The sequence below is a fragment of the Schistocerca cancellata genome, chromosome 7 (assembly GCF_023864275.1).
Source record: "Schistocerca cancellata isolate TAMUIC-IGC-003103 chromosome 7, iqSchCanc2.1, whole genome shotgun sequence".
In the NCBI taxonomy this organism is placed as follows: Eukaryota; Metazoa; Arthropoda; class Insecta; order Orthoptera; family Acrididae; genus Schistocerca; species Schistocerca cancellata.
The window spans coordinates 277993162-278137340 of record NC_064632.1 but is presented as its reverse complement, the minus strand read 5'-3'; the positions used below and the strand labels follow the sequence as shown (position 1 = coordinate 278137340).

Genomic DNA, 144179 nt, shown 5'->3' with positions numbered 1-144179 from the left:
CGACAGGTAGGCCGGCGGTTTGTGAGTGGAACGGAGCGATGATGATGATGTGTCTGGTGGGCGTGGCGAACACACAAAGCAAGTCCAGGTTGACGTCGGGCGAAAGGAGAACACATTTCACCAGGTGGCAGGGAATGGCAGAGATTGAATCATGAGCACTGGATGAAGGGAAACACACGACGAACAGTGTATCATCGCATAGTATTATAGAGATGTTGTGGATTATGTCCAGGGGAACAGGCACAAACACCTCGAGCGAGGGCACGTTCAAGATGGGGGGTGTGTGAGAAACCTCGACAGGGTGAGGCAGGCGACGGAGGAGAGGTCGAAGGGACCGGCAAAGGGACCGGCGAAGGGCCTGGCGGCGAGGGAATGATCATAGGTAAGCTCGATGTGGGAAGAATGGGGTCACTTGACGGAGTGCGTGAGACCGGAGTACGGGGCGAGGTCGGAGGAGAGCTCGATGATTGGAGCTGGAAGTCACTCTATTGAGTGTGTAAGTCCGACCTGGAGGGCGTGGTCGGAGCATCATGAGCCACAACAGTGAGTGGCGTAGTCGTGGCCTGAAGGGGAGTAGAAGAAGACTCGACATGATCAGGCTTAAGTCTGTTGATAGAGACTGTGACAGCTGAATCTTTCATCTGGATGTCATAGGTGTTGGCTGAGTGCCGGAGAACTCGGTACAGGCCGGTATATGGAGGTTGGAGGGGAGCACGGACAGTGTCATCTTGGAGCATGACGTACCCACAATTGTCCAGAGATTTCGGGACGTGAACCTTAAGGCGGGAATGGCTGGCAGGCGGAGTGATGTGGAGGTTGATGAAGTGTTGTCTGACGCAGTCCATGAAGGAAAGTAAGTCAGACTGAGGGAGAGAAGCAGAAGGGCTCACGAGTTCGCCAGGGAGAACAATGTTCTGGCTGTATACGAACTCTGCTATTGTGCCTTTGAGGTCTTCTTTATAGATCCCACAAATGCCGAGTAGCAGAAGGGGAAGGGCCTCCGTCCAAAGAGAGTCATGGCATCGAAGAGCCGCCTTGAAAGTGTGGTTCCAGCGCTCAACTAGCCCGTTACTTTGCGGGTGATATGCTATGGATGCGCCGGATGCCACAAATGTTACAAATCTCGTTGAACAGGGCCGACTCAAATTGTCTGCCCTGGTCAGTTGTGATGATAGCTGGACATCCGAAACGCAATACCCATGACCCGACGAAAGCTAGAGCAACAGTTTGTGCTGTAATATTGGGGAGGGGGAAAGCCTCGACCCAGCGAGTTGTTCGGTTGGTAGACGAGAGAACATAATGAGAGTTGTTAGAGGGGGGGGTAGAGGGCCAACAATGTCAATATGAATATGCTGCAAATGACCAGGAGGGATCAAAAAGGCGCTGAGTGGGGGTGAAATGTGGTTGTGTACTTTGCATCATTGGCACGCGATGCAGGAGCGTGCCCATTGCTGGCAATCCTTGTTGACATTTCTCCACACAAAGAACTCCATTACAAGGCGGGCGGACGCACGAACACCAGGGTGGGCTAAATTATGCAATGTGTTGAAGACAGCTCGATGGAGCCTGGGTGGGGCAAGGGGGCGTAACATGCCCGTACTGTCGTCGCACTAGATCTCACCAGAAATGCCAGGGAAAGTGGTGCGGACTAAGTGTAGTGAAGAGGTAGAGTCTGAGATCAGATCTTGTGTGTCCTCGTCGGCGGGTTGGAGGTTAGGCAGTTCAGAGAGGTCTAACAGCGAATGGACGGCGTCGACTCGTGAAAGTAAATCAGCAACTGTATTGTCAGCAACCTTTATGTGTCTGACATCGGTGGTGAACTGAGTCATGAAGTCCATGTATCTGAAGTGGCGAGGAGGCGTGTCAGCTTACGGGTTTGTAATGGCCGCAGCCAGGGGTTTGTGGTCCATTAAAACATAGAAAGGGCGTCCCTCAATGTCAGTCTTAAAATGCTTGATCGCTTTGTAGACTGCGAGCAACTCCCTGTCAAACGCGGAATATTTCCGTTGTGCATAGGTGAGCTTGCGCAAGAAGAACTGCAGAGGCGAAGTCTGGCCGTCGATTGTCTGGCTAAGGACAGCGCCGATGGCAGTATCGATCGCATCTGTGGTGATGAAAAGCTGCGCATTGGGATGAGAATGCGCGATGGTGCAGGTCTTGGCAAGAAGATTTTTGAGGGCAGTGAAAGTCAGTCATAGCAGGGGTCCATGGAACGGGCCGAGATCCAGAAGTGTGGATGCCTGCCAAGGCGTCCGTCAGTGGAGCCTGAATCTCCGCAGCCTGAGGTAGATGTCGGCAATAATAATTAACCGTCCCCAGAAAGCGCCGGAGCTCTTTAAATGACACAGGTCTGAGTAGGTTTAGTATTGTTTGTACTTTCTCAGGGGGGGCGGTGAAATGCCGTCGGCAGAGACCGAAAAACTGAGTAAAATGACAGCGGGTTGATGTAGCTGCAATTTTTCCTGGTTGGTCTCGATGCCTGCTGCCGCGAGAGTGTTCATAACAGTTTGCACATGTCGAATGTTGTCCTCGATAGAGTAGCTGAACACAAGAATGTCATTAAGATATGCAAAGCAGAATTTTAGTTCGAATAGCACTTCGTTGATGAAGCGTTGCCAGGTCTGGGTTGCGTTTTTCAGACCGAAGGCCATGAATCGAAATTGAAATAACCCGATCGGGGTGGTGATTGCTGTCTTCTCAATGTCTTCAGGTGCCATGGGGATCTGTTGGCAGGCCCATTTGCAATCAATGACAGAGAACGTGGTCGCACCTGCGAGGGAACTGGTAAAGTCAGTACATCTACATCTACAGTAATGTATGCAGTAATGTTGGGTGTGGGGTAGGTGTCCATAATTGTTCATGCGTTTAGTCGATGGTAGTCTCCGCACATGCTCCATGACCCGTCTTTCTTGGGTGTCATATGTATGGGCGTAGACAAGCTACTGGCAGAGGGTTCAATGACGCCAGAGCTTAGTAGTTCAGAAATATCTTTTTTAAGGTCGGAGAGGCGCTCGGGACAAAGTCACCGTGGTTTACTGGAGATCGAAGGGCCTGGCGTGAGGTGAAGCTTGTGAACTGTGCCGTTGGTGATGATGGAAATGTTGCCGGTAGCACGGGAGGCGGTTTGTTTACAATGTGTGGCGGGTGCGGCAGGCGAGGTGTGGTCATGGTGTTCGGAGCCACTTGGCGGATCTGACAGGAGCCGAGGCGGCAAAGTGTCCCAGGAGTCAAAGTGACAAGATGGCCGCCAGCCCGAAGCAGTGGCACCATGGTCGGGAGAGCTCGGTAGAGCTTGTGAAGCGTTAGTGAGTCCATTGTCCGAGGGCGCAGCTTGTGGCAGCACGACTGTTTTTGAGTGGAGCAATCCAATCATGTTTAAAACAGAATTTTTGACATAAATTTAATTGAAACTAGTTCCAAAACAATTGTAATGTCAGCAATGAGGATAAAGATGAAAAATATGACACAAAGTTTGTAGTTTACAGTGACTTTGAAATAGTGCCTCACAATCATGTTTAGATTAAATATCTGATGCAAAATTAATAAATCTAATTCTAAAATATTTGTACATTTGACAGTGATGTTCATTTTGTCTCAGAAATGCATCAACTGTATAAAAAGATTTCTGTCTTAGGTACTCTTTGAGAGTTTCTTTGTATGTGGGCAATTGTTTATGGAGACATTTAATATGTGATGAGATATTAAGCATTTTAATGCAAGAGTAATAAATTCCTTTTTGAACCAAATTAAGACAGTTCAGTGGGCAGACAGTTTTTGAGTCTTGTGTCGTGGTCGTGATATTTGCTGTTGTCTTTATAGAGAGGAAAGTTATTACAGACAAATGTCAACAAGGGAGGACAAAAAATACTGTGAGGCAGTGATAAGGATCCCCATCCTTCAAAAAAGGATGCCTAAGATAGACACCACTCATTATTCTAATTTTTTTTGCACTAAGAACTTTTTGCGAGACATTGGTTCCCCAAGAATATAACTGCATGTGACTTTTATGAATGAAAGTAACCTAAGTAGGAAGCAGATGAAGAATGTGGGTTGACTAATTACATTTGCTGTCTATATAAGCACCGAGGAACTCTGTAGCCTCAACTCCTTGATTGATTTCTACACTTTTTATGTCAATTTCTTCAAGGTTTCTTTGTGGTGTATGGAACTTCATATAATGTGTATTGTCTGTATTGAGTGAGAGACAGGACAGTGAGCAGTAATTTACAGTTGTTTGCCGATGATGCTGTGATGTAGAGGAAGGTGTCATTGTTGAGTGATTGTAGTAATGAATATACAAGATGACAGACAAAACTTTTACTTGGTGTGATGAATGGCAGCTTGCTCTTAACATACAAAAATGTAAGTTAATACTGATGAGTAGGTAAAAACAGTCCTGTAATGTTTGGATACAGCACCCATAGTGTGCAACTTGACACAGTCACTTCAATTAAATATATAGTCATAAGGTTGCAAAGTGGTATGATATGGAAAGAACAAATCAAGTTGATTGTAGGGAAAGTGAATGCTCAATTTCAGTCTACTGGGAGAATTTTGGGAAAGTGTAGCTCATCCATAAAGGAGACAGTGTACAGAACACTAGTGTGACCCATTCTTGAGTACAGTTTGAGTGTTTGGGATCCCCACCAAGTCAGATTGAAGGAAGACATCTAAGTAATTTAGAGGCAGGATGCTAGATTTGTTACTGGTAGATTCGATCAGCATCCAAGTATTACAGAGATGCTTCATGAACTCAAGTGACAACCCCTGGAGGGAAGATGATGCCCTTTCTGCAAGGCAATGTTGTGCAAATTTACAGAACTGTCGTTTGAGGCTGACTGCACAACGATTCAACTGCTGCCAGTGTATATTCCACATAAGGACTATGAAGATAAGATGTGATACATTAGGTTTCATATGGAGACTTTTAAACTGTTTTTCCCATCACACTGTCTGTGAGTGGAATGTGAGAGGAAATGACTATTGGCAGTATATGGTAACATCTGCCATGCACCATATGGTGGTTTGTGGAGAATATACGTAAATGTATGGGGTGGAGCAGAGGAAATGCATGTTTTTCACTATTGAATGACTGGGCCACAGTTTGATAAATATAATAAAAACAAGTATTAAGTGATAGATTTTTTAATGCAGTTTTGAAATATTCATACTTTAATTAGGTTCAAAAAATAATGAGACAACGTCCTTCTTTCTGGATACAAATTTGGGCCTTCTCCTGAAAGTTATGCATGGCCCTCTCCAACATTTCATTCAGCAAGGCTTCAATTTCCTGACAAATGGAATTCTTCAGGTCATTGATTGTGGGAGGCTTGTTCACGTAGACTTTTGATTTTAAATATCCCCACAAAAAGAAGTTGAATATCGACAAATCGGGTGAGCGTGGGGGCCCGTAAACATCACCATATCTCAAAGTAAAATGTCCTGGGAACATTTGTCGAACCACTTCCATGGATGCTCTCGCTGTGTGAGCTGTGGCACCGTCCTGCTGAAACCATATTTCTCTCATGTTCTCTTGACACCTTTCAAGTTCTGGACAAAGAAAGTTATTTAGCATTTTAACGTGGCGTGCTGATGTCACAGTAACTGCAGTTCCTTCCTCTTAAAAAAAAAAAAAATAGGGTCCAGCAATCCCCATCTTTGAAATGCAGCACCACACTGTAACTTTTAAACTGTGGAGAGGTCTTTGGTGTAATTCATGTGGGTTCTCCGGCACCCAATACCGACAATTTTGAACATGACGTAACTGTCTACATGAAAATGTGCTTTATCGCTCATGAAGACTGTAGCATCTGCATCTTCCGTAAACATTCCGTCCAGTACATGACAAAACTCTCTGCGCTGCACAAAATCCCCTTCACTAAGCTGCTGGACGATCATTATCTTGTATGGGTGAAACTTAATATCATCGTGTAAGATGCAGTGAAGCAAACAATGTGACATACCCAGCACTACAGCCTGTTGTCTAGCTGATTGTTTTGGACTAGCAAGAACCGCCTTTCTCACTCGGTCTACATTTTCCAGAGTACGAACTGAACGGGGAAGACCAGGTTGTTTCTTTTTCATCGCAGATCCAGTACTTCTAAACGCTGCAACCCATCAGAGTACAGTATTTCGATCAGGCACTGCACCTCAATGTCCAACTCTAAAATTTTGATGGAAAAGATGTTGCACTGTGACTATGGAATCACTGTTTCTAAAGTACTGCTTGATAACGAACACATGATGCTCTACACTCCAACGCTCCATAGCAACTGAAACTGCATTGTATGGACAGTCTGCCATTCATTCAAGGTCAATACCCCCTCTCGTCGCCACGTACTAGGGGTTCAAAAAACATGCATTTCCTCTGTTCCACCCTGTATATGTAGACAATCTGAAGAAAACCAGTTTAACATTTCAGTGAAAACTTTGTTCACAGTTTTTTCGACAATTTGTTAATGTGAATTGTGGTATCATCTTCGAAAAAGGTAAATTTTCTCTTTGTATAGGAACAAGTGGGAGGTCATTAAGAGCATCAGATCTAAAATAGGGCCTTGTGGCACACCACAACTTATGGTACCCCACTCCGATGAAGCATGTTCTCCGAGATAAGCCATTCAACACTGAAATCTGCTTTTAATCCTTCAGGTATAACTAGAGCCACCTGCTAAACCTTAATGCTCTGTCTTTTTCTAAAGAATTTGACAGTTTACACAATCTAAGGCTTCCAAGAGATCACAAAAAATACCTACTAGTGACAATTATTTTGTTAATGGCTTACAAAACTTGATTGTTAAAACAGAATATTGCTTGTTTGGTAGAAAGAGCAGCAAGAAACCCAAACCGACTTTCGTTAGTGAGTAGCACATCCCTGCAACCTGGAGTGTGTCCCCACTATAGCAGGCCATTAGTAATGTGGCTATTAATAGTGTATAGTACACTGTTATAAGGTACTGGCCAGTTAATACACCCTTTAGTCTCCTCAGAAGGTGCAGTATGTGGGAGAGCTTGGAGCACACATACATTATTTGCTCACTCACTGATAGTTTGCTATAAATCATGAAATACAATAGTTTGACAGCCTTCATGATCTTGACATCCGACTTTTCTGAGGCTATATATCAGATTATGTGTTTTTTCTTTGTTCATTGTAATTTAATTTTGGACCAACCACACTCCAATGTTTTCAAACAACACATCTGTTGCTTGTAGAGCTATACAACTCTGGCTAATTACAAAAGATGTATGAAAAAGGTATCTTGTATGGAATATATAATTGACATTTACAAGTAAATAAAATTGTAGTGACCTCAGCAGTCAACACATGGTCATAAACAGTGAAAGTGTAATCCGTGTATCTTTCTTATGGAGTGAGTTTCTTGTACACAAGCTGTAAACATTGTTTATCTTTTGTGCTGCATAAAGGACTTACCGACCAACATTAACCACGGGCGTCTATGAATATCTGTGATGCTGTGGTTTTCTGCTAAAAGAAACTCAGTGATATCACTCTGTTTGCAGATGCTTTTTTGAAAGCTACATATAGCACTGCTATCTACCGGTATTGCACGAAACTGTAGGGGCTGAAGCGTGAATATTCCATGATGTCCCACGACAAATTCCACATATTTTCAACCAAAATTGGCGGAGGAAAAAAACTGTGTTGCGTTACTTGTTGAATGCTCCTCTTATTCCCAGTGAGTGTTGCAGGTGAAGCAGACACATGTCGTGTGGCACACACACAATACACAGAATGGCGGCACAGTGATTTGGTATAGCTGGTACATCGGGTGCCAATTGAACACGATGGTGTCCCGGCTCTGAACTGTTATGACTGTAGCAAACTGCGGTGCCCTCTCGTGTCGCAGCACGGGGTTCTGGTAATGTGGCAGGCAGGGCCACCCAGGAAGATGAACCGTGGTTGGGCGGTAGCAAGGCTGCGTCAAGCGGCAGCGAACTCCAGTGACACAACATGGAGCTAATGGACTGTCTGTCCACACCCCGGCTGTAAGATGGCATCAGGCTCGTCTGAGAACAGTCTATCAGGGGCGATGGCAGAATGCTGTCTGCAGAGGCCCTGGGCAGTCAACCACTGATCATAGCCTGGTGAAGGCAATGGTGGTGGCAACGTAGTTATGGTCCAAAGTAGGAGGCTGTATCACAAGAAATTGTGGCAACAACTGACACAGAACATGTGCTTTGTAAATGACGCCAAGTCTTAGGAACAGTGACCCTTTTGTTATAATAAACGGATACAGTCTGCATCAGAACTTTTTCTTTACCGGCAGCTGGTTTCAACCTGCATTGCCGATCATCTTTAGGTCTGGCGCTGCAAAGTGTATTTTGCCAGCACGAGAAAAACTACCATCACAGCTGTATCTTGAGAATGTCTTTATTCTATCATACAACTAGTTTCGGTGACACATAACTGCCGTCCTCACGCCCTGTTTAGCAAAGAGCAATAACACAAAGCCGATACTTGAAAACTAAACAACTATAAAAGAATGAACACACAAAACTACAGTTCTCTAATATATTAGTTGAAGTAACCTCAAGGTTATATTTTACACAAACGCCCAACTGCAAGGAAAAAACTAAAATACCCGCTTCAAACAGCATATTCCTCCATAATAGGACTCTCCTAGAAATAAAACACAGAAACCTGAAAACACATTTAAATATCTACAACCCAACTGCTACAACTTCATTGTCTCAGGGTTGGGCACGGGTGACAACTTTTGTCAGTGTTGTGTAACACAGCTGCTGCGTGGACTGCAGGCAGTTGCAGGTAAACAAACAGCTGTAATCCACACGCCGCGTGCCTCGTCACCTACACGTCTGGGCTGGAGGTTTAAATGCAGATGTTCGGTGCTGGCTTTTCAGAAGTCGCTGGTTTTCTGTGACACCACAGAGATGTCTAGAACAGGATCAGTGACCACGGTCCATTTGTTGTCACATAGCAGTGGCATAAACTGCAGGAATTGACCGGGGCACACAGAAGTGGCAGTAAGGAAGCAGCACCTTCTGCAGGGTTGTTTGGCAGTGGTCTATGCTCCATTCCCAGCACTCCACCCACGGCACTGAGCATGGCTGTGTTTTGTTCCCTGTCAATACACTAATTCTTATCAGAGTCACATAGCACAGTACTCTTCCATTTTTGCTGATGAGTGCTCAGTGTTTATAGACATTACAGTGATCTTTGGCGCTGAGAAAGGAGATTGTAAGGTTGCAGATACAATAATGCCACTAGGCTGTAAGAATGACCCAGGGATGATACCATTACCCAGGGCACATGAGGATGAATTATGAGCTCATGCTCATTGATATTTCGAAGAATATGAGGCTGTATTATAATAACAATCATCTTGGTTCACACCCAGTTAAAACCTAACTGTGTGTTTCCATCTTAAACACAGGCGGGCTCTTTGTATGCTCAGTTTCTCATGGTAAGGAGTAGAACCAGATGGAGCACAATATCCAAAAGTAATCAGGTGTTACAGCTGATCAATTCTTTAAGAACAGGAAGCATTGCCATAACAGAGAGTTGATAGTGGAAATCAGAAATAACATCCTAAGGAAGATAAGGAGCTCTCAGCTACTAACTTCGAGAGCAGTGGCATTATTGGTTTGCTTCTCAGTGGTACAATATACAGGGTGTTTCTGTAAGAGCATGCAAAAATTTAACAGGATATAGAGGATGCTCCACTGAACAGTATGAAGTAGGGGACCTGGACTCAGAGAAGTCAGCTTAAGGAGATAATAGGAATAAAATCTTATTACTGTCTACTTTTTTATATACATTAGTTAACTGCAAATACCATGAATGACACAATGAACGTACCATTTGTACCATATTTTACAAAATGTGCTGAAACTGACATCTATCAACCTCAATGCACAGATAACATCGGTGAACAAGATTCTGACGCATTTAGAATCACATCTAGCCACAATTCTGACAACTAATTCCATCTCCGTATCCACTGGATCTCACATACGAGTGACTTTAGATATCTGTATAGGAAATAATCAAGGGGATTCAGGTCAGGTGACTTCACAGCCCATGGAATAGGACCTCCAATGACCAGGAAATACTGTACCAGTACTGCTCCATCATATTGTGCTGTACGTCTCTGAAGAGCACTCAGTGATGAATGGGTCTGTTGTTGATTCATAGCATGTTGTGTCATGGGACAATGTAAATATGATACAACAGAGCCACCTGATATCAAGTAAACTAAACAAAACCTGCATGATGACTTCCTAGTAATCAGGCTCGTCGTCCTTATTTCCTTGCAGGAAATGAAGAATGTACATGTAAATAAACGGCACAGTGGGTGTAAACTTGTTTGCATGTAAGTTGTAAATAAGCTGGAAAACAGAAATTCTAGACAAAGCGGTACACAAGTTTGCTTCCGTATCTCCTTATGCTGGCTTCTCCAACCCCAGGTTCCCTGTCTCAAACTGTTCAGCGGAGCATTCTACATGCCCTGTTACATTTTTGCATGCTCTTACGGAAACACCCTGTATATGCACTCTCTGGCACATATCTCGCCATGCCAAAGTGACTGAATGAGATGTGTGGCCTGCACCACTTGCCACGGTATGTCAAATAAAAGGTATTACTAACTCAGATATCCATCTTGAGGTTACTGCTAGTGAGGAAAGACTATACCTATTCACCTAGCCTAGCCATCCACTACATTACTGAGATCCAGGCAAAGCTTCAGCAACTTCTTACAAACGACAACAAAACAAGAATAGAAATGTTAAAAGCATAGTTACCAAATGATCCTCATTGGCCTCAACCATTTAATAATCTCCCTCCTAGTCACAACAAGAAGTGGACATGGTGTTCTCTCTGTCCCCTATGCTCTCGTGTCGGAAGTTAAAGACACAGATCCCCGAACCCTGGGACTTGCAGTTGGCACTACCAACCACGTCTGTAGAGAAGGGCAAACCATGGACCGCTTTCTCTACTGACAGCTCTGTTCCGCATCCTGCACCGAGGAACATCTACTTCAGGTAGCTCCGCAAGGTCTAGAAGTTATTCGCTTTTAGTTAATCCATTGTGTAATTCTCTGTGTACGTACATCTGGACAGTTACTCGTTTTACATATTCTGTAATTTCTCTGTGTGTTTCATCTGCAGCTATTCTCCGCAAGACACTTCACACTGCATGGCACAGGGTACTTTGGTACCATTATCTTTTCCCCTCCTTCCCACTTCCATTCTCACGTGGCAAAAATGACTGTCAGCAAACCTCGATATTAGCTCTAATTTCTTGGATTTTCTCGCTGTGGTCATTACACTAGCCGGTTATTGAAGGAAGTAATTTGTTATCCAACTCTTCCCTGGCCATATACTCTCAAAATTTCAATAAGAAACTCTCTTTGATGCGCAACGTTTCTTTGTCTGCCAGTGGAGTTTGTTGAGCATATCTGTACATTTCCCCCCCACAACCATGCCGAGTTATACGGTCTTCATTGAATCTTATCTATCTCGTCTGTTAAACAAAACTGATAAGGGTCACAGATTGAAGAGCAAAATCCAACAATTGGTAAAACTGGTGTTTTGCATGGCACTTAGTTAGTGGGTTAAATACATCTCCTTAACACTCTTCCAATGCAACTCGGCCTGCCACCTTCATATCATACAATCTGTTGTGTGCAGTCTTTCCACAGTAGGTCTCTTTTGATTGTCTGGGTTTCTTTGTCTATTCGTGCACAATATATTAAATCATGGTTGCCACACATTTCCCCAAGTGAAATTTCCTGATTTCCAAACAGTTTTAGCATTCTTTCCTGACAAATTCTGAGACTGATTGATTAATTAAGAGGGTTCATGGAGCCAAAGGGTGAGATCATAAGTCCCGTGATTCCAAAGTTACTCAAAGAAGAAGTGGACAGATCCAGTCAGAAGACTCAAACTATAAAACAAGGTAGTTAAAACACACACAGTAAAAGGTGGTAAAGGTTAGACCAAATCTAAAAACTGGAAAAAAAGAATGAACTCTCCATGAGGGAGTAGTCATGGGTCCAAGACTGACAATTCGTGAAGAGAGGCCCCAACCACAACCACACTGCCTCTGCTCCAAGAGTAAAGCAAAACCTTATATCTGGAAATAACCACTTTCACAGAGGACCAGTTCAACCATCCATGAATTGTCTCCTAAAATTAAAATTAAGGAAAACGATTCATAGCATGAAGGGGACAATCTACCAGTATGTGGGGTATCGCCAGTCTGGCTCTCCACAACCATACTGTGGTGGTGGTTTTTTACACAGGAGGACACAATGGGTGAGCCTGGTATGACTAATGTGTAGAGGGCATAAAGCAGTGGACTCCTTCTGAGAGGAGCCGAATGAAGAGCACCAAAGCGCAGCAGTCTCCTTGATTGTGTGGAGCGTATTATTGAGAGCATTAGCGCACCAGATGTCATTCCACTTTCGAGCAAAGGGAGATTTGACATAGACCTACATATCCGCAGCTGGAGTCACAGTAGGGAATGGAGTGTGAGTATCAGCTTACCTAGCCAAACGTCAGCCCATTCATTCCCTGGGATACCCGTATGACATGGGACTCCGAGAAAGACAAGTGAGCAAGTGGCATGGCCAAGGAAGGAGAGGACAGCACGGACCAAAAGATGACAAGAGTAGTAGGCTGCTTAATGAGTCGGTACATATTAAAACACTGTGGAGGGAGGCCTGAATAACAAAATGGAGGGCCCTGGTAACGGCTAGCAGCTCTCCTGTGAACACTCTACATGATTCCAGCAATAAATGGTGTTCTAATCCAGTAGGAGAAGTGAAAGTGTATCTCGCTTTAACTACTGTCTTATAACCTTCAGTGTAGAAGGTGGTACTACCTTAGAACTGTGCAAGGATGGAATGTACAAGACACCGGTGCAACAGAGACCTTAGGACTCTGGAATAGGTCGGTCCTAATCTGTGATCTAGGCACCATCCAAGAGGGGGTGTGAGAGGAAATACAAGGGGTGCATTTATGTGAATGGAGATTGAGATCCTGGCAGAGGCAATCCCACCCATGGGTAGTGATCAGGAGGAAGATATCCTTCAATTGCAAAGAGGGCAGGTTATACGGGATGGTCAGGGAATTTGCAAATGGCAAATGCGTAAGAAACCAGGAGTTGGCTTCATCGTAATTGTAGAGGGGGAATCCCCACTTCTGGAGACTGTTAATGGGACTAGTGCAAAAGGCACCAATAGCCAGGCACACCCCATGATGGTAAACAGGATCAAGTATGTTCAGAGTGGAAGAAGTCGCTGAGCCATAAATCTGACTTCCATAATCTAGTCTGGGCAAGACCAAAGCACTGTAAAGATGGAGAAGAGTAGTATGCCAGGCCAGGAGGAGGAGAGTATAAGGCTTCCACATGCATGTAGTCTTCCGGTGGAGAATATGGAGCAGCCACATCAGCTTAACATCTAGGAGCTGGTTGCCTAAATAAAGTTCTGGATCTGGGTGTACTATGAACTGATGACCAAAATGCATAACTGACATTTTGGAGGGAGAAAACTGGAAGCCATGGGAGACAGCCCACGCAGAGGTCCATCTCGTGGCCCCTTGGAGCCGGCACTCAGCAGACGCCATCGAGTGGGAGCTGCACCAGATGCAATAATCGTCAACATACATCGCTGGGGTAACCTGAGGGCCAACAGAGGTTACAAACCCATTGATGGCTATGGGGTAGAGTGCGACACTTAATACAGAACCCTGTACGATACTGTTCTCCTGAATCCGAGGGGTTCTGAGTGAAGTTGAACCCAGAAAAGCTGGTGGGATAAAAAATCGCAAATAAAAATCAGGAGGGAGCCACGAAAGCACCAGTCATGGAGGGTAACTAAAATGCGATGGCACCAAGCCATGTCATATGCCCTATGTAGGTCAAAGAAGGTGTTCACAAGCCAGTCGGATTGCAGTTTCGAATCTGAGTAAATGGTCAGTTGGAGATAGTCCTTCCCAGAAAGCACACTGATAGAGGGACAAAAGACCCCGAGATTTGAGTACCCAAAAAATCGGTAGCTGACTATCCTCTCAAGCAGTTTACAAAGTATGTTCGTCAGGATAATTGGGCAGTAGCTGTTGAAAGACGATGAGTTCTTCCCAGGCTTAAGAATGAGGATAACTATACTGTCTCGCCACTGTGAGAGGAAGGCACCCCATGAGCCAAATGTGATTGAAGAACCTGAGTAGATATTGCGTCTGTGCAATGTCCAAGTGTTGAATCATCTGGTTCTGGATAGAATCTCGGCCTGGGGCCACCTCATGTGGAGAGGTAAGTGCCTGCATGAATTCCTATTTTTGAAGGGTTCATTATAGGGTTCAGCTGGGTGAGTGTTAAAACAGATGGTGTGTGTGTTCAGCTCTGTGTTTTTCTGCAAGGACAAATGGATCAGTAGAGCGAGCACCTTGGAGGATAAGACCCTGGACAGTTGTATGTCACTGGTGCCATAGAAGGCTACAGAGCTTGGACCAAACCTGCGATGAAGAGCCATACACCCCTGGGGAGGAAACATAGTGCTCCCAGCATTCCTTTTCCTCTGCTTAATACGGTAACGAGCCTTAGCACAGAGACGCTTATAAGTGAGGAGGTTGGTCTGTGAAGGGTGCTGTTTAAATCATTGCAGCACTCGTCAGTAGTCCTGGACAGTGACTGCTATGTCCTTGGTCCACCATGCTACTGATCGATGATGAGGTGGGCCTGTGGATAGGGGGCAGCAGTGCCAGCAGCATGAAAAATAGTGTCAGAAATACTCTGCACACCGCATCAATGAGTCTGAGAGAGAGGTGTCAAAGTGCACAGCAGATGCTTGTATAGGTCAATTGGCCCTGCGGAATGCCAAATGTGGAAGCTTGTCTGCATGGCAGTGACTGTTTTGGAGATCATCACGGGGTGACCAATACTGGAAAGCCACGAGAGCAGAGAGGAGATTGAGATCGAGAGCAGTAAAGGTTCCATGAGTGGACTGAAGTGGGTAGGAGAACCACCATTGGGCAGACACAAATCAAAGTCTGTAGTAAGTTGATCAAATAGAAGACCCCTACCGAATGAAGTGGCACTCCCCTACAGGGGGTGGTGTGCATTGAAGTCCCAAAGGAGGAGATACGGGGGTGGGAGTTGCTGTATTAAGGTAGACAGATCAACATAAGGATGTGGCCTACTTGGAAGGAGATAGACATTGCAAAAGGTGATTGCCACAGTCATCTGCACTCTTAACTGCTACCGCTTCCCGGTTGATATGAAGGGGCATCCAGTCACTAATGACATCGGTGTGAACCAAAGTGCAGCCCCTCCAGACACTATCCTGGGGCCGGCACGGTTCTGACAGAACGCTCAATGACATGAAACTATGAAACTTTAGATAGTGGTCATCATGAAAGTGAGTTTCTTGAAGAGCAAGACAGGATGAAGAGTGGGAGGAAATAAGGTGGTGTATTTCCGGGAGGTGGCGATAATATCCATTGCAATTCTACAGGATTATTATGTGCACAATCCAGATGAGAGTCCAGGTGAGACAAAGAATCTGAGGGAAGGTCAAGTCACTTGGTTGGTGGTCTTCACAAATGAGGATGGGGTGATGTCTATAAAAACTGGGTCAGATTCGGGATGAGATGGAGGGGTGAAGCCCTCCGGGAAGCCTCGTCTTTTGATTTGCGCTGCTGCTTCTTCTCCCTCAGAGGGAGGGAGCGACATTATCAGAAATGGAACAGGTGCAGTGATGTCAGGATCGGACAGAGAGTGAGTGGCTTTGGGGGCCTCGGAGCATGGGTCTCTCTCCTCCAGCCCGAGGGTGCAAGTTTCCTGTCCTGAGAATGCCAGGGAAGGGTGTTCCGAGATGGGGCCCCATCCATAGCAAGAGCCAGAGAGGAGGACTTTTCCCCTGGTCGAGGAGGAGGAGGAGGAACGGTTCCTGTAGGGGAAGGGACAGGAGCCACCAAGGGCGAGGAAACAAAGGGGGCAAGATGGGGGTAAGGTGGAGGGGTGAGGAGGGCAAGGTGTAGCTGAGGCACAGGTAGAGGATAGATTTGCAGGGTGAAGTCTGTCAAATTTCTTCTGGGCTTCAAATTAGCTGAGATGGTCAAGGGCCTTTATTTCCTGAATTATTTTTTCCTACATGTGCACCGGACAAACTGATGAGTGGGGAGAATGGAGACTAGAGCAGTTTACACAGTTAGGCGGTGAGGTGCAAGGGCTCCCAACATGAAGAGGGAGGCCACAGTCACCACAGATGGGAGTGGCATCACATCGCAAGGACATGTGGCTAAACTTGCGGCAATTGAAGCAACACATGGGAGGTGGAATGTACGGTTTCAAATCAAGTCTGTACACCATTACCTTGACCTTCTCAGGCCAGTATCCCCCTCAAATACCATGATGAAAGAGCCAGTGTCTACAAGATGGTCCTTAGGGCCTTTCTGGACATGCTGGATGAAATGAACACCATGTCGTTCCAGATTAGCCACAAGTTCATCATCGAACTCGAGGAGAGGGTCTGTGGCGAAGCAAGCTGGGTTCTTTTCACTTCCTAACTTGTTTTGCCATCTGACTCCTTAAATTCATTTTAACTAATTACCATTAACATACATGAGTATAATCTGCAGTTTCATAAAAGAGAAAGGTTGGCCCTCAGTTTTAAAGAATATACCACCAGATCTAATTTTGTGCTTAGTTTTGCATATGTAATTTATTTCCTGATTTATTTTGACTATGCCTAGTTAATATCTTTCATTATAGGATGAAATCAGTAACTGTTCTGTGATGAATTCTATTGTTGACTTATAAACAAATATAAATTCTGTACTAATTTTAAACATTTTGTAGACAAAACACTGGCATTCTTTAAGTATTTATTTGGCTCAACTCGAAAACATGTTAGCAGAGCCAACCCTTAATTAATTCCAAAGTAATTACCAGTTTTGTCAAAAGTATTGTTTGCATAACTATATCTGTTAATTTCATGAATTAAACAAATAATACGACCTAGCCCTTGTTGTAGAAGAAACTGTTAAAAAAAACGGAATTTTTCTATGTATTCAGTTAATTGAATGAGTTATGTTTCAATTGTAATTTCTGTAACTTAAACATCAAACAATGTATAGTTTCAGTACCTATTATTGTAATGATATATAAAGGCCCAATTTTTGGTCACAGCCAAGTTTCAGACACTACAACAACAATGCATCAACTTAACCGTGAAATAAGTGTAACAAAAACAGGCGGTATTTTAAAACAATGACAGTGTCTATTCAATATGTACCGTATTATTCTGGAAGAATTGTGTGGTTAGGTTTTTACTGCTCATAGATATTCACCAGTAAATATTGCAGCAGTATGCTGATGTTTGCCTGCAACCTATTAATGAGGCTTATCAAAATTTGCCTATAGTTAATTGCCCATATTAACTGTATAAATTGGGGGGTTGTGAACAGTGAAAGTAAAGAAATGTGAAACGCAACTGTGCACCTGTTGGCTACATCATTTACTGTAGTCAGTGTTGAACTTCCACTCCCATTTTTCAGCCAGCATTACATCACAGTACGTCGACCCTGAGGACCATCAATGAAGGAAAAAAGCAAGTAAACGTCACAGGTCCCTATGGAAAATTACATCCTTTGTCATATTGAGTGACTTGTGAGGAGCAATAGCCACAGTGTTCTCTCTTAAATGGTCGCAGGTACAGAGAGAGGCTGGCCGACTGGCAGAAGTTGTCTTTATAAGGAGAGAACCAGAGCTCATCTTGCTTACTGACTCAACTTCAGCAAGCTTGTCCTCAATATGTTCCGCAAAGAAAAGGGGGTTTGGTGGCGGTTAACGTCTCCCTGTCGGTCCTGGTACTGACCAGGAACTGTGGAAATGGTCTCGTCGCAAGCCGACATGTCTGGCCCCCCTCCCAGGGTGCATCCAAGGAGATTAAGGCTGGAAAGGCAGAAACAGGAACTGAGACAGAAACACGTTAAGGAAGAGACATGGCCACAGTAGAGCAGCTAGAGAGTTTAACACATTTCACGTGCCAAATGTCCGCCACGGCCCACTCACTTCAAACAGGGGCTCACCTAGCGGGTGCCACCCAGCCACAGCAATGGCCACCTGGCAGGACGGTCATTGCCAGAAGCTCCGATGCCACGGAAAGATGGGCAACCACTCTTAGGCTTGCACAAGGCATTCACAGCACAGGTACTAGCAGTGTTATCCCCGTGGTATCAGGGGGCTCAGCCAGATAGATATGTAACAGACCCACCATGTAGACTGGCTACTGAGCTTGTGACCTAGCAAGGTGGTGAAAGGGATTTGTCAGGGAGGGAGGGGAAGGGGGAAAAGGGAGAGGGAGTGGGGAGGGGGAGGAATCCACGCCAAAGATGCTAGGGAGGGTGTTCTTCCCCATATGATTCGCTGTAGAGATTTCAAATTTAGAGATGGAGGTCAAACGTCTGAGGGGGTCCAAAAAAGAAAAGCCAAAAAGGAGGAAGAAAAGCAACCAACCAAAACCGCAAGATGAAACAAAGTCATGAGAATAGCCAGACTGAGATAAAGAACACCAAGAGAAGGGATGGCAGGGGCAAAGGAAAAGGGAGAAGGGCGGGGAAGGGAATGGAAGAAGGACAGGAAAGGAGAACAAAGGGGAAGGGAAAGCAGCCCTGAAATGAATAAAGGCTGCAATGGCTCAGGGACCCATGCACGCCACACACCCACCCACCAAAGAGCTTTTGGCCCCTTGAGGGAGACAAATTTTGAGATCTCAAGAGTAAGAAAAAAAAAGGGAAAAAAAAAGAAAAAAAAAAGGACTTGCGTATTTCTGAACATATGAGCAAAAGTCTTAAGTACTAACAATAACATCTTTTGCAATGAACTGTTTTTAGATGGAGATGTTATATATGTTTCATTAAGATCACAGATGTTACCTTATTTCAATAAAACAAAACAAATTCGGTGACAAAAATATGTATTTCATTGGAATCACAAGACAGATTTAAAATATCTTCACCGATTTCAGAAATAGCCTCACAAAAAAGTAGGCCTTGTGAAAGAAGTGTATAAAGGCAGGGAAGAGTGGTGTAAACCAACATTATAGGTGGCTGCCAATAAAATGTTGGTTCTACTACGTTTGTTATTACCCAGTGTGTCGTGTCTTTATTTTACAGGTATTGTGTAGTTTTTCTTTCACGAAATATGTAACCTCCCCCTCACTTATCGACCTTAATGACAGTGAAAAATGAAACCGCGTGTACCTAATGGGAGTTTTGGAAAAGCAATCGTCACCGAAGTTAACCTGTCGGTAAAGAGGGAGGAAAGGGTTACATCTAAATGAAAGGAAATGCGCTAATGAAACTGGTGGAAATTAACTTTGAAAAGGGGTAAAGTTAATAAAGAAAGTAAATGTGCAGCCGTTACGTTAACAATTAACTAGTGGTAATTAGGTATTTGAGATTTGGGGGAAATCACGGTCGCCAGTCCTAAGGACAATTACTATAGTAACTGAAAAAGAAAGGTTATTACACATATAATTAGCACTAGAAGCGTGGCAACTGAAGGTTGACACGTGTAGTGTGAAAACTGAAAGTTTGTCAGAAGTAATAAATTTCGCTACACCCTGACTTAATTTAGCAAAAGAATTAATAAAACCGGAAAATCGAAAATTAATTTAGTGACTGAAGTTAATAGTGAGCTTTCTTTCTGAAGCACATCGAAATTCAGTAAAATACGGTTAGTCTTGGACTACCTCAACAATCATTTCAAAAGCTACTTGAATCTACGCAATTTAGAAAGAAGAGATTTAACTTTGAACTTGAATTAAATGATTCTGAACAATTAACAATAGTAAAATTTAGTACGTACCAAGCTGAGCTGCAGTCACAGGTAAGCTAAAATACGGTAACAAAACTCGCACTCTTAATTTGTGCTTGTGTAATCTGAATATTGTAGCCAGCTCTGAGACTTTAACTGAACTTTGAAATTAAAGCAGTGAAATAGAATATTACTTTAATGCTGGCGTTTGAATTTCAATGACACTCGGGTTCATTCCGGAAAAGGAAGGGACCCTGCTTGGTAATGCAATTGGGACAATGAGCAACAAAGGTTCATGCTAAGTTGCTGTAATTATAGTTACGAAAATGGTACAGTTTGAAAAGCTGAGGTCTGCCATACAGTTCTAAAACTTTACTTGCTTCCAGTCTTCCTTGTTGGTTGATTGACGGTTTGAAGCCGTCGATCGAGGAGGTGGCGACAGTCACTCATTGTCGGCCGTCGCTGTTGCAGAAGCTGGATGTTGGCGCGCCTTCTTCTCGACACGGTCACCAGACGAAACGGGCTCTTGATGTGCGCCAGCTAATGCTTCCCGTCCGCGACACCATGTCAGAAACTATCATCGCAAGTCGAGCGCAATTACATGCTGCCAAACCCCGAAAGCGCGGCAACTAGCGGGAACGTCACACAACACACCTCCTCCACTCGCTACTCCAGCCAGACTCTCTCTGCCCAGCCCGCGCTCCACGCGGCAGAGTTAACACTACCAAAGATCCTACACACTTTGATTCTTCACACGACCTATCGACGTAATCGTTCGATAGCAGTTTTCCCTAGGCAAGACCCAGCGTAAAAATACAAATAATATTTACGAAACAAACCAATTATACATCGACATAAATGCATAAATATACAAATAGTAAAACAATTACAATATACAAAGAGACAGAAATGTCATATCTTGAGGTAACAAAGCAAGGAAAGAAAATAATAGCGCAATAGATGGAAATAGGAGGATATGCATTTCCGGCGTTACAAATATATGAGTACATAGTGTACAAATTGCCAGTGACTGCCACTATTTTCTTCCTCTTATCAACCATACTTCCTAACATATAAACTACTTTCAAAATGCCAAAATGTACTAGAATAAATAAAGTGTCTATAAAATGTCGCACTATACAACGTACTTGCGGTTAGACAGTCACAATTCTTGAAATCCATGGCCTGTGGCCTCTGGCCTGCCGAGGAACACCACAATCCTGAGTCACGGAAAAACCACAAAAATCCGCCGCATTACACCACCCTGTAGGCAGATCAGTGAGATTCGATCCGATGGGCAGGGCCTGAACATTAGTGGGAAATGATGGGCTTCCGACTGGCAGCCCCAATCAATTAGAGATACCCATAGAAATGGCCTGCAGTTTTGGCCTGTCATGGAAGTCCACTTGCGTGGTCAGTTATTTACATGTCACAAACACCAGTTGATGAAATGAGACTGCAGTGATCAATCCATGTAACAGATAACTTGCACGAATACTCTGAGAACCAATACAGATGAGGAGAGGTAGCATCGTAAAGATGACCACTGAGCAGCAGACAGGCAAATGGAAAAGACGATGATACTCACAACTAAATTTCTGGCCATGGTCTTTGTCAGAAAATGAGAGCACAAACACATGCACACAATCATTCAGGTACAACTCATGCACACATGACTGTTGTCTCTATGCGGTGCATCTACTACATTCTCTCAGAATCAGATCCAAACACACCAGTCCTCATGCCTCCCTGTCTCTTGTTGGCAGCTGCTAGGCTAGCTGCAAGAAGTGGTGGCAGCACTGACTGCAAGCTGAGGAGAGTGGTAGGAAGGGGAGAAGCAGTGGGAATGAGGGAGTAGGGAAGCGGCGCACATGCTCAGCTGCATCCAGCTAGTGACGATGCAGTACACCTCAGTAAACAAAGCATTTCATCTATTGTGACAAAAATGAGATTTTTCCAGTGTTTTTCAAATTTCCCTGGTATTTCCTGATGTGTTTGAAATTCCCTGATTTCTGTAACCCGTGGCAACCCTGTTTTTAGTCATTCCAGGATATTTCTCAAATAGCTTATATATATTCCTTAATGCCCATGGCAAAGTAAATTATATCCTCCAGATACACCAGTCTTCAAACCCTTTGAGTTTCTGGGGTGATAGGCAAAGGAGATGGGACCTGGATAAACTGAAAGAACCAGATGTTGTACAGTGTTTCAGGGAGAGCATAAGGGAACAATTGACAGGAATGGGGGAAAGAAATACAGTAGAAGAAGAATGGTTAGCTTTGAGGGATGAAGTAGTGAAGGCAGCACAGGATCAAGTAGGTAAAAAGACTAGGGCTAGTAGAAATCCTTGAGTAACAGAAGATATATTGAATTTAATTGATGAAAGGAGAAAATATAAAAATGCAGTAAATGAAGCAGGCAAAAAGGACTTCAAACGTCTCAAAAATGAGATCGACAGGAAGTGCAAAATGGCTAACCAGGGATAACTAGAGGACAAATGTAAGGATGTAGAGGCTTATCTCACTAGGGGTAAAATAGATACTGCCTACAGGAAGATTAAAGAGACCTTTGGAGATAACAGAACCACTTGCATGAACATCGCTCAGATGGAAACCCAGTTCTAAGCAAAGAAGGGAAAGCAGAAAGGTGGAAGGAGTATATAGAAGGTCTATACAAGGGCGATGTACTTGAGGACAATATTATGGAAATGGAAGAGGATGTAGATGAAGATGAAATGGGAGATATGATACTGCGTGAAGAGTTTGACAGAGCACTGAAAGACCTGAGTCGAAACAAGGCCCCCGGAGTAGACAACATTCCATTGGAACTATTGACGGCCTTGGGAGAGCCAGTCCTGACAAAACTCTACCATCTGGTGAGCAAGATGTATGAAACAGGCGAAATACCCTCAGACTTCAAGAAGAATGTAATAATTCCAATCCCAAAGAAAGCAGGTGTTGACAGATGTGAAAATTACCGAACTATCAGTTTAATAAGTCACAGCTGCAAAATACTAACGCGAATTCTTTACAGAAGATTGGAAAACTAGTAGAAGCCGACCTCGGGGAAGATCAGTTTGGATTCCGTAGAAATGTTGGAACACGTGAGGCAATACTGACCCTACGACTCATCTTAGAAGCTAGATTAAGGAAGGTGTAATATTATTGGGATTTCCGTAGTATGAAAGCTGTGAGTACCCTTGGAAAGGCATTCACCTATCTGTATATTAAATGATCAACTTACGAGATGAGATCTATTCTTTGAAAGACATTTGTTTTATATAATTTACGTAACTGTAAAGATGCGCATCTAGCGCGGACACTAATACATCGATTGCGCAGTCAAAGAAACATTTTAACAGAAGCTGAACTGTTGTTCCGCTTCGATCTAAATAAAAGGTGACAGTAAAAAACTTTTGTAGATCATCAGATTTTATTGTACTTCCGCTTGTGATGTGAAAACGTAAAAGAAGGCCCACTTTAAGCTATAAAAGTGAGCGGTTTTGCCAGCGTGCAGACAACATTATTAATTAACAAAATTCAAGTAATTTATGTTCGAAACTGTAAATCGGCAAGTTATTGTTATGACGGTGTTGAACAGTGCAAGAATTGTCTTTAACGAAGGAGAAAAGTAATGACTGTAATTTGTGACAAAAAACGTAAACCAAGGAGACAGCACCGGGCAGGCTGAAATCTGATCGCACCATACAGTTAGAAAAGTACTTATGTAACTTATATTGTTTATAAATAAGCCCTAATTTGCTAGTGAGAATTGTTTGAATATATTTAGTGTTCACCAGATTTCTTATTCTGTTCTTTTCCTTTATATTTTTTGTTAACTTCCGTGCCATATTATTTTTATAAATGTCAAAAAGCCTTTACTACAGCAGAGATTACTGCGGCATCCTGGTCGTGTACAGAAGGCCGCCCCTTGTCTTCTATACAACTCATAGCTGCCCCATTTATTAATGATTTCATTTGCAAATGCAATTTTTTTACTGTTCATTGTTAAAGGTCCCTTAGGTAATTATAAAATTCATACTGATTACGTAAAGAAATCCGGGTTGTTCTTGTCCAAATAATAGAAGTCTTTGCGTAATCAAAAACTAGCCTCCTTCTGACAACGATCAGGAGCCGACCAGAAGACGGACGCCTTCGACTGCTTTCGTGTCTCCTGTGGCAAAGCTGTGCCAAACTGGGAACACGACATTCTAGTATGAAACACAGATTTAAATTGAAAGAATTGAAATATATTTAACCTAATAATAATTTTTTTATCATAGTAGATGTGGCGCCCGAACAGGGACCTGATAAAAAAAAATTAATCTGTTCTGTTATTGTTTCATGACATCATCCGGTGGACATCGGGAAGCCGTAAAGGAAGTACTGAACGAAACCGAGGAACTAAAAAAAAAAATTCGAAAAATAACAGCAGTGCGCAAAACGACTGATGTAAGTACGGTTTTCATTACGCATAAAATCTCGCGTCTTGCATAAAAAAACTGATTTCCGGAATTTCTTTCCTTACTGCTTCATTTTATCCTATCGCTGTTATTTCTTTGCAGATTTGCTTATTTACGTAGTTAGAATTCATTTCTGATCATCTCTTCATGCAAAGTTTATTTGTTAGCATTATTAACATCTTCATTGTTGCTACGGTTAAGAACACAAGATGGATGTCATAATAGCAGGATTAAGTGTCTAGTAGGTGTTCGTCACTTATTTTCAAAGTTAGGTGCCATCTTGTCTTCTACCCGGTATAGCTCTGCAATTGTCAGCTACCGCGGTGTGACGTTTGACTATCAGGAAGCGTCGCAGCGTGCGCATCTGAGAGTTGACGATAGGCGTGCTGCGAAAGATTTCTTTGGGAAGTTACGTCACAAACTTGAAAATAAACATGTCAGATGACAGAGGCAAGCCGACAAACAGTGTGGATGACGTTGATGACACTGTTGTCAAGTCATACCCACTACGTTCGCGAACGGGAACAGGCAGACCCGATTCGCGAATGGAGAGAACGGCAGACGATGATGGTGTGCGTGACGTATCGTCACAGCAATCATCGTCACAGCAAGCGGGAGAAAATTCGATGGTTGCAATGATGAGAATTTTTTTTTCAAGAAAGAGAACAGGAGAAACTGGAAAGGGAAGCTTACAAATTACAAGAACAACGTGATAGAGAACAGGAGAAACGGAAAAGGGAAGCTTATAAATTACAAAAACAACGAGATAGACAAGAAAGGGAACAAAAAGAAAGGGAAAAGGAACGGGAGACAGAGCGAAAATGGTTTGACCTAAATACCATGATTGGTACAATGAAAAATAGGTTAGATAATATTGATGCCAACTTAGAGGCAAGAATAAGGACAGTCACGGTGGAATATATCTCGGAATTAAGTACTAAAGGTAATGAAGGATAGAAGGTATTCTGCAGAAGATAGATGCATGTGAGAGCACAGTAGGTAACGTGCACAGAGACATCAAAGTACAGATCGAAAGTTGCCAGCTAGTTACAACGGAAGTTTCAAAAAAGTCCGCTGAGATCGGAGCTAAAGTAAACAAGCTTGCAGACAATGTCATCACTCTGCAAGGCCAGGTCAATGACCTGACACACGCGCTATCCGAAATTAACATTGAAAAGAAGGTGAATGATGCTGCAGCAAACGTACGTTCCACGATAGGAAAAGAATTTGTAGAATGGGTCGAGACTAAGGAACAGTACATAGAAAACAAGGTTCAACACGACTTAAAAGAAGCCGTTAAGTCAGCCACAGTTGAAGTTTTAGCTGCTCCAGGTACATCAGGAGATACGATTCTCACTGAATTAGGAGAGATTCGTAGAGTTTTTCACCGAGATCTTCCTGAGTGGAAACGACACCTCACTGAGGAAATCGAGCAATTGAAACAACAAGTCAATGATTTCCCTAATGACAATAGAAGTGAGTATTCACACTTGCTTTCTTCAGAACATGAATACAATAATAATCCCGTGTCTCGTGTAAAATTCTCTCCATGGTCACAGCAGTAAGAATCCGTGAGAACGCAACCAGAATGATCAAATAACTCTTGTCGAGCTCATGAAAGAAGAAAGCGTTCTCAAGCACCGCGTATTCCAGCCTTTTCTGCCAGAGAAACGCAACATCCACCCAATGTTTTTTCTGAAGTCATTTAATGGTGTTTTGCCAGAGAGCTGGGATGACAAGCAACGTATGCGCTTTATAGTAGGTTAAATTCAAGGAGAGGGTTCTGTCTGGGGAACAGATGTAATAATTACGCTGACTTCGAAAAGCAATTTCTGAACAAATTCTGGAGTTCAGGTATACAACAACGCCTTAGAAAGGAAGTATATAATGCTGAACCGTTTAACACGAGAAGTGCTGGTCTCTGTAGGTACTTCGAGAAATACCTGCGAAAAATACAATATTGGGACACGCCCATTTCCACGAAGGACGTAATTATGACCCTTAAGTCAAAGCTACCGGTATCAATCAGGGAGAAGTTAGTAAATGTCAGTGACGACGACACGGAGGCTTTTCTGTCAGTACATGACAACCTTGACATGATTCAAGAAGACGTGCGTGCTAGTGCGCGGAGTAATTGTAATCTTGGCCCGCACACTACACAGCCGCACGCTGTAGGCACAGACTCAGGTATGTCATACCAACCCAACAACAGTAAAGGACACGACGTTCCGTGCGATAATAACAACTACTATCGCCGTAACGGGAAGCAGAAACATAAATTCCAGGATCAAAACAGGTACCACCCCATATACCAGACAACACAACAGCAATACGGTAATTCACCAGTTAATTACAATGATCGCTATCACTACAATAACGATCGCCAAAATAATAATAATTTCAATGGGAACGGACGTTGGATTAACACCAACAGTAAACAGCAGTATGGTAACCAGCCTAGATTCCAGCACTGTTCTCAAGGGAGAAATGCTCCAGATCCTTCCAAGCAATGCAAACAACGGTATGCTCCAAACTTCAGGAATAGTCCTCCACCTTTTACTAACTATCAAAGTCAAAATCATGAACCTCAAAATTCTCGCATCTATTATGCCCGAGCAAACCCGCCAACACACACCATCTCGACTGAAATTCCGGCAAATAGCTCGCAACTTAGGTGGAATACGGAAGCAAACTTCGTACCGAGCGTACCGCCCGGTACTTCAAAAGTAATTGTGAGCGAAATTCAATCTAATGAACATGCGGAAAACTAAAAGCAGCTTCTTTTTCTTGCCTCCTTGGGGAAGCTGCGGAACATGTTGGTGGCGATTTCATTAGAGGGCAAATCAACCTTATACGATATGACAATGACTTGCTGAAGGTGAATGACGTTTTGAATGGTTTGGATTTATGGGAAAACCAGGTTCACGCATCCACTATGATTCATATTCATGATGTACCACTTGTCGCTATAATAGATACTGGTGCCAATATCAATGTTTTGTCTTTATGTATATATAAGAAAGTGTGTTCTGTAGCAAAAGTACTGTCATTGCCAGTACACGGGTGTACCATATCCGGAGCTGTAGGCTCTCTAGTTCAAAAGGTGACGTCACAAATTCATGTACCAGTGAGATTTGCATCAGACACCGTACCGTGTACTTTTCTGGTTGTTAAAAATCTGTCAGTACCTTGCCTCCTAGCAATGGAGTTTCTACGTAAGAATCGTGTCATCATAGATTTGTATGAAGGTACATGTACTCTCAGATGCAGTGATAAGAGTATAGTGATTCGACTTATGAGGACCAAAGTTAAGTAAACATAAAGTAAAGCTCCGTAAGCTCACATCTCGGCAACAATATTTCAATTATTTAGACGAGTCAGGGGGTGCGGACGAAGACTGACTTATTACCGACACATGAAGAATTACTGACGAAGGTTAATGAATCTGAAGGATTAGGTGACCGACAAAGAAAGGAACTATACAACCTGTTGACACAATTTATCAATGTGTTTTCTAAAAAACCGAGAATCATAGCCAACTATGTATTCGACATGAAGGTTAAGCCCCACAGCACCTACTGTAAAACCACCTATGCAGTTCCGCAATCCCGCAAGGAAGCAGTGCGACAGGAAATCCGCAAAATGTTAAACTGGAAAATAATTGAGCCCTCTGACTCTCCATATTCGAGCCCATTATTGTCTATATTTAAACAGGACGGAAGTGTTAGGCTTGTTCTAGACGCTAGGAACATCAACAAAATTATTGTTCCTGTGTGTACCCGACCGGAAGCATTGGAGTAGTAACTGCAAAGGTTTTATGGTATCAAATTTCTAACCTCCATCGACCTTCGAAGTAGCTATTGGCAGGTGAAGTTGTCGCCCTCTTCAAGGAAGTACACGGCCTTTATCTTTGCGGATCGGTCATATCAATTTCGTGTCGTACCCTTTGGCTTGAATATTAGTTCAGGTGTCTTTATTGCCGCACTTGACCATGTCTTAGGTCATGATTTACTGGACAAAATAACTGTCTGTGTCGATGATATCTTAGTAGCCTCGACTTCATGGGAGGAACATCTTGACTTGATTCGGAAAATCTTCGTGAGGTTTGCTAACTTTGGCGTTACTGCCAATTTACAGAAATCAAAGTTTGTAAAAAAGGAAGTAAAATTCCTTGGTCATATTATCTCTTCTGAGGAAATCTCTCCCGATCCTAACAAACTGTCTGCAATAAGGATCTTCCCTGTGCCCTGCACCAAAAGACAATTAAAAGGGTTTCTAGGGTTAACGTCTTTCTTTCGTCGCTTTATACCAAATCAATCCATGAACAGTCCAGTGTTGCACAATCTATTAAAGAAAAACGTTCATTGGGTATGGACCTCTGAATGTCAGCAAGCCTTTGACAAAATCAAACAAGCTCTTCTGAATAGCAATATCCTCAGTCATCCGGATATGAACTCCGAATTCTGCATTTCTTGTGACGCCTCATTTCAAGGCTTTGGCGCTTGTTTGTTCCAGCTGAAGAAAACTGGAGATAAAGAAGAGATTAGGATAGTTAGTTTCGCCAGTCGTGTGCTGACGGAGTGCGAGAGATCGTACTCTGTTACAGAGTTAGAAGGATTGGCAGTTGTATGGGCGTTCCGCTGTTTTAATTATTACATTTATGGCCATCCGACAAAGTGTATTCCGACCATCAAGCTCTTAGCTTTCTCCTTTCGTGTAAGCTCTATCATCTGAGGCTTACACGCTGGTGCCTATTTCTACAGGAGTACAATTTCGAAATTGTTTACGTGAAAGGCAAGAACGACATCGTTGCAGATGCACTGTCATGCATGCCGGAAGGTATGCCGGAGCCTACGGAACTTGTAGAACAGATTTCCAATCACAAGATACTCCTTATGAAAGATCCCTTGAATCATAGTTATTTTCTACGTCTTTGCCGACAGATGGGTGCTCTGCAAGAAAGTGACCGTAAATGGAAGAGAGTCAAACAGCTTCTACAAGACAACCCCAATCATCGTTTGTCGAAATTTTATAAATCACACAATGGTGTTTTATTTCATCGTACATCTATGTTGACGGAGCAATGGTGTGTTTGTATTCCTGAGTAGTACGCTGGTACACTCACCTATCCTGGGGACATTATGGCCCCGAGAAGTGTAAAAGAAAGATTTCTGCCTATTGCTACGTACCCAATCTGCGTAAGAGAATTCATAAACTGCTAAGCACTTGTTTAATCTGTCAGAAGGCAAAGCCTTTCAATCTTTCGAATGTCATACCTTTGAATCCTATCTACACTGAGCGTCCTAACCAAATAGTCAGTCTCGACTATGCGGGTCCACTTCCTAGAGGAAGAGGAGGTGCTAAGTACCTTGCTGTTTTGCTAGACCTCTTCACTAAGCACGTGCGTTTATACGCGATGAAGTCTTCCAGTGCAAAATCTTTAATAAGACGAATAGAAAAGGATTATTTTCCTCGTTTTGGTAAGCCGGAAACCATGTTGTCTGATAATGCTTCAAACTTCGTTGGAAAAGAGTAGAGACAGTTTCTTGCCAATAATGGTATTAGACAGATTCTAATCTCAAGATTTAGACCGCAAAGTAACCCAACAGAACGAGTCTTCAAAGAATTTAATCGTTTTATTCGCACCTATGTACCGAACCAGCAAACACGGTGGGTCGATTTCGTTACTCCATTTGAAGAGATTGTAAATAATCTTCCGCACACTTCGACCGGTTTCACACCTTCAGAATTAATCTCCAGGCAAAAGGAAAGCAATGAATGGACTGATCCTATCCCCAAGATACAAGGTCCAGAAGTCAACATAGATAATAAGTTAAGACAAGACCTTATCTCTCTCACAACTCATGCCAATTTAAGAAAAAAGGCATTTGACAAGCATGTCAATAAAGTTCTGTCGTATCGCCTGAACGAGCGTGTTCTTCTGAGGACACACTTCAAACCATCTCTCATCTTACGTAAAAATCGTAAGTGGCAACACCTATACGAAGGACCGTTTGTTGTAGTCAGGAAGCCACATATTGGTTGTTACGTGTTGGCAGATCCAGTTAGTGGACGAATAAAAGGACTTTACCACCATGTAGACCTAAAGAAGTACCATGATAAACATTAAAAAAATATCATTTATTATGTTAAGCTGCAACTTGAAACAAGAGTGTGATCTGTTTAGAAAGTATGAGTCAACAGCATGTACATGTATTCTGCAGGTGACGTAATCATTTGAGTGAGGTGGACACAAAGTAATGATGGAGCTTGAAAGATATGAAGTGATTGAAGAAGGTACTCTACGTATTTGGAAAATAAGATTTGCTTTAGTTTTAAGGTAGTTTTAAGTTTCTTGAGCAATAGAAGACTGCAATCGTTGAATTGAGTAAGGGATGTGCCAAAGTGCCACCTGCTCCTTTAGTTTTAAGTTACGGGAAATCTTTTTTTTTTTACCAAGGTTTTCTTTAAATCCCTCATTCAGACCAGAATGTCCGTATATGTGAAGTATTAACCTAAGTTAAGCTTTCAAAGGATTGACATTTTAAGTTGCTAGAACCATGTACGATGCAAAACTGATACATTGTAATCTGTAGATTACACAGAGTATAAGCAGCAACATATAGTTAATGTACAAAGAAATGAATAATGGTACCCGCAACTGGAGAGCAACTTTAATTCATGTATTACTATGAGTCAACCAGTTAAGAAATATGCATTTATAATGATAATTAGGTCCTGTATTGGAGAAACTTAGAGAGACTATTCCTGTCACGAGTATTATACAGAAACCTTCGATATTAAGATACCTAGTTGAGGACTGAGATAATCTGCTTATATTCTTCTGCTATGTCCGCATGCCGTGATTTTGAGATATATTTGAAGATGCTTTGGAAGCGGATTTGTGCGACATTTTAATACTGAAGTCAAGTTATGCCGCGTGGATGACACTAGAAACGGTGGAACCGAAGAATGAATTTGCTCAACAGATTATTTCACCTATTATCTATCTTCGTATCTTTCATTTCCTTGCACTATCCTATTGTAGTTTTCTTCTTTAGCATTCTTACCTTTCTACCCTACCTGGTAGGGGAAGAAATTTGGAAATTGGTTCAAAAGACTTGACGTGCGTATATTGTGTGTATTGACGATGGTGGCTCGTTGGTTAATGCGTATCTGCAGTTACTTATCGAAACGTGATGTAAATCTGATTTGCTGTGAGCAAAAGCATTCTAGGAAATATGAATAACTTTCCCGATTTCTGTTTGATGAAGTTTTGAACGTGAACTGTTCGGCACGCCAAAGAGGGTATATTTTACTGATTATTGATGTAACCGAGTAAATGAACAAAGAAACTAAAAAGAAAGGCTGTTATAGAACAATAAGAAAAGGAAAAGAATAAGATTTAAAATACATATAAAATCTAATGTGCTTCAGAAGCACCATTAAGAATAGTAAACACACTTTCGTTAGGTCTTGGACAGTAGTTAAAAAAACTATGTATATTTTGTAAATGATCCTTTTATGATAAGTAATTTTTAGCATTACGCTTGCTACTCTGTGGTATAGAGACACCTAAATGGACACGTATGGATTGATACGTGTGACTCAGTGACAAAATGATGGATACGTGTGTAAAATTGTAATTTGACACATCTATGGACACGAAAAACTAGTTATCTCTTGTGTGAATCAAAACTGCAATAAACTTATGGACACGTGTGATGTTCCGCGTGTGAAGTAGCATTACAAGTATTCTCACGTTGTTATTTTATTTACTCGTTCGGCATCACAGAGGCATAATTTACAATATTCTTATCACTATATACTAAAAAGAAAACAATATAATTCTACACTATATTAGATATGTTTTTGAGCCACTCTATGGCTGAGTCACTGAGTCTATGTATGTCCATGAGTTCACCACCATAGCCATACACTTTGCACACGAGTAGATGGTCCATTGTCTGTATTTCACCGCACTCACATACAGCGCTGTCTGCCAGGCCCCACTTGTTCATCAGGTGTTTACATCTCCCAACATTCGTTCTGAACCGGTTTAGAGCTGTCCACACTCTTCTTGGTAGTTTGAAGCCATCAATCTTCTTGTTCGGATTGTGTACTAAGTTTTTGTTCTTAAATTCACTTGCCGACCATACTTCGTTCCAGGCCGTTCTCGGCTCAAAGGCTTGTAGTTCTTCACCGATTTTCCAAAAAGGTGATCTGGATTTAAGCCTGTGTGTCGGTGTCAGATCTTGGTGGATAGGGAGGTTCGGGTTGTCTATAATTTTCCTGTAGGTTTTTAGGGCTAGCTGTGATCGCCTGATTTCTGGAGGCTCTGTGTTCGCTAGTACAGGAAGCCATGCACAGGGGGTGGCCCTGAGTGTTCCCGAGATTATTCGCATTGTCTCCCTCAGCTGGACATCCACTTTAGATACGTGTGCACTTCTCCTCCAGACTGGTGAACAGTATTCAGCTACACTGTAGACAAGGGCTAGTGCTGAAGTTCTCAAAGTGCTCGTTCCACATCCCCATGTTGTTCCAGCCAGTTTCGAAAGGATAGCATTGCGGGATTTTAGTTTTTGCTTTGTGTCTTCGAGGTGTGAGCCGTACGTTAGGGTCCGGTCTAGTTTCACTCCCAAATATTTAGGCTTATCCTCATGTATTATGCTTTGGCCATTCGAAAAGATCTGTAATTTTCTGTGTGTCTCTCTGTTGTTGAGGTGCATTATAGTGCTGGTTGTTTTGTTGGGGTTGGGAAGTAGGTGCCACTTAGAGTAATAGGCGTTCAGGACTTCAAGGTCTGTATTCGTTGTAATGACGATACAGTGACTATCAGTCAAAGGACAGACAAGCTATTGTACTTACTGCATTAGGTGACAGTAGTCATTTTCATCGATGACTGTTCTTCGTCGCTGGTGCAGTCAATTTACCGTCCAGGTTGACCATGTCGCCTTGACGAGCTGCTCCAGTACCCATGATTCAACAAAATGCACAAGTTTTTTTTTTTTTTTTTTTTAAAAAGTTGGTAGCCACTGAACTATCTGCCTCGTGCAGGGCGCAGACTGCCAACGCCGTTAAACCGCCAGTTCGTTACAACGTGACTGTGAAGCACTGTGGCAACATTCAATGACTGCTCGCCGGCCCGTACTCAACAATAAGCATTCCTCTCCATAACGGGCGCAAGAGTGCTCCAGATTTGAGATGAAAATGGTCATAAAAATAATAAAACGTTGATAAACTACGCACGATTTTACTATATTTACATGAAAAGGACACTAATGATGACTTTTCCTTAACTATGAAAATTGCTACGGCAATATTGGTAAATACATTGCTTAAGAAAGACCTGTACAAGACATAACGTGTTTTGCTAATATTTGCTAACGAAAGAATATAAAACCTAGACACAAAACATAAATAATATATAATGTATATGCACATGGTCTATGTAGTAATTTTTATTGTCTTAAAGTCTTACTCTATATTCCCTTAGATTAAGATGCTAGTTAATGAGCAAGTCCTAATACAGATTTTTTTCTGTATTTCATGTGCTGAAACATGAATTGGAATGAGATTAAGACAGCCACCAAACTGATTCATTCGTCATTGAACCAGTCATCAACTTTCCTGTTTCTCGACATGACCCGATGGATCGCCGAGTCAAGAAATATCACTTCCCACAGTGACATTCCCAGTGTTTTCCACCAGAATGTGAAAAGTTGATCCCCAGTTTTAGTGCAGTAAAAAGTGATAGGTGATGAAAGGATTCCCCTGTGAAAATCACCCGAGTTTATGAGAAATACTCCCAACTACAAAGTGAAGAGTGACGTCGCTATGAGAAAGACTGATAAAAGTTTTATGTTCTGTTCAAAATTGCTGGAAATGCACCAATACTGTAATCGAATTTTTTTTCTTCTTGTCAATATTTATGTATATATGTATCTGTATGTGTATTTGATTTGTACTTGTATCTATGTTAGTATTTCAATGTTTCTATTGATTGAATGAGAGTAATTCTTGAGAACACGCAAAAAAAGGAACCAATGTTAAATCCTTGAACACTTATGATGGCATCATGCCACAACCAAGTTTGTTATTCATCAAGCAACTGTGAGTAGCTTTGATGACTTAGTGTGAAACATATATAATTCTATATGCATTATGTTATGTTTGTTTTGCTTCCTACAAGGAGAGATCCTTAAATACTTCATTCACTAAGTACATGAATCCAATAATATTACGACTGCGCTTGAGTCGCAACGATCTTTCAGAATCATTACTCCTCACGCAGGAAGCGATGTAATATGATTGGGATTTCCGTAGTATGAAAGCTGTGAGTACCCTTGGAAAGGCATTCACCTATCTGTATATTAAATGATCAACTTATGAGATGAGATCTATTCTTTGAAAGACATTTGTTTTATATAATTTACGTAACTGTAAAGATGCGCATCTAGCGCGGACATTAATACATCGATTGCGCAGTCAAAGAAACATTTTAACAGAAGCTGAACTGTCGTTCCGCTTCAATCTAAATAAAAGGTGACAGTAAAAAACTTTTGTAGATCATCAGATTTTATTGTACTTCCGCTTGTGATGTGAAAAAGTAAAAGAAGGTCCACTTTAAGCTATAAAAGTGAGCGGTTTTGCCGGTGTGCAGACAACATTATTAATTAACAAAATTCAAGTAATTTATGTTCGAAACTGTAAATCGGCAAGTTATTGTTATGAAGGTGTTGACAGTGCAAGAATTTCAACGAAGGAGAAAAGTAATGACCGTAATTTGTGACAAAAAACGTAAACCAAGGAGACAGCACCGGGCAGGCTGAAATCTGATCGCACCATAGAGTTAGAAAAGTACTTATGTAACTTATATTGTTTATAAATAAACCCTAATTTGCTAGTGAGAATTGTTTGAATATATTTAGTGTTCACCAGATTTCTTATTTTGTTCTTTTCCTTTATATTTTTTGTTAACCTCCATGCCACATTATTTTTATAAATGTCAAACAGCCTTTACTACAGCAGAGAATACTGCGGCATCCTGGTCATGTACAGAAGGCCGCCCCTTGTCTTCTATACAACTCATAGCTGCCCCATTTATTAATGATTTCATTTGCAAATGCAATTTTTTTACTGTTCATTGTTAAAGGTCCCTTAGGTAATTATAAAATTCATACTGATTACGTAAAGAAATCCGGGTTGTTCTTTTCCAAATAATAGAAGTCTTTGCGTAATCAAAAACTAGCCTCCTCCTGACAACGATCAGGAGCCGACCAGAAGACGGACGCCTTCGACCGCTTTCGTGTCTCCTGTCGCAAAGCTGTGCCAAACTGGGAACACGACATTCTAGTATGAAACACAGATTTAAATTGAAAGAATTGAAATATATTTAACCTAATAATAATTTTTTTTATCATACTAGAAAGGGCAAACCTACGTTTCTAGCATTTGTAGACTTAGAGAAAGCTTTTGACAATGTTGACTGGAATACTCTCTTTCAAATTCTGAAGGTGGCAGGGGTAAAACACAGGGAGCGAAAGGCTAGTTACAATTTGTACAGAAACCAGATGGCAGTTATAAGAATCGAGGGGCATGAAAGGGAAGCAGTGGTTGGGAAGGGAGTGAGACAGGGCTGTAGCCTATCCCTGGTGTTATTCAATCTGTATATTGAGCAAGCAGTGAAGGAAACAAAAGAAAAATTCGGAGTAGGTATTAAAATCCATGGAGAAGAAATAAAAACTTTGAGGTTCGTCGATGACATTGTAATTCTGTCAGAGACGGCAAAGGACTTGGAAGAGCAGTTGAACGGAATGGACAGTGTCTTGAAAGGAGGATATAAGATGAACATCAACAAAAGCAAAACGAGGGTAATGGAATGTAGTCGAATTAAGTCGGGTGATGCTGAGGGAATCAGATTAGGAAATGAGACACTTAAAGTAGTAAAGGAGTTTTGCTATTTGGGGAGCAAAATAACTGATGATGGTCGAAGTAGAGAGGATATAAAATGTAGACTGGCAATGGCAAGGAAAGCGTTTCTTAAGAAGAGAAATTTGTGAACATCGAGTATAGATTTAAGTGTCAGGAAGTCGTTTCTGAAGGTATTTGTATGGAGTGTAGCCATGTATGGAAGTGAAACACGGACAATAAATAGTTTTAATAGAAGGAAACATTCCACGAAGGAAAAATATATACCTAAAAACAAAGATGATGTGACTTACCAAATGAAAGTGCTGGCAGGTCGACAGACACACAAACTAACAAAAACATACACACAAAATTCAAGCTTTCGCAACAAACTGTTGCCTCATCAGGGAAGGAGAGGGAAAGACGAAAGGATGTGGGTTTTAAGGGAGAGGGTAAGGAGTCATTCCAGTCCCGGGAGCGGAAAGACTTACCTGATGAGGCAACAGTTTGTTGCGAAAGCTTGAATTTTGTGTGTATGTTTTTGTTAGTTTGTGTGTCTGTCGACCTGCCAGCACTTTCATTTGGTAAGTCACACAATAAATAGTTTGGACTAGAAGAGAATAGAAGCTTTCGAAATGTGGTGCTACAGAAGAATGTTGAAGATTAGGTGGGTTGATCACGTAACTAATGAGGAGGTATTGAATAGAATTGGGGAGAAGAGGAGTTTGTGCCACAACTTGACTAAAAGAAGGGACCGGTTGGTAGGACATGTTCTGAGACATCGAGGGATCACCAATTTAGTATTGGATGGCAGCGTGGAGGGTAAAAATCATAGAGGGAGACCAAGAGATGAATACACTAAGCAGATTCAGAAGGATGTAGGTTGCAGTAGGTACTGGGAGATGAAGAGGCTTGCACAGGATAGAGTAGCATGGAGAGCTGCATCAAACCAGTCTCAGGACTGAAGACCACAAGAACAACAACAACAGGCAAAGCGAACAGTCAGCTACTGTGTGCTGATTTAAGTGGTGGTGATCACAACAGAACTCATAAGCTCTGGCCCTGTCTGCACACTTTTTAGACAGCAGCACTCTTTGTAAGACCCTTGGGCTCATGCTTTCCTCTGCAATAATTTCACAGAACTGTGGACCGATTCTCTCCTCCTCTTACATGGTATAGAACCTGATACAGCTTCCAACAGACAGTGTGCATTCCTAGTCAGTCCCTGGCATTACATACTGGCTGTAGCACATAATGGACCTTCCATATTTAACAGCTTAACATAAATATTTAATTTTCCTGTAGGAGCACAATTTTTTCCCCTTAATGTAATGTAATGGGCGGGTTTCCCTGGAGGCAGGTTTAGCGCATCTACCTCACCCTCTAGTCGGTTGGTTGTTTGGGGAAGGAGACCAGACAGCGTGGTCATCGGTCTCATCGAATTAGGGAAGGATGGGGGAAGGAAGTCGGCTGTGCCCTTTCAGCGGAGAGTCCAGTGTCTAACCACTGCGCCACCTCGCTCGGTCACCCTCTAGTCCATTTCCTTCTGCTATGAGGGGGGATTGACAAATCTGATTCAGTTACATTAACCTAAAACCAAGCTTTATTTCTCAACGTAAGTCTGTCTCCAGATCAATACGCCTTGCCCCACATTTCTCCAATTTTTAATCCCTATAAAAATTACGATTTTTCAAGATCTGCAAAATATGAGTTTGTTTCTGACAGAATGTCTTCACTGAACATGAATTTATTCTTGTTAAGCCAGTATTCCAAATTTACAAAAAGAAAGACATTGCTCAAAGCCAAATCTGTTTACACTTCGCCAAGTAGCCTGTAAATATCACATTTTAGGAATCCTGAAAGACAATTGCTGTGACTTTTCTCACTAACGAATTGGTTTCCCCTTTCTTTGCAGGCTTTTTGCTGGAGGAACACCACTACCTGGATTGTTGCTTTGTCTCAGTTTGAAGTCAATCAGGTCACATTTTATAAGGCATCACATAATGCAGCAAAAACTCATTTGTATTTTGCTTGAACAAGTTCAAGCACTACTGTGAATTCTCATGATGCCACTTATTTTCAGCAGAGAGTATTTTGTGACATCCATCACACTGACACTTTCCTCATACCCAAATGTTTATGCAAAATATCACTTAAAATATCATTTAGCTGCACACTTGAGATGTTTATGGTCTTGGCTGTCTCCAAGATTTTCACTCTGAAGTCCTCATTACAATACTGCATACTGTATTCATCATTTCTTTTGTTGTAACTTTTCTCCAAGCAACATGCAACTACAGCTTTTAGAGACTCAACAATGCTCTAAGAAACAAATTTCTGTGCTTACACACAAGACAGATATAAGACTTCAGTGACAATAAGAAACATAATTCAAGTGCAATTTCTCCTTTGAGTTATGAACTTTTCAATTTTAGCCCTCGTACTACCAAACTGGCTAATAGAATTCCACATGATAGCCTTACTTCCTCCTCACCAAAACTGTCAATGACAACAAAGCCTGAATTTCCTTCTAGGCCACAGAATTTCGTCCTGCCCAGTTCCTCATTCTCTGGCAGGGGCTCTACTGCATGTGAATTTCCTGGCAGTTCAGTGCCAACACCATTCCCTGTGGAATCTTATCAGGAGAATTGAACTTGACAGATCATACATAGGGTTTACCTAGCTTCCCAAGGCCTTTGGAAACTGCTCGTCTTGTAGCAGTGTGTTCATCTTGGTTGTGGCACCTGAATGAAACTGTTGTCTGTCCAATGAAATGAAACACAGCTTTTAGTCAACTATGGCTTAATGTGATACTACGAAATCTATTCCAAGAATGACTTCATAGACACTACACAGACGAAGACGTTCTTCCACCCACATCTGGAAGCTGTCTTACAATTAGAGCCCAGCACACTCGTTTTACTACCACCCACTCCACATTTATCACACTATGGCAGCCTCATAGTCCCAGACCACAGAAACCCACTTTTGGCTATGGATACCTATGATCCTGTATTCAATAAAAATTTGCACTCACTGCCCGTTAGTTCACCTATCACATAGAGTTCCTCTTTGCACTGTTCCATGATGGTTGTACTCACGAGGATTGCTGGTCAGTATTCTGAGTGCCTGTTCCCATCTAATGACCAAAAACCACTTTCACTCTGTCCACGTAAATGCTATCCTGCACATTCTTGTTTGGCATGACCTTATTTCCCACACCTATTGCAACGGGAATGTTACGTTACCTCTTCATCAATCCTGTTTGCCCACATCAGTAGCATGTCATTACGGTGTGGAAAACAACCCACCTCTTCCTTGGCCACATAACATTATTAATTTCTGTCAAAGTATGGTGGTCAATACAACTTTTTGTATTGTGCTCTGTCATTCAGACCTTAGTTCAGGTGAGCCACATGTTGGTAGCCCACTCAGAAATGCAGAGCATGTTGCTCTGCTTCGTACATAATGGCGTCTTTTGCACTTCCATCATTCGTGAGCTTGTAGGTCTTAGCATTTATGCTTCTTATGTGACCCACAAACTTCTCTAGGCTACCATTGCTCTTCTGTGTGATACTATTCAACTGTTACCTGTAATACCAACTTGTATTCTTGTATTTCAACTAGTCATCCTGTTATATTTCAACGGTGTCTATGTCAATTTCTCATGGTATCTGACATATGTGCCTCGCCTACCAATTTATGGAAAGTTATTCTTAAAGCCATTCCTCAATCTGTTTTCCCAAAGCTGAGGCAGCTGCTGCTTTTTCCGGATTACTGAAAAATACTGTAGCGTCTTTCCAATCTTTCTAGAAATGGGCTATCCAGGACGATGCTACCACATTCCCGAGTTAAGACTTACGAAGCACATCTCGCCAGAACATCCCATTCTCTCTCTCGGCTCCAGTAGCTCATTTGGGAAAGCTAAACTATGCATACACAGCAGTACTACTTCACTGCGCAAATGCTGGACTATGCCCCGGGTACTACCCCGCCCTGCTGCAGCACCTGCCTGCATTCTTAATACAATTATTTACACTGTAGCTAAGGGCCAAGACAATACAATGCATGAACACATGCTCTATGTTACTTGCTGTAAAGCTACAAATGCTACTACTGACGATATCAGCATATGTTCTGGACTTGACAACTGATGGCATTTCTAACACTGTAGTGGCCCAGCTGGCTGCAGATTTAGTCAGAATGCCGCATAACGTTGGCCAGACGTGCAGTGATGCGTTCGCACATTGCTGTGCTGGAAGAGCACAGCAGCTGCATATCACAACAGCAAGGCAGTGGCACAGAGAGAATTACCGAAAGATGTGCATGTACCAGAAGGCACAGTTACACATAGCCGGCTCTCATATGCAGATATAGACAATTGGCAAGACGGTAGCATGGCAGCACCCCATCCTGAGGCTCAGCTCTTCGTGCTGGAAATGCCCCAATAGACGAGCTCCTACGACTGCTTCTTAGGCAAGATAGGCTTATATATGGGTTGCCTGCTGGTCTCATCACTGATACAGTTTGATATGGTTGACATTGCTACAGCTTGGCTCCATTCGGTGGAGTGTGTGTGTGTAAGAAGTGAGGTGTCAGATAAGAGTAAGAGGTCTTACACTTAATCTTTGCCTCTCTCCCACCCTCCTCCTCTCCTCGTCACGTGGGCCCTCTCATCCTAAGGTCTGGATGACCTGCCCCTTCCTTTTAAAACTTGTCCAACCTATTCCTATCTCCTCCCTGATAAACAAAAGACTAATTCCAAAAGCTAGGAATATCTGACTGTTGGCAGTACTAAATATTTCACATTCTGAAGCTAAGTCATGGCAAATAATGTTGTCTCATAATTTATAATTTTTCCAAACTGGATATTCCCTTTGCAAGAACAAAATTATTACAAATTCTAGGCACAAAAGTTTATTAATTTTAAATTACAAAATCTTTTTATTTATCATTGTACAAAAAGTGTATAAAAGTAGCAGTTTATATTCAATACTATGTACATGTTTGTTTACAGACAATGGAAGCAAGAGGAAACAATTTTAATGCAGTTTCTCATAAACTTTCTTGGTTTAGCTAATCACTGCATGCTGTATGCAATTTACCAAGAATCAGCACTATCACTGCATGTTAACCGCAGTGCTTCGTGGTCACCGTACAACACCGCCTCATATCTGAATTTCCCCTATCTTGAAAGAATATGCTAGCACACAGCTATTATATATTTCTGTTTAACAAAACAGTATAAGACTCTTTGCAGACACACCACACATTTACATCTTGTATTTTGTTAGACGTCACCAGTGCAAAACATAGGACTGATGTGGTGTTGCTATAGTAAAAAATTATTACCACTTGGAACCCCACATTCACATATGACTATAGCTTGCCATATGGTAAATTCCAAGTGATCATAGCTCACAGAACATAAGCAGCAACACTTCTGAAGACAATGTGTGCGAAGAGTGGCACACCTTCCTCATATGGAGAGAAATACTGCATTCCACATGTGTGCTGTAAATAGAAAAGAAAAAAAGATAAGTACTGCAGATGTGTGAAGACCAGAAACTAACAAACAATCCATATTATGCTGCCAAATAGATCAAATACATCTAACTGCTTTTGTAGACTGGATTTCCCATTTAACTCTTACAGGTGAAACATCTTTTGGCATGTTAAAAATACCTGAAATTTGCTTCCACTTAAGTGAACAAGTACAAGAGGCTCATTACAAAGTGAACAATGCATTTTCATAACCTTATTCGGTATCAGGTTACAGGCATTTTTCCTTCATAAGCTGAACAATTGTGGTAAATATTTTTCTTCTCTTTCCCCTACAGACTAGCAGTTCTTGAGGAGAGAAATTCAGTTATATAGCTGTGTAGAAGAAACTCTATCACTTGCTTATTGCTCCCTGAAGTGTTTGAAAGAAAATCAGTGGAATTAGTCTCTACATAGATTGCGTAAGTGGCAAGTGGGGGGGGGGGGGGGGGGGGTGTACACTGAAAGTCATCCAATAAAATATAATTAGAACATTATTACTGTCATTATTAGTCAGTATCATTACAGGGTGTACAAAGACTTACTAGTGAATTTACGAACTATTAATTTAATTTTGTGTGATGTCACTGTCATATCCCACACAACAGGAAACGATCTTCTCTTGTATGAAACACCCTCCATTACGCAAAAAACAAGGGATTGTAGGACAGGAATGCAAAATTAAGAAAACAACACACACAAAATCATTTATGCTGTCAACTTTTATGAAGATTGTACTTTTTAGATAAAGGAAATAACGAAATAACATAGAGTCATAGTTCCCAAAATAAGTTACTGGTAAAACACTGATTGTTTTTACAACTTTTTACTTTTACTTCCTTTAAAGAACTTTGCTTCTGTGTCCACAAATTTATGTCAACATCCAAATTATTTTGTCACAGGAAGAGATGTACAAGGTTGGGTAAGTTCCTGTCCAGTTACAATTTATCTTTCTTAGTGAGATAATTTTTAAGTGATAATGACTGGAGTGCAGGGGCATTGTTAGGTGGTAAAACCCATGTGTTTCCTTCTCGTTCTTCTGAAAGTTCTGTTGCCAACGACTCTCGGGCGGTGGACGGCATTCATAAATTCTCTCAGTTACAGTACAGCTCAATAGAATGAAAAATTGGCTAATAATAAATGCATAATGAAAATAGAGTTCTAAAATCATGCCTTTCCCCTCTCCCAGTTTTTGCTTGTGCAGAATGGTAGCACCCCTGAAGATTTTCTTGATACCTATTCCAGTGCCTATCATATTGTCATAGCCAAAAATCTACGTTTCAATGGATTTTGACAGTCATTTGCATGCACTTGCTTCTGCAATCAGACCATTTACTGTACACCAAACATTCCTTATACATAGGCAACTGGGTTGTAAAAACAGCATACAAAAAAGCCAGATACATGTCAAAATCTAAATCACAATGTAATGAACAATCCCTTGTCATAAACCAACATGGAAGGAAATGCTAATCATTTCCTGCATATCTGACAATGTGATCTGATGAATGTTTTAAGTGCTTTCTTCACTTGAAAGTGAAATGATTGCTGCAGTGATGTCAGCTACATGTTGGTGCATCCCCCAAAAATAACACTTTTCGCTACTCTAGTGTTTCTATCTCATTTAGTAGATGACAAATGTGCAGTACTTCTCATCACTACACCACTTCTGGTGGAGATGCCAGTACGAGAAATACACAATTTGAATTGCTGATCATCCTAGTGACATTGTGGATTCCGGTAACTTGTTGACACGTATATAACGAATGAATTACATAAAACATAAAACCCATTTTATTTTTGTGAATTGTCAACATTCTGAACTGGATATTTGGCAACTGTTGTTACATGGCTGATATTCTGAACTATGGGATCAACAGCAATATTGAAGGAAATTTTTATTTATTTTTTTAATGTGGAATGGTATACCTTAGTGTCATCTGAAAACTCAAAAAGATGAATGAATTCAGCGACATAGCATGTGTTAAGATGGGTGTTCAAACTTTCCACAAAATTGTGTGAGAACTGTGGTAATCTGAGACACAAGGTGGTCAAAATCTGAATTCGTGTTGCAAATACAGCCAAATGGAGCTCTTTGCCTACAACTACTCTCTGCAAACCACTGTAAGGTGCATGGCAGACAGTACTCCCCATTGTACCACTTATTGGGGCTTCTTCTCATTCCATTCATATATGGAGTGTGGGAAGAATGACTGACTGAATGCCTCTGTGCATGCAGTAATTATTCTAATCTTATCCTAACAATCCCTGTGCCAGCAATATGTAGTGGATTGTAGTATAGTCCTACAGCTGTCATTTGAAATCAGTTCTTGAAACTTCGTTAATAGACTTTCTCAAGATAGTTTACATCTGTCTTGAAGAGTCTTCCATTTCAGTTCCTTCAAACTGCGAGCATTCATGCAGCCCTTCTTTGTATATGTTCAATATCCCATTAGTCCTATTTCATACACAAGTGATTTGTAAACAATCTCTTTTGTAAACTGATCACAATTCTCCAGCATTCTACAAATAAACCGAAGTCTACCAACTGCTTTACCCGCAACTGATCCTATGTGATCATTCCATTTCATATCCCTCTAAAGTATATGGTATGAGTTGGCGGATTCCAATGGTGACTTATTGATATTGTAATCAAATGATACTACTTTTTTCATTTTGTGAAGTCCAAAATTTTACATTTCTGAACATTTAAAGCAAGTTTGCCAATCTTTGCACCACTCTGAAATCTTATCTAGCATTTTCTAAGAGCATGTGGTACATTTTACAGGATTTATTAAGTAAATTGTGTGAAGCACAACTGATAGTTTGGGAAAGCATCATTTCATATTGAAGGAAGTTCATTATTTTGGGCCATGTTATCAGCCAGGATGATGTACACAAGCAAACCCTCGGTTCAGGCGAACTGTTTGGTAATTTCCTATTCTTACTACAGAAAAAGAGCTACAGTCCTTTTCAGGTTTGACTAATTATTACAGGAATTTGTGCCAAAGTTTGTGGAAGTAGCAAGATCTCTTACATATCTGTTAAAGAAGGGAATCCAAATTCAATAGACTCTGTATTCCAAAGACGCCTTTCTGTGATTAAAAGATCTGTGAGCCTGTGGACCCATCGTATCTTTCCCAGATTATGAAAAACAATATTATCTTATAAGTCCAGCAACCACAACTTAAGGCGTATGTTAAAGGCAGGAAATAGACGGAGCAGGGCACATGATAACCTGCATTTCCAGGCAACTAAGTAAAGCACAAAAGTATTCCAACACACAAAACGTAATGCTTAGCCCGATTTATGATATCCCATACTTTCGTTGTTACTTATATGGTACATGCTTCTAAGTTACAATGGACCACACAGCATTAAAATGGCTGATGGGTCTTCTAGATCTGTCGAACCATTTGACCCAACTGACATTACGGCTAGTGAGTTTGGTTTTGAAGTAATACACCACTCCAGGAAAATGCACGGTAATGCACATAACTGAATTGTAAGGTATGCCCAGTGGGACGTGTCAGCGTTTCTGCAGACGAGTGGCGAGTGTGTTCACAACTCGAGCTCTGTTTTATGATAATGATGGGAGTATCACATAAGCAAAAAAAGTGCAGATGATCAAAGTCATGGTGGCGAGTTTCCGTGATGAAGTGTCAAGGCAGGCCCATGACTCCATCTCAGCAGGGCACAGAGGTTGCAGAACTACTGAACGACACACTGCAAAACATTATTGTTTGGAAACATGCAAGCAGGACATGGAGCAACACATGAAGAAAATGGGTACCCTGTGTGCAAAGGGCAGAGCTTAATCATCAGTGAATTTCATTGAAAAGATTACCAGAGGCCAACAAATTATTGGTACGGATATTCTTGCTGCATTGATATTCATGGACCATTTGCAGACACATCTGTGTGGAATCTGTAGTTCTGACTGTAACTTCTTATTTTTCACGCTGTTTATCTATGACTGCCATGTCAAATCTGCAAGTGGACACTGTACCTCAGGCAATGGTTGACTACTAGGTTCTGAAGTTTGGGACACTGGATACCGAGATAATTGTTCATGGTACTAATTTCATGCCCAAGCTGACAAAACAGTTGTGTCAAATTTTACAGATTTGGAAGCTGCAGAAGAGTGCACCACGTCAGCAAGCGAATGGGACAGAACAGGCTGAACTACGGCAAAAATATTAAGTCACTAACAAACCCAGGAATGCTTTGCAATCACTAAGTGTATGATTATTGTATATATGTTCTAATCTTCTTTTCCCCCTTCTTTCTGTCCACATCCCCCCCCCCCTCTCTCTCTCTCTCCACCTCCTCCTTCACCTGCTCCACGCCCATTTATTCCCCTCAACCTCTGTCCATCTCCTTATCTCCTTTTCTCCCCTCTCTTTGACTTTGATGGAGCCTTGTTACTGCCAATGAAACCTGGATTGGGAATTGAAGTAGATTAAAATGAAAGGGTAAATCGGTTGGGATTTTTGGTACGTGAGGAACGAGACCTTTCCTGCTCCTGGATCTGTGAGGATAGTAGCTTTAATAACATTATTTCGCATAGATTTAATCTGCAAATGGGTGGAATTACAGTTGATTTAGATTCCATAGTGGTATTCTAATCACAAGAAGGTTAGCTATAAATTAAAATTTCCTGTTTTCTGTGGAAACTGCCTGTGTGGAAGAAAACAAAACAGCACGTAGTTGTGTATACAATTTTTGTTTACAATTATATATAAGGAGAAAGTAAGTGTGTGTGTGTGTGTGTGTGTGTGTGTGTGTGTGTGTGTTTTGACAAAAGCATTGTTGGGTGAAGGCTTATTTGTGGCAGTCTTTTTGTTGTGCCTACCTGCGACTCAATATCTCTGCTACGTGGGGAGTAGCAACTATCCTTTTCATAAAATTATTATATATTTTCACAGCAAGCATTCTCTTTCTCACAGTTGGTTTTGACGCAAAATCTGAACATTACTGTATAAAAAAAAGTATGGGACAGGACTTGCACCTATGTTTCTATAGGAATACGAGCCACGAGACAAGAGGTTAGAAGCAGGGGGGGAGAAGGGATAGATGAGGATATTGTGTAGGTTTGGTGGGTGGCGGAATACCACTGTGGGAGGGATGGAAAGGCTCAATGAGAGGTAGCTGAAACCCTGGTGGAGAATGAGGTTCAGTTGTTCTAGTGCCGGGTGGTACCGAGTCACGAGGGGAACGCTGCTCTGTGGCCAGACAGTGGGACTTTGGGAGTGGTAGGTGACTGGAGACGTAAGGCACAGGAGATCTGTTTCGTGTAGTCATCTTTGAGGTGGGATTCAACATCGAGGAAGGTGGCTTGCTGGGTTGAGGAGGACCAGGTGAATCAAATGGAGAGAAGATGTTCAGCTTCTGGAGGAATGTGTTGTGTACGACTTCATACATAAAAGCGAGGACAGGTGGGCTACAGAGTGGTGTGGCAACTGTCATTGTAAGAAGCTGGACAGAAGCAGAAATGATCGGCGAACAAGTTAATACAACAAACAGAAGATTTACTTAACTTGAATTTCTCCAAACATACAAAGACTCATTGTAAATGATGAAACAAGAATACACTCCTGCTAATAACATAGCAACTCGGATTACACATGCTGTCATAAGCACGAACAAAGGGGTTGTAGCGTAGAGGCAGCAAGTGCAAGAGGGCTACCGCCGGCCATCCTGTACTGTGATGGCAGAGGACGCTCGTAGTCCAGAGTTGCTGGAGGTGGGGCACACAACACTGGGTCCACCAGATTCCAGGCAACTGCTATAGACATCAGATGGAAACTTGTCATTCTGTTACCAACCATTGAACACCAGTGGGGTGGTATCAATAGGTGATGGCTAGGGTGTCCTCGCCTTTGACACAGATCACGAATATGTCATCAGTGAATCTGAGCCAGGTGAGGGCTTTGGGATGTGTTAAGAAGGATTCCTCTAGACGGCCCACGAATAGGTTGGCGTAGTATACGAGTTGCGACAATAAAGTAATGAGACTGATGTGAAAAAAAAAATGTTGCTTACTGTTTTAGTCAAGTTTAGTGTTGTCTCCTTCAAAGTAATTACCTTCCGATTGCACACACTTTTTCCAGCACTTCTGCCATTGATGGTAACATTTCTTCTGCCATTGATGGTAACATTTCTGGAACTCATCTTCTGTAATATCCTCCAAGACCCCTGTCACAGCTTTTTGGACATCTTGTGATGTTTGAAAATGGAGTCCCTTGACCGCCGTTTTGACTCTTGGAAATAGAAAAAAGCCGCACGGAGTGATATCTGGTGAATAAGGAGGCTGTGGTAGTGCCAAAATTTGTTTTGAGGTTAAAAAATTGCTGTACTGACATAGCAGTATGGGATGGCACATTATCGTGATGCAGAATCCAATTATCAGCAATGTTGGCACGAACACTAAGAACTCTTTTACGAAGTCTCTGTAAAATTTCTTTGTAGTAATATTGGTTAACTGTTTGTCCAGGAGGCACCCACTCTTTATGAACAATTCCCTTGGAATCAAAGAAGCACACAAGCATGCATTTCATTTTTGACTTTGACATGCGAGCTTTTTTTGGTCTGGGTGATCCCTTTGAGCACCATTGCAAACTTTGGCATTTTGTCTCTGGTTTGTACTAAAAAAACCAACTTTCATCACCAGTGATAACACGGCTCAACAATGCTGGATTGATTTCCGTTTGCTCTAACAGATCGGCTGCCACATTTTCCCGTGTTTCTTGTTGTTGTGGTGTGAGATTTTTGGGGACCATTTTTGCACAAATCTTTCTCATACCAAGATCTTCAGTTATTATTAGATGAACCGTTTCTTGATTGATGTTCAGTTCTTCTGCAATCATTTTCATGGATAATCTTCGATTAGATCGTACGAGTTCACGCACCCTGGCCAAGCTGACCCGTCTGTGAGGTTGCAGTCTTCAACATTTGTTCTGCCTTCACTAAACATTTTATGCCAACAAAAAACTTGAACTCTTGACATAACCTCCTCTCCAAAAAGCCTTCTGAATCTTGCAGTAAGCTGTTGTCGTGTTTTCACCCAATTTAACGCTAAAAGAAATGGCATACCATTGCGCAATATTATATGGTTCCATTTCCGTGACGAGAGACACAAACACGTTTTAAATTATTGCAGTACAACTCACGACTGTGCAGTTGTATAAATGTGCCGCTTGGACTAGAAGCAGCTTATAGACCAAGGTCAAAGATGTTGTGCCTACACAAGCCTGCAGGGTTGCCACATCTTGCAAACAAAATCAGTCTCATTACTTTATTGTCGCACCTCGTAATGCTATTCGGGTGCCCATTGTTGTACCATGGATTTGTTTGTAGGTGATGTGTTCAGAGGTAAAGTAATTGTGGATGAGGATATAGTTGGTCATGGTGACCCGGAAAGAGGTTGTAGATTTGGAATCTGTCAAGCTTTGGAAAAGGGTGTGGCATCAGTAGTGACGAGCATGGCACATTGTAGTAAAGGAAACAGGAATTGTGGAGAGTTGGTGGAGGAAATCGCTGGTGTCTTTGGTATAGGACGGTAGGCTGCAGGTAATAGGCTAACCATTTTGATCTATGAGAGCAGAGATTCTCTCACTGGGAGCACAGTAACCAGACATACTAGTGTGCCCTAGGTGGCTGAGTTTATGGATTTTAGGAAGTATGTAGAAGGTAGGTGTGTGAGGAGTGGTAAGGGTGGGTGGTGGGGTGGGTGGTGGGGGAAGGGGAAGGGAGGGGGAGGGAGGGGGGGAGAGAGAGAGAGAGAGAGAGAGAGAGAGAGAGAGAGAGAGAGAGAGAGAGAGAGAGAGAGAGAAGAGAGCAGCCTGTGACACAAAGGCTCATCAAATACAGGATTATCACTATATAATGTTGGTTATAAGCAAAAGATGCTTCTCCTTTCGAAATGTGTCCACTATTCCACGAGGAGAAGATGCCAGCTGTAAGCAATTTTGCTAAAAGATTAAGTGTCATACAAAGTAAATACAGAAGCCCTAGAATGCAAAGAAGGCATGGTACAAGAGAAGGCCATGCAGCCCGAATAGCATGTCGGGCAATACATAATGCAGTCTAATCCGTACGTTCCTTTTGGAAAAAAAATATTCATTATGAGATACCAGAGGAATTATGATCTGGTCAAAGCTATATCTCCAACCAATGTAATGTTACAACTCCCAACATTTATCACTTGTTTGTATGGGATGAGTCCACCCATTTAAGACCCACCGACGTGAACAAATTATGCTACCGTTACTCCAGCTAATCCATATGCCTTAGGTCATGATGTCGCCCTTTACTGTAAGCAATGTGATGATAGTAAAAACTCTGTGCTTTTTATTTGGTCTAGTAGGAAACATTGATATTGTCTAGTGTGATATGCTGATAATTTTGTGAAATGTGTACCTGCCATAGCAATTGTGATTTGTATACAGATAGTACTGTATCTGGTATATACTTTAACACTGAGTGGGTTACGATTAGGGCAGTGAGAGAGTAGATTTATTTGTATGAACAAAGAAGTATGAGAGAGCATCTGGACTGATTTTGAGAAAGGAGCACCGAAGAGCGCGTAGTACTGTTTGTTGGAATAATGCAGGTGGTGGTATTTCAGTGGTACTTGTTCTACAGAAGGGTAAGGATCTGTGAATAGGGCTGAAGGAAGGTTGTGGTGCCACAGGCAGCCATAGTGGTGTAAGGAGAGTGCAGTATTGTATTTGTCAATGAACATAATCCAGATTTTGCGAAAAGCTATAATAAAAACAACTAAACGATTGTTACTATGCCGAGAGTACATGTACGTAATGCATTTCCCATCACATTTAGTTCGACAGCTCTGTCATTCACACCTACCCAGTAAGATACATGGCTCTGAAGTAGTTTGTATGATAGGAGCACCCAACAGAAAGTGCCATGCATTACTTTCTGCCTTGGAGTTGCTACAGTGTTGGACCAAGATCTACAAAGCTGACTCATGGGGTCCTGTGAGTTTAACCTGTTGCACACAGATAAGCCATTGTACAGGTCTCTTTGGTCCTTAAATATCAGCTATTTATTACTTTATCTATCTTAACACCCTTTCGAAATTCTTCTTAGAGAAAACCTGGTCCACAAAACTGCTACCCTGGATTCAACAATCCTCATCTCCCTGGGTCAAATGTTAGCCGCCCAGAATGGCTGGGTTTTGATGGAGCAACTATTTGGGCATACAAGGCAGTAACATAAAAAGCATCAGCACCAACTCAATATAAAGGGAACTTCCATGTCAGCCATCTCTCAATTTTGTTACTAATACACACTGTCTACCATCTCAGTCATCAAATTGTACAGATCTTACTCCTAATGATCTTCCACCTGCCAGCCTATACCAATAGTGTTAATGTCTGTGATGAGGTAGCTTATCTGTTGACGAGTTGTGAATGACTCCTATAAATAGTGTGAGCCAAAGACTCAATAAAATGTGTCCAAAATTAACTATGAAAAGTCAATTAGTTTCAGGTTCAACTAAAGAAAATAATTCTGAGAGCTGAATTCTTCTAAGAAGTGGAGAGTGTACTGGAGTGAGCGAGAGGCACGGCCTCATCGCCAAAAGCATACTACTTGACACAACATGCTGGTGCAGCATTAGGCCATGACGTCCACCTGCGACGCTGCAGCATGCCTGTCCAGTCAATGACTGATGAGGTTACTGCAACAAGGGATGCTTCGGTACACGGTATAAACTGCATATGCGGTGGCCACCCAACAACAAACCTACTCTGGCACATAGGAATACTGGCCTTCTGGTCACCGAGTCGGTGGCCACCACAGTGTAGCTTCTGCCATGAAGCCCCCATTGCGTAGCTGTCATCCCCACAGGATGATCTGTTTGTGGTCCAACTGCAGGACAGACGGGCTGAGTGTCGAACTGAGGCCCTCAACGGCATCTGAGCAACTGGGCCACCAGCTAGATGCTGGACTGGGGTTCATTCATACACGGATCATGTGCTCCGTGTCAGGGTCGAGTCTGCCAATCGCACAAGAATGCACATACTGCAAGGCAACGTCACCGTCGTGTCAGTGATCTGTGGGTCCAATATCCACTATCTCATGCCCACCAGACATGGGAACAAGTCTACTATTATGAACTGTGGAGAAATATAGGATTCAACTGACTTCGAGTGCCTTGTGACTCATCCTGCCCATTTATCTCCACCAGAGAGATCCTGCACCCCAACAGTTTTCTTTTCTGTTGGTAATGGAATTTCTTTGTAGATTCTTCTTCTAACAAATACAGTGTCATCCTTTCAGACTCCTTGTCATATGAACTGACATCTATATTATGCACGACAAATGCTGCAACTATAATAACTGTTGCACCATCTGGTTTTACTCTGACTACGAAACTTAAACATCTCAGCATTTTGCACATTAATAAACACTGCCAAAAACGTGAAAGTACTGCCAAGTGGAGAAAAAAGTAATTTCGAGAACTGACTTGGGGTCGAATCTGAGAGCACCTGGACGCAACCACTGAGCCACCAAAGAAAGTATTCATTCTGTCACTGGCTGATAAATATTACTTTGCTAAATGACTTACTATGCTTAATACTATTACTGTTCATCAATGCGCATGCATCAGTCTTTGCTGTTTAAGCTCATGATCAGTACTTAAAAATTAAATACAAATTGTGTGGTTACTACTATTTGAACCTTAAGAGCATTTTTGTGTGAGGTGTTAAACCATTCTTGGCTCCTGCCAAACTAAACATACTTAATTGTTCACAGCAAATATTTTGAATTTCTGTTTCTTACTGTTCCGCCAGGTGTATATAAAATGCCTCTGAACCAATAACATTACATACTAGTCACCTCCAACAATTTTGATGAGATCAATTACTATCCGAGTTTATTACTTACATAGCTGATAATTTCCTCATATTTTCAAGCTTCAGAAATGTGGGAGTAGCCTATTCACATATTTACTTATTATTTACTGTGTTAGTAACAATTCCTTTCTTACTTCTTTTCAACTTTTATTTGTGCAAAAAAGGAAGATCATTTTGTAATGTCACTTGGTTGTGGACTGATGATTGCAGCTGAACTTGACTTGATCCGTGAAATTTTGACAGTAAAAGATAATTTCAGTTCATGATGACATAATCTGAGCTTAACTTTTATACAACATAAATTTGAAAGGTCAGGTTGAGCCAAGTTTATTTTCTGGGCTAATTGAAGTTCAGCTTCTTTATACAACTGGGCCAGAATGTATAAAGTTCTGCATTCCAGAGAATTGATAACTAATCAACGTCTGTTGGCTGGTAGATCATGTACCACCATGTTCCTAGGCTTGTACTCCTGGTTTGTGTGTTATGCATTTTAGTGACTGCGTTTCACAGACAATTGGCAGAAGAGTAAGAAAGGGAAATTCAAAACATTTGCAATGAAAGGTTGAGGATATGGGGCTTGACATGTCCAACAATGACTGAACACTTCTTACAAAAATTCTCTCTAGGTTCTAGTAGCAGTAACTACACAATTTCTAATACACTGAGGTGACAAAGGTCATGGGATACCGATATGTACAAACACAAATGACAGTAGTATCATGTACACAAGGAATGGGCAGTGCACCAACGAAGCTGTCATTAGTACACAGGTGATTCATGTGAAAAGATGAGCACTGCGATTATGGCTGCACGATGGGAATTAACATACTTTGCACACGGAATGGTAGTTGGTGCCAGACGCATGGGGCATTCCATTTTGGAAATCGTTTGGGAATTTATTATTCTGAGATTCACAGTGCCAAAAGTGTGCCAAGAACATCAAAGTTCAGGCACTACCTCTTACCATGGACAACACTGTGGCAGACAGTCTTAATAAGTGAAAGCAGCAGCATTTGCATAGAGTTGTCCGTTCTAACAGATTGCATGAAATAACCACAGAAATCAATGTGTGATGTATGGCAAACTTATCCATTTGGACATTGTAGCAAAAGTCTGGCATTAATGGGCTATGCAATGAAAGACCAATGTGAGCGCCTCTGCTAACAGCATGACACTGCCTACAGTGCCTCTCCTGGGCTCATATCAGTTGGATAGTAGACAAATGGAAAACTATGCCTTGGTCAGATGAGTCCCGATTTTAGTTGGTAAGGTTCCTATGTGTCCACAAGGCACTGTGTAAGCTTGTGGTAGCTCTATAATGGTGCGGGCTGTATTTACATGGAATGGACCAGGTCTTCTGGCCCAGCTGAACTGATCATGGACCGGAAATGGTTATGTTCAGCAACATGGAGACAGTTCGCAAATACGCACGGACTTAGTGTTTCCAAACAATGATGGAATTTTTATAGATGACAATGTGCCATGTCAGTGGGCCACAATTTTTCTGATTTGAAGAACATTCTGGACAATTCGAGAGAATGATTTGGCCACGCAGATCGCCCATCATGAATTTCATTGAACATTTGTAGATCATAATCCAGAGGTCAGTTCGACACAAAATTATGCACTGACAACACTTTTGCGATCATGGATGGCTGTAGAGGCAGCATGGTTCAATATTTCTGTAGGGACTTCCAACGACTTGTTGAGTACATGCCACATAAAGTTGCTGCACTTTGCTGGGCAAAAGGAGGTCCCACATGATATTAGGACTTATCCCATGACTTATATTACCTCAGTGTAAATTTTTAACTATTGAATACAGACTTACACTGCAATAGCAACTGCATGCACATTGATGGACATAAATAGTAGTAAGCTTCTGTCCACTTCCTGTAACAGTACGCCTGGCGAAATTACCACCTCCAATTTTTCAAATTTGAATAGTTCTGGTACTATTTTTACTCAAGTTTACACAGCACACATAATTACAAAAGATGAGCTGTAATAACTGTAGAGTGTGTATTAAAATTATACCTTGTCATGTGGGGATGCTTTCATGGTCGTTTCCTTTATACTGACAACATATTTTCAAACTTTTTCACTGAGATTTGTCCCTATGTTCTGTGAACTGAAGTCAATGGCTACTTCTTTATACACCTTTGTTAACCAGAGTAACTTTCAATTTTTTTTCCCCTTCTGTTGTGTCTTTATACTGACCCCAATACGACTTCCAGTAATAAATCATTTTCTACTTTTGAGCATTTTTTCTGTTTATTTTTCTCCATCTTTACAAAAAGACATATTTGATAATAAATACTGTGTATTTATAATGAATGATTAATAACTGTGGTCAAAGTGCAATGATTGTGTCAATAGCTGATTTTAGCTGCATAGAAAAAGAGTATTTCATTGTAATATACAGGACATGGCGGAAAGCATTTCCAATTTGATAGGCAGTGTGCAGCAATAGAGTACAGTGGTGGTGATGGGGGCGTCCTTGAATAACTGCATACGTGCTGGTTTCAGCGTACAGCATGGCTTGCTCAGGTGAACATCACACTTTTGTTGTTGAGCAGTTTACTCAAAACAGTGTATCGCCAATAACTACTCAATGTGCATTCGTTTCACGCTCAGTTGATGGGACCCAGCTCCCGATAACAAAAACATTTATTTGTAGGTTTCAAATTTTTGAGAGAGAGGTTCTGCTTTGAAACATAAGCCCCAAGGTCAACGATGGACAGCTATGGGCCCAGAAAATGTTGCTGCAGTGAGAGGTTCAGTTTAACAATCTCCTCTATGTTCCACAAGAAAGCATGCGTTAGCCTTATTATTATCAGATTGAAGTGTGAGAAGAATCTTGCATTGAGATTTGAAAATGCATCCCTACAAGATTGTGTAGGACCAAGAAAGAAGTGGAAGAGATTACAAAGATAGTAGGCACAATCCGTATCACTTCAGGCAGGGGGATTACCTTCACAGTCTCGGATGTTATTGAATTTAGCATATGTTAAAATTCAGGAGTAAGTAAGAAACATGCACTTTTTTTTTTATTTTCTCCAAAAGAATTCCAGCCCCGAGATACAGGCCTCCAGAGATGACATTGCGAACACCATTTTGAAGAAGCGAATTTCGGAAAATTTTTTCAATTGCTGCATCTCTGTAACAGTTCTAGATATTTTGTTAGAGTTTTTTTTATTTGAAAGATAACTGCTTTATGATTACAATGGTATCCTTCGTTTGGACATATCTGTCAAAGTTCTTTTACTGTTGCCTTTTGAATTAAGAGATTTTTTTTCAAAAATGCCAATCCAGAAAAGTTAAGATTTTTTTCTGTTGCTTAGTACCATGTAGTACTATATTATCTGTAAAGGAGAGCTTCCACTTTTTGGACAGGTTTTATTTTAAAAACTCAACTTTCAAGGGCAATGTACACCTTCACTGAAGTAGTTTCTTAGTAATTTCTTTGTTACAATGTTTATTTCTATCGTCTTTGTTGCAGTTATTTCTTATCACTTTCTTTGTTACAATTATTTCTCTTGATTTTCATTGTTGCAGGTATTTCTTACACTTTGTTGTAGTTTCTTGTCAGATTCTTTGTCACAGTTGCTCATTGCAGGTTTCTGTATTGTTAGTTGTTCATGCTAATTTTTTTACTGAAGAGGCTTCTAAGAAACCTGAGACCATCCAGTGAATTCTGTGTTTTCATGAGGAATTTGCCAGTTGACACAGCTGCAGTATGTTTTGTGAAAAGGACTGTTTGAAATGTCTTCTGACTGGGCCACAGGAGAGAAGCGTACTTACTATCTGCGTATCAATAAAAGAGTGATGTATAAGATAAACAAATAAACAGACTCTGTTCAAGTTGGGAATAAGGGTTCTCATTTGAAGACTTTGTTTCAAAGTGAAGATGTTTCCAGTGACTACTTTTTGTGTTATAAATGTTTTGACAGAATAACAACAATTATAGTGTCTAAACAAGGTTGAAGCCCCCCCTGGTGCAGATGATTCAGATTTTGCATCAATAGAGGAAGAATTAAATACCCTGAATCAGTCAACTACCGAGGCAGGTGTTAGTCCTGTTAAGAAACTGTGGTCAGTGAAGCCGAGCCATAAGCTCTATGCATCATGGAAGCGGAGAGAAATTACTAAAGCTATGGATGAATACAATGCATCATGGAAGCGGAGAGAAATTACTAAAGCTATGGATGAATACACTACAGCAAAACTGGCAACACTCTTCAAGGCAGAAATTCCATCTTCAGAAGAAAATGAACCAAAGTACCTTTGCACCTCTTGCCAGGAATTTTTCACAAATATCAATTCAGCTGTTGAATATTGTGCATCCTACAGTGAAAAGGTGCAAGTTTTAACTGTTATTCCACAGACATTTAAAAAAAAAAAAAAAACAATTTTGAACCATATTCCATCAGTATCAAAGTACATTGTAGACAAATCAAAAAATGTGAGGTCTGTAAAAGGAGTCTTTGGAAGAACAGATCCTATTATGCTAATCCTGTAGAAGCAGCTCAAGTTTAAATAGTGCACTTATTTTATCTGGAAGATAAATGGGACTGTTCTTGCTAGAGAGAGAGAGAGAGAGAGAGAGAGAGAGAGACAGAAAAGAACACTATAACAGTTGAAGGTCAAAAAGTTGTGAAAGTGAAGAGGTACATGACTTGCAGTATTAAAGAAACTTTTGCAATTTATAAGAGCAACTATACAACTTCACATATTGGAAGACCAAAATTTTATGTACTAAGACCTAAGTGGGTAGTTCCACACTCATCTAGAGATGTCGGTTTGTGTGTGTACTGCACAAATTTTGAACTTTGTATGGTAACTTTGAAGAACTTACTGGAGCACGTGACATATGACACCTTGGCTGGGAGTATGAAGTCTGTGATGTAAAGGGAGAAACTTGTTTGTTTCAAGAATGAGGTGACTGCCCTGGAAAGGGATGAATGTCTTTACAGACACTTGGCCTAGAAGACTTGGATAACTCTGCAGAAATTACATATGCGACATGAGAGGAAAATAAACTAATTAAGAAAACTGTTGCCTTTGACAGTTTCATTGATGAACTTGGTAAATGGTCAGTGAAAGCAGTAACACACCAGCATCTGAAGAAATTGCAACAGCACATTGCAGAAGTGGAAGCGTGTGTACAGGCTGAAGAACTGTGTTTACTACTTCACTGTGATTTTGCTGAGAACTGATCTGTTATTCTCCCACAAGAAGTACTAGGATATTATTGGAGTAATGACCAGGTTTCAATTTTTACAGGAGTGACATATTTTCAAAACAAGACCACAAGTGTTACAGTTAGAAGTGATGAAACAGGACATGACTCAACACATGCTTTGCTAGCAATGCACAAAATTCAGCTGCAAACAGGGACAGATAAGATAATCATCAGTTCTGATGATGCTCCCAGTCATTTTAATAATCGTTGCCAGTTGTTTGAATTGAGTAAGTCGCTTGTGCCAACTGACTGGGTATACAGTGCTACTGGTCATGGAAGGGGCCTTGTGATGGTGTAGGAGGCCTGCTGAAGCACCATACTACAAAACAATCTTTCCAGACCAAATACAGCTGCGATTCAGAATGCCGAGGATTTTATAAGAATCGTGAAATCTTACACATCCACAGGCCTCATTCTTTTGTCCAAAGAGGAAATTGAAGAATTCCATGAGCAGAAAAAAAGAAGAATGGTCCAAACAAACTACTCCTGTGAAAGGAATTCAGAAGATACATTTTTGGACTCTAAGTGGTGGGCGAACTCATATTGCATGCACTTTAAAGAGCAAGAAAGAAGAAATTTCGTTTGTTCGGCCAACACCTCAGAAACAGCAGGATAATATTCAGATTCACAACCTGAGAAGGGGGATATTTGTGGTATGTGTGTATAACTGACTGGTGGATTGTAGAGACTATAGACACCAGTTAAGAGTTAAACGAAATAAATTGTAGTGAACTTTATGATACCACATGGACCAGCTGCTGGATATAAGTTTCCAGCTGAAGGATAGCAACAATGCCATCAGTGCTCACTTCCTGTTCACAATGTTTTGAAGATTGTAAGTGTTCCAGTTCCTATTGGTTCAACACGAAGGCATCACTCTGTATCAAAGAAAGATACTGAAGCAGTGGGACGCATTTTTAGTTCAATGACTGGCTAATTTCAGTAACAAACAGAGAGAACAGAAGTTGCATAAATTGAAACCTTTAAGTCTTTGCACCTTTCACATACATTTTGGAACCATTTAAAATGCTTGAAAAGTGAGTCTCTTACTCATCTTTATGTTTATAAAACTTGTTCAATCTAAAAGTGGAAGCTCTCCTTTTCATGGAATGTAGAACTATATGGTACTAATCAACTGGGAAAAAAAAAAAAAAAAAAAAAAAAAAAAAAAAAAAAAAAAAAAAAATTATGGATTGGCATTTAAAAAAATTCTGTAAATTATGAAAAAAGTTCAGAATGCTATAGTAAAAGAACTTTGACAAATAAGTCCAAATGGAGGATTTCTTTGTAATCATAAAGCAATTATCTTTAAAATAAAAAAACAACAAAAATCTAGAACTGTTCCAGAGATACATCAGTTTAAAATTTTTTGCAAAATTCACATTTTCAAAATGGTACACGCAGTGTCATCTTTGGAGGGCTGTATCTTGGAGCAGAAATTTTTTTGGAGAAAACAAAAAAAATACATGTTCCTTACTTGGTCCTTCATTTTAACATATGCTAAATTCAATAACATCCGAGACTATGAAGGTAAGATTTTTTCCTAGCCTGCCTGAATTGATATCGACTATGCCAGTAGAACACTGTGTGAAGGCTTGCTTCATAACTGTCACCGAGAAGAAATTGTAATTTTTTCAGGAGAGGCACATTTTCATTTGTCAAGTGCAGTAAATAAACAAAATTTCAGGTACTAGTCTGAAAACAACCTAAAAGAACTCCATAGTCCCAAAGTAGCAGTTTGGTGTGCTGTTTTTAATTTTGGAGTTATTGGTACATTTTTTTTTCTTCAAAGAAAATTGTGAGTGTTACTGTAAACAGCAATCGGTACTGTGCCATGCTCCGTAACTTCCTACAGTGAAAACTAGGCGAACTGTTTAATGACCCTGAGAGTGTGTGGTTCCAATAAGATGGCGCAACAGCTCACACAGCACTTCAATCACTGGCCTTGGTGAGGGAAATGTTTTCTGGACATGTCACTACTTTGCATGGTGATACTGGGTGGCCATAACTTTCACCAGACTTTTTTCTGTGGAGCTATCTCAAGCCCAAAGTGTAACAACATCACCCTCAAACTTTAGAAGCCATCAAGGAAATGATAACCAAGACGAAGGAATCACACCGCCTTGACTCGCAGAGTAATGAGCAACTTCAGAGGAAGGCTCAACCAATGGATCAACAATAGAGGCAGCCATTCGAGTGACTTATTGTTTAAATCAAGTTAATACACCATATTCTTAAATGGCATTATGTGTGTTCTTAGATAATAAAAATGTCCTATCTTATTCAGTTTCATTTATCTCAGCTTCCCAAACAGGAGTGTTGTTCTTGCTGCACCCTGTAGACCAACACTGAACGTTCAACTGATTAAAATTTATTATTATACTACACAGTGAATTCGTGAACTGGTTTCATTTTCTTAACACAGCTCAAAATCGGTCTCCAGTCACTGGGGTTTACACAATTGGCCCATAGTATTCTAGTCTGCCACCAGCAATACGTACCATACGAACAACACATTATCATGTAGACATATATACTTACACTGGAAAAATTACAGACAATCAGCAAGCATTCTCACCTAGGTGCCGGCCCAGCCAGCAACAGGCCTGGGTCATTCATCCCAGAGGCAGAGCTGTTTGTGCCGCACATAATAAGAGAGAAGACTGCACTTTCGACAAGTCTTAATGCCACAGCGATATCCACCTCCAGGCAGGGCTGCTGCCCTATCCTTGCCCTTGCAATACTTCAGACCACAAGGGTACCACCCAACACAAAGCTCCAGATTACAAGTGCAAGCATGCCAAGGGTCCGCAGTTTCGAGGCAGCGGGGAACAGGTCCTGCCTGTGATCCTCCGTCAGGTGGTGACCTAGAGACAGAGGCAAGCAGTGCCGACAGTGATGCACCTGCAACAGAGGAGATACTGTAACTGGTCTGTAAATTGTAACACGCACGCATGCATCACAGAATTAGAATGTAAGCACTGACACAGAGAGCCATTTAAATCTGTAATTTAATTTATCATTCAAAGTACTAGCAAAATCTGAAACTTATCAATGTACTGTAATTCTTTTGATTAGTTACCTAGTGATGCTTTAATGCAATATTCTTTCAGAACAATTACTAAATCACGGTTTTTATCTAAGTCACTGCACTGAAAAACAACTATGTCTATACCCTGAAAGCTGCCTCATGTGATCCACCCATTCCCAGACACTGCTGCAATGTTCAAACACAGCCAGCAGGCTGAAGAGTGTCCAGTTAGCCTTGCTGCCCATCCATTTTGGTGGCTTCTGTGGAAGTAATGCTCCATCCAGTATATGAAAGCAGATTGGGGAGTGGTCACTGGAATGACTGGGGAGTGATCAATGGAATGAAGGTCATCAATGACTTCCAACTGAACAAAGTCTGTGTGGTCTGTAGAGAAGCAAGAGAGGACAATGGCTGAGTATGACCCACATCAGCACAGAAATTGGGAGTACCTATGTTGAGGATGCACAGCTCATGAGAATCCTGAGGCTCTGAAACCCAACACCGAGGGCAAGCAGAGGTTGAGCTCCACAAAACAAGATGAGCATTGAAGTTTCCTAGCAAGAGAAATGGTCGGAGAGTTGTTTCACAAGACCTATGAGAGCCTCGGAGGCTACTGCACCTTGCATGAGGAGCAAACAGTGATCCTCCGACACAAATTAATTTCAGCGGCAACTGTTTGCAGGTCAGTAGCTAGAGGAAGAGCTGAGGAGTGGTGTGCATTATCAACAAACACAGCAACCTGTCCCTTGGCCCTTTCTCCAGTCCTGTCATCCTCACAATAGAGCGTATAGACGCATAGTGCAGAGGCATCAGATGCTTTAAAATATGTTTCCTGCAAACACAAGCACAGGTGTGCAAAGTGTTTTATTTCCTCCACATTGAACCCATTAATATTTCACTATAGGATGGGAGCCATCTATGATGTGGGTAGCACTTTCATCCTATCTTTCAGCAAGGGTGGGGAATCCACAATGGGTGGAGGCTTCCTCTTGGGGCGAGATGATCGCCCCAGTCCGAAATCTGAAGAACATTCGAGAGAGGCACCAGACAGGATGACATCAACATTGTTGGACGGTGTACTGCAGTTTTCTTGTCCAAGGTGGCTTCAGAGCAACAACCATGGAAGTGACAGTGGCAGTGCTGGAAAATGGACTAGACATGATCTGTGGAGGGGCAGGAAGTTCCACAATGTCAGCAACCACGGCCTAGTCCGAAGTTCTACGGGGAGGAGCAGGCTTCAAATTAACTGCAGCAGCAAAAGTACGCTGACAAACACAACCACTAGTGCTGACAAGCAATCTTCATTTGTGTAGCAACATTAAGTTTCTGGACTGGCTGTTTGAGAACGGAAGCAAATAGGCAGCGAACATGGGAGGCTGCATGACCTTTTATATCTTTTACACTTCACCATGTCTTTTTATCTCCCAAATTTTCTGTTCTTCAAGGAAGACACTGCAGTCCCTACTCCAGACAGGGTGATCCCCAGAGCAGTTGACACAATTCAGAGGAGAGGAACAACATACTCCAGCGTGGGTGACATTACCACATTTGCTACTGGGCAAATTAAAACAGAGCATCAGGTTTGGGAAATAATGGTGATGACGATGACCATATTTGGTTGTGGGACACTCAACTGCGTGGTTATCAGCACCCGTACAAATTCCCAATCTTTTCACTGTACAGTCTCCCAACTTTCACGAATGATCATGAAATGATGAGGACAACACAAACACCCAGTCCCCAGGTAAAGAAAATCCCCAACCCGGCAGGGAATCAGACCCAGAGACAGCAACGCTAGCCACTAGACCATGAGCTGCGGACTTGGGAAATAAGGCTGTACACTTAGGTGAAGGAAACCTGCCTTGACCTGCTCTGGAAGCTCGGTGCTGTTAAATGTAAGAATATCAGTCTGACTTGACAAGATCGCCATTCGCCCTTTTCATAATGTCTTGCACATCCACAATGCCTTCTCAGGACCACTCAGCTTTCAGTTCTTCTCGGGGAATGTCAACTAGATCCCTGTAAGTCACAAGACATTTGCTGTAGTTCATCGTATTGTGGAGTTTGGTTTCAACTGCACACTCCACAAGGCATTGAGCTTTCTGGAAGTTCTTCACTTGTTGGGAATAAGATGATTCGACCAACAGGGTCCATTTTGCAATAGCTTGACAAATTTTAAAGCTCCCGCAATGCCCTCTATATGCTAGAGAAGAGCAAAATCTTCTCAAAGCTAAGTTCTTTTAATTTCACTATGATGAACACATTCCGATAACCAGCATGCACTCTGTTACTATCAACTGGAGAACTGGCTACCTGAGTCCTGTTGTTTGATTGAGTGTTGGTACCTTCCAGTGGCCCACCCTGTCCACTAGGAGGAGGAAGAGAAAATTTTGAACGATCTATTTCAGTCCCAAGAGCACCTAGGGAACTTACAGCCCATCTAGACGGAGACCTACGAGGCTAGGTAAACTTTGTACAACTGAGAAGTGAGATTCCTCAGAGGTTACCTGCTAACACTGTTCCACCTCAACAGCCAAGGATCTCATCATCCGAGCAGTCAAGCCAAGATCCCCATTCTCTGTGACACACAACATTTCATGTCCGGCCACACAGTGGTCGCTGAAGCATGCCCAGAGCTTATGTTGACAGAGGACTAGTGGCACTTACCAGTCCCCCAGATAAAGACCCCGGGATTGCCAAGCCAGTACCCAGCAAACGAAATCCAAGCTCCTGAGGGCCTCATAAATGGTGGTAATCTGCTTGGATACTGCAGAATGGAAGGAGATCTTTCTGGAATTAACTACAATGTTATTTTGTTAGCAGGAAAATCATTTATTAGAGAAGGAGTTCTAGTGTGCTTTGATGAAGAGTAGTTAAGGGTGTGAACCCATATGTGTACCTATATGAAGTGAAGTAATAAAAATATTGGGAAAGACACTTTCTCAATGGTTTTTATTTTTTTCTTATTGATGTAAATCTTTTGTAGATGCCTGAAACTACTGCTTTATTTTATTAATTATAAAGCTCGAGTCCATCTTAGTTAACCTGTCATTGTCCAGCATGCATTTCTTTCCTTAGGACAATCGTCTTTTCTTTCCGGTGATTTTATCTTTCCACACAGTTCCTCAGTAGACCTTAGTCTAACCTGTCCATCAACCCACCTGTTGATCAAGTGATTTTCTCAATACACATTTTTCCTTTTTTATCAGCTAGTTGACTCATCCCTTTGTGCTCAACAAGGTTTCAGATGTATTTAATCATTCTCCTTTGATAATAATGCTTTAGTATCTTAACTTTCTTTTATGAAAGTCTGAAATCAGATGGTAGGCCCCTTTCAACCCTGTGAAGACAGTGCTTGCTCCAAAATTCAGATATCAACATAGCGGAGCTACCAGTTTACTGTGTGGCCTGACATGAAATGTTGTGTGTCACAGAGAACGGGGATCTTCGCTTGACTACTCAGATTGTAAGGATGGTATGTTCCTCTACATATAAAAAAAAAAGCCTCAATCTCAAGGTGTGTTGTCCGCTGATGAGATCCTTGGCTGTTCAACAAATATAACAGTTATCAATATATGAAATCAACACGTTCAACTGATCACCAGTATCATGAGGGTAGGCCGCATGATCGACACTAGCATAAAGAATGCTGGAGAGTGTGGCGAGAAGCAGAAAAATTATCATTTCAGTGGAGGGCTAATATGTAGCAGCAAATGGCTTTGGATTAACAGCAATACAGCAGCTCTTGGATTAGTTTATGCAGCAGGGGGATGAACTGTTGCAACAAATACTGCTTTTTCCACCTTTCATTCAGATGAGCAAGACTGGAAGAACTTTCATCGTTAGCTGCTGTTTCATTTCAAAGTATGAGAGATGATTGACATTGCTGTAAATGTTTCACTTGTCTTCCACCTACTAACCCAAAAATCTTATTCTTGCCCCCAAGAATTGTAGTACCTATAATATCCTGAATCTCTTGAATTTTCTGAAATATGAATAAAATTTTTACCATTTTGTGAACAAAATCTCATACAGTTGGTCCACATTTTAGATGTTCTGAATGTCGTGAACACCTGCCTGCCAGAGCTTAAATGTTTGTCTTGTAAGTACTGTTTTGAATGTGAAAATTCTGCTTGTCCGCACTATGAGGTTTGCGGTAACGGACATGCTCTCTCACTTTCTGTATATAGTGTGCAAGCACAACTCATCCTTGATTGCCACAGTTAGAACAAATCCTCACTATCAACATTGCTCCAATTATCCTTGTCTTAGATAAAAGTCTACAATTTATTCCTGATCTACTACATAATTTCTGTCAAGGAATGGCATCATGCACATCACTGTAGCATTGTTTCACCCAGCCTCCAGGAGTGTTGCAAAGTATTTCGTTCAAACATTGAAGATTCAGATGAAGAAGGACAACAAGGTTTCAGAGTAACAGGGAAACAAGTGATCTAGTTTTAGCCATTAGACAACAAGCAGTAAAGTACTAGTCAAAAGGGAAATATCTGATTGTAGTGTTTTTAAACACAGGAAAAGCCTGTAACAGTGTTCCAAGGTGCAAAATAAGGAACTGTTTGCATTAACTGGAGTTCCAGGTTCTCTAGTTCAAAAGATTCAACAGCCGTTTTAAAACAGCAAAAGCACTATATATCTAGGATATGGTAGATAAGAACAGTTCCAAACAAAGAGAGGAGTACAACAAGATAGTGCACTACCTCCATTACTTTTAATTGCACTCATGGATTTAATTATTAAAGCTGTACAACATGGAGATGTAACACAGTTTTTGCAGATAACGTTGCCACCTGGTGAGAGAGAGAGAGAGAGAGAGAGAGAGAGAGAGAGAGAGAGAGAGCACAACAGACTCAGAGGAAATTAGACTGCAGGACTAATAAGTTTAATAAGCACAAGTTAACTGCAAGCAAGAAGAAAACTTTAGCTATAAAGCCGCACAAACATCCAGACAATGCACCTCCAAGTTGATGGAGAAAGAACTGAATGTGTAGAAAGCTTTAGTTACCTTGGACATGTGGCATCAAACTAGGGGGGGGGGGGGGGGGGGGGGGGGTGTTTACGTTAAAAATCCAAAATAGAGTGCCAAAAGGCTCCAAGTTGTTCTACCTAGTATGAAACCTACTGTGAAATAAAGTAGTTCCCATAAAAGCTAAACAATGTTTAAATAATATCATCTGCTTACCATGACATACAGTGGTTCGACAAACTGTATGTTATCAAAAAGACTTCGGCAAACTACAGGCATGTGAAGTGAAATTTTTACATTCTGTTATGCAAAAGAAGAGACCAAATTAGAAAAAAAGTGCATTAGAAATGGCATGCAAGTGACCTGCACTATGGAGGAAAGACTATGAATTGCACGGATGAAATGGTTAGGGCACATGCAAATGGTGCCCGAGACTAGAACCGCTAGACATACTTGGAAATTACACTTTGCAGAGGCACAATTCTTGGACTTTCCAGAAAAAGTGGTTAGGTGAAATAAATGATGACCTTCAGAAAGGAGCAACACTGAAAGCTGTAAAAAGAAAGGAAATGTATAATGATAGGAACAGATGGAGACGTATTGTCCACACAAGATACCCACATGATGATGGTGATGATCATCATCATATCAAAACCCTCATATTCATTATTATTTTAAGCACAATGGCATGGTGTACGCACACACCCTCACATTAACACAGTTTCAATATAAAAACAAATATGTAAGTAAATAGATTATGACGAATTCGCCACTTTTGGTAGTATTGTATATTCTTTTGACTTCTTAGTTCATAGCAAGTAACCATGGTGTGCAGGAAGAGAGTAGAATGTAGATGATATGGTCTTTAGTCCGTAGACTGGTTTGGTGCAGCTCTCCATCCTAGTCTACACTCAACATGCATCATAATCTCTGTAACCTTTATCTATTTGAAGCTTCTTACCACAGTCCAGCCTTAGTCTACCCTTCTACACTCCTACCCCCCCCCCCCCCCCCCCCCCCACCCCTCCCACAAATGCACTGTCTTCCATTACTAGATGAATAAGTCCTTGATGCTGTAGGGCATTTCCTACAACGTAAACCGTTCAGTTTGATTCAATACCAACTCATTTGATTTACCGATCTAATCTAATTGTGCTTCGTCATTCTTTTGTAGCACCACATTTCAAAAGCTTCTACTCTCTTTTTGCCATAACTCTCCACAGTCCAGGTTTCACTTCTGTACAAGGACACACTCCAGACAAACGCCTTCCTTCAGAAAAAAAAAACAACTTGTTAATATTTAAATTTATAGTTTACGTTAACAAATTTCTCTTTTTAAAAAAACGCTTTTCTTGTTACTGGCAGGCTGCATTTTATATACTCTCCACTGCCACCATTGTTGGTTATTTTGCTGCCCACATACCAAAACTAACTGACTACTTGTAGTGTTTGATTTCGTAATCTAATTTCCTTAGAATTGTGTGATTTAATTTGATACATTCCATTACCCCCATTTTTCTTTGGTTGATGTTCATCTTATATCTAGTTTTCAATGCACTAGCCATTCTGATGTTCTGTTTTTCCAAGCCCTTTACTGTCTGGCAGATTTACAATGTCATTGGCAACTTTAAAGTTTTTACTTCTACTCCCTGATCTTTAATTTCCTTTTCAAATTGCTCCTTGGATTCCTTTATTGCTTATTCACCATACAGATTGAACAACAGTGGGGAGATGCTACAAACACAACTTCCCTTTTATATTTTTAAACTGTTACAACTGCAGGCTGATTTTCGTACAAGTTCTAGGTAACTCTTTGCTCCTTGTATTCTATCCCTGCTACCTTCACTGTTTCAAATAATGTATTCCAGTCAACAATGTCAACACTTTCTACAAATTTACAAATGCTATAAAAGTATCATTATACTTCCGTGGCACAATGACTGTTCCATAAAATTTCGGGCTTGCAGCCGCATAAATTTATGTGGCTGCATTCTCGAAATTTTATGGAACAAAGTTATAAAAGTAGGTTTGCCTTTTTTTTTACCTACCCTCTAAGATAAGTAATAGGGTCAGTATTGCATAGTGCAGTCCTACATTTCTCTGTAACACAAAATGATCTTCCCTGAGGTGTCATCTATCTTGCACACCAGGCAGAATCGTTTTGTCTTGCCTGGCTCTCCCAAGGATCTCAGTATTTCTGAGGGATTGTCATCTACTCCAGGGGCCTTGTTTTGAATTAGGTCTTTCAGTGCTCTGTAAAATTGTTCTCACAGTATCATATCTCCTATTTCACCTTCATCTACTACATTACCACATTCCATGTGGGAAAAATATATCTAAAAACAAAGATGATGTGACTTACCAAACGAAAGCACTGGCAGGTTGATAGACACACAAACAAACATAAACATACACAGAAAATTCAAGCTTTCGCAACCAACGGTTGCTTCATCAGGAAAGAGGGAAGGAGAGGGAAAGACGAAAGGATGTGGGTTTTATGGGAGAGCTTAAGGAGTCATTCCAATCCCGGGAGCGGAAAGACTTACCTTAGGGGGAAAAAAGGACAGGTACACACTCGCGCGCACACAAACACATATCCATCCGCACATACACAGACTCAAGCAGACATTTGTGAAGGCAAAGTGTTTGGACAGAGATGTCAGTCCAGGCGGAAGTACAGAGGCAAAGATGTTGTTGAATGACAGGTGAGGTATGAGCGGCGGCAACTTGAAATTAGCGGAGGTTGAGGCCTGGCGGGTAACGAGAAGAGAGGATATACTGAAGGGCAAGTTCCCATCCCCAGAGTTCTGACAGGTTGGTGTTAGTGGTAAGTATCCAGATAACCCGGACGGTGTAACACTGTGCCAAGATGTGCTGGCTGTGCACCAAGGCATGTTTAGCCACAGGGTGATTCTCATTACCAACAAACACTGTCTGCCTGTGTCCATTCATGCGAATGGACAGTTTGTCGCTGGTCATTCCCACATAGAATGCATCACAGTGTAGGCAGGTCAGTTGGTAAATCACGTGGGTGCTTTCACACGTGGCTCTGCCTTTGATCGTGTACACCTTCCGGGTTACAGGACTGGAGTAGGTGATGGTGGGAGGGTGCATGGGACAGGTTTTACACTGGGTGCGGTTACAAGGGTAGGAGCCAGAGGGTAGGGAAGGTGGTTTCGGAATTTCATAGGAATGAACTAAGAGGTTACGAAGGTTAGGTGGACAGCGGAAAGACACTCTTGGTGGAGTGGAGAGGATTTCATGAAGGATAGATCTCATTTCAGGGCAGGATTTGAGGAAGTCGTATCCCTGCTGGAGAGCCACATTCAGAGTCTGATCCAGTCCCGGAAAGTATCCTGTCACAAGTGGGGCACTTTTGGGGTTCTTCTGTGGGAGGTTCTGGGTTTGAGGGGATAAGGATGTGGCTCTGGTTATTTGCTTCTGTACCAGGTCGGGAGGGTAGTTGCGGGATGCGAAAGCTGTTTTCAGGTTGTTGGTGTAATGGTTCAGGGATTCCGGACTGGAGCAGATTTGTTTGCCATGAAGACCTAGGCTGTAGGGAAGGGACCGTTTGATGTGGAATGGGTGGCAGCTGTCATAATAGAGGTACAGTAGCTTGTTGATGGGTTTGATGTGGACGGACGTATGAAGCTGGCCATTGGACAGATGGAGTTCAACGTCAAGGAAAGTGGCATGGGATTTGGAGTAGGACCAGGTGAATCTGATGCAACCAAAGGAGTTGAGGTTGGAGAGGAAATTCTGGAGTTCTTCTTCACTGTGAGTCCAGATCATGAATATGTCATCAATAAATCTGTACCAAACTTTGGGTTGGCAGGCCTGGGTGACCAAGAAGGTTTCCTCTAAGCGACCCATAAATACGTTGGCCTACGAGAGGGCCATCCTGGTACCCATCGCTGTTCCCTTTAATTGATGGTATGTCTGGCCTTCGAAAGTGAAGAAGTTGTGGGTCAGGATGAAGCTGGCGAAGGTAATGAGGAAAGAGGTTTTAGGTAGGGTGGCAGGTGATCGGCATGAAAGGAAGTGCTCCATCGCAGTGAGGCCCTGGACGTGCGGAATATTTGTGTATAAGGAAGTGGCATCAATGGTTACAAGGACGGTTTCCGGGGGTAACAGATTGGGTAAGGATTCCAGGCCTTCGAGAAAGTGGTTGGTGTCTTTGATGAAGGATGGGAGACTGCATGTAATGGGTTGAAGGTGTTGATCTACGTAGGCAGAGATACGTTCTGTGGGGGCTTGGTAACCAGCTACAATAGGACGGCCGGGATGATTGGGTTTGTGAATTTTGGGAAGAAGGTAGAAGGTAGGGGTGCGGGGTGTTGGTGGGGTCAGGAGGTTGATGGAGTCAGGTGAAAGGTTTTGTAGGGGGCCTAAGGTTCTGAGGATTCCTTGAAGCTCCGCCTGGACGTCAGGAATGGGATTACCTTGCCAAACTTTGTAAGTAGTGTTGTCTGAAAGCTGACGCAGTCCCCCAACCACATACTCCCGACGATCAAGTACCACGGTCGTGGAACCCTTGTCCTCCGGAAGAATGACGATGGATTGGTCAGCCTTCAGATCACGGATAGCCTGGGCTTCAGCAGTGGTGATGTTGGGAGTAGGATTAAGGTTTTTTTTTAGAAGGATTGAGAGGCAAGGCTGGAAGTCAGAAATTCCTGGAAGGTTTGGAGAGGGTGATTTTGAGGAAGAGGAGGTGGGTCCCGCTGTGACGGAGGAAGGAACTGTTCCAGGCAGGGTTCAATTTGGATAGTGTCTTGGGGAGTTGGATAATTAGGAGTAGGATTAGGATCATTTTTCTTCATGGCAAAGTAATATTTCCAGCAGAGACTACGAGTGTAGGACAGTAAATCTTTGACGAGGGCTGTTTGGTTGAATCTGGGAGTGGGGCTGAAGGTGAGGCCTTTGGATAGGACAGAGGTTTCGGATTGGGAGAGAGGTTTGGAGGAAAGGTTAACTACTGAATTAGGATGTTGTGGTTACAGATTGTGTTGATTGGAATTTTGAGGTTTTGGGGGGAGTGGAGCTGGAAGTGGGAGGAGTAGATGGGAGAGACTGGGTCTGTGTGCAATGAGAGGAGGTTGAGGTTTGCTGGAAAGGTTGTGAACGGCGAGTAGTTGCCTTTCCGGAGGTGGGAAACCAGGAGATTGGATAGTTTTTTGAGGTGGAGGGTGGCATGCTGTTCTAATCTGCGGGTGGCCTGTAGGAGGATGCTCTGAACAGCCGGTGTGGGTGTGGGAGAGGAAAGATTGAGGACTTTTATTAAGGATAGGAGTCGACGGGTGTGTTCACTGGCTGAGTTGATGTGTAGGTGAAGGATTAGGTGGGTGAGGGCAATGGATTGTTCAGTTTGGAACTGGTATAGGGACTGATGGAAAGAAGGGTTACAGCCAGAAATGGGAACTTTAAGTGTGAGGCCTTTGGGGGTAATGCCAAATGTCAGAGAAGCCTGAGAAAATAAAAGGCTTTCATCACCACTGCTGAAGCCCAGGCTATCAGTGATCTGTAGGCTGACCGATCCATCGTCATTCATCCGGCGGACAAGGGTTCCACAACCGTGGTACTTGATCGTCGGGAGTATGTGGCTGAAGGACTGCGTCAGCTTTCAGACAACACCACATACAAAGTTTGCCAAGGTAATCCCATTCCTGATGTCCAGGCAGAGCTTCAAGGAATCCTCAGAACCTTTGGCCCCCTACAAAACCTTTCACCTGACTCCATCAACCTCCTGACCCCACCGACACCCCGCACCCCTACCTTCTACCTTCTTCCTAAAATTCACAAACCCAATCATCCTGGCCGCCCCATTGTAGCTGGTTACCAAGCCCCCACAGAACGTATCTCTGCCTACGTAGATCAACACCTTCAACCCATTACATGCAGTCTCCCATCCTTCATCAAAGACACCAACCACTTTCTCGAAGGCCTGGAATCCTTACCCAATCTGTTACCCCCGGAAACCATCCTTGTAACCACTGATGCCACTTCCTTATACACAAATATTCCGCACGTCCAGGGCCTCACTGCGATGGAGCACTTCCTTTCATGCCGATCACCTGCCACCCTACCTAAAACCTCTTTCCTCATTACCTTCGCCAGCTTCATCCTGACCCACAACTTCTTCACTTTTGAAGGCCAGACATACCATCAATTAAAGGGAACAGCGATGGGTACCAGGATGGCCCCCTCGTAGGCCAACCTATTTATGGGTCGCTCTTAATTTTTCTATAGGCAGCACCTTTCACCTATGTCTGCATGCTTCTCTAAGCTTATACTTCTGGCCCAGCCATTCCTGCTTTGCCTTTTGCACTTCTTAACAGGTTCATTTCTAGACATCTACAACCCATTTTAGATCAGGCACGCAGGGAAAGAACATGCTAATGTCTCTCGTTACAGGGAACAAATGTGCTTTGTCCAATGTTGCATATTAAGTTTTCGATTCCTTGTGGGTTGGCAAACAATACTGAAGCAAGAAACATAATTTTGAGTTGCAGATAGCCTTTTTGTTGTGCTTATCTGCAACTTAGCATCTCCACTATATGGCAAGTAGACTTCCCTTTTCGTAGTATTGTTACATTGCATCCTGCATTTTCCATTCTTTGAAACAGAGAATTTTCCTTTATTGTGCATTGTTGGTACTACTGAAAATTATTGCTTTAGTCTGAGACATTCTTTTTAGTAATGCAGGTGTTGTGAGTGATTCATTTCAGTTTGAATAATTAATTATTTATATTGAATGATGAGCACTTCATCTAAGGATGATTCTCACAACACCTCTCTCTCACAGTGTTAGGAAATGGCATGTACAAGGATAGATGAGTACAGTCTTGAAGAAATTAAGGATTAAGTCACACAAACTAGGAAAAGACTGCAACTGTAAGTTAAAGTGCTTTGCAGTAGTAAGTACTGAAGAAAGATAAAATATTATATGAAAATTTAGTAATATGGTAGGCTGGAATGAAAATTCACTGTATCCGACACAATTTATTACAATACTTCCGCTTGACAGAATGCTATCTAGTAAGAATGAAGATGAAGTTTAGCTTTGAGGGTGTAATTTCAACTACAGAGTGAGAATGAAATGTGACGACATTGTACATGAAATTCTTATATGCAGAAAAGCCTTCATGGCAGTACCATGGAAAAACAAGATGATGATTAATCACAGTTTGGAAATTTTTGAAGCTGAACAAGTCTGCTCATGCTGGAAGAGAGAAGTATGTTTCATAAGGCCATAGAAAATTAAGGAAGCAGTAGGAATGGCAGTTTATGATCACATTTCATTCATTTAAGAGTAGAGCAAGTCATGACAACAATGACAAGATCAAGAGGTTGTATCTCCCAGAGGATTTTTTTGATGGAAAAAAAAAAAATACACAGAATGTTCCAGGAAAAATAAACATATTTTGGTGTTTCATATGAAATGCATAGAATGGTATTTAACACCAAATTCAATATAGCTTTTGCGTATCCAAGGAATGACACACGCTCAACCTGCGGTAAGTACACTGCTGAGATGAAAGTGCTGAATGCAATGTTATCTGAAAATTTAACTGACAGGAAAAAACAAGTTTTGAAAGAAATCAATAAGATCACTATTGACCAGAAAGTACGCAAAGCAATCTGCACGTACTAACATAAAAATGTGCGCTTACTAAACATATGTACTAATGACATCTATTACACAAGACAGTTGTCTGTTTACTCTTTCAAAATCCTGAGGTTTCAAATGCAACTTCAGTGCTCTACACTTAAACTGAAGATATTAGAAGAAAAGGGACCAATAAAATAGTTTCCTATCTATATTTTTTCAACAGAATTATTGCACATGAAAGTCAAACATCTTGCAGTTTTTGTGGTTCATGTTCAGGCCAGAACAAGAATTACACTGTATCAAAGTATCTTAAATATCGTGTGAGTGATGAAACTTTTGGAGACAATTCAAGGAACTTTTACCCTATTACAAGACACTTTTTCATAGAGTGTTAATAACAGGGGACTGATAAACAATATAAGCATTAGCAGAAGTTCCAATGGATTGAGTGCAGATCACAATTGAAGCTTGATGTAAACCTAAGCCTTCCCATGACGTACTGGTCAATCAAGATAAGATTAAAAATTGGGAGTCATTTCTGAAGAAGAAACATTCGGGGAAATGTCCTTTGCTAACAAAACTCATCAGAGAGTCAGTCATCACAAAAAATATCCCTGCTGCATTCAACACGAGAAACTTATAATAGAGCTTGGATTTTATCAGCGGAGAGAGCTTCACAGCAACTACAAGAGTAGCAGTCACGACAGTATCTATCTCCTGCTTACAGATGTAAATTTAAAAATATTATTTTAGTATAATTTTAATAATAATAATAATAATATGTCTTTACATGTCCTCTGGCAACATCAAAAGAAAAGTATCAGATCTCCAGGTTTTCAAAGAGTATTGCAGAAAAGAAGCTAGAATGTTTTACACAAACCTTTTGCACTAGACTGAGAAGTGCATGTTGGGGCAAAGTAATATTTTATGTCACTCTTACTAGCAAAGAGAAACTGCTTACCAACAAGTATCTTTATTCCAGAATGAAATTTTCACTATGCAGTGCAGGATGCACAGATATGAAACTTCCTGCCAAATTAAAAATGTGTGTCAGATCAAGACTTTAACTTGGGACCTTTGTCTTTCACGGGAAAGTGTTCTACCCAGTTTTAATCAGCTAAGAAGCTTCATTTTCGTATCTTTATTTTTTCAAACACTGTTTTTCATTACAAAATAATGTGACAACATTTAACAAAAAGTATAGCTTTACTTGCATTATATTCTATTTCGTTATACAGAAGTTTTCCCTTGTAATGCGTGGCATCACTTTAAATATTATGCCAATAAAACTACAATTTAAATATTTAAGGAATTAGTTTACATTAAATTTAATCTACATAACATGTCCTTCCAAATGCCTTGTATTCATTAATTTTGTCCAGTAGTATCCACGAAATTTGGTTTCAAACTTTAAAATTGTTCTCCGGAACAATGTGATAATTTGGGAAAAGCACATTCTTTTCCTGTGCTCTTCAAATAAAATTCGATGTCTCTTGTGTTATCCAAACATTTCTGCTGGGTGTTGTCTTTTCGCCTATTTGATTCCCTGCTGCCTTCAATATTTCATCTCTCAAAACCCCTGGAAATGTTTTGCAGTTTAAAATTTGGTTTCAAAATCTGTGTCTTACCATTATGTAAGCTAACTGAAACCTTAGGGTCTCCAGATCTCTTCCACTCATATAATCTTATTTCATGATACTTAAATGAAGTATCAGCCATTATTAAGTTTTACTCTGTACAAAATTTTGCCAGGCAGCTCTTCCTTTCATTCCTTTCCCCAGTCCATATTGTGTTAGTATTTATCCTTCTCATTCTACTCCTACTACTGAACTGCAGTCCTCAGTCAACACTACATTTTCAAACTCCCATAACTATGTGAATAATTTCTTTTATCTTACCATAAATTCATTTAACATCTTCGTCATCTGCTGAGCTAGTTGGCACATAAATTTGTACTTCTGTAGTGGGCTTTGTGTTTATTGTGGCAATGATAATGCGCTTGCTACGCCTTTCATATTAGCCATTTTCCTACTCATCATTGGACCTGCCCCTGCATTTCCACCTACAATGCAAATAATATTCAGAAAAGCAGACTGTAACCACTGATAGTCATTCACATTACTGGTTACATGTGTAATGAAAGCACCCATACAACTAACATTTTGGAGCCAGGTAGCAAAATAGTGTGTGTTTGTCTAATTTTGCCTCAAACTGTCCAGAAAAAACTGTATATACAAATAATCACTAATTTAAATAAATCCACATAAAGAAGGAGGTATAATACTCCAAAATGCATAGAGGAAAGTTCAGTAAGAATGGTGGGTCACAGTTAGTTGTGTATTTCAACCGAGATTCATAATGGTCAAGTACACCTCACATACAACATCAAAATTTAAAGATACTAAATTGACAATTAAAAGATATTCATATGGAATTCCAAAGCCACCACCACAGACCAGCAGACAAATTTCGATCTCCAAACTTACAATAGCAAGACTTATCGCCAATGGATCATGTTTAGCATATTATTAGTTGGCAGTTGGGCTCTCGACATTCTCCTGTGGTCAAAATTAATCAAGCATAGACTTTGTCTGTAATGAGAAACACAAATCATCTTCCTAATCGCTAATTCTACCCTCTGATATTCAGATGTTTTTACTACATCTTGGATTAGATATACAAATATGAGATACTTATATGAGTATATTGTATGTGAAATAATTTGCTCACCTTCTTCCAGCACTATTTCACAGGATGCTGGAGTAACAAATCATTGCAGGTAACTGAAAAAATGTATTCCATTTACAAGAAGGGTGATTGAAGAGATGCACACAACTTTTTTTCTTTTTGTAGATCAGTCTTATGACTGGTTTGACACTGCTCACCAAGAATTCCTCTCCTTTGCCAACATTTTCATCTCAGAGCAGCACTTACACCCTAGGTCCTCATTTTTTGTTGGAAGCATCCAAATTTCTGTTTTCCTCTACAATATTCATCCTCTACAGCTCACTTTAGTTCCATGGAAGTTATTCCCTTATGTCTTAACGGGTGTCCTTTCATTGTGTGCCTTCTACTTGGCAGTGTTTCTGAAATATTCTTTTCCCTGCCGATTCTGCGGGGAACGCCGTCATTCCTTACGTTATTAGTACATCTAAATTCCAACATTCTTCTATAGCACCACTTATCAAGTGCTTCTATTCTCTTCTGTTCTGGTTTTCCTACAGCTCATGTCTTACTGCTATACAATGCAGTGCTCCAAACGTACATTCACAGAAATTAAGACCTATGTTTGATACTAGTAGACTACTCTTGACCAGAATGTGCTTTCTGCCAGAGCTACTCTGCTTTTTCTGTCATCCTTGCTTCATCTGTCTCGGTAACAGACTTCCTTAACTTCATGATCACCAAATGTGATAAGTTTCTTGCTGTTCTCATTTCTGTTATTTCTCATTACTTTTGTCTTTCTTCCATTTACTCTCGATCCTTATTCTGTACTCATTAGAATGTTCATTTCACTCATAAGAATCTGTAATTCTTCTTCACTTTCACTGAAGATAGCAATGTCATCAGTGAATCTTAACATTGATATCCTTTCACCCTGACTTTTAATCCCACTCTTGAATCTTTCCTTTATTTCCATCACTACTTTTTCAACATATAGATTGAACAGCAGGGGCAAAACACTACATCCTTGTCTTACACCCTTTTTAATTCACACTTGCATCTACATCTATAATCTGCAAACCACTACGAAGTGCATGGTAGATTGTGCAGCCCATTGTACCAGTTCTTAGGGTATCTTCAAGTTCCATTCATGTATGGAGCAGGGGAAAAATCACCACTGCACTAAGGGATGGGCAGTGTACAGCGCACATAGACTTTGAAGGGCGGTGAGTGAGTCTAAGCAGAGGACAATTGAAAAGTCTGTGTTGCCGGATGTACTCCATAGCCTGATAGAGGGCGAAGAGCTCAGCTTAAATACTGAACAGTGTGCTGGGAACCGATAATGAAAGAAAATTAATGCCAATGATGAGAGCACACCCTAAGGACACTACAGTCAGTCCGAGAGCCATCAGTGTATACAAAAGGTACTATCGCGAAGTTCCATGTGAAGGTTGTGGAACTGAAAGCAACAGAGCGAGGCTGGAGTAGTGTCCTTAGGAAAGAAGGTTAACGTGGGCCGCTTCACAAAGCCAAGGTGGTGAAGGGTTCACACCCACGAGGAAAGTTACAGGTAGTGTGAAGTTAAACTACAATAGCAAGTGCCGAAAGCGGAATCCAGGAGGTATGTGAGCGTACAAGCTGTGGGGGGGGGGGGGGAGATTAGAGCGGCAGTTTCCCACCGCAGAGCACGGAGTTGGCAGTTGCTACAGGGCCGTGGCGAGCGGCTAGCATTTACATGGCCTTGGAAAAACCCAAGCGGGAGCTAGGCAGGGGCGTGAACGGCCGTTTTTGCACACTTGGAGGAATTTATATTCCAGACAAAAATTGATAAAAACAAAACTAAGAGTGACACTGTGGTGCAAGTTGGCACTCATGGGTAGAAAGATATGTAAAGCTAAATTACCTAGACACGCCACAAAAATATATAATAGTTTAAAAGTTACTGTTGTCTTAAAAATTGTAAACTTATGAAAGTTGAAAAGCTAATATCTTGGCAATGCTTTGGCCGATTACTATACACAAAGTGTCTATGGATGCAGCTAGTAGAGCTGCATCGAGCAATCATAGCTGATTTAGCAGAATCTGTAACATTTTTGAATGAGAGGTCGTAATTTGGGATTCAACTGAGAGAAACTGTGTTTTTGGTAATAAATTTACAGAGCCGAAGCTACTGGCAGCATTCTAAAGTTTAAGGAGATAGGTGAGTAAGTATGTGTTTTTATTTGCTTATTTATGTGCAGTATAATAAAGGCCGGGAAAAGCAAAATCAGGCCACAAGAACATTATTTGTGAAAAAATGGTGGCAGATACAGAAAATTGGATTTTAAACTGTTATTGCCAGGAAATTTTCCATATTTTTCAATGTATCATGTGTGCTTAGTTTTAGAATATTCGTAATTTTTTTTTTTGTCACACATTGTTTTGAGTTAGGCAGTAGTTTGGAGGGTGCACAGGGCGGCCATCTTTGGGGAGTCGAGTTTGAGCGACGCTAAGAGCCCATCTAGGGTAGTAGTGGGTTGGTAGTGATGTTCGGGGACAATTATGTATGTAGCGACATTCGAAAATGATCAACTAAGCACAATATAGTGGTTTAGGACAGCAGACAACAGTGTATTTTGTGAAATGGGAACAGACTGTCAAGTGCCGTGATCGCAACATATGAATTTTACAGTGGCCACCCTTATGTAAAAGCCCCTTAGACTGCATTTTGTGTGTTTAGTCAATATATTGAAGAAAAATAACCTACTTGTTCAAATTATAAATCAACCTGAGTGACTCAATATTTTTTAAAAAATTTCACCACAATACCTGCCTGCATTGTTTTTTTATATTTTTATTTCAGCTAGAAAATTGAGTTTACGACAGGTGTGAGCTGGCACCCTATGACAAAAAACGAAACCAAACATTGAGACCAGCCACATCTCTGGGCTGCTCAATTAAGCTAAGTGTAATAAATATATATTTTTTGTGCATAGCACGTAGGGGCTCGAGCTAATTATTCAGTCTAGAGAAACATGTTGCCGATTGCCGAGCAGTACGCTGAGTCCGACGTTGATCACCAAAGCGGGAGTTGAAGCGCTACTGGCCGCCAAACATTGACCCACTGACTTTGGTGACGCACTCCGGAGCTGAAGCCGCTTCTGCTGCCAACTTGCAAGCCATTCCACACCACACCCCATGGCAGCCTGCAGCATCAAGCAGCAGTCTCAACAAAGCTAAGTGTTGGCAGCAGGTGTATTAATTTCTCAGTTCTCTCTCTCTCACAGCCAGTTTAGCTACGGAGTCCGAATTTAGCGAGATGGTGATAAAGAAATCAGCTTGTGATGTTGAGCCTACAGGGAGTGGGAATGAGCCTCAGTGCCCACAGGGACAGGGAAAAGAAGCAGAAGGTAATGTAGTGGCTTGCTTAGATCATTAAAGGGCCAAATGGGGGAATTCAGAACTGAATTAAAAACTGATATGGGGGATATGGAAAGTTCTTTAGGGGCAAGAATTGGAGAATTAAATGATCAATTGGGAGACTTATCAGAAAAATTTGAGGAGATAGAAGGAAAGTTGAATGATTGATGCAGTTGCCGTTGAATTAAGTGGTGGAACTGATTCAGGCAGGCAGTTGTGTGACAAAAGGAATGATGAGACAAGACAAGCTCTGATTGATGTGAAATTGGAAGATTGTGACTAGTTATGATGAAACCAGAACTTTATTATTAGAGACAGCTAGCGACCTACGTAAGGAAACTGAAAATGCGGCTGCTGTTACTGTAAAGAGTAATGTAGAAATTTGACAAAGTTAACAGTAGATTACCGTATTTACTGGAATCTAAGCCGCACTCGAATCTAAGCTGCACTTGAAAAATGAGACTCGAAATCAAGGGAAAAAAAATTTTCCCGAATCTAAGCCGCACCTGAAATCTGAGACTCGAAATTCAAGGGGAGAGAAAAGTTTTAGACCGTACCTCCAAATCAAGACAAAGTTGGTCCATTGTAACATGAGACACAATTTAGGTCTAATGGATGATGATAGAGTTACAGTAGTATGGTTCGAGTCGTAAGCTTAACAGTTAAGCGTTACCAAGTAGCCATTGCTATGTTGGTTGGTTGGTTGGGGAAGGAGACCAGACAGCATGGTCATCGGTCTCATCGGATTAGGGAAGGATGGGGAAGGAAGTCGGCCGTGCCCTTTCAAAGGAACCATCCCGGCATTTGCCTGGAGTGATTTAGGGAAATCACGGAAAACCTAAATCAGGATGGCCGGACGCGGGATTGAATCGTCATCCTCCTGAATGCGAGTCCAGTGTCTAACCACTGCGCCACCTCGCTCGGTCCGATTGCTATGTGCCAGGCGCTCCGTCCGTATATATACGGGTACCCTTCCTTTTTGACACGCTTCGTCTGGTTTGAATCGATTGCTTATTTTGCTTTGATCTGATAAGTGCCGTTCTCTTTGTTATAGCTGTTTATGTCACTCTAAGCTGAAAATGCATTTTTGTACTGTGTCATGCATTGTTTGTCGCATTCTGATCATGATTTTTTATGACCTGTTGCTGCTCGCGGCATGGCTTGCTTTTGTGCACGCTACCGCCGTTTAAAAAAAGAGAGAGAGAGAGAGGAATTGTCTCATTAGCGAAACAATGGCAACAGACTGCTATTTGTTGTTACTTACATTGCTGCTTTCCTTCATAATGATTAACAAGAACCAAATAATAGGTTAGGTTAGGTTTGTGTTTAACGTCCCGTCGACAACGAGGTAATTAGAGACGGAGCGCAAGCTCGGGTTAGGGAAGGATTGGGAAGGAAATCGGCCGTGCCCTTTCAAAGGAACCATCCCGGCATTTGCCTGAAACGATTTAGGGAAATCACGGAAAACCTAAATCAGGATGGCTGGAGACGGGATTGAACTGTCGTCCTCCCGAATGCGAGTCCAGTGTGCTATCACTGCGCCACCTCGCCCGGTACCAAATAATAGACTGCATATGATAGAAGATGTTCTGAACGAGAGTTTAGCGAAAAATTTTCTCCGTTTGAAAATCTTTGCAGACGCCTCTTTAGTACATTACATTCTGAACAGAAATTAGAGTCATCTTAGATTTAAAAATCTAGTCAGTTACCGTGCATCATTTCTGACTGTATCACTATTCAGCATAAGGATAATATGAATATAAAAATGACATGATATGTATATTCTTTTGCGTTTGCTATTGTCTCACTCTAGTTTCGTAGCTTATTAGGCAGACAGGATTTAAAAGAGATAGCAGCAAACACAAAAGAATACTTGGCGTAATGTTTACATTCTTCTACCTTTTCTTTTAATTTATTTAGGCCTACTGACGCAGAGGTTTTGGCGTCAGTATTTATCTTCGTGCCTGCAAAGCATGCCCGTGTAGCGCTACATATATTCGACGGCAGAAGTTAGTTGTGGTGGCACCTACCAACATTTTTCAGAACTTCCGCTTACTTTGCACTCGATTCTAAGCCACAGGCGGTTTTTTGGATTACAAAAACCGGAAAAAAAAGTGTGGCTTAGATTCGAGTAAATACGGTAAGTAATGTAGAATTATGTGGGGCTAACAGAAGTATGGGGTGGCCTATGGTACAAGTACCCTGTGGTAAGACTTTTTCAGGGGACAGCAAGTACCATGCTGTAGATTCTCAGGCAGCATGCAAGGATTGTTTTATTGATGGTATGAGTGACAATAACAAAATTAAACGGGTAAAAAGATTGTTGGAGGGTTCTGCTCAGACATGGGCAAATCAATGTAGTGAACAATTTAAATCATATAGTATATTTGAACAGATGTTTCTAAGTAGGTATTGGAGCCAAGCAAAACAATGCAGATTACAGAATGATTTTTTGAATGGGCCAGTTTATAAAGGAGGTAGACAAACCATGAGAGAATTTTGTTTGGAGGAATTAAGAAAGTTGGTACATATGGATAGGCCATCGGAAATTTTGACTCAGATTTCTACTCTAAGGAGAAGGTTACCCGAAAATGTACAGTGGGAACTGATACATTTTCCAACAGATTCTATAGAGAATTACTTGGATTTTATTGAGAGGATGGACCACACAATGTACTATAAGCCAAACTCGGGGTAATAATTCAGGGAATAATCAGAGGAATAATGGAGAGACAAGAAATAATGTGAGTTGGGGTAATAACCACCATAATTCAAACAGGAAAGAAACAGGAGTGGCCAAGGCCAATGCAGGAACAGAGAGATGGGAGAGGAGAAATTAAACATGCAGGAAATGACCAAGAGATGGGAAAAGAATTGTGGAAGAAATAATGGTGGATCTTTGAATAGTTTTAGGCAAAATAACTGGAGGTATTTTAATGTAAGCAAATGCAGTGGAACAAGCGAAGAGAAAGTATGGAATAAGAAATATAAGCAAACTAACAGGGGGCATGTTAATCAAAAAATATATACAAGTGAGGGAAGAAAGGATCAGTGGAATGTAGATAGACCATAGGGACAACTAGCACCAAACTTAGGTATCATTCTTTCTACCAAGCTCATAACATTAACAACACTTCGCTGGTCACATTCTTGACATCCCCCACAAACACTTTTCGATGTGCTTGTGGAATGGAGGCAATTATGGTAATAATGAGATGTTTGGAGGCTGGTTTAATCAGCATGATAAGAGGAGAGCCTTCAGAAGTAAAAATAATAAGAAATGTAGGAATCAGGAGGGAGAAATAAATGTTGGGGGTTTGTTAAACAAAAGGGATTGATCAAAATGTGCGGATAATGATTCAAACAGTATTGGCCTGGCAATTATGTTAAGTAAATAGCATGTATCAGCTGTGCAACCTGAGGGAGAAAATGTGTGCTGTGATGTCCAGAGTGCATATGTGAATGACAGCAGAAATAGCAATGTATTGAACCCAATGGAACTTTCACCAGTGGTAAGAGGTATAAATTATGCGGAGGCCACAGTGCCTTATTCAAATGATGTTGTAGATGGAGATATGCAGGAAGGTATGTGCTACATTAATGTGAATGTATTAAACAGTGAGCATGCAGTAGATCCTGTATCAGATGTTGTCACGGGTAATTATGTTCATATGAAGCACAAGGTTGCAGAATGTGTTGTTAATGTATGTGGAGTCACACACTCCAGTAATGACAGGGAATGTACCGGTGAGCACGCTATAATTCCTGTAACTGATGAATGAGCAGTAGTTGTGGGTGAAGTTTTTAACGTGCAGAATGGAGGTGCAGGTGTTGATATTGTGGTTGAAACAGTGAGGGATTCTGCCGATTCAAGTAATTTTATGTCTGTTTGCTAATGGTATGAGTGAAGAAACTGGGCAGACACATTTTTTCAAGGAAGCATGGGTGAATAAGACAGAGTGATTTTGATTCTGATGACTGGACAACCAGGGCAAAATGGTTTCAGAGCTGGGCACCAGAGGACTGGAAGATTAGCAAGCACGATTATGCCAGGCAAATCAGGGATTTATGTAAGGAAAGTGAGGTATTCAAACATGCTTACTAGGAGATAGTTAATGGGGATAAAGATGTTAAATCATTGTATGAAGAATGTGTATTTCTGATGTGAAAAGATGTTACAGGTGATAATAAAACTGTGAATAATGATCCATGCATGAGGAGCTAAATACTGAATGGATGGAGAAAGATGAGTGTGATTATATGCTGGTGACTGGGTTAATTTTGCAAAATTGCACCAGCAGTTGATACTAGAGACTTGAGAGCAAGAAAAACAGAGTTGCTAGAAAGCTAAGGGGTTGAGAGTAGGAAACTCTAGATTTAAAGAGGGCTTTGATTTAATATTTCAGGAGATAAGGATATTGAATCTTTTAGTGAAGAGCAGGGGTGCATCATGACTAAAGATAGTGTACATGAGGTAGAGGACGACTTGTTGGCCGAAACAGAATTGAAGCATGATTTTATTGAAAAGGTGCAGCTGATAATAATTGTTGGTGTGGCAGGGGTCTGTGAAACTGTTTTGGTGGATACTGGAAGTTCTGTGTCCGGGGTGGCAGAGAGCTTTTATGATCATATTAAGAACTGGGAAACAGTGGAATTTCTGGTCATAGGGGTGAGAATTAAAAATACTACAGGAACTTTCAGTAAACCAGTGAGAAAGGAGGTAGAGTTCTAGATGTAAACATTGAAGGTGAAGTATTTAGCCGCTAAGTTTTGGTGGTCCCAAATTTAAGTATGAATATGGTGTAGGGGATGGATTTCTTGAGTAAATATGAGGCATATGTAGATTGCAAGGTCTAAATGGTGGGAGTGAATACTGTTGAGGGAAGAAAAAGGGTTAAATTAAAAAATGCACACATTGCCGAAAAATTGGTGGCTAGTTTGCATGTAGCATAGTGCTTAATGGATGAGATGGAGGTTGAGAAAGAGATAAGGAGTAAAGTATATGGTACAAAGGGGATTTCTGAGGATGAGATGGCAGAATTATAACAATTAAAGAAAAAAAAAAAACAAGATGTGTTTTCAAAAAAAAAACAGGGAAGATGACTGATTTTGAGTATTCATTCAGAGTGAATCCACATGAACCCATTAAGGTCAGACCATACCCTAGCACTGGCAGAGAGGGACGCAGTTAGAGGAGAACTACAACGTATGTTAGAATGGGGAATTGTGGAACAGTGCAGAAGTGAATATTGCAACCCAATAGTAGTTGTCAAGAAGGACAAATCGGGGTGCTTGGTTCTAGATGCTAGGAGGTCGAACAAAATAATTGTAAGAGAAACTGACCACCCTGAGAACATGGATCAATTGATTTTAGGGTTCAAAACTGTAAACCTCCTAACAACCATGGATTTGACGGCTCGGTTTTGGCAAGTGCCTTTAACAGTGAAAAGCAGAAAGTATACTGCCTTCCAGTTTGAAGGCAGGGCCTATCAATACAAAGTAGTCCCTTTTGGACTATGCATATCTGCAGCTGTATTCATGAGAGCTCTCAGTTATGAGCTGGGAAGTGAGCTCATGAGAAGACTGACAATTTACGTAGACAATATCCTGATTGCTAGATCAACTTGGAGAGAGCACTATAGTTTGTTGCAACATGTGTCTACAGCTTTGAGAAATGAGTGGATGGCTCTGAAATTGAAAGAGTGTGAGTTTTTGAAGGCAGAAATAAAATTTTTAGGACATGTATCGTCATTAGAGGGTTTTTACCCACTGAAGAAAAGATAAAGGCAACAGCGGAGTGTGCCAAATCAAGAAAACGCAAGCAATTGAAATCATACCTCAGAATGGTAGGGTTTTACCAAAAGTTCATAAATGATTTAAGCCTTAATTCACTTAACCTATCATGACTGTTAAAGGAAAATGCACCATGGGTATGGACAGCTGACTGTGATAGGGACTTTAATAAAATCAAGGATAGTTTAAGTAACAGTAGTCTACTCTATTACCCAGATATGTCACTCCCATTTTACCTTGCCATTGGTACCTCAGACTATAGGATAGATGCTCCTCTGTTTCAAAAGAAGTTGGTTGACAGAAAGATGGAACACTATTATATCGTTTGCAAGTAGGATGTTGACTAAGCATGAGCGGGCCTGTGGTACATCTGAAAAGGAATTGTTGGCAGTGGTGTGGGGCTTCATGGAGTTCCGGATATAGTTGGAAGGGCATGAGACTATTGTAATGACAGGTCATGAGGCCCTTAGTTATTTGTACGATTGTAGCCTGTTGAATAAGAGGCTTACTAGGTGAGCAATGTTCTTACAGAGGTTCCAGTACCAGATAGAATATGTTAGGGGCACTGAAAATGTGGTCGCAGATGCTCTCTCACGCTCGCCAATTGGAAGTGAGGGGAACAGTGAAGAGGAGGATGAGTGTAGAGAATTTAAGATGATGTATATGAAGGTGTTGAAGAAGAAAAACAGATTAGGAGCACATGCACGGACATGAGGCGGGTCCAATTTTGAAGCTAGCTAAGACCAGACTGGGTAAAAAGGGCCATAAGAAGTTGGACAGTTTTTACAAGATAGTTAAAGCGGTGGTGTTCCGCAGAACGAAAGAAAGCAAGGAGGAGTGGCAACTGTGCTAACCCGAGGAAAATGTTCAGACACTAATTAATTATGTGCATCTGAGACATGGGCACTATGGGGCACAAAAATGTATAGGGGTACTAAAAGACTATGTGGTGCTCAATAACATGGACTGTAGGGCGAGAAAGCTACTAAGTGCTTGCGATAGGTGCCAGCGAGTAAAACGCAACACCATTACCAGTCAAGGGGAGATGCAAAACATCTTGCCCAAAAACTCTAAAGAGCTCCTAGCGATTGATGTGTTCGACCTGTTACCAACTAGTAGGGGTGGAGAAAAGTACATTCTGCTGGCAGTTGATGTATTTTCCAAACATGTAAAGATGTATGGGATGAAAAAGGCCACTGGTGGGACAATGATTAAAACACTGGAGTCCTACTACAATGAAATTGGTAAGCCGAAAGCAGTACTCTCTGACCATGGGTCCCAATTCACCTCCAAGGCATGGGAGAAATTCATGGAGCAGAGAGGCGTGAAACACGTAAGGTCCTCAGTTTACCAACCGTCAGGAAACCCAACTGAGAGGTATATGCGTGAGCTTAGACGATTGTGCAGGACATACTGCAGCCATAAACATACCATCTGGGCCGAATATGTGTCCAAGTTTGAGGATATCATGAACAGTGTGAAAAGCAGTGCCACTGGGTTCACACCTCATGCAGTAATGTGGAATAAAAATGCAGCCAACCTGACAGCTGAGGCAGTGAGCTTTGCACCAGGCACATCTATTTCTGAACAAGAGAGACAGAAGCTAATTACTGGGCAACTGGCAAAAGGGGCCTTACAGAGAAAATATGGGCATGATTTAAGATACAAGCCTACAAACTACAAAGTGGGTGGCCTAATATTAGTAAAGACAAAGGAACATACAAAGGATTTAGATAGAGAGATCAAAAAGCTTTTTGAATTGTACCATTGCCCATTTGTTGTGGTAAGCTGCCCTCACCTAAACGCTTACAGGTTGGAGTACCCTAAGTCACATAAACCACTGGGACTCAGGAATATAACTGAGCTGCGACTGTACGAACAGCCACTGTAATGGGGTTGAATCCTTTTTTTTATAATAAGAATAGGTGTTTACTTAATGGTGTTTTATATTGAGGATAATTATCATGTGTATGTTAGCTAAGGTATATTTTTTTCTTCAATAGGGACTCCTTGCAGTGTACTATTTATATATGTGTTTAGTTTTAAGAATTTTCGGGATGGCCTAGTGGTTTTCATGTTTATCTTGTTAAAAGTATAGTGGTACTTGAATTTGAGGAACAGCTGGTTGACACAGCTAATTCTCTCACAATGACTAGTGATACAGGCTACAACAGTTGTAACCACTGTACAGCACTTATATGAACATGACAGGATGTGAATGTGAGAGAGGGACATTGAGTGGCATTTTTCTTATTATTTATAATGATACAAATATTGATTCAATTTTTCATGAGTGGCGGTTGTGATTTGGTCTCGCAAATTTTTTTGGTGCATGGGGGTGGAGGTAGTTCAGCATGGGACTGACTGATGAGAATGTGGAATTGAATGGTATATGTCATATCAGCCGCCGCACAGCAGCCGTCAATTCAGTGCAGCGCGCTACAACACGCGCGGCACACAGCGAGTACCGCTGATGCCGCTCACAATGTCAACAACTGGCACAAGTGAACGCGTTGTCACTGGGATAGAGGCTGCGTACACACCACTATAAATACGGATTACCCTCGCGGCACTGCCCTTGCCACCAGAGTGAGCAACCGTATAAGGGTGCCATCTACCAACACTCTGATTGGCTGGACCTGCGGATTTAAGCGAGCTCCCTGAGCCCGTTTAACCAGTTCAATCTTCGCCGATGACTGTGTTACTATCCGGCTGCTGGATTCACGACGACCGAACCGTACTGTGGCCTCCCTGGCTGGAAAACTTGCGACGCGTCGGTATTGACTGGTTGGCAGTGGTTTGGACTTGTATTCTCTACTAGTGACTGATTTCTCCTTGGCGCTACAGCCAGCGAAGTGTTGTGTAGTCGAACTTAAGTTTTGTTTTGAGTGACAGAAGGTCAAATAAATTTGGTTATCACAGGATATTTGTTGTGTTATAGTGTGGATAACACAACAGTATACATATAATATGTTCTTGTATTCACTGAAGAAATGTCTAGATTTGGAGGGATATATAATTTGTTTTTATTTTTGTTTATATGTTTAGGAATCAGGGGAATATAGGCTGATGTGTGGATTATGTTGTGCCATGGGGTAATTTATGTATTTGATTTTATTCAGTTTGCAGTGCTGTAATTTTCATTGGACACTGAGCAGCAGTTAGATTATTCAAAATTGTTAAGGCTTTCGTGGCCACTTGTTGACAAACTGCCTATTGGCTTCTGTCTCGGGTTCTTCGGCCGACGTTTCGCCAGCACGAGTGGCTGGCATTCCAGTTCACCACCGGCAATGGAGGGTGAAGCTTTGACAATGCCAGCCACTCGTGCTGGCGAAACGTCAGAAAAATCATTAGATGAACGTTGGCCGAAGAACCCGAGACAGACGCCAATAGGCAGTTTGTCAGTTAGATTATTGTTTGGGTTAAAACTATAGACAGGGTTGTTGCTGGAACCTACCTCGGAACCCATCATATAATACATTTTTGAGTACTATTCAGGTCACATATTTTTTTTAGTTTCACTTTGCTTAGAGAAATCTTGTCTCAATGTTGTACAGTTGCAACGATTTGGGCCATTTCTGTTCTTGAATGGAACAAATTTTTACAATCCAAGAAAAACCTGTAGCCAGCATGTATTTCTTGGTAACACTACCATCTGTATGTTTGTTGTCTGGTTTCGCCCTGAAATTTGGCTTTAACTGTGTCAAGTCTGGATAGCAGAGGGGGTGGGTTTACATCCGACGCGTTCTTGGTACCCAGACACCTTCACTGACAGGAAATTGATCAGGTGAATTTTGTTTGTTCCTGGTAGAATTGGGTTAGCTGCCTGGCAGGAGAACTTGAGAAATGGTGCCTGATGTCTGAGCTCCAGCACTCATGCAAGTTAGAGGCACACCACAGAAGACAGCAAAAGATATAGTGCTTACTGTATGTGCTGCATAATTTCTACTAAGAAATATAGAGCATTGAAATAAAAAAGACTGAAAAAAGACTATATTTAGAGGGCTTAAAGAAAAATTGCTGGTCCACCTTCAATTCATTTATGTTCTGTTACTTACAACCTTTGGCCAGTCATATCAGCATCATGGAAATGCTGATGAATAAATAGCATACGTTTAGCTAAGTTAGGGTAGGAAGTGCTGCCGCATAAGGTAATATAGGGACTTGTTCATGTCGATTTTTCTGCTGTCATACGTAGATTTTATTTTTGTGTATTATTTTGTTTCTGAGGCCACAGACGGGCTTTGGTGCTACTTGCGGCACCATACACTGCACTTATGGAGTAGCAAGTGAGGGTAATTGTGAGTGTACAAACTGGGGGGGGGGGGGGGGGGGGGAGGATTAGAGCGGCAGTTTCCCACCGCAGAGCACGTGGCTGGCAGTTGCTACAGGGCTGTGGCGAGCGGCTAGCATTTACGCGGCCTTGGAAAAACCCAAGTGGGAGCTAGGCAGGGGTGTGAACGGCCGTGTTTGCACGCTTGGAGGAATTTATATTCCAGACAAAAATTGATAAAAACAACACTAAGAGTGACACTGAGGTGCAAGTTGGCACTCATGGGTAGAAAAATATGTAAATCTAAATTACCTAGACACGCGACAAAAATATATAATAGTTTAAAAGTTATTGTTGTCTTAAAAATTGTAAATTTATGAAAGTTGAAAAGCTAATATCTTGGTAATGCTTTGGCCGATTACTATACACAAAGTGTCTATGGATGCAGCTAGTAGAGCTGCATCGAGCAATCATAGCTGATTCAGCAGAATCTGTACCATTTTTTAATGAGAGGTCGGAATATAGGATTTGACTGAGAAAATCTGTGTTTTTGGTAATAAATAAATTTAAAGAGATGAAACTAGTGGCAGCATTCTAAAGTTTAAGGAGGCAGATGAGTAAGTATGTATTTTTATTTGCTTATTTATGTGTAGTATAATAAAGGACGGGAAAAGCAAAAACAGGCCACAACAACATTATTTGTGAAAAAATGGTGGCAGATACAGAAAATTGGACTTTAAATTGTTATTGCCAAAATTTTCCATATTTGTCAATGTACCACGTGTGTTTAGTTTTAGAATATTCGTAATGTTTTTGTCAATTATTGTTTTGAATTAGGCAGTCATTGCGAGGTTCAATAGGGCGGCCATCTTTGAGGAGCTTTGAGCGACGCTAGGAGCTAGACATGCTGTCCATCTGGGGGTAGTAGTGGGTTGGTAGCCACATTTGGGGACAAGTACGTATATAGCAACGTTTGAAAACGATAAAGTTGAGCGCAATATAGTGGTTTAGGACACCAAACAACAGTGTATTTTGTGAACTGTGAACAGACTGTCGAGTGCCATGATCGCGATGGACGCGTCCCATACTGGCGATCAAAGGAATCGTTGAAGAAGGAGGCATATGACGGGTGGCTATGCGTGGCAGATAAATGGCATGCATACCTGCTGAGAAGAAAGTCACAGCTGTAGGACAGAGGTAGTTCAGCAGCTTCAGCATACATTCACAACTGTGCTAGTGTAAAAGGCGCCATTCGCCAAACAGATGCCATGATGTTGGATAGTGCTGAAACTGTGAAAGAGGGATGGATATTCAGACACATAGACAAAGCACCCATAGCCAAGTTTTGAATGGACAAGGGACCGCTGCAAATGGAGAAGGGTGGTTTGATCCGCATCCCAAGTAGTACCATTGAGGACACTAGATATTGAGCCAGGTGGGCCGCCAGGTAAGACACATGGGAGGACCAAGAGAGTTTCCTATCGAGTATGAGCCCCAGGAATTTCATAGAATCAATGAACGGAAGAGCAACAGGCCCAAGATGTAAAGATGGTGGGTGAAACCAATTGTGCCGCCAGAAATTCATGCAGACGGTTTTGTCAGTGGAATAACGAAAGCCATTGTTGATGCTCCAGGAGTAAAGACGACCAAGACACCGCTGAAGATGCTGCTCAGTGAGAGGGGTCTGCGGAGAACTGCAATAGATGGCAAAATCGTCTATGCATGCAGTAATTACTCTGACCTTATCGTCACGATCCCTGTTAGCGATATGTAGGGGGTTGTAGTATATTCCTGGAGTCATCATTTAAAGCCTGTTCTTGAAACTCTGTTTAATAGGTTTTCTCGGGGTTGTTTACGTCCATCTCCAACAGTCTTTCAGCTCCGTTTTTTCAGTATGTCTGTGGCACTGTTCCATGGATCAAACGAGCCTATGGCAATTCGTGCTGACCTCCTCTGTATATGTTCAATATCCCCTGTTAGTCCTATTTTGCACAGATCCCTCATACTTTAGCAGTATCCTGGAACTGGTGACACGAGTGATTTGTAAGCAATCTCCTTTGTAGACTCATAGCACTTCCTTAGTATTCTACCAATAAACTGAAGTCTACCATATGCTTTACCGACGAGTGAGCCCACATTATCATTCCATTTCATATCCCTACAAAGTGTTATAATCATGTATTTGTAATAGTTGTGACTTACTGATATTATAATCACAGGATACTACTTTTTTATTTTGTGAAGTGCACAATTTTACATTTTTGAACATTTAAAGCAAGTTGCCAATCTTTGCAACACATTGAAATCTTATCAAGATCTGACTGAATATTTATGCAGCTTCTTTCAGACAGTGGAGATAACAGTATCACCTGCAAAAAGTTACTATTAATATTACCTGCAAGGTCATTAATATACAACATGAACAGCAAAAGGTTCCAACACACTTCCCTGGGGCACACCTGAAGTTACTTCTACATCTGATGATGACATTCCATCCTACATAACATGTGTCCTCCCTACAAAAAGTCCTCAATCCAGTCACAAATTTCACTTGATACCCCATATGATCACACTTTTGACAAAAAGTATAGGTGTTGTACTGCGTCAAATGCTTCTTGTAATTCAAGAAATACTGCATGTATCGGACTGTCTTAATCCAAAGCTTTCAGTATGTCATGTGAGAAAAGTGTGAGTTCGGATTCACATGATCAGTGTTTTCGAATCCATGCAGGTTGACAATGAGTTGCTGATCCTGTTCAATATACCTCATTATGTGTGAGAATAGAATGTGTTCCAAGATTCTACAACAAACTAATGTCAAGAATATTGGAATGTAGTTTTGTGGATCACTTCTCCTACCCTTCTTGGAGAATTGTTTTACTGGGCGCATATCTATTCAGTGTGTGGTCAATTAGTCTTTTAAACTTGAGCCATAGTTCCTCTACACACTCCTGCCCTATGCTGAGAGTTTCAGGTTCCTCACTGAGATATGACACTACTCATTTTGTATCTAATTAGCGGAGATGCTGAGTCGTGGTAGGCACAACAAAAAGATTCACACACCACCTACTCCAGTCCGGTCACTAACATCACCTATCCCATCAAAGGCAGGGATACCTGTGAAACCAGTCATGTGATTTACAAGCTATGCTGAAACCTCTGTGTTGCATTATATATAGGCATGACAACCAACAAGCTGTCTGTCGGCATGAACGGCCACCGACAAACTGTGGCCAAGAAACAAGTGGACCACCCTGTTGCTGAACACGCTGCCAAACATGATATCTCTCATCTTAATGACTGCTTCACAGCCTGTGCCAAATGGATCCTTCCCACCAACACGAGCTTTTCTGAATTGCGCAGGTGGGAACTTTCCCTGCAATACATCCTATGTTCCCGTAACCCTCCTGGCCTCAACCTTCGTTAGGCACTGTCCTCACCCATCCAGCCCCCTCCCTGTTCCCATTCCAGCACTACACAGCCGTCATTTCACCGCCACACACAGTCTTTTAATTTCTCTTATTTCTCTCCTTTCCATTACTTACCCCTTCCCCCCTCCGCACCTTCTCTCCTGCCCTCCGTCTAAACTGTAACACTTGACTGTCCGCCACTCCCACCATACTATCCCCCCCCCCCCCCCACAGCCTCCTCCTTACCCCACCCAGTCGCCACTCCCATCATGCACTGGTGCTGCTGTTCGCAGTGTGGTCTCAGCTCTCTGAGACTGCAGACATGTGTGCAAGTTGTGTGTGTGTGTGTGTGTGTGTGTGTGTGTGTGTGTGTGTGTGTGTGTGTGTGTGTGTGTGTGTGTGTACTGCTGACAAAGGCCTTAATGGCTGAAAGCTTTAATTGTGTGAATCTTTTTGTTGTGCCTATTGCGACTCAGCATCTCTGCTATCTGGTGAGTAGCAACTTTCCTTCTCTGGTATTGTTACATTCCATCCTGGATTTTCCATTGTTTGATTACTGAACATATATATGTTTCCAATTGTTTTAGTTGTCCTTTGTATTTTGGTAATCATTGTTGCCACAACTGCATAACAGTCATTGATACCAGTTTCGATGTGGACATCCTCAAAGAGGTCCAGCCTATTTGTTGTTATTAGTTTCATTATATTTCCATCGTGAGAACGGACATTTCACAGTCTGTCGTATCATGCCCACCATTAACAAAATTTATTTTCCCAACTAATTGTAGGATGATTAAAGTCTCCACTGATGAATGCAGTACGACTGAGGAACTTATGTCCAGTTGAACTGAGGTTTTCTCTATGGTTTTCAGTTACATCATGAGATGAGTCTGGTGGGTGACAGAAGGATTAATTACCGTTTTACGCCCACCCCTGATACTGAGTCTTGCCCAAACGATCTCATATGCAGCTTCAGTCTCTATTTTGGTGGATTTGAGTGTCTTGTCTACTGCGACAAACACACCACCCCCATTTCCCATTCGCCTGCCCTTCTGATACACACTCAAATTTAACCAAAACATCTCACTATTATCAATTTCAGTTTTCAACCAGCTTTCCGTACCTAGTATTATGTGAACTTCATTGCTTTTCAGAAGTGCTTCAAACTCTGGCACTTTGTTGCAAATGATTTGCCAGGTGCCATTAGGATTTGAATACTCTTACCTGTGGGAGGCATTTCTATCGATTTTACATTGACACTTCTGCGTTTCCTACAGTTATTATTATCTGGACTGGATGGAGAGACCCTCATCTAAAAAAACTTTTGTGTGCATCCCACACAGTCACCACAATCTGTGCACTTTGTTTTTGTTCTTACACTCTTATTGTTTCTCTTGGTTCTTGTACATATTGCATATTACTAATCTTTCCCTATAGCTGACCCCTACCTTCCTCAGGATTTTTAACATCTTGCACCATTTGACATTGTCAAATGTTTTTCCATGCAACATCAGCACTCTCTCTCTCTCTCTCTCTCTCTCTCTCTCTGGTGCCTTTACCTTTCCTAAAGCCAAACTGATTGTCATAAGAGATTCTCAATTTTATATTCCACTCTTCTGTCTGTTATTATTGTCAGCAACTTGGATGCATGAGCTGTTAAGCTGACTGTTCTATAAATTCTCGTACTTTTCAGCTCTTGCAGCCTTGGGAATTGTATGGATGATGTTTCTCCAAAAGTCTGATTGTATATTGCTGGTGTCTCACATTCTTCACACCAACATGAACAATGGTTTTGTTGCCATTTCCCTCAATGATTTGAGAAATTCCAATGGAATGTTATCTATCCCTCCAACCTTATTTGATTTTAAGCCTTCCGGGGCTCTTCTAAATTCTGACTCTAATACTGTATCCCCTATCTCTTACATATTGACTCCTGTTTCTTCTTCTATCACATCATCTGACATGTCCTCTCCCTCGTAGTGGCCCTCAGTGTACTCTTTCCACATATTTGCTCTCTCCTCTGCATTTAACAGTGGAATTCCCATTGCATTCTTAGTTTTCCCATTCTTGTGTTTAATTTCACTGTTCTAACTTTATGTGCTGAATCATTTCTTCCAGCAATAATTTCTTTTCTGATTTCTTCATATTTTCCACATAGAACTTTTGCCTTAGCTTCCCAGCACTTCATATTTATTTCATTCCTAAGTGTCTTGTATCTGTATTTCTAAATATCCCCAAATATTTTTGCACTTCATTCTTTTGTCTATCAGCTGAAGAATTTCTTCTGCTACCAGTTGAAGTATTTCTTCTGCTATCCATGGTTTCTTTGCAGTTACCTTCCTTGTACCTACATTTTCCTTTACAGCTTCTGTGATTGCCCTTTTTAGGGATGTGTATTCCTCTTCTACTGAACTGCCTACTGAACTATTCATTACCGCAGTATCAGAGAACTTCAAGTGTATCTCTTCATTCCTCAGTACTTTCACATTCCATTTCTTTGCACATTGATCCTTCCTGAACAGTCTCTTAAACTTCAGCCTACTCTTCACCTCTACTAAATTGTGATCTGAGTCTATATCTGTTCTAGGTGCGCCTTACAATCTAATATTTGATTTTGGAATCTCTACCTGATCATGATGTAATCTAACTTAAATCTTCCCATATCTCCCCGCCTTTTCCAAGCATATCACCATCTCTTGTGATTCTTGAACAGAGTATTTGCTATTAGCATCTGAAATTTATTGCAGAACTCAATTAGTCTTTCGCCTCTTTCATTCCTACTACCAGGCCCATATTCTCCTGTAACCCTTTCTTCTTCTCCTTTCCTACAACTGCATTCCCATCCTACATGACTATTAGATTTTCATCTTCTTTTATGTACTGAATTACCCCTTCAATATCCTCATATGCTTTCTCTATCTCATCTTTGGCTTTCGACATCAGTATGTATACCTGTACTACTTTTGTCGGTGATAGTTTGCTGTCGATTCTGATTAGAACAACCCTGCCACTGAACTGTTCACAGTAACACACTCTCTGCCCCACCCTCCTATTGATAACAAATTCTACTCCCATAGTACAATTCTCTGCTGCTGTTGATGTTACCCTACACTCGCCTGACCATAAATCCTTGTCTTCCTTCCACTTCACTTCACTGATTCCCACTAATCTAGATTGAGCCTTACCACATTCAAACATCTGACATTCCACACAGTGACTCATAGGACATTATCATGTTGCTATTTAATCCATTTTTTTCCTCATAGCCACCTCTCCCTTGGCAGTCCCCTCACAGAGATCTGAATAGGGGATCATTTACCAATGGAGAGATCATGACACTTTTTCAGCTAAAGGCCACAAGTCCTGTGGGTACACACTGTGTGTCTTTAATGCACTGGTTTCCATTGCCTTCTGCATCCTCACGCCATTGATCACTGCTGATTCTTCAGCCTTTCAGGGAGGTTTCCCACCACAAAGCCAAGAGAGTGCCCTGAACCTCTCTCTGCTCCTCTGTCCTCTATGACAAGGCTGTTGGCAGAATGGGGGTGACTTCTTATCCCGGCAGTCAGCAGCCACCATTGCTCCTGATTTTTATTCAAAATTTAAAAAGTGGCTGGGTTTCAACCTGTGATCGAGGCCTTTTGATTACTAATAAAATGTGCTACCTCTAGACCATAAATCTAGGCCTATAGAGAGTGCAAAGTTCATTATCGCAAGCTCCCCATTGGCAATAAAAAACTGGCAACTGGCAATCCAGGCTTCCATGTAAATTTTATTGTATTTTCTAAACACACTACGGCGAGGTTCAGAATTGTATAGACAACGTAAACTCGTGCACACCTCACTTACTACAGCAGTGTGTGTATACACCATACCAAGTGTTGCCAGTAAGGAGAAAGTCTTGGTTAAAAAAAGGCGGTAATGTATGGTATGGTATGGTATGCTTTGCTATCTCTGGTATTCACATTTTACGGTTACCTATATTGTGACATAACATTCCAGCCTGAGATGCTGGAGGTGGTGGTCACGTGTGCGTGAGGTGTGCTTGCTTCTGCATATGAATGGTGTGTGTTTCTCTTTTGCTAATGAAGGCTGTGGCCACAACCTCTATGTGTCTTAATTGTGTTTGTCTGCAGCTTAATGTCTTCTAAATGTGTGAATTCCTAAGGGACCAAACTGCTGAGGTCATCTGTCTCTAGACTTTCATGGTTCTCTAGACTTACGCACTACTTAAACTAACTTACGCTAAGAACAACACACACATACCCACGTTCGATGGAGGGCTCGAACCTCCGGCAGGAGGGGCCATGCAATCCATGACATGGCGCCTCAAACTGCACAGCCACTCTGCGCGGCTAATTTATCTTCTTTACGGTAAGTAGCAATCTATCTTTTCCAACACTATTGTAACTACACATATATTATTTCTAATTTTGTGACAGATTAGTTATCATGATGGGAAAGAGAAAAGCAAACATTCAGTGTTTTTTAAGCATAATACATCCACTGAAACATGTGCAGCTGGTGACCAAAGTGGGAAAGACAATGTGAATGTTCCTCATGAGCAGCGAAAACAAATTACAGTTTGTGAGACGTAATCAGCCAGTAGTAACAGTGTTTAACTTATATCATCTTCCTATTCTCCTAAAAGGAAAGATGATATTGTCACACCACCACTCTCAACCAAAAGGAAATTTAATAGACTAGTTAAGCCATTTTGAGTGGCTACTGTATAATGACACAATAAAGCTTGCATTTTGTAAATTATGTGAACAGATGCAAGCTAGTAACATCGACCAAACTGCTGAGGTCATCGGTCTAGACTTTCATTGTTCTCTAGACTTACGCACTACTTAAACTAACTGATGCTAAGAACAACACACACATACCCACGTCTGATGGAGGGCTCGAAAAATGTTGATTGTGTAAAGGTAAAGAAACAATCCACAGAAACATCAATGGCCAGGTGCATTAAAAAACTTACAGTCAAACGTTTTCTCACCTTACATATTTGTTTAATGTAGTACATTACATTGCTGAGCATGAGAAGCCATTTAAAGACTTTGTGCACCTTCTGCATTTGGCACGAAAATAGTGACTGTGATAGCACAGTGTGGCAATGAAAAACTGTGCACAGAATTCATTCATTTTACAGTGGACACACTGAAGCATCACCTCATACACAAATTGGAAAACTGTAAATACACCAGTCTTCTAATTGAGGGTTCCAATGATCAATCTGCAATTGTTTATGCACATGTGCATGTAAGATATTAGGTCTACAACTTTGCTTCCGCCGTTTTGCAATAGACAGCAGTAGCAGCAAGTAGGGTTCGGGTGGTTGATCATAGGTGTAATATAATAAGCTTAGGCATCTGTAAACATAATGCTATAAAAATATTAGTCGATCTGTGATGGCATCATAATGTTATTCTCGATTAAGTATGTCAACTTATGTACCCATTTCTCGCCATTTGTGGAAGTTTTAATTTTCTGCTTTAACATGAAGAAATCTGCGGCTGTGGCTCTTAAAATGTTGGGTAAGTCCAATGGTGAGGGAATTATTAGTGGAAGAATGTGCAGAGAATGTTCTCAACACCTTAAGAATGGTGATTTTGATGTCGAAGATTGGCATGGCGGTGCAAGACAGAACGTTTTCGTAGCTACTGAAACAGACAAAGACAGTCACAGGACATCATTACCGAAAGCAATCGATGCGTTTGAGCCCAGCGCTGAAAAACAAATACAGCAATAGACACGTAAAAGGTAATTTTACAGCAGGTTGCAAAACCCCCATGTCGAAAACCTGTCAAAATATACATGGAAACGTTGAAATGAGAAGTCCTATTCCTCTCACCGTATTCTCCATACATTGCTCTCTCTGACTACCACCTTTTTCGATCAGTGGCATACAGTCTGGCTGACCAGCACTTCCGATCATATGAACAAGTGCAAAATTGAATCGATTCATGGATCCGCACAAAAGACGCCCTGTTCTTCTGCCACGGGATTCAAATGCTATCCGAAAGATGGGAGAATGTAGTGGCCAGCAATGGGTAATACTATGAATCATAATTTTTTTTGGTAAGTTTTTCGCAATAAAGCCACAAACTTCGAGAAAAAACGGCGGAAGCAAAGTTGTAGACCTAGTACCTTAATGCAAAAGGTGGCCACATCAAGGAGGACATTTTAGGTGTACCAGACTCCAGTTCCACTGGTTATTTCACAGCTTTAACAGATTATTTAGATAAGATCATAGGCCCAAGTGAATACAGAGAAAAATGTTATAGGTTTAGGTACTGATGGTGCTGCAAATATGGTTAGACACAAAACATGATTAGCTGTGCAAATGAAAGCTCTTTTCCCAAAACTGATAAGCATTATTATCTTGTACACCGCTTGCCGTGTTAGATCCCCATAGGACATATGAACATCTCAAAGCATTTTACTTGGTTGTCAGAACTATTTTCAAATTCTATCACATATCAACAAAACAGTACAAATTCTAGGAGGAGAAATTTGTAAATTGAGTGATATTCACACCATCAGGTGGCTAGTAAGCAAAGAGAGAGAGTACCATTCAAGCTCTCCTGCAACCACAGAAACAAGATGTGACCCACCTTGAACAGGTAGCCCACTGAAATGAGAATGACGCCGCTAAAGCCAAAGGTCTGCTGAAAAGTATAAAGAAATTTAAATCTGTTATGCTTCTCTACCTTCTCTTGTACTTCTACTGGAAACAGACCATTAAGTGTGGCACTATAATATAAGGAACTGCTTACTTGATCCCTGAAAATGAAAACTGAACACTGCATATCAGTTTTGGAGGACTTCCATTCTACTGTTGGGCCAAGTGAACAAAGGTTTTTGGAACAGGTAAAAAATTTCAGGAAAAATTAATAATGTTCAGCTGACAAACATTTAGACTTGGGAACAAGAATACCAGACTGTAACAAGTAACTTAATCAAAAAAAGCAAAGGAGTACATCACACACAGGTTGCAATCTGCCTCATCAGATGGTTATTACCTCTCTATATGTTTTTGACACCTTAGGCTAGCCTCATCATGACAAAATTATTTAATATCGAAATGAAGAAATAAAAAAGGTCTTCATGTATTTGACTCTAAATTCTCTTTGATGAGGAAGTGAATGTTCTGCTACGTGAGTGGGCAGAATACAAACTTTTGTTTCCCTCACTGATGTTGAATCACACTCTTAGACAATTTACAATCAAATTTTTCCGCAAGATTCCCCAATCTGCTTCAGGTTCTCAGATTTTATGCTGTTCTACTTGTGAACACAGTTTCATGTGAGTGAGGTTTCAGCTGTCACAACAGACTAAAAACTGAATACAGGGCTTGGCTGACAGATACACTTGAGAATTTGCTGCTGGTATCTGTAAATGACCCTCCTCTGTCTGAGTTTGACTCAAGAGCTGCCATTGATAAGTGAAACTTCTCTGACCAAAGACAATGATACACAAAAATGAAGTGTTAGACCACTAGACTATAGTAATGGTATGTATTAATGTTTGCCATGGTTATGTTGAACCTTAGTATCCTATTAAACAATATGATGCTGTTCGAACAGTTTGTCTGTCAAACAAACTCCATAAAGAGAGATGGAGGGGGGATAATTTTTTTCATATCCTAATAAAGGGGCTGCGGCGAGCAAAGTTGTTAGACTGGATAGTGACTTCAGAACTGAAATTGTGCATCCTGGGCCTATATCATGTATGTCAATCCACTAAAAGATTTTGGAATATGTTTTATATTTAGAAAAAAGATGTAAAATATCTTGGATGTAAAATATTACATGAATTCGGAGAAGATACATAGACTAAGTTGAAGATATTTGGAAGAATTTATGGAACAATGATTAGAACTTTAACTGCCAACTCTATTACATGGAAGCAGATCACAGGTACTGAATAAAAGACAAGGAAAACAAATATAAGGAACAGAAATGGGATTCCTTAGAGTGGTGAAGGGATGTAAAAGAACAGATACAATACAAAATGAAGATATCTGAAAGGAGTTGAGAATTTGGAGTGTGGAAGGAAAACTCAATGGAAACAAAAAGAAATGGAATGAATATTTACATAGAATGGATCCAGAGGGACTAGCATGTCAGGTAAAGAACTTCAAACCAAAATGGCGGACCAAGAAAACGATGGGAAATGTAACAGGCCACAATTGACATAGCACAGAAGTGAAGAAGAAGAAGAAGTAGAAGTAGTTTTATGATTGTGTATTGTTATCTTACTGGAGACCAAAAAAATCTTATCTGCAGAAATAATAATGGACTCCTTCGACGGCAACCTTGTGAAACCTAGCTTCCTCTGTTCGATCATGAGGCCAAATGGCAATGTAAACAGACACTCAAGCTGATGCCATGTTCCTTGACTTATGAAAAGTATTGAATGCAGTTATGCCTGGTCACCTACTGAACAAAATACTAGCAAACAGAATATTCAAGGAACACAGATGTTGACACATGTGACTATTACAGAGCCATCAGTTTAATATGTCACAGTTGCAAAGTACTGAAAAGAATTATTTAAGGATGAATGGAAAAACTCATAGAAGCAGACTTGGGGGAAATCAACATTGGTCCTGAAGAAATGTAGGAATATGTGAGGCAATACCGACCCTACGACTTATCTTAGAACACAGACTGAAGAAAGGTGAACTTACATTTGTAGATTTAGATGAAACATTTGACAATGTTGACTGGAATAAATCGTTAAAATTGTGGAGGTGTCAGGAGTAAAATACCTGTACAGAAACCAGATAGCAGTTACACAATTCGAGGGGGCATGAAAGGGAAACAATGGCTAAGCAGCAAGCGAGACAAGGTTGTAGCCTATCCCCAATGTTAGTCAAACTTTATAGAGAGAAAAAAATAAAAAAAACTTTTCAGTTTGCCAAAGGCATTGCAATTCTGTCAGACACAGCAAAGGACGTGGAAGAGCAGTTGAATGGAATGGACAGTGTCTTGAAAAGATGTTATAAAATAAACAAACAAAAGTAAAATAGGGGTAACTGAATGTAAGCAAGGGTAATGGAGTGTAATTGAATTAGTAAGGTGATGTTGACAGAAACAGATTAGGAAGCGAGGCACTAAAAGTAGAACACGAGTTTTGCTATTTGCGAGAAAAAATAAATGACGCTAGTCAAGTAGAGAGGATATAAAATTCATACAGGCAATGGCAAGAAAAGCGTTTCTGAAAAAGAGAAATTTTATTACAAATTTTGTATGAAGCCTTTTTCTGAAGGTATTTCAAGGGTAATCTTGTACTGAACTGAAACATACAGAAGACAATCTACATCTACATCTAAATCTATACTTCAAAAGTTACACGCATTGCTCAAACCAAGTGGTAAAGAACCTAGGAGCATGCCTCAACTTCTCCGATGTCCCTCCATTTTATATCACTCTTAAATTTTTTTATAATGCACGAACATCCTAAAAAAGCAGTTAGTAACAAAGCTTGATATGTATACTGACCTGGACGCGCTGCCCATAGTTGCAAATCTTGTTCTCTGGTATATGTAGCATCAGATGCTTCTCCACACATAGCTGCAATATGATGTGATATGGCACCACTCTTGTTCACATCAACAATCAAATCCATTGTGAAATTCTCGCGTCCCCTGTCTTCTTCTGGTGTCCTTACAGTGCCTGGATTCTTCTGCAAATTAAGAATATTGCAAGTATATGGACATAGGAAAAACAAAACTGTGGTTGATGTGAGCAAGCCATTTAACAAGTTTTTTTTAACAACAACGTTATGGACTGGAGCTATGACTGATAATGCTCTTCCCATAAAAACCTTTTGAATCACAAGAAACTACTATTGTATACATGGTTAATGAAAGTTTGGGGAAAGCTCTTAAGAATGAAAATGTTGTAGGATTACAGGAGATTACTCACTGAAAAGCAGAAGCATTGAGTTGTCAACTGCCACACAAGAAAGAAAGAAAACATGGTAGCTTTCAGAGTTATCCTTTGACGAGCTAGCATAAAGAGCAACTTCCCAAAAATAATACCAGAATAGCCGCCTTAATGCTTTTGCTGCACTATATAAAAGATATTAAGGAATATTTTACAAGTAAACTTGCATTAACACTGAAGCACTCGCTGGAGTCAAGGGAAAGAGGTGTCGGATTTCCATCTTTACCACTGTCTTACCACAAATAACAATTACAAAAAGATGCTGAAATTGTTTCTTAAGAAGGTTTGATGATTAATAATAGGACAATGGGGTACCAGACAGAGGGGGTTGGAGGAGGAGGTAGATGGAACACTGCACACAGAATATTTTATGCAAATCTACACTTTCTCAGAGAATCTCAATGAAGTCTTCTTGGGTTATCACCTGAGTTAAGATGTCAATCTGTGGCAACGTTTCAAGAAGTTACCTACTTGTCATCTTCAGGCAAAGTGTCAGGTTCGTGTCCTGTCCAGGTCTTTATAGTCCCTGGGCCACAAGATCCTCTGCCTTGTCTGTGCTGGCAGCACCAATAGTGTAACTCCAGAATGGGTTTCAGAACCCATGGTGGGGACAGTCACGGCCGGCGGTGTTTGGGGTCTCTGTGTGCTGGCAGGTTTGTGTGTTATGTCTTGGCGGGGGCCGCCTATTCAATCTGTTGCCTTCACCAGTTTCGCATCAGAGCGTTCCATGTGGTGCTAAGTTGGAAACTGCTATCTCGATTGAAAAGGTTATCACAGACTCTTATCTCCACAGAATATTTTACATGTCATTCTTTCAATTTCACCTTTGTCATATAAATGTAAAATTGTTGAATATATTTTGTGAAACTAAATTCTTAGCACACAAAGGCCCTACATAGTTAGAGCAGATTGTAAAAATATCCGTGACTGAAGATAAAATTTGACTTCACTTCAGAAAACACATCTAACTGAAAAATTCACTATGTTGTATAATACTAAACTTTGACCAACTGAAAGAGATTCAGTGTTGATCTAAATTAGCATGGACACATTTGGAAAAACCACTAATCAGCTTTTGACACAATCTCACTTCAACTGCAGACATTAATCACATATCTTACATACACAGTATTTTTTACTGAAAGTTTTACACTGTATAAAGGAGGAAGAAAAAAGTGGAAAAAGTCCACAAACATTCTCAAGAAACATCTCTGCAGGTGAAAAATATCAAAATAGCCAAGACATCCATAAAGTAAATTAAAATAAACTATATAATTAAATAGAAAGTGACTTTCCAGGCAATATGGTTTCAAAACACATTGTCATAACTATCTTTGCAATCAATAGCATAGAGGACAAACAGCTCAGCAGCTGACAACACATAACCACCAGGGCTTGTACATCAAATGGTGCTGCCAATTTCCCTTTGGACACAAACTAGGCGACTGTGGCGTCAATATCAAATTGGCAGAGCATGGTAAACACATACATATTACAGATTGCAGGCCATGAATCTTGGCAGCTTCTTGTGTAGATTACGTTTTAAAGCCATCATTATTCAACACTGGGGAAACTATTGATGTAGAGCATCAAAGGAGCACAGGGAAATTCCCATTACAAACTTTTACTGGTAGGACTTGTAGAGGAGAGTGAGTACATAATACTTTGAACACGAACCAATGTCTAGAAACATACTGTTTCCATTCTACAATGGTTTCAGTTCAGACGTTTAACTCGTCCACTTCTGCTTGAGGAACTGGATTTGGCATGACGCAGTACAATTATTACGTAATAATTTGAAAGGAAACATAACGACACATCCATTAATAACTTAAACACATTTGTTTAAAATAGTGCCAATGCATTCAATATCAGGTGACCATCTGACATCGCACACCATCCTATCTACCCTGTCACATATGAGAACAGGCAACACAGAGACTTTTCTACGTCCTTCAGCAAACGTGGACACGTTACACATCTGAATTGAAACTGTTGTAGAATGGAAATGCTACGTTTCCAGACATGGGTTCCCATTCAAAATATTATGTACTCACTCCCTTTTACAAGTCCTGGAAATTTGCAATGGGAATGTCTGAACATCCCGTACATCTGCATTGTCTGCTTAAGTGCTGCCGTCATCAATCCAAAGGACGGTTCGAGTGCAACAGTGATTTACTAAAACAGTCCTTTTGCAGGTGGTATAACATTGTGTTCCTTATAACTTTGAAGAGACATAACAATCTAGACATGATCTATAGTTTTATGTGGACTCCAAACAACAGCGTGATCCCGTATTTTTCATATTAACAAACATCACTAGAGAAATCTTAAGTGATAAATGAAACAACGGGGAAAGATTCAAGGACTAACTTGTAATTGAGCCCTGGGCCTTTGGATACACAGTCCAGCACACAACCTCTGACCTAGTGAGACATACTTTTGTTTCATTATTGGTCAATAAATATGACTTTTCTGACTAAAACGTCCATACTGTGTGTGTTCATCAACGCGTATGTAGATTTTAAATGCCTTTGTACATTGGTACCTAAATTTTCGCTCTTGTGATCACTGATTTGTCGAGAATTAACACAAATTGTGGTGTAATTACTGCTGTTCAAGACTAGCAAGCATTTCAGTAAGAAACATTGATCCATTACTGGCTGCTATCAAACTTCATATACAGGGTGAAAAATATTTAAACCGACAAACTCTGGGATGTTGTAGGGGACATCAAAACAAATATTTTTTCCATAATGTCATTTTTTCCTATGAGGAATATTTACACTGGTAGAGGAAGATTTCTCTGGTGCCAAATTAATTAAACCAACAAACACTTTTCCATTTCTTTTTATGACCAAGAGACAACACATTAACACAACCCAATTTCAATGACAGTAGATTTTCAAAAATTCCTCCATTGACACGTAAACAAAGGTTACACCGTCGGATCATGTTCTGTCTGACACTGGCAAAAACCCCAGGAGTATCCTGAATTGTTCCTGCTGCTGCTACTATCCGGGCAACCAGATCCTCTTCTGATGCAACAGGAGTTGCGTAAACAAGGACGCCCATCTCTCACCATTCAAAAAAGTCCAGAGGGGACATATCTGGGGATCGAGCAGGCCGTGGTACAGGACCACCTCTGCCAATCCACGTTTCTGGGAACCGTCGGTCCAGGAATAGACGCACCCGACGACTCAAATGTGCCGACAGCCCGTCACCTTGAATCGACATGTGTTGTCTTGTAGGGAGCGGGATGTCTCCCAGCAATTCTGGCTATGCTCTGGCGAGAAAATTGTAATAGTGCCTACCATTTAATGGCCTAGGTAGCAGATACGGCCCAATTAAACAGTCCCCAACAACACTGACCCACACATTAACGAAGAACCGCACTTGATGAGCGCTAGTAACTGTGGCATGTGGGTTATCCTCACTCCAAACATGCGAATTGTGCATGTTGAAGACTCCATCACGCCCGAACGTTGCTTCATTGGTAAACAACACAGAGGATGGAAATGTAGGCTGCATTTCACACTGTTCTAGGTACCACTGCGAAAACTGTGCTCTGGGTGGATAATCAACTGATTCCAGGTTGTGGACACGCTGTACGTGAAATGGAAGTAAGAATTGCTCTCGAAGGACTGTTCTTACATTGGTCTGATTCGTCCCCATGTTACGTGCAATTGCACAAGTGCTGATTGAGGGATCCCCCTCCACATGATGCAAGACAGCTTCCTCAAATTGCAGCGTTCTTACCATGCGACAGCGTCCCTGTCCAGGTAACCTGCTAAATGACCCGGTCTCACGCAGACGTTGGTACTCAGCAGCAAAGGTCGTATGATGCGGGATACGGCGATTAGGGTATTGTTGTTAATAAACCCGCTGTGCAGCTCGTCCTTTGTGGTGCGCTATGTAGTACGCACCAACCATATCAGTGTACTCCTTCCAGGTGTATCTCTCCATTAGTAAACAGAGACAATGCACTACTACAGTGGTGGACAGCAGCTGCCTATACAAGTAAAGAGCATAATACACCGTGTAACAACTGAAGATGGTAATATGGCCTCTAGCAACTGAAGAGTGTAATACCGCCTCTACCGGTTTAAATAATCCTCATAGGAAAAAATGACATTAGGGAAAAATATTTGTTTTGATGTCGCTTACAACCTCCCAGAGTTTGTCGGTTTAAATACTTTTCACCCTGTACACCTACTGTTTACTGCAAATAGTTCATATTTCCCTATCTTACTCTACCACTAAGTGTCCGTGAAGCGCCTTTAAATTTTTCACATTAATTACAAATTATCTCCAAGAATTCTTACAGGAGATGTGCTCATACTTGCATCATTGGTACTCTCCTTTGCCTAGACTTTAAGACTGAAAAAATTATTTCAAACTTCAGCAGAGTGGGAATGTTACGAATAATTTATTATTCACTTCTTTTTGGCTTTTGTTTGTGCAAAATGAAATCCAAATTTTTTGTAAAGTGACAGATGCAATATAACTTCAGTTGTTCAACAAAAATATCCCAGTTGAACCTGATCTTAGGTCAAAGCAATATAACCTTAGATTAATGTTCATTCAGTGTAGATATCTGAGTTCAATTTGATAAGAGTTCATTTTTTGTGCTAATCTACCATCAACTGGTTTATGCAATCAGCCCTCAGATACATTTATATCTAATTTTAGTATAATCCAAAAACAGAATAAGTCCAAAGAAGTTCAGACACAAGTACTGAACAGATAGTGAGCTCAAAATCATTATGCAGTTAACAGTACCTGACATTACAATTATTTATTTACAGTGTCATGGGTTCTTTTCTCCCTCATCCTAGCATTTCACAATGTTAGCCCTGTCTTCTGCCTCAGATGTGGGAACACTATATTGCCCATTCCAAGTGGATGCCAATGACCTACATCTGTTTGTTACCAAATGGTTCAAATGGCTCTGAGCACTATGGGACTTAACATCTGTCATCAGTCCCCTAGAACTTAGAACTACTTAAAACCTACCTAACCTATGGACATCACACACATCCATGCCCGTGGCAGGATTCAAACCTGCGGCCGTAGCGGTTGTGCGGTTCCAGACTGAAGCGCCTAGAACCGCTCAGCCACACCGGCTGACTGGTTGTTATCAATACTTAGGTCAAATGAAGTTGTAACTGCAGTCAAATGGTGTTAGAATGAGGACATGTCTGGTTCAGTGAAGGTAAAATTTCCTTTTGTGTGTGTGTTGGAACATATATGAAATCTCATTACCACATTGTCACCATGGCATGACAAGGTACGAAAATGCCCATTGCTCAATGCATTACCATAGCTTGAAAAATCTCTTTTCTTCACTCAGCACACCAGTAAGCTCTCATCACATCTAAAGTCAATCCTAGCTGACACTGAGGGTTCTTCAACAACATCTACACTCCAAAAGCCACTTTATGGCATGTGGCAGAGTGTTGGGTTGAAGATAAATTGTTCAGGTAAGTCCTGATTGCATTTTGTTTATTTATGTTGATAGTATCAAACCGAAGATTATGACTTTTAGACACTAAAAATTCCCTGTGGTGTTGTTCAACACCTAACAGCTCTTAACAAAATATGGTTCTTAAGTGACTATGAAATAAAGTGAATTCTCATAGAAAGTTCAGAGAAAGTATACAACTACATTTCTTATTTTAACTGATGCTACTGTGACTTCTTGATGAAATACTGTATACTGTATTAACTAAACAAAACACTTTTTAGCCTTGTTTCACAAACTTTATTATTACAGTATGACATAAGTTTCAGGTTATACGCTCAGTTATGTACTAGGAAATTCACTTGTAACCCAGAACATAGAGGTTGTACAGCAATAATAAAATTTGTGAAACAAGGCTAAAAATTTGTTTCATCTCATTAACATAACACATTTCTTATACTAACATCATAATGTCACACTATTCTGGACATTTAAGTTTGTATTTAATCTGTTCAAAAGCAGATACTCTAAATTACTTTCTGCTAATGACAAAAGTGATGCAGATGACTCTACTCACATACCTATTCAGAAACAAACTCACATGTGTAAACTCAGGTTATATTACTATCATTAGATTTCTCTCCTTGCTAAATATAATAAGTCAGACAATGGGAAGTCCAGGTTGGAATATCAACAATTACGGAAAGGAGAGATTGTTACTCACCATAAAGATGACTTGAGTTGCAGCCAGACACCATGAAAAGACTGTTACACATTTAGCTTTTAGCCAAAGCCTTCATTAGTAATACACACGTGCATTTACACAAGCAAGCACACCTCACACATATGACTGCTATCTCTGGTTGCTCAGGCCAGATAAAATGAAATGCATCAAATGGGAGCAACAACTGTAGTGGAGCAGGGAAGGGTGAGGGACAGCAGAGCAGGGGTGTAGGAAGAGGAAACAATGATGCTGGGCAGAGCTTTCAAAGGCTAGAGGTGGCAGAGAAGGCTACCCGGTACCGTGTAAGAAGGCTTTGGGGAAGGGAGAGAAGTGAAAAAAGAAGAACAGAAGAGAGAGGAGCAGGGAAAGGGAAGAGAGCAGTGCACATTGGGGATGAGGGGATATGAGTTTGGAGGAGGTGATGGGACAGTGGGCTATTGACAGGAGGGTGTGGGGACTGTTTGTTACCATAAATTGAGGCTGGGATGATTTCGGGATCGGTGAATGTATTGTTATTGTAAATCCCAATTTCGCAGTTCAGAAAAGCTGGTGACAAAGAAGAGAATCCAGATGACCTGGGTTGTGAAGCAGTTGTTGAAATCTAGCATGTTACGTTCAGCTGCAAGTTGTGCCACAGCATGATCTACTTTGCTCTTCACCACAGATTGGCAGTAGACACTCATCCTGGTGAATTGCTGGTTGGTAGTCATACTAATATAAAAAGCTAAGCAATGACTGCATCAGGTCTAGTACTCCACCAGGTTGCTTTCACAGGTGGCCCAGCCTCTGATGGGGTAGGATAAGCCTGTGACAGGACTGGAACACCCCATTGCACAACATGCAGCTGAACCCAACATGATTGATTTCAATGCTACTCCTCTCCTTTCCATTCCCTTTTTGTCCTTCACTTCCTCCCCAGAGCCTCACAACACTGCACCATGTACCCTCATCTGCCACCTCTAGCCCCCACATGGTCCGCCAGGCAGCACTGTCTCCCCTTCTCCCACCCATACACTGCTATCCCTCTCGCTTCTCAGCTCCACTACAGATTGTTGTTCTCATTTGACACACTTCATTTTAGTCTCAGTCTGGCCTGAGCAGCTAGAGATAGTGGCCATGTGTGTGTGAGGTGTTCTTGCTTGTATGAATGTGTGTGTGCTTTCTTTTCTGGTGAAGGCTTTCACCGAAAGCTTAATGCGCAACCGTCTTCCCATTGTGCCTGCCTGCAACTGAACGAGTCATCCCTTCCATAATAGTAAATATAGTAAGTTTTAGACAGAAATGTGGCAGTGAATCATCATAAACAGCTCTCAAGTTTCCAGATGGGAGGCAATGTTGAAAAACTGTCCCCATCTGATGAGGGTTGTACTCATCTACTCGCAAAGTGTAGAGACATTGCAGAATACTCCTCGATTTATATGTGAGGGGTGGCCAAACCATACCTCAAGGTGCAGGTGGCAGCATAAAGGGTACATTGCAGGATTAGTGTTTAGCTGGAGAATACTTTGAATGAACTCTACTTCAGATACAAATTTTAGGCATTCCAACAATGGCATGCCATCTGGACACAGCAAAATTAACAATCTGCAGTGTTGGATGCTGAACTGTTTGAAAACCTTTGTTTATAGCCAGGCAGGGCATTGTCCACCACAGACCATGATCATTTTGTGACAGTCTTGGCTGACTATCTCACACTGTGTCTTAATAGCGAACTTTTTCTACACCTTCATAGGTAATGGACTCTACTCAGTGGAAACTCCTATACAGGAAACAGTGTACGTATTATCCACAGTGAGCCTTTTGCTTTTACAGGGTAGTCAACCCTTCCTGCAGCTTTAGTTGTTTTGTTTAAAAGAGGGGGGAAGGGACCAAACTACAAGGTCTTCAGTCCCTTGTTCCAAAGGAAACTATGCCGCCAAGGGTGAGAATACGACAATGATACAACATAAAACAGAATGAAAGGAAAAACCACAACGACTGAAGGGCAACAAACACTTAATGGAAAAAAGGGGATAAGAAAACCACAAGATGTAAGAAACAGGTACAAGAGGTTAAAACAAGAAAGCAGGTTACCATGGCTGGCTAAACATGAGGATAAAAAGGAAAAGCCAGCCACTCTGAAACACATTAAAACCCCCTTCCTGAAAGCAATAGAGAGAAGGACACACAGGGACAAAGTACATGTGCTAAAACTTGGAGCAAATGATAAAAGTCACCCTCACAAATAAAACGTAAAACTAAAGCTGCTGTTGAGGCATTGTCGCCCAACACCGAAGGCAGGGTGCCGGGAAAGTTAAAAGTCCACCGCAGAGCGGCGGAAAGTGGGCAGTCCAGCAAGAGAAAGACGATCATTATTTGTGAGCCACAGCGACACCCAGTTGGGTCCTCGCAACGGAGAAGGTAACCATGTGTCAGCCACGTATGGCCAATGTGGAGCCGACAGAGAACCAAAGTCCATGCAAGAGGCGCGCATGGAGGTCTTCCAAACATTTGTAGTTTCCTTAATGACACGCAGCTTGTTGTGCATACTGAGGTTATGCCATTCCGTATCCCAAAGCTGCAAAACCTTGAGGCGTAATACTGAACACAGGTCAGTTTCAGAGAAGGTGATCTCCATAAGCAGTTTCTGCGTAGCCTGTTTGGCCAGCTTGTCGGTAAGTTCATTGCCTGGGATTCCGACCTGACCTGGGGTCCAGACAAACACCACTGAACGACTGGACCGTTCCAGGGCACAGATGGGCTCCTTATGGTTGCGACCACAGGATGACGAGTGTAGTACTGGTCGATAGCTTGTAGGCTGCTCAAGGAGTCAGTACACAGGAGAAATGACTCGCCTGGGCATGAGCAGATGTGGTAAAGAGCATGAGATATGGCCGCCAGCTATGCAGTGAAAACACTGCAGCCATCTGGCAAGGAGTGCTGTTCTATATGTCCCCTATGAACATAGGTAAAGCCAACGTGACGATCAGCCATTGAGACATCGGTGTAAATCACTTCATGGCCCCGGTACATGTTGAGAATCGAGAGGGAGTGACAGCAGAGTCGCTGCGTTAACTGAGTCCTTAGTGCCATATGAAAGGTCCAGGTGAAACTGCAGCCTAGGTGTACCCCATGGAGGTGTTCGTAAATGAACCTTAAGTATAGGTGGTAAAGGCAAGGACCCCAGTTCGGAGAGAAGGGATCGCACACGAACTGCAATTGTAAGCCCCGACCTGAGCCGCCGATGCGGGAAATGAACCGCCATGGGTGGGAAAAGGAGACGGTAATTTGGACACCCAGGAGAACTATGAACATCTGCAACGTAACTGGAGAGCAATTGCGCACACCTAACCTGCAATGGAGGGACTCCAGCCTCCACCACGATGCTGGTCACTGGACTTGTCCTAAAAGCTCCTGTCGCTAGACGAAAGCCACAGTGGTGTACTGGGTCGAGTAAATGCAATGCTGAGGGTACCGCCGAACCATAAACCAGACTCCCACAGTCAAGGCAGGATTGAACAAGGGCTCTGTAGAGCTGCAGCAGTGTAGAGCGATCTGCACCCCAGTTGGTGTTGCTCGGGCAGCGGAGGACATTGAGGAGCTGCCAGCACTTTTGCTTAAGCTCACAGAAGTGAGGAAGCCAAGTCAATCGGGCATCAAAAACTAGTCCTAAGAATCGATATGTCTCCACTACAGTGAGTGGATTGTCATTAAGGTAAACTTCTGGTTCTGGATGAAAGGTACGACGCCACAAAAAGTGCATAACACATGACTCTGCGGACGAAAACTGGAAACCGTGGGCTAGAGCCCATGACTGCACCTTGTGGATGGCTCCCTGGAGGCACCACTCAGCAACACAAGTACTGGTGGAGCAGTATGAAATGCAGAAGTCATCGAGACTCTTAATATGGGGCCCTGCGGGACCTCATTCCCCTGGATATGGGGCGAACTATGGGAGGCACCAACTTCAACACAGAAAGTACGGAGCGACAGGAAATTTTGGATAAAAATCGGGAGTGGGCCTCAGAGACCCCACTCATATAATGTGGCAAGGCTATAATGTTGGCAACCAGGGTTTGGCGTCTGGGAAAGGCTGTTCGGATGGCAGGTTCGAGTGACACAAGATTATCACTGGTAGAGTGACCCTGGCGAAAGCCGCCCTGACATGGAGCCAGCAGGCCATGTGATTCCAGGACCAAACCCAGCCGCCAACACACCATGCATTCCAGCAACTTACAAAGAACATTGGTGAGGCTGATGGGCCAATAGCTATCCACATCAAGCAGGTTTCAACTGGTTTTAAGCACTGGAATGATGGTGTTCTCCCGCCATTGCGATGGAAAGATGGCATCGCACCAGACCCAGTTGAAGATGACGAGGAGATATCGCTTGCAGTCAGATGAGAGATATTTAATCATCTGACCATGGATCCAATCTGGTCCAGGAGCCGTGTCTGGGCAATGTGCAAGGGCACTGAGGAGCTACCACTCTGTAAATGGGGCATTATAGGATTCACTGTGGCGTGTAGTGAACAAGAGGACTTTCCCTATCATAGTGCTCAGCAATCACGTTTGCGTTGGTAGACAACATGCAATTGATGTTAATGCCAGGGACACCTGTTGGGTCTGGTATCCAAAAAGACGTCTTATCTTCGTCCAGACTTGGGAAGGTCACATATGGCATCCAATGGTTGAGACGTATCTCTCACAACACTCCTGCTTCCGTCTTTTGATAAGCTGGCAAATGCGGTCATGGAGCCGCTTAGGGGCTATGAGATGGTCCAGGGAAGGGCGTCACTGCTGTAGAGCTCGCCGACGCTCCTTAATTGCCTCAGCGACTTTCAGTGACCACCAAGAGATCGCCTTTCACCAGGGGCACGCTAAATATGGAGGAATCACATTTTCCACCACATTAACAATTGTTGTAGCCACCTGCTCAACCATCACATCAATGTTACCATGTAGGGGAGAGTCAATGATGACCACAGAGGTGAAAGTTTCCCAGTCTGCCTTGTTTAAAGCCCATCTGGGCAAACGTCCATGGGCCTGATGCTGGGGCAGTGACAAGAAGATGGGGAAGTGGTCAGTACCATACTGGTTGTCGTGTGCTCTCCAGTGGATAGAAGGGAGAAGTCCTGGGCTGCAAGTGAATAAATCAATGGCCGAGTAACTACCATGAGCCACAGAGAAATGTGTGGCGGACCCAGGATTTAAGAGGCAGAGGTCGAACTGAGACAGTGAAGTTTCGACATCTCTGCCTCAGCCAGTAAGCACGGTGCTACCCCACAAGGGTTTATGGGCGTTAAAATCTCCCAAAAGTAGGGACGGGTCAGGGAGTTGATCAATCAATGCAGCTAATACATTCAGAGGTACTGCACCACCTGTAGGATGATATACATTGCAGACAGTTATTTCCTGTGTCATTCTTATTCTGACAGCCACAGATTCAAGAGGGGGTTTGAAGGGGCACAGTTGCACTACAGACTGAGTTTAGGAGACAGACACAAACTCCACCTGACACTTGATTATAGTTGCTACGGTTCCTGTAATATCCCTTCTCACTGCTCCTTAGGTTTCTCTGGCTGGGAGGGCTTCACTGATTCAGTCTCCAGGACTGAGGAGGACCGTGAAGCCTTACGACCAGCTGCTTTTGGGCACTTCAGCCACTGACGAGCGTCATCTTTCCCACTAGCAAAAACCTGGGAAGGGAGTGACCCAAGGGATCCCTTCCTCGTGAGAGGAGCCGAGGAAGACTTACGCTTCTCTGGCTCGGAAGTGGTGACTTGTGTCCCCCCTGATGGTTTGGGGGGAGGGGGGGCCAGTGCTCCCGAGGTGGGTGGTACAGGAACAACAGGAGGGGAATTGCCCCCCACCATCAAGGGGACAGGTGTAGCCTTCTGGCTCTGAGAGCCGACTGGAATTCAAGGAACAGATGGGGCTACAACTGTTCTCGTCACGGCAGGTACAAGGAGATCACAGCCACAGGAAGTAGGCACACATATTTTCTCTTAGCCTCAGTGTAGGTCAGTCGGCCCAGGGTCTTGTATTCCATGATTTTCCTCTCTTTCTGTAAATTCCTGCCATCTGGCAAGCAAGGTGAATGATGCTCTCCGCAGTTGACACAGATGGGAGGTGGGGCACATGGAGTTTTGGGATGTGATGGACGTCCACAATCTTGACATGCCATGCTGGAAGTGCAGCAGGAAGACATATGGCTGAACTTTCAACACTAAAAGCACCGCATTGGGGGAGGGATATAGGGCTTTACATCACACTGGTAGACCATCACCTTGACCTTCTCGGATAACGCGTCACCCTCGAAGGCCTAGATGAAGGCACCGGTGGCCACCTGATTATCTCTCGGACCTTGATGGGCACACCGCACAAAACGAACACCTCGCGCGCAGCTTGTTGTCAGACTGCAAAATAAGGTTCCTGACGAATATAATACCCAATATTTAAGCTCTTATGTGGCATGATTGTAACATAAACATCCCCCAACTTGTCAGAAGTGAGTAAAGCCTGTGACTGGGCAGAGGATGCTGTTTTTATCAAGACTGACGCAGATCTCATTTTGGACAAGCCCTCCACCTCCCCAAACTTGTCCTCTAAATGCTCAACAAAAAACTGAGGCTTCATTGTCATGAAATATTCCCTATCAACTCTCACACATACAAGGTACCGGGGCGAATAAGCTTCACTGCCATCCTTAGCCTGGCGTTCCTCCCATGGTGATGCTAGGGAGGGGAATGATTTAGGGTCATACTTTCTCGCGTTTTACTGAGACTTGGAATGCTTAGAGACTGCTGGTGTGTGATCACCAGCAAGTGATAATGTGGTACTCTTCATCGCGCGTCATCCGTCCTGATGCCACCCTCTCCGACCAGGGGCCCTTCCCACATGCGCCACCCAGCCGCAGCAAAGGCCATTGCCGGGAGTCCCAATACCCCAGGGTGACGTTCATCTACTCCTTGGCATACGTGGGGAGTTAATGGCGCAGGCATCAGCAGAGCGATCCCTATGTGGTCAGGGGACTACAGCCAACAGGGTGCATGGCGGCCCTACCACAATGGACTGGCTACCGTGCTGGATATCAGATGCAACCAAGCAAACAGGTCCATTATCATCATCAGTGCAGGAAACAATACTGCACAGTGGATGGAGGAAAATGCACCCAGGAGTGTGACCTCACCCAACAACTGGAGAATGAGTGGAAGTTCAAATCTATGACGACGAAGGATGTGATAAGTCTCAGCGCATGATGCACACGATGCACCATGTAAGACGCCTTTCCCCAATATGCTTGCTCTTCGGGAAACTTTCGAAAAATGGAGGACAAACATGACAGGGATCATGTGAGACTCCTTTTAGTTGCCTCTTATGACGGGTGGGAATACCTCGGCCTATTCTAACCTCTGGACCTGTAGGGGGGCCTGCAGCTTTGAACAGTGACTTCGTTGTCTGGATCAGATCAGCAGAACAATTAATTGTGGTATGCAGTCACTGTAATGCAGCTTTTAAAGAAACAGAGACTATTGCATAATAGGCATAAAACAAAGCAGTGGACTATAGATAGAGAGATGCTGAATGAAACTTATTTAACAGTCAAGAGAGCCTTCAATGACTTCCACAGCAGAATAGTCTCAAATGATCTTTCACTAAATCCAAAGAAACTATGGTCATATGTAAAGGCTGTTAGTGGCAACAAAGTTATTGTCCAGCCACTCGCGGATGAAACAGGAACAGCAAACAAGGGTAGCAAAGCAAAAGATGAAATGCTTAATTCAATTTTTGAATGTTTCCTTGCGAAGGAAACTCCAGGAGAGCTGTCCCAGTTTATCCCCTGTAGCATTAAAAAGATGAGTGAAACAAATTATTAGTGTCAGTGGCTGTGGGAAACAGCTGACATCATTGAAACAGAACAAAGCTCCAGGGGCAGGAAATATCAGATTCTATACTGAATTTGAAGTTGAGTTAGCCCCTCATTTAACTAAAGTCCATCTTAGATTCCTGGAGCCAAAACTGTCCCAAGTAGTTGGAAGAAAACATAGGTCACAACCGTGTACAGAAAGGGTAGAAGTGATCCACAAAACTACTGTCCAGTATATCTGAAACAAATTCTTTGTAGGATCTTGGAATATACTCTCAGTTCAAACGTAATGAGGTATCTTGAACAGAATGACCTCCTCGATGCTGATCAGCATAGATTCCAAAAACATGGATCATGTGAAACCCAACTTGCGTCTTTTCTCATATGACATACTGAAAGCTTTGGATCCAGGCAGTCAGGTAAATGAAGTATTTCTTGACTTCAAAAAGCATTTAACTCAGCACCATATCTATGCCTATACTCAAAAGTATGATCACACAGGATATCAACTGAAATTCGTGATTGGATTAAATGTCTTTTGGAGGAAGGACACAAAGTTATTTTGGATGAAGAGTGCCAGATGTAGAAGTAGCTTCAGTTGTGTCGCAGGGAAGTGTGTTAGGACTCTTATTGTTCATTTAGTATATTAGTGACCTCAAAGGTGCTATTAATAGTAACCAGCCTTTTGTAGATGATGCTGTTATCTAAAATGTATGACTATCTGAGAGAAGCTATGTAAATATCCAGTCAGATCTTATAGGATTTCAAAGTGGTGCAGAGATTGGCAAATTGCTCTAAAAGTTCAGAAATGTAAAAATTTGCAGTTCACAAAACAAACAAAAAAATGTAGTATCCTATGACTATAATATAAATGAGTCACTGTTGGAATTGGCCAACTCATACAAATACCTGAGATAGACCACTGTAGGGATACGAAATGGAATGATCACATAGGTTCAGTCGTGGGTAAAGCAGGTGGTAGACTTCAGTTTATTGGTAGAATACTGGGGAAGTGCTATCAGTTTATAAAAGAGATTGTTTAAAAACCACTCATGTGACCAAATAGGACTAACAGGGGATATTGCATGTATACAGAGAAGGGCAGCATGAATGGTCACAGGTTTGTTTGACCCATGGGAGAGCATCACAGAGATGATGAAAGAACTGGAGAGATACGATTATTCTCCATTGCCTGCATTAACGTATTATGTTAAATGTGAACTAAGAAACGGGTCATATGAAAGTGGCAGACTCGAAGTTAGATGTACGCTATTGCAAGAAAGCCTACTTACAAAATTTCAAGTCCCATTTTTAAATGACGACTCCAGGAATTTTCTACAATCCCCTTATTTACTGCTCCCTAGGAATCGTGAGACAACATTAGATTAATTTCATCAAGGATGAACACATTTAAACAATCATTCTTATCATGCTCCATACATGGATGGAACAGGGAAAAAACTTAAATTACTGATACAATAGAATGCATCGTTCGCCATACTCTTCACACTGGTTTGTGCAGCACACATGTAGAAGTAAATAAAATGTTGCAGAATATAGATGTAGATGTAAATAGAATAAGACTAATCTGTAGTGCAGCCAAAGATCTATCCTAAGTTGGAAGGTGATAGTTTGGTGAAAGTTGGTGAAGCCAACATGGCAAGAAGCTAGTTTTCAGAATGAAAATTGTGGTGACAGACCGATGTTTAGCACTGGCCGAGGCCAGGTTAGTTTGAAAGATGTTACTTTGGTTGTCTGATGGTAAAGCCAACTAACATGATGTAGTGACAAAAACACTGCCTACACCAAGCGAACAGTTCAAGTACTGGTTTTGGTTGTACATCATGGGCCACAAAATTATCTGTATTTTTATGATGAATATGTTGCTAATTTTTTAAATACATGATACGTTCATTGTTTGTATTTACATTGGGTTTTTGTACAATGAATTTCAATTTATTCCTATGAAAAACTGTCTGCTGCTCCTTCAATTGGTGCTTACAATCAGTTGTTAACACAACCCGTTACATTCCCAATGCACCTCATGGCAAGTGCTGGTATCACTTCTTTGTAAAATATGTAGATAATGACCCGACCCTCTTCAAGGCTCTTACTCTAAGTATGATACAGTGGCGAGACACAAGGAAGCTTTTTCTATTTCGAAGCTTAAACCAAATGCATTCTGTTAATTACAAGCTCACATGTTACATACATTCAGCTTTGGAGGATAATCAACTATGGAAAGCTCTTAAGAAAGGAGGTGTGTGTGTGTGTGTTTTTTTTTTTTTTTTCCCACTGAGTGAGCACTTGTGGTAAAACAGGATGATCAGACATCATTAGCATACAGGAAGTTCAAACTGGAAGTGACAATATGTCACGTTCACCAAACCATAAGATTTAAGGGACAGACTTAATGGCACAGTGGAGAATAGCTCTTTTAAATAAATGAAAGGCAGCATTATGGCCACAACAACATAAATTTCAATAACTTCCACAAATTTGCTGCTATGTTTAATGGATGTTTGTAACCACACATTTGTGGGAGCAACTTCTTTCCAGTGAAGAGAACAACATCTATCACATAAGTACACTCAGACTGCAACTTCAAAGCCTGTCTTCAAATTATCAGTGCTCAGAAAATGGTATCAGACATTGTTACTTTAGTGTAAAGCTGATACTTTAATGTAAAGCAAAATTATTAGAATTCATTGATATCCAGTGTTTTCAAGTTTCGTGTGTGAATCAAATAGTCGTGAAATATAAGTTGATTACAATTTAATCTTCGTCCAAAAATGACGTTCATGATAAGACTGCGTCATCTTAAGAAAGAAACATCATGTTTCTTACTTAGCTGCCCCATGTTGTTTGTTTGCTCCATGACATTTGCAGCAAAATACGATCAAGCATATATTCCCAATGAGAAAAATGTCAAAGTCAGTAAATAGACACACACTACAAACAATGTACCATGCACTAATCCATTCGCACCTCTCATGTGACATCCTGTGCTGAGGAAATGCTGCAAATGTGCATACACAAAGGGTACTAAGATTATAAAAGAGAGTCATATGATGCACTTATCTACTTAAAAACTAAATGCACTGTGTTGCTAAATGGAGAATATCACGAATCTAATACAAGAAGAAAAAATGACCGTCATATAGAAAGAAGTAGCCTAAAATTAATAGATGTAGAACCTGTAAATGCTGAACGCATACTGTACAACAGTTTACCGCAATGTATGAATATGATAGAAAATAATGTCTCTTAATAAGAAAATTATAAAGACATCTGAGCAACATTTGCCCTCACAATGCTATGGAACATCTTGAAATAAACAATTAAATAGTGTGTCAAAATACACTGCAAAGGAAAACTGCAACAACTGTAAAATGGTGCATAGAATCACTTCAGGTATGTTAGATGTACAAAATAATATTTCATGTCAAACGCCAATGCTGATGTCCTCTGCTTTTACTGTTTTTCTTGGCAGTGCTGAATGAATACCAAGGACTTACAGAAAAATGAACTATATTATGATTGGTGCCTTTTATAATATACTTTTAATGACTTTTTGTGAAAATTCTACAAAATGTGTGTGTATTTACTGTATTTTTGCAACTAACAAATACACGTAACAGTCAGACTACAAATGCAATCGTACATAAATTGATATATATATCACTGTATTTTTGCTACATACATGTAAGCTTTATGTAAACATCACCTGTCGAATATCATTATAAGAAATGATCCACAGACAAAGATTCAATTAAAAGAAATTTAAGTTTCATTTGATTGTCATTTCTCATCAATGCTTCAGTCAATGGAAAAAAATGCCAGGAAAGGCATTAATCATCCACTGTACAGTGATACCTCTGTAGAATTAACATTAGAAACCATAGAATAGACTTGTTGGCAACTGTTTCTTGCACCCAGCTGCCTTGTTTCAATTCCCCCCCCCCCCCCCCCTCACGTTTCCCCACCATTACTCTATGAAAGCCTGCCAGTTGGTCACTGATGAAACGTGAGAGTAAGTCAGCTCACACTAGCAGATTGATGAACGCGCCTGCTCTAAATGAAAGTGGTGGCCTCTTTTCTCAGTCCATAGAACAGTCTCAGAAGCTATTATACTTTAGCATGAAATCATTAAAAAAAAAAGTCATAAATAAAATAATCAGTGAGTCTGTATTTAAGAAAAGCCCATTAAATGTTAGAAATACCAGTGATAAATTTCTACAATAACAATAAAACAGCATAAAATAACTTCAACAAACCTGGCGAAGCTTAGCCATTGCATCTGCTGATATAAAGTCTCCCTTGTGAAAATGTCTGACAAAGCACATAACCTGATACTGACTTTGGCCACGTTCTTCTTCACCCAATACAAGTGCCTTCAGTACTTGTACATCCTGTTGAACAAGCATGTACTCTCAATTTTGTTTTTATTATTGGGCACTATTACATGAAAATTTTGAGAAACATGGAATTTATGACAACTAATAATTATTTTCATTTAGTTTTCACATGAAGAGCACCAGACTCACATTCCTGAAGTCAACAAGCTGTGTCACGAGTGTTCCATCAGAGCGCTGGAATTCTAATATTACTATGTCTTCTGATACATTTGCTGAAATTGTTTCTTGCAAAACGTCGCCACCCTAAAAAAGAAATAATTAGGAGTTTTAAAGGCTTTTTACAACTGAAAGATAAATGAGAAACTTAAGTGGACATTATGTGCTAGGCTGCTACAAATCCGAATCTTCACAAAATGTGCTTCTCACTTGCTAACACTGTTTTAAGCACGATACAAATGTTTACACGAAACCTTAACTGTAGAGACAGACTGATCTGTAGCATAGCCTGAGATCTGGTTAGGTCAAAAGATGACAGTTTGTGAGATGGAGAGTATCGAACACCTCAGTTAATCCATCAGATACCCATGCTTTGCTTTGTGTGTCTGACAGCTACAATAATACACATGTACTTGTTAAAATCCAGTAATCCAAAATAAAGCTATAGGTCCAATAGTAAATAGTTACAAATAAGTGAAAATTTTTTTAAAAACTCTTATACAAGGATTGTAAGATTTTTGGTCAATTTTCTGTAACAGTCAAACAGAAGGCAAGAATACGAATGCAGTTCAGTTGACACAGTAAACTTAGATTATTAGTATTCGCAAATAGAAATTCATCCGTTTCAGAGGATTTTCTGGCATTTACAAATCCCAGAAATCTTTCTGTGCACACTGTAACGATGGGACATACCTAAGTGTGTCATCCACGTGCACTTTTAATTAACAGATTAGACTGCATGTACTCTTATATGTACGAGGCAGTCCACCCAATAAACTCTGGGAAGCCAGCCTGTAACTATTGTATACAAAAATATTTTACTTAAACCACCTCATGATCAAATTCTTGTAGGGCGAAAAGTTTACGAGATATTACATCTCTGCCAAAAAAATTAGTTATTTTGAATGCGTTTTCAATTCGGCTGTTCTCAATCTACACACACAGAGCAGACAACAATCTTGACATTTACTTAGGCGTTATGTCGAGGAGAAAAATCTGACCGGTAACGATACCAAACAAAACTTAACATAAATCTAACAAGTTGTTTCATCACATAAACCTACCTTGTTTCATCTGACATTTTTTCCATAGCGACATATTTTAACTTTACTATTTTGGTGCATATTTTTAGACAACTCACCTGATTTTTTACATTAATAAGCAACTGGGTATCCCCAACGACAATTATATTGAAAAGATACAGCACACCTAGACCATAGGCACAACTAGCACCAAACTTAGTTATCATTCTTTCTACCAAGCTCATAACATTAACAACACTTCGTTGGTCACATTCTTGACATCTCCCACAACACTTTTCGATGTGCTGTGCTGTAACAATACAGATACTACACATGAAGTTGTGTGATGCATAAATTCTCTGATAGCAAGTACATTAATATCTTTGATCCGTGACTAGTTGCAGTTGGTCACTTGTAAATAAACAAGTGTGTGGGTGTGTTTGCCTGAAGTAGTGTCAATGCAAGCCTTATATTTTTGAAGAGGAAGGCATTTGTGCCATATGTTTGACAGTCTATCACCGTGGACGTTCTTGTTGACTATCGTGAAATGTTCCCAACAAAGCAACGGGGGGAAGATGTACATATGCCTGTTTGCTATTCCCCAATGCTCTATTATTTTCCCTTCATATCGTGTATTGTGGCATTGTTATGTACGTGACTTATCGTTTTACCAGTAGCTAATAACGCTATATTGCTATTTTCGACGTTCTCCTTTCTACTATTTTCTGCGAAATAGTGTCTGTACGTGTGACATTCAACTCCCTCTTCTACTTTTTTTAAGAGGTACCACCAGTGTGACGTCATGTTTAAAGTCATTACATAAATATTAATGTAATGGTTCAAATGGCTCGGAGCACTATGGGACTTAACATCTGAGGTCATCAGTCAATATTGATGTAATACAGTTTACGACCTGTAATGTAGTGCATCATTATAGGTCAATGCACAAATGGGTAAGAGTTGTATAGACTTACGCCCCCTCGCAATTTTACGTTTTTCGTAGCTGATGGAAGATATGACACGTATCAAAATATTCGTCGATTATTTGTTAGTTATGTGACAGCATTTCTGAGTTAATCTTATAGTTGGATACCTGTACTAGAAAAGAAAAGTGTTACATATAGCACAAACATAGACCTCATGGTACATTATAGATAAGTATTTTAAAACCTTTAATTCATAATTACATTCACTGGATGGTACATGCTTACAACCAGGATAGTCATCTTCCAACCAAACCCGAACTTCATACTACACTGTGGATTAGCTTCTCACCACAAGCAGTATTTTGAGAGTGGACAAGCTCTTATCTGCTAATGAATTAAATGTTGTGCAGAAACTTTGTAACGCACATTCTGTCATGTACCCAGAACTGATAGTTACTGTCCCATGGATCATTTTGCACAATAGATTGTAATGATGTGAAACGAGTAATTTTACATTTACATTACAAATTAATGTGTACGTGTGGTTACATTCTAAACATTTCTAATAGTCTTTTTTCAATGCTGTAATCGGGACAAAGTTCATAAATTATTATGTTGTAATCAGGTAGACCACCTCAATAAGCAGTGAAATAAACTTTACCTGATGCTTTTTTCTTGGTGTAACGCACTCCGTTCTACTATGCAATAGGATTTTATATTTCTTAACACAGTAACCCTACCCAATGAGAATGGTAATGCCCTTTTCTCAGTTTGTTTTGAAGTTCATTTTTCCTGTGATACTGAAGTTTTCATCTTCTGAGTCTTGCCGTGGTCACAGAAGTGTGTGCTTGAATGTCTGTGTATTTTTTATGGAAAAAGAACTAGTGCTTGAAAACTTGTCTGGATGCTGTTTTCTGTTATGTATTTCTGTGCTTCATGCATTGATCCACTATAGTTGAGTGGTTGCCTTTCCCATATGTTACTTATTGCTCCATTCAGGAATACCTGTTATTGTTCTTTGCACTAAATAATATACAAGCTACTGTGCAAAGCATAATTACACTATTACACTTGCGATACAGTTCACCTTGATTTTCCTTCCCTCTCATTTGTTCGGGAAACTCGTTTACAGTAAGAAATAGCCCTAACATTCCTCAGAAAAAATGCATTAAGGCTAACATCATTCAAAATATTCCAGAGAAATGAATAAGGTTGCCTTAAATGTTTCAAACAATGTTTCAGATTATGGTTCTCAATCAGAAACGTAATTTCCAGGAAATCTTGTTGCCTTGAAATAACAAGTGGTATAAGTTCAAACCGTAAACAACTGATCACTTCATTGAAAGGATTGCTTTACTTTGCTCAAAAATAATTTGTTTAATGTGCTCCCAGTGTGCCACTTAAAATGATTTCTATGGAATAATTTAATCGTTGTACCACAGAAAAGATGAGTGAAGTAATTATTAGTGTCAGTGTTGTTGAGAAACAGCTGAAATTGTTAAAATTGAACAAAGTTCCAGGGCCTGATGGAATCCCTATCACATTCTATACTGAATTTTTATCTTAGTTATCCCCCCCTTGTAACAATAATCTATTGTACAACCCTTGAGCAAAAAACGAAGCCCATTTCGTGGAAAAAAGCATAGATTACATCTGTATATACAAGAAGGGTAGTAGAAGTGGTCCAAGAAACTGCCACCCGATATCTTTGACACCAATTTGTTGTAGAACCGTAGAACTTATTCTGAGCTCAAACATAATAAGGTATCTCGATGCCAACCGACACGGATTCTAAAATCATCAATTCTGTGAAATCCAACTTGCACTTTTCTCACATGACGTACTGAAGTATTTGACTCAATACAACACTTAAGCTTATTTTCTAAAAAGAATCTGCACAAAGGTTCAACCAGATCTTGATACAGTTTCGAAGTGGTACAAAGATTGTCAACTTGTTTTAAATGTTCAAAAATATAAATTTGTGCAATTTACAAAAATGAAAAAAAAAATGTAGTACCCTATGATTATCATATCAATAAATCACTTTTGGTATCAACCAACTCATGTAAATACCTGAGTGTAACACTTTGTAGGGTTATGAAATTAAATGATCACTTAGGGTCAGTTGTTGGTAAAGCAGATGGTATACTTCGGTTTATTGGTAGAATACTGGGCAAGTGCAATTAGTCTATGAAGGAGATTGATAACAAATCACTCATATGACCAGTTCTAGAATATTACTCAAGTGTGTGGGAACCATACCAAATAGAACTAACAGAGTATATTGAACATATACCGAGAAGGGCAGCACAAATGGTCACAGGTTTGTTTGATCTGTGATAGTGTGTCAGAGAGATACTGAAGAAACTGAATGGGCAGACACTTCAAAATAGACTTAAATTATCCTGAGAAAGTCTACTAACAAAGTTTCAAGAAGCTTTAAATAATGATTCTAAGAATATACTGTAACCCTCTCTGTATCACTCACATAGGGATCGTGAGGATAAGATTAGAATAATTACAACACGTTCAGAGGTGTTCAGCTAATCATTTGCCCCATGTTCCATATGTGAAAGGATTGGGAAGAAAGCTCAAGAACTGATAGAATGCCATTCACTTAATGGTGGTTTGTAGAATACAGATGTAAATGTAGAATAATAGATATTAAACAGCAACACACCACCTGTGACTTCTGTTAATAAACTGTATTACTTCATGAAGATTGTTGTAACCCTGAAAACATTTTGGGCTTACTATGAAATCTGTCCATATCATGCCCTTCCATGCTTTTCAAACTATTGTGTAGTGTGGTAATGGCGTATCACTTGTCTGACTCGTGACATGTTCTTTGTGTTGCTTAGAGATTTTTCTTCTGTTACACATCTTATCCCTATGTTTCATTCACTGTGCATCTCTTTTCCAGTTAAAAGAAGACAAACAGAATTCATCTTCGACTTACTTGTTATTAGTGCTTCAATGGGTGAAGCTTCTAACGGTTTCTGATGACACAATACAGGGTGCAAGACTCACAAGTCTCTCACAGTTGACATATGTATTGTGTGCAGCTGATCTTCTTCTCATGTCAGACAGCTGTGTCAATCTTTACAAACTCTTCTTCCCCGAAGACTATAGCTGGTTAAAGGAATTTCAAAATAGACTTCTTTTGTACTCTTGAAATGATTCTGTACTCTCAGGATACTTTTTGTTCAATCCTGTTATATTTTCTTCTCCACAATAAAACAACTTCCACATAATTGTTCAACTCTTGCAAGTCAACCCTGCCTTGGACCATTAGATACCACAGATACAATTACAATATGTCTGGTTTAATAACCACTATAAAACCAGTTCTTGCTTCTAGCAAGTCCAACACCAGAAATCAAATGTAAGTGTCTTTAGTTCAATACATAATTCATTTGTTCACAACAAATACGGTCATTACACCATCAAGGAATAAAGTGTGCTTGTTCCTTGTACTGTACATACAGCGTCTACGGCGCGAGCGGCAAACACTTGTTCGCGCCAATCAACCGTCACTATTGCAGTATTCTCCCAATACACGTCCATCCTACACACACAGAAACCGGTGGCGAGGTAGACACATCTCCACTCTCTCACCCTCGTACTTAAAATATTGGGTGTTCGAGACGGTGAAAAGCAGAGTGGTGTCTCTAGACCTTACACTGAAATTCTCGAGGCACTACATATCCCTCCCCTTAGCTCAAACACGCGATATTTTATACATAATTATCATGTACAGTAAGGACACACAGGATAACGCTTCATCTTTCAACAATATATCTTTTCTATCAATAACAATGAATATGCCTATTCTCATTACTTATTCCTCTTTTTTATGCGTACTAAATTTTTGTTTTCTGCCTTTTTCCAATCGTAAATTCCAGGTGTACATATCTCATGAATACTCTACTGCTTTGTTCTTATTTCCCGTACTACTTTTCCTAAGTTTGCACTTATTCATTTCTTATTATAATCTGGAGGAACTCTGGGTAAAATAAAAGTGTTCCCTTCTTCTGACACTTGTAAATCTAAAACGTAAAAATGCTAGTGCTGCATAGAATTGAAACCTACCAGACTCATCCCATTAAACGTGTTACTTCTGTCACGATACTGCCCTTTTTCCCTTTAGGAACAGTACATATATCTTACGTGGGTTGATCCTAGGAGTACCTTTTCTCCTTCCATTTTGTAGGTACGCCCCTTTCTTATTCCTATCCTTCTATGGTACAGGTCAGTCCCCTTTATGGTGCCCCTGTCCGCACAGTATAGGTGAGCCTTTCATAGGTCTGCCTATCCGTCCTTTTCTCATTGAATAAATGTTGAGTGCACCCTCTGTATCCTCCTTGAGTAGGCCTCCTGGTTCATTGCCCTAGCATACATCTTTATCTTAAATATTCTCTGGCAAAATTACAAATCTACTTTACACCTCAACTCCACTTTCCAAAACTCCATCTAAGACCCTAGAGTCCTCTTTCACTCTTCACTCCTATTATATAAACAGATATCATGCCTACACATAGTAGATGCTGTGTCTACCTGTATTTACCAACTCCCAGTAGAGAACATGCCTTTTCTCAAAAGACTAGCATGACTTACTCCAATTAACTTATCCCTGTTTTATACTTATTGCCCCATTTCTCCTGCTTCTGTAGGCACATGCGTTGATTGTTGTTGTCCTGTCTTTATATGCATGTAAATATATATGAGAACGATACAAAAAAAAAAAAAATAGAATAACGATGCAGAACCATCACATATCAACAATGTAATATGTGCATCTACTCAGAAGTACATATGTCTTTATTCCCCTACACACCTTGGCGGTTCGGACATCGCTTCAGTTTTCTAATTCTTAATTTTCATGTGTGTGTGTAAGTTTCTCTTTGCGTGTATGTCTGTGTGTGTTTGTGCAGCCTGATTCTTCGACCTACTTATGTGAAATAAGTTGTAGATTCTTTGTAACCACGGAAAAAGAGAGAGACTTCTGCGATAAATGTATATGAAAATGGAAAGAGGGAGAGATAGGTAGGTACTCAGATGAGAAGTAAGAAAGGAAAAAGTAGAAATGGTTGCTAAGATCAAAGAAGAGAAAGAAGGTGTCCCCAAATACAGGAAACCCATTCCACCCCCCTTCCCCAGGATCCCTACTTCGCTGGTACTTGAGTGAGAAGCCGGAGGAGGTGTGAAGTTAAACGTCTCCTACAGAACAGACATTCTCACCTTCACCTTTGAAGGACACGAACAAAAATCTTAGCAACCCCTATGGAATGGTAAATGGTGAAGAACCAGTCACACTTGTCTATGAGGATTGTATGAAAGGTGTGGTGTGCGTTTTAGTGTTAGTCATGCTTGTACTTACACTACCCACCCCTTCCAAAACTAATATAAATCGTCCCTTATACAGGGTGTTTATAAATGAATATCAGGATTTTAACGCTTTATAATATTTATTACATTAAACTTAACAGTTATAAATGATATGTCAAATGAAAGAGCAACTCAAACAGTTGTGTCTGGCACATGTGCAGCGAGCAATGTTTCCGCCGCAATCCGCTAGGCAGTGGTTGAACTTCACTGTACCCAAGCGCTGGATAGGCCGCAAGGGGCCCAATGACAGAGCTTGCTTTGCGGGCCTCCATGTTCACCTGACCAACGCCATGCGATTTTTTCCTTGGGGCTTCATCAAGGGTCGTGTGTACGTGCCTTTGCTACCAGCAGACCTCCCTGAATTAAGTAACCGGATTGAAGCAGCTGTTGCTACAATCACTGAAGACACACTTATCGACATTTGGGAAGAACTTGGCTATAGACTTGATGTGTGCCATGTGACAAATGGTGCTCACATTGAACATTTATAAGGTTCTTGGTAAAACTATTTGAGTTGCTCTTTCAATTGACATATCATTTGTAACTGTAAATTTAATATAATAAATATTATAAAGCGTTAAAGCTCCGATATTCATGTATAAACACCGTGTACATCCCATCTCATGAAAGGTGTAAAATGTTCTGTAAAAAATAGAAAATTATACACTACGATAACATACTTGTTAAGTCATTCAATTTATACTATACTTACATAAAATCCTGTATTCTGTTTATGTTGTCTTAGCATCACTCCATTTAAATAGTACCATCATATTATACTTCCCACTAATATAACATTCTGTTTATTTCACTTCATGTCTAGAGATCACTGTTCATCCATGATTCTCTTAAATTGGTCTCAATCTTGTAGTCATATCTGGCTTCCTACATACTAAAATTATAGGATAGTTTAAGATTTACAGAATAGTTTAAGATTTGGAGGGAATTTGGTTCAGGAAAAATAGTACAGAAGAAACACCGAAAACAACTAGGGATCCAACGGTAGTCAGTCTGGCTGTTAACACAGAATGTTAATGGCCCTGGGAGATATACAACTTTATATCTTTAACACTGTATTTTCCTTTCTCTGATCCCATTGACAGATCCACCAAAAATACAGTCTTGGAATGTATTATTGTCTATACTCAGTAAGGTTCCTAATATTTCTGGAAAAATTTGTGTGTTTCATTCTTTAGTGCTGAGCTCAAAAGACGTTGCTTTACTAGCACCAGGTCATCTACCTTGTATTGAGGTTTGATTGATTTTTCATTATGCCTACCTACTCATTGTCAACCAGGTGCTAAGAAACTATCGTTTGAGTATGTAGGTGATCAATAGCAGGTTGTGCCGGCCAAGTGAAGCATTTCATAAGGGGTTCTCCACAAAGGGTTTACCTATTACCTCTAAAGGTGTTAATCCCGTTGATAAATGTAGTAATTCATTTAAAATCAGCTCAAAGTCTCTAACTTTTGTGGCCCACAATATGTGTTTTTCATGGCAATACGTGCAGCATAATTTCCCAATTTCTTTCATAACCCTTTCACAAGGGTTAGAAGATGGATTATGGTTGGAGGTTGATATTTGATGAATATTTTCCCAAACTATAAATTTTTTGAAATCAATAATAATAAACTGAGGACTATTGTCGGTGAGAAACCGCTTTGGTTTTCCTACCTCTGCACAATATTGTTGCATAAAGTGAATCACAGTTGGTGTATTCGCTTTCTTAATAGAATACAACTTAACATACTTCGACCAACACTCTACGATGACAAAAATGTAAGCCACTCATTTTCCTTTTGGAATTGGTCCGAAGAAATCTGTTGCTGTTAGATTGTGTACAGTATTTACTCGAATCTAAGCCGCACTCGAATCTAAGCCACACCTGAAAAATGAGACTTGAAATAAAGGAAAAAAAAAATTCCCGAATCTAAGCCGCACCTGAAATTTGAGACTCGAAATTCAAGGGGAGAGAAAAGTTTTAGGCCGCACCTCCAAATCGAAACAAAGTTGGTCCATTGTAATATGAGACACAATTTAGGTCGAATGAATGACGATACAGCTACAGTAGTTTGGTTCGAGTTGTAAGCTTAGCAGTTAAGCTTTACCAGGTAGTCATTGCTATGCGTCAGGCTCTCCGTCCGTATTTCTTTTTCACGTGCTTCGTCTGGTTTGAATCGATTGCTTATTTTGCTTTGATCTGATAAGTGCCGTTTTCTTTGTTATCGGTGTTTACGTCAGTCACTCTAAGCTGAAAATGCATTACTGTACAGTGTCATGCATTGTTGGTCGCATTCTGATATTGCGTGTTTACGGCCTCTCGCCGCTCGCGGCATGGCTTGCTTTTGTGCACGCTACCGTCGCTTACAATTTAAAAAAAAAAAAAAAGAGAGGAATCGTCTCATTAGCGAAACAACGGCAAGAAACTGCTATTTGTTGTTACTTACACTGCTGCTTTCTTTGATAATGATCAACAAGAACCAAATAATAGACTGCGTATGATAGAACATGTTCTGAACGAGAATTAGGCGAAAATTTTTCTCCGTTTGAAAATCTTTGCGCCCGCTTCTTTAGTACATCAAATTCTGCACAGAAATTAGAGTCATCTTAGATCAAAAAATCTAGTCAGTTGCCGTGCTTCATTTCTGACTGTATCACTATTAGGCATAAGAATAATACGAATATAAACATGACATGATACGTATATTCTTTCGCGTTTGCTATTGTCTCACTCAAGTTTCGTAGTTTATTAGGCAGACAGGATTTAAATGAGATAGCAGCAAACACGAAAGAATACATGGAAAAATGTTTATATTCGTATTATTCTTATGGTGAAGAGAATACTGCATGTGATTCACATTTCATCAGGTTCCTATTAGCAACCATCTATTCTCACAGGTAGGAAAAAATTCAGAACGTAGAGTTGGCCATATTGACAAACATCCCAAACATTCTTGCTAGTCGGATTTTAGTAGTACATTTAAATTGTGCTACATTCGAAGATGAACAATACGGAATTTGTATTTGCTTCGTTGGATAATGTATGAAAATGCAGTGGTCGAAACTCGGGGCGGAGAAAAAAAGCTCGTCTTTCACTTTTTTTTTTAAATTTATTTACTGACGCAGAGGTTTTGGCACCCGTATTTATCTTTGTGCCTACAAGGCATGCCTGTGTAGCGCTACATATATTCGACGGCAGAAGTTAGTTGTAGCGGCACCTACCAACATTTTTCTGAACTTCCGCTTGCTTTGCGCTCGATTCTAAGCCGCAGGCGGATTTTTGGATTAAAAAAACCGGAAAAAAAGTGCGGCTTAGATTTGAGTAAATACGGTAATGCTTTAGGAGTGATTGGATACATTTTATACTTAACATGAGTGTTACTCTCTTTCACCTTATGACAGATTTCACAAGTCCTAATTAAAGCTGCTATGTTATGTCCTAGCTTCTTAAAATAACAAAACTTATTCATATGAGCTATAGATTTCTTTATTCCAAAGTGTCCATATCCCGTATGAACATACCACACAATCTTGTCCTCCATCAACTTCGGGATGCATAAACACCAGCGTTGTGATGTTATATGGTTTCTCCAAAATAAATTATACCCTACGATCTTCCATTTCCCTGTTTGATTAAAAGGTAAGGAATTTTTGTTACACCATCATCATCATCATCATTTAAGACTGATTATGCCTTTCAGCGTTCAGTCTGGAGCATAGCCCCCCTTATACAGTTCCTCCATGATCCCCTATTCAGTGCTAACATTGGTGCCTCTTCTGATGTTAAACCTATTACTTCAAAATCATTCTTAACCGAATCCAGGTACCTTCTCCTCGGTCTGCCCCGACTCCTCCTACCCTCTACTGCTGAATCCATGAGTCTCTTGGGTAACCTTGCTTCTCCCATGCCTGTAACATGACCCCACCATCTAAGCCTGTTCGCCCTGACAGCTACATCTATAGAGTTCATTCCCAGTTTTTCTTTGATATCCTCATTGTGGACACCCTACTGCCATTGTTCCCATCTACTAGTACCTGCAATCATCCTAGCTACTTTCATATCTGTAACCTCAACCTTGTTGATAAGGTAACCTGAATCCACCCAGCTTTCGCTCCCATACAACAAAGTTGGTCGAAAGATTGAACGGTGCACAGATAACTTAGTCTTGGTACTGACTTCCTTCTTGCAGAAGAGAGTTGATCGTAGCTGAGCGCTCACTGCATTAGCTTTGCTACACCTCGCTTCCAGTTCTTTCACTATGTTGCCATCCTGTGAGAATATGCATCCTAAGTACTTGAAACCGCCCACCTGTTCTAACTTTGTTCCTCCTATTTGGCACTCAATCCGTTTATATTTCTTTCCCACTGACATTACTTTCGTTTTGGAGATGCTAATCTTCATACCATAGTCCTTACATTTCTGATCTAGCTCTGAAATATTACTTTGCAAACTTTCAATCGAATCTGCCATCGCAACTAAATCATCCACATATGCAAGACTGCTTATTTTGTGTTCACATATCTTAATCTCACCCAGCCAGTCTATTGTTTTCAACATATGATCCATAAATAATATGAACAACAGTGGAGACAGGTTGCACCCTTGTCTTACCCCTGAAACTACTCTGAACCATGAACTCAATTTACCGTCAACTCTAACTGCTGCCTGACTATCCATTTAAAGACCTTTAATTGCTTGCAAAAGTTTGCCTCCTATTCCATAATCTTGTAGAACAGACAATAACTTCCTCCTAGGAACCCGGTCATATGCCTTTTCTAGATCTATAAAGCATAGATACAATTCCCTGTTCCACTCATAACACTTCTCCATTATTTGCCGTAAGCTAAAGATCTGGTCCTGACAACCTCTAAGAGGCCTAAACCCACACTGATTTTCATCCAATTGGTCCTCAACTAATGCTCGCACTTTCCTTTCAACAATACCTGAGAAGATTTTACCTACAACGCTGATTAAAGAGATAGTTGTAGTTGTAGTTGTTACAATCTTTTCTGTTTCCATGTTTAAAGATTGGTGTGATTACTGCTTTTGTCCAGTCTGATGGAACCTGTCCCAACTCCCAGGCCATTTCAATTATCCTGTGTAGCCATTTAAGACCTGACATTCCACTGTATTTGATGAGTTCCGACTTAATTTCATCCACCCCAGCCGCTTTATTGCACTGCAATCTATTGACCATTTTTTCCACTTCCTCAAATGTGATCCTATTTCCATCATCATTCCTATCCCATTCTACCTCGAAATCTGAAACATTGCTGATCGCATTTTCACCTACATTGAGCAACTCTTCAAAATATTCCCTCCATCTGCCCAAGGCATCCACAGGATTCACCAGCAGTTTTCCTGACCTGTCCAAAATACTTGTCATTTCCTTCTTACCTTCCTTTCGAAGACTGCTAATTACACTCCAGAAAGGTTTTCCAGCAGCTTGACCCATAGTCTCCAACCTGTTTCCAAAGTCTTCCCACGATTTCTTCTTCGATGCTGCAATTATCTGTTTGGCTTTGTTTCTTTCTTCAACATAACTTTCTCTGTCTACCTGGGTTCTGGTACGTAGCCATTTTTGATACGCCTTCTTTTTCCTTTTACAGGCTGCCTTGACTGTATCATTCCACCAAGCTGTTTGCTTCATCCTACTTTTACACACTACTGTTCCAAGACATTCTTTAGCCACTTCTAGTACTGTGTCCCTGTACCTTGTCCATTCCTTTTCCAATGACTGTAATTGACTACATTCAACTAACTGGTACCTTTCCGAGATCGCTGTTATGTACTTGTGCCTGATTTCCTTATCCTGAAGTTTCTCCACTCTTATCCTCCTACATATGGACCTGACCTCTGCACTTTCGGCCTCACAATCCCAATTTCACTGCAGATTAAGTAATGATCAGTGTCATCAAAGAATCCCCTGAATACACGTGTGTTCCTCACAGCCTTCCTGAATTCCTGACCTGTTATTATATAGTCAAAGACAGATCTGGTTCCCCTGCCTTCCCAAGTATACCGGTGAATGTTCTTATGTTTAAAAAAGGAGTTTGTGATTACTAAGCCCATACTGGCACAGAAATCCAAGAGTTGTTTCCCGTTCCTGTTGGCCTCCATATCCTCTCCAAATTTACCCATAACCTTTTCATACCCTTCTGTTCGATTTCCAATCCTGGCGTTAAAATCACCCATGAGCAGAACACTGTCCTTGTCCTTTACTCTAACAACTACATCACTGAGTGCCTCATAAAAACTATCCAACTTATCTTGATCTGTCCCTTCACAATGCAAATATACTGACACAATCCTAATTTTCTTGCTAGACACTGTCAAATCTATTCACATCAGTCGTTCGTTTACATACCTTATTGCAACTACGCTGGGTTCCATTTCTTTCCTGATGTAAAGCTCTACACCCCATTGTGCTATTCCTGCTTTGACTCCTGACAGGTAGACCTAGTATTCTCCCACTTCCTCTTCTTTCTCACCCCTTACCCGAATGTCACTAACAGCTAAAACGTCCAGCCCCATCTTACTTGCAGCCTCTGCCAGCTCTACCTTCTTCCCAGAGTAGCCCCCATTGATATTAATACCTCCCCATCTCATTACCATTTGTTTGCCAAGTCGTATCTTAGGAGTCCCTGGTTTGTCAGTTAGAGGTGGGACTCCGTCACCTCCAAAGGTCCGAGGCATTTTGCTCTGATTGTTGCCAGCATTATATTTAAAGTACCAGGGAAGCAGGTTGCTAACCTTACTTGCCCCGAGTCCCATTGGGTTTTACCCCTAACGGCTGAAGGACTAACCGGTGGATTTGGTAGTCTTTGCCGTATGAGCACAAAGGTGACCACGACTCAGAATATGTCCGAGATGCCCAGCCTTATTCCAAAGTAACTGGTATCCCAACTGTCGGGACCACTTACTTGGCCACTCATACGTTGCCCGTGGTTCATGAACTAGGACATGACTACAGGAACCCACACCATGAACCACATAGCATATATTTCTGTAAAGTATGTATCATGCTGGATATTTTCAATTATCTTCTGAACCATATCTTGTACCCTGTTATGTGGATATTCTAATGTCAAAAAATTAATTGCCGGGTCCTTCCATAAGCTTTAATTATTTCATACCTACAGGTAACCTAGACAAAGAGTCAGGTACAATATTCTCAGAACCCTTTATATACTGGATTTTAATGTTGTATTCCTGTAGGAACAACATCCACTGCATTAATCTTCTGTGTAATAATCAACTATTCATTAAAAAGGATAAAGCTTGGTGATCTGTATATACATATGTTTCAGACCCCCATACTAGTGTTTGAAATTTTTGTATACTCCATACTACGGCCAATAGTTCTTTTTCTGTTGCTGTATAGTTTAACTCATGTTTGCTGAGACTCTGGCTAACAAAGGCTATAGATCTATGATTTGTGCTTTCTAGACCCCACTCTCCATGAAAAAGTGCCACTGCTACACTATAGTCGGAAGCGTCTGTAGAAATCTTAAATGGTTCACCCATAACCAGATGGTGTAATATTGGTGATTCTGCCAGTGCCCAATTTACATTTTCAAACGCACTATTTGCCTCTTGGTCCCAACTCCATAGTATTCCCTTCTGTAATAAATCCAGAAGTCTTGGGTCGTTCAGCTCTTGACTTCGTATATATTGTCTACAATACCCGGCCATTCCAATACATCCCTTCAGTTGTCTTATGTTTCTAGGGGACGAACATTCCTTAATAGCCTTTATACGTTCAGGATCTGGTCTAATTCCCTGCACCCCTACGATATGCCCTAAAAATTTAAGCTCTTGCCTTGCAAGACGTGATTTAGATAATTTTACTGTGATAGCCTTTTCTTTTAAATTTTTTCAGGGTTTTCCTTACGGTAATACAATGTTCTTCCCATGTAGCGAAGATTATAAGGATATCATCCACATATATTATTAAATTCCTTAACAATTCCCTACCTAACGTCTCGTCCAGTGCACATATAAACACAGATATCTGTTGTAGTTTATGCAGATTAATGCAGTTAAATGACAGGTAACAACTATTTAAGGGGCAAAGTAAATGTATGATTTATTTGCAAAACACATATTAATACTTTTGACTACCAAATTATATTACGTTGCCCCATCCACAAACACGGAACTTGTATATTCCACAGAGTCTAATGCACTCTGCACATCATATCTTGTGTACCACTATGCACGCTGGAAAATGTTTGTTCACATATCCCCAACACTCCCCATTGAATAAATATTTTTCAGATACTGAACACTATACATCCCAAGTTAAACCATAATGTTTCGCCAGCTTCTGAAATTTTTCCCTTCAGAGAGGCTTCCTTAGGAGATCAGATAACATTTCTTCTGTGCATAGATAACTGAGGATTATATTACCCCGTTCCGCATGATGTCTTATAAAGTGATGCCTTATGTCAATATGTTTCGATCTTACATGGGTAACATTATTTTGTGCAAGTTTAATAGCTCCCATATTGTCACAAAATACCGCAGTTGGCTTTAATGTTGGAGGAGATTCTATTTCACTCGTCAGTTTATGGATCCAAAGAGCTTCTTGGATAGTGGAGGACAAGGCCATATATTCAGCTTCTACAGTACTCAAAGCAACATTTCTGTGTCTCTTACAAGACCGTGATATCAGTCCTCCCATTAGTCTAAAACAGCTTCCAGTGATGGAGTGTCTGCTTTCCAGCTCATTTCCTCAGTCTGCATCCTGTATCCTTCCAAATTTACATTTCCAGTTTTAGTATATTTTAACTTACAATCAGCAGTTCCATTTAAATATCTGAATATTCTCTTGACTGCAATCCAGTGCTTTTCTCTCAGTTCACTGCAAAACTTGCTTACTGCATTTGTGGCAAATGCAGTGTCTGGTCTGGAAGTCTGTGCTAAGTACAGTAGACTTCCTACAGCTTCCAAATAGGGTACACTTTCCTTACATTTCTTGTCATCATCAGTTATTAGCAGTTTTGCTTTGTTTTCCATAGGAGTAGAAATAGGTTTACAATTTTCCATACTGAACTTTTCTAAGATCTTCCTTGTGTACAGAGATTGATCAATCGATAATTCTTCTCTGTTGGCACTTTTTAGAATCTTCATGCCTAAGCATTGATTAATTTCCCCTTAATCATGCGTACTAAATTCTGACCGTAACTGTTCTTTAAAAAAAATCCATCTGGCTTTCGCTATTGGTTAAAATAAAAAAATCATCTAGTCATATGGCCATGACTGCAATGTCTTCATTGCTCCTTTTATGATATATACTGGGATCTGCCTTTGACTAACATGCCTAGTTTTTATCAAACTTTTATGCAAACATTTATTCCAGCAATAGTCACTTTGCTTTAATCCATGTATGCCTTTCTTCATGCGCCAAATTCTCCTTTTTCCTTGATAAGATCGCTTAACTTAATTGGGTGGAATCTCATATATTTCCTCTTCCAGTCTCCCATTCAGCTAGGCTGTTTTCACATCCAATTGATGAATTAATAAGTCTTAATGATGAATACTTCACCACTAGTCAGAAAGTTTCATTGTAATCTACTCCTTCTTTCTGGGAATATCCTTTAACTACCAATCTAGCTTTGAATTTTGGTATTGCACTCTCAGGATTTTTAATACTAAACACCCATCTTGTTCTTAGTGGCTTTTTATTTTCAGGCATGTCAACCCATTCATATGTATCATTATCAACAAAAGATTGCAGCTCCTTTTCAATAGCCTTTTTCCAATCTTGAGCATTTGAACTTGTTAAAGCTTCATCAGTTGTGATTGGTTCATTGTTGATTGTTTGGGCAGCATACATTTCATAATCTGGATATTCTTTTGGTTTTGTTATACATGAAGACTGCCTTAAACTGACTTCCTCTGTTGAATCTTCTTCCTCAATTTGATTCTCGGGTAGCACATCAGCTCCCTCTTTATTCTCATCTTCCTCTGGTTCAGTTTCCATCTCTGTTTCAGCATTATCACACATTATGCTTGGTTGCATTACTGTATCATTTTGACTACGTTCCTTTATTTTAGGTCTATAATCTTCCAAAAATACTACATCTCTACTACTTATTATCTTCTTATTCACAGGATTATAAAATCTGTAGCCTTTTGAATCCTCACAGTAGCCACCAAAAATATATTTTTGAGATTTTGCATCCCACTTTCCTCTTAATGGTTTTGGAATCTGAGGATTCATTCTCCATAGGTCCACAGAGATCTGAATGTACGCGTTGCAAGACTTCGGTAGATCTGCTCTGACTCAATTTAAATGGCAATCTAGCCTGCTTCCCTTGCAAACATACCTCACATTGAACATTATTCATTCCATAATTTTCCATCCCAGTTGCCATATTCTTCAGTAGAGTCATACTTTTCCTATTCAAATGTCCAAGTCTCCTATGCCACAAGAAACCTTTTGCAGTGTAAACAGAGTGATTTCCTGTTTCAGCAATATTTTGAACTGTATTCACTTTGTAAATACCTCTTACATTATTTGCAGTAGCTACAATATCACCACAAGAGTCTATCACTTTGGCTCTCTCTATATCGAAGATAACTTTATTACCCTTCTGTACTATTTCTCTTACTGGCAACAAATTAGTTGTAATATTCTTTATATAGGCCTATTGTACATCATGAGCAATAACAATTTCCTTTTCCCCACTCACAAGCAAATTAAGATCCACTTTTCCTGCGAGTTCACACCTTAACTTAGATCCGTCAACTGTGGAAATTCGAGTGCCAGTCCTTGATTGAACATCATATAAACCTGACGGAGCTTTGGTAATGTGCACAGATGCTCCTGAATCTAGGAACCATTCTGCATGATCGTCACTCGCTTCATTAAAAGAGTAAAAAACAGAATATGCCTTACCTTTATCGGTAGTCTTTCTCCCAGGACTACTAGAATTAACATGCTTCTATTCTTTTATACTTAACTTTTCGTTACACTCTGAAGCAATATGTTAACTTTCTGGCATCTGAAACATCTTATTGGCTTCTTCTTTGTGTGCTTAGGAGTATAAAGCCGATGCTGCTTCTTTTTCTGAAGCATTAGAATCTGGTTCATTCTTCACATCCTGTGTAGAATCTTTTCTTTCCGCTGTAATGGATATTCCCGAACTTTTCAAACCCATAGTCATTGGCGAATATTTCTCTGGTAGTCCAGCTAACAATAAAGTTCCAATTCACTCATCCGCAATTTCGAAGCCAATGTTCCTCAGACGATTGGAGATTGAAATTATTTTATTCAAATATTCATCCACGCTTTTACACTTATTCAATCTTGTGGTTATCAGCTCACGAAGTAACCCCACTTTTCTGGTTAAACCACCACCTTCAAATGCGGTTTTCAGTTTGTGGCATACCTCCTTTGCTGACGAAGCCTTTTCTATGTGAACATAATTCACTGGATCAATCAAAAAGATTAGTTTTGATATCGCCTTCCGATCCTTAGTAGCAAAACTTGATTTCATAGGTGCCAATTTACCGTTTACGATGTCCCTTAAGTCATCTAAATGCAAATACGCTTCAACGGCAAATTTCCAGGTCGCGTAATTTTCGCGTCCTACAAGCCGCTCTATTTGCAGTATCTGTGTTGTACTCATTTTACAGTTATTTTTTTCTTCGTATAGCGTACACTATCCAAGTTTATTCGAACTTCCGCGTACCTTTTGCGCAAATCACGTCAACTTAAAGCTTATTATTTCGCTTTAATCCAGTACCTGGGCCCATAACCTGTTGTAGTTGATGCAGATTAACGCAGCTAAATGACAGGTAACAACTATTTAAGGGGCAAAATGAGCGTATGCTTTATTCGCACAACACACATTAATACATTTGAGTGCCAAATTATATTATGTTGCCCCATCAACAAACACTAACATGTATATTCCACAGAGTCTAATGCACTCTGCACATCATATCTTGTGCGTTACTATGCACGCTGGAAAATGTTTGTTCACATATCCCCAACAATACCGAGATAGTTAGTCCAAACGGTAACACATTACAATGATATGATTTCCCATCAAATAGAAACGCTGTATACTTCTTTGAATCAGGATGTAACTGAATTCGTCAATACCCAACAGTGAGATCCATCGTGCTAAAATACTGTGCTTTCTCAAATTTGGACAGTAATTCATCGATGTTAATTGGTCTGTCTCGTTCCGTATCTATATGCTTATTAAAAGTGCGTGCGTCCAGCACTAATCGCACTCCTCCTATAGCCTTTATTCCCATACTAAAGAGTTATTCATAACACTCGTACTACGTTCTATTATTTTATTGTCATTCATTTTATCTATTTCTTCCTTAACCGCTTCTTTCAGGCTTGCCGGTATCGGATAGGATCTACAAAAAAATGGAGTATTAACTTTGATCTTACATTTACATACATAGCCACTAATACTACCCGGACTATCAGAAAATACCATTTCATATTCCAATTGAATTTTAGATAAATCCAATTTTTGGTCGTGGGCTCTGTGGATTCATTTACTTTGTTTCGTATGTCAGCTCGGTGTGATGCATGACTTATGTTTTCAATCTCTGGTGACAATTGCGCTGCCGCTGTTAATCGTAAGCGTAAGCGTAAACGCTGATTCTCAGTTATTTGTTAACCATTAAGGTGCGTTTACACTGCGATTTGTATCGGCACATGTATGAGATACATGTCAAATTTGACATGTCGCGATACATCACCTCATACAAAAATTCACGGAACTTGTATGCGGACCCTCGAGCTCATACATGTCGCGTATACATTTTGTATATCGCTTTTTGGCCATATACGCGACATGTATGAGCGACATTTTAAGAACTCGCGCATGCGCAGTACTATCATTTCCTGTCGTCTTGTCGCCTGCAGCTTATTTTGAAGTTTAGCGCATGCGTAGTACCAGGCTCTTTGGCGGCAGTTTTGAGTTTTGGAGCTGCCGACTGTCGTTTGTTGTGTAGTTATTTGTGTATTTTGTCGTGTGTTGTGCCCGCGTGTTTTAAAATTTGCGACGACTTCTTGGTCCAAACAAAATACACTGCATTTTATAGAGGCAGTGCGCAGGCATCCCTGTATATGGGATGTGAAAATACGAGACTATAAGAACACTCACAAAAGGTACGACGAGTGGGAGGAAATTGCCAAGGCATTTAACGTGTCAAGGAAGTAATGTGAGGACAAGTGGCATAATTTAAAAAGCCAATATAGTCGCGAGTTAGCGAAACGGAAGAGCAGCAAAGGAAGTGGAAGTGCTACAAGCAATGTGTACCACACTTCATGGTATGCTTTTGAAAGTATGCAGTTCATAAGAGACAATTACAAACCACTCTCTCATAGGAGCACACATGAAGTAGTACCAGTAAGTAAATTTGTTATATTATTTTATTAATCATATATCTGGCAACATTTTTTCGTGCTAATGCTTTACATAATGTGAATATTTACAATTTCACTGAAAAACATGATTCTCCATACTGCTATGGTTTGAAGTCCTGAATACTGCAGAAGAATAGAGCATATTACTTTATGTCATCATTTAACAATGATGTGGAACTTATTTTCCATACTGCCATGGGATGGAGCCCTGAATACTGCAGAAGTATTCAGCATATTCTCTTCTGTTGTCATTCAGCAATGAAGTTCTTCGGCCAGTTCTGGGCAGTGGCTCCAGCACAGTAGGGGTTTCCCTCCAGGACCCAGGTATTACGTTGCCATCATCTCCCTCTCTGTCGTATGTTCCTGCTGGACAATAACTTTGAGATTTTCTGTTTTGAAGAAAATTATGTAAATAAACACAGGCTAGTGCCACCACTGTAGCTTTCCCCGGACTGAGAAGCATTTGCTTCCTCAGCACTCTGTAAACAGCACTTATAATCCCAAATACATTTTCTATTACTCTTCTTGCCCTGCATGCTCTATAGTTAAAAATACGTTGCCAACTATTTTTTTTTCATGCAGACCTGGAAATGGTTTCACAATATTTTCCTCTAGGCCAAAGGCTTCGTCAGCGACGAAAACATATGGAACAGGCTTGCTCCTACCAGGAAGAGGAGTTGATGGTGGTATATTTAGAGTTTTTGTTTCTAACATTTTGTAAAATGTGGTGTCTTTAAGGACACCACCATCTGAAATCCTCCCCTGCGTGCCAACATCAGCGTAAATTATTCTATAATTAGCATCAGCAATTGCTAGCAAAACAATGCTGAAGCGCTCTTTATAATTAAAATAAACTGTTCCACTGTTGGGTGGTGCCACAATGTCAATGTGCCTCCCATCTATAGCTCCCAAACACCTGAGGAAATTCCATTTTTCTTCATATTCTTTGGCAATTTTCAGCCATTCCTCTGCAGTAGCAGGAAGCTGGAAAGAAAATTGTTACTCTTTTAATTTAATTTACGCATGGACACTCAAAGAAATTCTAAATACATTAAGATACTTTGATTATAATGTATGTATAACATATAGCTTACTTTGCCTTAGAAATGTGTTATGTATTTTAAAGGTCATGGAAGCCCCAGCCAGAGAAGGAGATGGTGAAGGAGAAGGAGAAGGAAGCATTAGTTTCCCTTTCGATGTCACAGAAATGGAGGAGGTGACATTTGCCACGCCCCCAGAAGACATTGTGGAAGTGGAAACCACTCCACTCATCTCTGTGCCTCCACATTAAAGTGGATGTGCAACCGTGCCACCCTGTACCACTCCAAGTCCGAGTGGAAGTGGTAGATCAAGTGCACTGAAGAGAGCCAGGAGAGACCTGGATGAAGACCGAGAAGGTCTTTTACAGACCTTAAGAAAAGTTGGCGACAATTTAGCAGGCAGGAAAAGGGACCAGTTTACCCACTTGGGTGACTTGGTCGCCAATAAGCTCAGATTTCTGTATGAAAATGGCCATACTACAATTATGGCAAGACTTGAGAACGGAATCTACAGATGTTTGCAGGAGGCAAACGATGAACTAATAAATGCAAATGCAACATAATTTATGTATTCTTCAAAAACATGTATAAACGTTGAAATATGCATGTAATGTGCTGTCAAGTACTATTTAATAAAACTAAATACAAATTAATGTTGTTGGATATCTTTACTGTGAAGAAAGTGTCCTCAGAAATTGTGATATTGTATTACTGAGTGAAGCATGTCAGTCGATCCAAAGAACTAAAAGCTAACCCATTTCAGCAAAATTTGAGAAATTTATGCTGAAAAAGGTATGTGCCGTTAAAATTTTAG

General features: G+C 40.9%; 1 protein-coding gene across 1 annotated transcript; it reads right to left on the bottom strand.

Annotated features, from left to right (window-relative positions):
• Window positions 1–41080: 41080 nt before the first annotated feature.
• On the bottom strand, window positions 41081–122940 carry LOC126092199 (out at first protein). Its single transcript, XM_049907688.1, has 6 exons — window positions 122722–122940; window positions 121554–121667; window positions 121284–121418; window positions 102524–102707; window positions 60427–60752; window positions 41081–41693 (listed from the first exon to the last, which is right to left on the bottom strand). The coding sequence occupies exons 1-5, from the start codon at window positions 122935–122937 to the stop codon at window positions 60460–60462; spliced, it is 942 nt and encodes a 313-aa protein (XP_049763645.1). The 5' UTR covers window positions 122938–122940; the 3' UTR covers window positions 41081–41693; window positions 60427–60459.
• Between the last annotated feature and the right edge of the window lie 21239 nt (window positions 122941–144179).

Bases quoted from the DNA above. Each gene is read 5' to 3' on its own strand.
- LOC126092199 (XM_049907688.1), bottom strand. From the start codon at position 122,937: ATGTGTAGTATCTGTATTGTTACAGCACAGCACATCGAAAAGTGTTGT. The intron at 121,419-121,553 runs GTGAGTCTGGTG...CTTGTTCAACAG, and splicing joins AGCTTGTTGACTTCAGGAAT to GATGTACAAGTACTGAAGGC. The intron at 102,708-121,283 runs GTTTGTTGAAGT...CTTAATTTGCAG, and splicing joins CAATGGCTAAGCTTCGCCAG to AAGAATCCAGGCACTGTAAG.